The following is a 121,743-nucleotide window of genomic DNA, read 5'->3' as shown; positions in this document are numbered from 1 at the left end:
GGGATAGCGATTTTGACTTTGACGATGAGGATGATGCCCAGGAGGCCACTCCCAGTCAAGACACCATTCCCACAGTCTCGGAGGGCCCCTCTCAACTGATGACAGTTCCGCAAGCCATTCTGGAGCGCCAAGCGAGCCTTCGAGGTCAATTTGGTCAAGTCCAAGAGCTCACGCTATTGGTGGAAGAATTGAAGCGCTTGAGACATCAAGCTAGCGTCTTGGATCTTCTAAGAGGTCCATCGAGTGAATTATGGAAGGAAGCTGAAGGCATTGTAAATTTGGCCACTATCGATGAAGACGAGGATCGCCATTCACCTCCCGGCTCTCCCTCGTCGCTTACTTTCAGCTTTGATGATTCCGATGATGAAGGGTTGAACGTTTCGTCGAAGCACAATAGTGCATCTTCATGGCAAAGCAGCCCTCCGCACTCCGATACACTATCCCCACCAGCATTCAAGCCTCTCAGGCAACTTTCCAAGAATTCACCTAAATCCAAATCTGTACTGGACGTTCTTCAACACACTCAGCTCCCCGAGAACTCGACGCTACCTAGGCTTACTCCTTCTTCGCGCTCTCAGAAGTTGCCATTTGATACATCTTCTCTACGTGATCTGGTGGTTCGCGCTGGGGTGGTTACTCGTGCCTTGAAGGAAGTGATTCGGAAAGCCGAGGGTGTTGACCCAAACCCGGAGGATACCTTCCCTTCCGATCCTCCCTTTCGACGGATTTTCGATCAGCCCTCCCATGATGACCTGGCGGATTTCGAGGCCGCGTTGGCTGAGATGCACTGATCGGTCTTGACAGTTTTTTTTTTTTTTTTTTTTGGGGCATCAAAACTCTCCTGATACCCCCACATATATACCCGACTAATGTTCAGCTCAAGTGGACCTAGTTTCGACTTGAAGGATTCCCTGTTGTGGTGTTTCCATGTTCTAATGAGTGCCTTATTCATTCAATACCTTCCGCCTACCTATTCTTCACCATTTATCTCTTCTTCATCCGGTTCACTGAGCGAACGGATTATCTACTTTCCATTCCGGCACCTCAAAAAGCCATTACATCTCTTTGTACAACTTTTGTTTATCCATGTACATTGCTCTATTATACCTCTCCCTGTCCCACTTTTTTTATGCTCGCACACTATTCAGCTGCGGACTCGAGTATGGAGAAGCACTCCAGAGGCCGTGGCGATTTTTTTCTTTTCTTTTGTTTCTTTTGTTTCAGCGTTACACTCTTTTTTCTTTCACCTTTGTTGCATACTTGCGCTGCCAATACTTCATAATTATGCTCTAATAATCATGGGTGGGGGAGGTTGTTTGATCAAGAGGATCTGCAATGTGATGATGTTTCTAGGACGAAGACCCGATCATGAAACCTCATGCATCTTATTTAATTTTTCATTCTACTTAGACAAACCCAGGGGGCTGGCATCAGGAACATATACACCAAATCCCAAGTCCGCCCACATATAACGCATATAACACACATGTTCAATCTCAGAAACTTCTAGGATTGCAATGCCGCCTGCTACGGTAGTCTGGAATCTTATGATGCCTATCTAGGTAAATGGATGGATAGCGGACATTCCAAGTAGCCCTATGGATATTCAACCCATTTTTCCCAATTCAAACCTTGGAACATTCAATGTTCAATGTTTGAGGCTTCGGCAGCACCAGTTTGAGCAATTCCAAGGTTCCAAGGTCACATGCAGTACACATTCATGCATACATATACATGGATATGTACTAGGTAGTAAACTCCTGGGTATATTTCAATGTTGTCGTTATTGATGGCTCTAGTCGGGAGTCAGTAAGTATTGATGTAACATTTAACATTTATTTGAGTATCTAGTAGGTACATACATTCAAATATTATACTGATACAGTATATCTGCATATATATTGTATGTATTATGTGTGTATATTGATATAAATATATTAAAGTGTAGTTCCAAAGTATGTATGTATATAATATATAAGCACTATAAAATAAGTAATTAACTGGTTAAATACTATTAAATTATATATATTAAGATATACACAGACTAGGTGCTATTTAGGCTCATCAATTGATGCTATAAACCTGATTTCTAAGAGTATATATCTGAACGTTACATCCTTGAACATTTGAAACCAGCTGGTACATCTATGTATTCATCTAGAGTGTACATGTTGTAAAAGATTATCTTTAACATACAAACGTGACTTTCAAATGTTGATACGGTAGCGAGCATTTCATTCAATTGGGAAGAAAAGGCCGAGGATTATCCGGGATGATGTACATACTAGCTTATATATTCTGTCAAACTCATGGAACGGGGCGGGAAGGGAGAGAATGTCGGGTTCGGGTTCCAAAGACGGATTCTCGGGATTAGGGTATATTGATATGGATTGCCCTGATAAAACGATAATGATTATTGTATGACCACCGAACCTTGATTATGGGGGAAAATGTGGCTTTATGGATTTTGGGGCTAATAGAAACAAGACATGAGGTGGATTCAATGATAATATAGTGCAACCGCTAAAAGTACTAGTTAAAAGGGGAGATTTTGCAGTAGGCCGTATCCGTATCTATATACAACTTCCTCCGGACCTGAAATAGATTTCTCAAGCTTAAGGATCGTCCAATCAGAGAAAGGAAGCCACCAGATATGGAACCCGTAGAATATTACAGTATAAATGATACCGAACGGTACCTTTGTAAACGGGTTCATGTTTGGTGCTTCATCTCCGGTTCAGGGGCGGGCTGTCTTTGATTGGTCGGTACCTGACACCCACCCGCGTTAGGGGCTCCATCGGGAGTCGCAAGCCTTGCAGGTGCGAGACAGAAAAGCAAGACAATAATAAACAACGGTTAGAACAACAGAGAAAGAGAGAAAGAGAAAAAAAAGAGAATAGCAAGTAAGAGATCAGGATAAAAAAAAGCCACATGAAGCAACACCAATCTAAAGTGTATGTCAAATTTGGTTTTTCTTAGGGTTTCATGCTTATGATCCAGGGGGAAAATACATGATTTTGGAAAGTGCGGAGATTCGAAGAAGCCCGTATTGTATGGTGTATGGAAGATACGCCACACAGAACTTCAGAGTCTCGCCCCTTCTCCTCTTTTTCCTTCTTCATCTCTCGCTCTCTCTCTTTCTCTCTCATTCTCGTCCGACCCTCATTCATTCCCTTTTTTTTTTTTTTTTGCTGCTGGCCGCCACTCTTTTTGGTTCCCAAGGACTGTTGTCCTGTTCACTCTTTTGCTCTTCAAAACCCTCGAAGAATCGCTTTTGCCCTGCCGATCCTGTGACTTTCGACAAATCTCGAATCTTGAATATCAATTTTGGTGAATTTAAATGACTTCGATTTAAAAACTCACTTCTTCCCGAATTTGCGTGGGTGTGCGTGTCGACTGGCCGACGTGCTGGAAGCGGAGCCCGTTTGATTTTACCCCAACACGCCTCACCATCATACCGACCTGATGATGGGGCACCCCGTTCGACGGGAGGTGGTACCCTCCCTCCGAATTCCACTCTTGGTCCCGACCACGACATCTCTGAGCGTGGATTTGCCCACTCTGGTGGCCCGAGATAGCTCATCAACCTCAACTTCATCGTCATCGTCATCATCATCTGAAAAAGCCACCAGCAACTTGGACACGACCGTTTTACCCGTGGTACTCGGTGCAGCGTAGGTTTCCTTGAAATCTTCCAATTCCTCGTGGACACGGCGTGGCATATGAGATTCTTAGACTAATGACTCGTCTCACCATTAGAGTTCCTATTGTTTGTGCTATCATAGCCTTTATCATCCTTCACCGAAGACATGTTAAAAAGTTGTTACGTGAGGATGCCAATGATAAACATAAATCTCTAGATTTTGGCATGGATGATGTGAACCCTCGTCGAACCAAGCCAGGCCCCGGTGGAATGCCGCAGATGATGGAACCTAGTCACGGCAAGGGGCTTTCTCTTGACGTTTATCCTTATCTGATGCCCCCGGGTCTCCACAGCCCTCGAGACTCCATACATTCCATCTCGAGATCGATTGACGATGACAAATACCGCCCCGCCACGTTTATCACAAATGACAACGCGTCCATCAGGTCATATCCAAGAAGTCGCGATGATGCGTCTAGTGTGGCCGGATCGACCACTCGATTTGGAGCCTCAGAGGAGCCCAACTCGGGCCTTCTCCGGAACGCCCAGCGCATGTCTCGCTCATCACCACCTCTGCACCGCCGTCCTTCAGAGGCGCCAACCTCACCACCTCCCGCTCATCTACACCAGGACTACCCCAGACCGATTCCGGGAATGAACCCTTACCCTGTACAGCATGGGGATCAGGCACATGGCATGGCTGTCGGAAGCCCTCACGCTGACTCCAATATCCATGAGCGACCGGCTTCACCTTCAGTGTCAGAACCTCAATTCAACTTGCCAGAACCCCAGTTCAATTTGCCCGAGTCTCAGTTCAACTTCGGTTCAGCATCAGAGCTCCACTTTGAAACCCCAGCCCATGCACATGGCAACGATTCGAACATGTTCGATGAGGATCGTCCCAATTTCCCGCTGTCTGACTCGGTGCCATCTCACCATGAACACGAGCCTGCTCAAGCGTCTGCTGTGCAGCTCCCCCGTATCTCTTTCCCCGCCAGCGACATCACCAGTAGTGACTATGGCGATGACCACCGCAAGTCAGAACTCATGATCCCCGAGGTGAACATCCACGGTGCCGTGGAGGCAGAACATCATCAGTATCAGCATCAGCAGGAACCGAATAAAATCCCCGAGCTTCCCGAGGAACCCCAAAGCCTGGAACCTGTCTACGACGCTCACCGTGACACCCGCCGGATGACTCTCGGTGTACGCCCACTGCCCCCAGAGGACCCAGCCGACAACCCGGAGCAGCGTGCCAACCGGATTCGCTCCTTCTACAAGGAGTATTTCGATGATAGCAAGCGAGAAACTACTTATTACGAGGACTACGGCTCCGAATTTTATGAAGGCAGCTATGTCTACGACCCCACCAACGGAGATTACTTTGATGCGGCGCCCCCTGCTCCATTTGCTGAGCCAGTAGGCCGCCGGGCCATGACCCCTCCACCTCGCGCTCCGCCCCGATTCCAGGGCGCTGCTCGTCATATGGCGACCAATTCTGCCGGTAATAATGGCTTTGGTGGACCCGGACCTCGTGCTTTCTCCTCTGCCTCTGGACATCCTGGCCCCAGAGGTCCTCGTCGGGCGAAACCGCCCGCAGCTCTTCAAGCCATTCCGACGCCGCTCCAAGTTCTTCCCACACCTCATATGTTGAAGGACGACGCCATCCTGACTGCCGCGGCTTTTGCCCCGGGTAAGAGCTTCCGAGATCAACAAGCAGGTCGTCCCGAAACACCCACTGGTGGCATGCAACCCTACAGCCCTGCGCTCCGTGCTCACACTCCTCTGATATCGTCGTTTGATGATCTTGCTGTGATTCCCAGCGCGTAAGTCTTGTTTCTTTTTCTTTTCTTTTTCTTTTTTTTGATTCTACTTTATCCCGCCTTTTTCTTGATAATCTCTCCTAAACGCTCCTGGCCCTTATCTGACCTTTATCTCTAGTCATGCCCTGCGCAAGTCTGGCACTTACACATCTTTGGATTTCGCGCCACCGCCCCGATTCAAGAACTCAGACAGTGGCAGTGATGCGGGTAGTATTCGCAGCAACCGGACGGGTATCTCTAACACCCACCAGAACAATATTCGCCTGGGTAACTACCGAGTCAGCCGTCTGCCCACTGACATGGTCGGCACCAGGGATGACATGATGACTAGCCTGCGTCCAGATATGGATTTGACGAGATAAACCTAGAAGAAAAGAAGAAGTTCTGTCCTCCCTTGTCATGACTTTGTTGTTTTTTTGGTGTTCTTCATTTGGCCAACTTTTTTTTCCAATTTTTTTTTTTCATTACCAGGACACTTGTGATGACCTGCCAATTTTTTTATCTTATAAACATACTACATGGCGCCCCGGTGCTCTCTGCAGCGGAGGGCCTGTCTCATGGCATTTGCACCCCCTCCTTTTCTAGATTTTACTTCTGTCTCCTACCTTTTTGGACGTCTTTGCTCCGGCGTAAATACATACTGTTCCGGCGCTCATTTTTGATCTTATATGGCGATGTCCTTTGCTTGGCCATGTATATATGCATTGGAATCAATTTCACTTGGTCGAGCTGGACAATGGCCAAACTCCGATCGACCACGTTAAAAATTATTATTTTTTTTTGAATCAAGGGTGTTTTTTTTTTCTTTTTTAGTTTTGATAGTTCATGGAGTTTTACTGGAAATATTTGCATGTTCTGGATTCTGGATTCTAGATCATTGGGCGTCGTCACTGCCGTTGTCAACATGTCTTTCAGAACCAGTTAATGAATGCGGATCTCGGTAGTACTGGTCCACTGGCTAGCGATACCGTGTTCGATGACAAGGTGAGAAATGAACATTTGAATCAAAATGATGTCCACAGTGGTTGGCTCCACAGTGATTGGACACGACTCGACGAGGACGTAAGTCGGGCCACAAGTGGAGATTCCCCCGTTCCCCTTTTTGGTTCTTGTTACGCTAAAGTCCCGGATGTAGAGGAAATTGAGATCTGGGCCTGTAACGAAGTCCAGATCAAAAACTCACAGATCTAGATTTTAAGGTTATATATATGTATCTTGTATATAGCAATGCGTTATCGTGAAGAATGGACAAGAAAAATCCGAGACATTTGTATTGTTTTTTTTTGGTTCCTCGATGTTCAATGTTTGGCTCCTCGAATCAAATCGCAGCCACAAAACCTGGAAGCCGTTGAGCCAAACTAATCAAACCAATCAAACATTCGGATTTGGATATTTATGTATAGTAAGTACTGTAAGATGAAATCATACACAGTTCATATTGAGGCATAAACATAAACATGGCCCTAAATCAGTAAGGGAAAAGACAAAACCCATATGGTCCGGATCCAGGGATACACTCATTTGGGGAGAAAATAACAGAAACAAGAAACAAAACTGGTAAAGAAAAAAGAGAGAAAAAAAAAACAGATAATACTAGAATACAGGAAATCAGCTAATAAATGCAACCTTGAGTAAAATTGTCAGAATAAATGCTGCAAGCAGAGAGATGAATCCAGAGTTAGAAAAAAAAAACGAATGTATTATTTCGAATTATTTCGATTATTTCGACTATTTCTATTAATACAACCATACCACTAGGAATGCGGATACCGTTCCATCTCGACCGGGAGCAGTCATCAATCTCCACTTTCCCTCTTTCTTTCTCTCCTCCCTCACTGCCCCGTTTTTTCCCTTTTTCCACACAATTTCCATCTCATGGCTCCCGACTAGATTCGGTGACTTGGGGAACCTTTTCTCTTCTCTTCTTCCTTTTCCTTTTTTTTTTTCCCCCCCTCATTTTTTTTTTGGCTATCCAAATCATCCGCATGCTTCCAAGCCTCACTTGAACCCCCCTGAGGCCAATTCGCTTTTGCACCAATTACAAAGATACCGACCCCCGATTTGCTTTGAAAAACGCGTCTTCGCCTGAATCGCCGTCACTCGTTATTCGGCTAATCTATGATATTTTCATTTGAACTTACTCGTTCTGCGCATTTCCTCTCGCATTTACATTCGGGACAAGTTGTAAGACGTTCGACTTGAAACCCGATCGGCTTCCCGACGTCCCGTACAACCTGATATCTTGAATCCATCCAATTGCTGCAATCGGGATATACAACCTTACCACCATCATGTCGGCCGCAGTAAAGCGGGCTTCAAATGCTGGCTCCAGTGCGAGTGCAGTTGCGGGCGCCGCCGAGACAACCGCCGAGACAACCGCTGCGGAGACGACAGCCACCAGTGCTAGTGCGACGGCGGAATCTACAAGCGCTACCTCAACTGAGGCTACGACGTCTAGTGTCCCAACCTCCACCAGTGAGACGCATACCAGTACCACCAGTACAAGCACCTCCTCGACTGAGACTACCACCTCAGCCGCCCCCACTTCTACAACGGCTTCTCCGACCACGACCACTTCCGACACCACCAGTTCGACCATCGCGAGCACCACGAGTGAGCCTACCACTGACAGCACCACTAGCTCAGAGTCTCAACACGCGACCACCATCTACATTACTTCGACTGCCACCGATGGCGCCGTGACTACCGCAACCTCCACACTTAACTCAGCCTCGTCCAGCTCGGCCGCATTGTCCACCTCAACAGGGGCAGCTGCTGCGGGTAGTGGTGGCCTTTCCGCCAGTGGCACCATTGCGGTAGCGGTGGTTGTGCCCGTGGTCTCCGTGGCACTGATCGCTCTCGCCGCAATTTTCTTCTGGCGCAAGCGCAAGGCCAAGAAGGCGGCCGAGGAGGAACGTCGAAAGGAAGTCGAAGAATATGGCTTCAACCCGAACAATGACGCAACCTTCCCGGGCATGGCTGGCAGCGTGGCACCCAAGGATGATACCTCATCCGGATACCGAGGATGGGGAACCACATCAGCCGGCCGGAAGGCCTCGACTAACCTCTCCAGCGGAATGGGACTAGCCATGTCCGAAGGCAGTGGCCAGTATCACCATAACGCTACTCCCAGTGAAGGTACCGTGCAATACTCAGACGGAGTTCGACCGGACTCGGGAGAGATTGTTGAACCAATTGGCGTGTTGGGTGCTGCCCCCGTGGCGGCCAACAACCGCAATGGAGACATCCACCGGGGAGCTTCGAACGCGTCGTCTGCTTACTCTGCTGGCAACCGATCGGAGGCGTCCGAAGAGAGTCACATGTCTGCTGTACACCCGTCAGGTAGCTACTATGGGGAAAACCCTTACTACGGAGAGATCCCTGGGCATGGTGCCTATGGTGATGATTCCTACCAACCTGTGATTCGGGATGTGCAAGCGCGTCGTAACACGCGTATCGAGAATCCAGGTGTCTACCCTCGACAAGGGAACGCCGGAATCGCTCAGAACTTTTAAGATGCCTCGATAGTATCTTTTCTTGCCATATTTCAACTGTCTTGAACATCCTATTCTTCAAAAGTTCGGGTTTTTGTCCGACCTCATCCAATCTTTTCTTTCCTTTTTCCGCTCCCTCTCTCTCACACACGCTTTTTCTTTTTCTTTTTCTCTTTTTTTTTTTCTTGACCACTGCCGATTCCATTCCTTGTCTTATGGGCCCTTTTGTAATCTTGGCCCGGTGCCCTTGTCGTTCCCGGCGTGGTGGACATTTTTTACCTTCATGTGTTTATTGACCCTTTACCCTCTTACTTCCCCGTTCTCATAATCGGCTTGGGGGTTACCCGTGTCCTGTTTTAGTTCATCATGCCTCGTTTACTTCCTCTTTTATTGGCTTCTTTGATCTGTTTGATATATCCCTCGCATCTGGTTCCTTACCATACCCGTTGTTGTTTGAGTCCTGCCTCTATGTCTCCCCCACTCCCCCCATGTACATTGTACCCTGCTGTTCAGATCAGATCAGAGCCATGGGGTACTGACAGGGAGCTCAGGTTTCTCTATTTCCGTACTTTTCCAAGTATATTCGAAGAAAAAAAAAATCCAACGAAATAGGGTCGCCTGATAATCATCTGTGTATAGGTCGGAAGTAATCAAATATAGCGTATTGAGAACAGTATTGCAAGTGACTATATAACTTACCAAACAGCACTAGATAACTGACTATTTAACTTAGCATCTATTGTATGTAGATTAGTTAGTATGTACTTAGATTAGTTAGTATGTACTTAGATAAGTAGCAGTTTTGCGTTGCTTTGCGCTACTTGCAAGATACATGACTTTAGTATTGTAGATCCATACAAAGATCAAGTTCCTCCAATGTACTGTGGATCCCGGACTGATATCCTGTCGTCCCGAAACGTGCGCCCGCTGTTCACGGTGATTGGCGGTCTAAGCTCCCCCACCAGCTTTAACCTCAACCTCGTTCCTTCACTTTTTTTGGGAAAATCGAAGGGAAATTGAGGGAAAGCGCCTCTACTCGGATTGATTGGCCCAGTCCGCACTTACTACAGAGTCAGTACCTGACATCTCTTTTACAAGACCTCGTGGAATGTACCACACTGGAAGGGATTGACTCCCGAAAAACTTCCCCCGCCTAGCACTTGATGTCCCTTTACACTTGATGGAATACATGCGCCAAAACGGGGCATATCTGTCGCACTTCCTGTCATACGCTTGGTGACACTACGGAGTACTCCTGTCCCACTGTAATCTTCCCCACTCGTTGCGCTGTTGCGCCCACCCCTGCCCGCTCGACTCGAGGTCCTCTTGTCTGGGGTCTCTGAGAACCCTTCCCCCTCCTCCTTATTTTCCCTCCCCAGAGCTGCCCTTTTTTCCCCCCCTTCTGAGAACATTCCTATTTCTTCCTCCCTTTCCAAACTCTTCGTCAACATCTCGGTTCTGTTTTCACAATCTATACCTCCGTGAGCCGACGCTCTCAAACTGAGAGCCAGTCAAGATGTGAGTGGCCAACCCCTCCCCCCCCTCCCTCCGCCTCATTCAGTGCGCAACTGAGACCTGACCCTCCTGCAGGAAGTTCGGCAAACAGATTCAGCGCCGGCAGCTTGATCTCCCGGAATATGCGGCTAGTTTCGTCAATTATAAGGCATTGAAAAAGGTGGGATCGCCTCTACAGTCCACTCGATGCGGTAGCTTGAGACTCACGGCTAATACTCCTCATAGCTGATCAAGCAACTGAGTGCCACACCGACAATTCCAGCTCAAAGGACCCCCGAAGAAATTGCCCAAGATGGAACTTTGGATCCGCAAGCCTCGCTGCGAGCGAACAAAGAGGTGTTCTTCTTCCGCTTGGTGAGTTCCGGAAAGCTTCCTTCTTTACAATACCAGAGACTTACAGATCCAACTAGGAGCGGGAAATTGAAAAAGTCAATGCATTCTACCTACAAAAAGAGTCCGAGGTAACTACCCAAATATCGCACTCCCTCCACATGTATATATGAATTACTCACTTATCGCATTACTAGTTTTCGCTGCGGCTTAAAACCCTAGTCGATAAGAAGCGCGTGGTCCAGTCCCGGACCAGCACCAATTCCAAGGCCCCATCCAACTTTATGGCACTATTTGAGGGCTTCCAACAATTCGATGGCGACTTAAATAAACTGCAGCAATTTGTGGAGATCAACGAGACCGCCGTGTCCAAAATCTTGAAAAAGTGGGATAAGACATCTAAATCCCGAATGAAGGAGCTCTACTTGCAGCGCGCAGTCGAAGTACAACCCTGTTTCAACCGCGAGGTCCTTCGGGATCTATCGGACCGAGCAACTACAGCCCGGTTGGAGTTGGAGGCATGGGCCGAGGGGGAGAACCTACAGTTTGATACGTCACGGCCCTCGGACCGTGGCACAGCCCCTGGTTTTGGTACTGAGGAAGAAGAGCTGGACCTTCAAATCCTACAATCTGCCTCACAGGGGAATCTACAGAACTTGCGGGAGTGGTTGAGCAAGCTAGAGTCACTCCCTGATTCCCAAGATCGAGCCACGCGGACGTTCCTGACGGCGATCAACGGCTTCCCCGATGATGTGCTCGCTCTCCTTCTCGAGAGCAAATTGGTGGACGTACATGCCGAGGATGATATCAACGAACGCAACTGCCTTCACGAAGCCGCCATCTCTGGGCGAGACTTTGTCCTTAAGGCCGGAATTGCCGCATCGGTAGATATTGCTCGATCAGATGTCTATGGACGAATTCCTCTCCACTACGCCTGTATGCACGGTCGTGTAGACATGGTCCGCGAACTGCTGGCAGTAGGCCCGCACACAGTTGACATGATGGACCACGATAATTTCACCCCTCTCATCCACAGCATCGTGAAACGCCAGCTCGCGTGTGCGAAACAGGTCTTGATTAGCAATGCTCGCATCGATCCAGCATCAGACTCGGACCACATCCCCTTGAATCTTGCCTGTCAGCACGGATCGTTGCCTATTGTGCAGATGCTTCTGGAACGGAAGGCCCGTCTGCTGCCAGATGCGGAGGGCCTCTACCCGCAACATATGGTAGCTCGGGCGTCACAATCACCGGACCTGCTCCTTCTATTGAAGCAGCACGGAGCCGATATGAATCAAAGGGACAAATTGTATCAATGGACACCGCTATTCCACGCGGCAAGCGAGGGCTGTGTACCGTGTCTACGGACACTTCTCGACCTCGGTGTGGAGGCGCAGGTCGCAGATGAGAAGGGCCTTTCCGCCATGTATTACGCTGCTTGGGAAGGGCATCTTGAGTGCATGCTACATCTTTGGGCCCAACCCTTGATTGATCCCCCTACACAGCGACCTCTCGATATTTTGAACGGGTTTCAATTCCGGGAATCCAGCTACATGGATGAAGACATTGGAAGACGGGGGAGCTCAGTTGAGATGGAGATTGCCGATGGTATCCCTGACCTTTCTCTGCCACCTCCTATCATTCCCCTACGACGCTACGGCCACAACTTCCTGGACAAAAATGTCTTTGTGCAGCTTCTGTTTGATCAAGGGAATACCGGCTCCATTATCTTTGACCAGGCAGGTCGCCATCCGGCCGCACGGCTCACTATCTCGTCCAAGCTATCCGACTTAATTCCCCGTACCATAATGCTTCCAATTCAAGAAGACTCTCGCACAATATCTTTCCACGTGGATAACTTGGACACTTTCGCGGTGGACTTTGAGATCTTCCCCACTTTTGGCTCCAAGGTGATCGCAAAGAGTGTGGCCTTGCCGGTGACCTTCCGGGCCGAAAGATCTAGCACAGGCTCCTGCTGCCTTCCCCTCTTTGACCCTCGCCTTCGGGCCATTGGTCAACTACAGTTCAACTTCCAGGTCATCAAGCCGTACCATGGTGACCCTCTGGAAATCACACACTTTGCGACTTACTGGAAGGCGACTGGTGCTATCGACTCAGAGCACAACGGATTGGTGACAGGCTCTAGCTTGTCAGGAGACTATGTCCAACTATTCGTGCAGCTGACACGAGATCGCGTGCCGGTGCTTTATCCCCAGTTTCTCATCGACCACCATGGAATTGAAATCCCAGTGTGTCAGTTGACATATGCGCAATTCCAGGCCATTGGTGTTGAACGAGGTGTCAACCGATCTCACATTATCCAATTCTTAGAAACCCAGGCACTGGGTGATATGCCACAAGCTCATCGTCTTTTGGCGGAGTCGTTCATGTCTCTACAAGACGTTCTGCAGGAATTGCCAATGGGGTTGAATATCAACCTTGCTGTTCTTTATCCGTCTAGCGCCGAGGAAAGATCTCTCGGGATGACCTCTTTAGCTGATGTCAACAGCTTCGCTGACGCCATTTTGACTGTCGTCTTCCACCATGCGCGTGTGTCTCGCGACAAGAACCCCGACTTTATGCGTTCTGTGGTATTCACTTCTTACAACCCCAATATCTGTACTGCTTTGAACTGGAAGCAACCTAATTGTAAGCCCTTTGATTTTTCATTCTTGTCTAGTCAAAACCAGACCCCTCCCCCACGGATCACTAACCTTCTTATCTACTCCTTCAGACCCCGTTCTTCTTTGCAACGACTTGGGCCAAATTCGGGACTTGACTCTTAACATGGACATTCTTCCCGACGTCAACAGCAGCGGGCGCACCTCTATGTCTATCAAGGAATCTGCACGCATCGCTCAAAGTAACAACTTTATGGGCCTGATTTGCCGGTCAAGTCTTCTTGTATGTCTATTTTGCTCTTCAGCTCCACCGTTATGAGAATGATTTGTATGCTGACTCTGCTTGTCCACAGAACGTTGTCCCTGCCCTTGTGGAGACAATCAAAGAACTTGGCCTCGTTCTTGTTGCTGATACTTGTGACGAGGCAGGTCAACCTGACCGCAGGGACTCTTTGGCAGCTGCCAACCCTGTAGGCGTGGCTGAATGGGCTTATCGCATGCCCGATGGGGTCAATGGTGCGATGAAAGCCAACGGTGTCCTCCGATTCAACGATATGATTGACATGTGAGGACATATCAGATTCAACACCCTTTCCCTTTTCTTTTTGAGACGAAGACCACGAGATTTGAATAGCTTTATGTCATCGTCTCATGTTCATGTTCATGAATTCCTTTTGACCAGTTATCAGGGCGGATCATTTTTATTTCCCAGCGAGTTGCAATTCGAACGCTTGATTATTCACTTTGTTTTTCTTTCCTTTCCTTTCCTTTCTCCCCCCTTCTTTTGTCTCTTTTCTGTCTATCTCTTTTGCTCTTTAGTCTCACGGCGCTGGGATAGATGACTTTTATGGCTCAGGAGTTGTATCATATCTTGTAGATTGAGTGGGGAGGGCGTATGCGCCGGGATTAGATCTTAAAATGGCTAATGTACAATGTTCCCCGAATGACACACAAACACCTGTTCTTCTCGCTATGCTATACAAATCGACTCCAAGGATTAAAATCAAGGGGTCTTGGGCTTCCGCTTTCCGATGTTCCAACCCCAACTACGCAGAACTTGGACGACCTTGGGAGTTACGGCCGCTGTCAATGGCACCCGGACGAAAATGAAGACACTCTTGTGGATGGCATATGCCAATGCAAGTTGTGTCCAGATACCTAGGGATGAAAATATATCATGAGATGACATGATCATCGATGTTAAAAGGGGGAATTGGGGGGAGGTAGAACCCACTGGCTTCTTCGTAGTTTGGTTCCTCTGCCTGGACAAGGCTGCCGTCCTCCGCCTTCTTCTGAGGCCAAATCGATGGGAATGTTTGCTTTACCGATTGCACAATTACATGCTCGAAATGACCGATTCGCTCAACGCCTAGTAGCCGTACAGCTGCAAAGCAAATGGGAAAGTCCAGCGCCGATAGCGTCAGGTACACCCCCAGCGCGGCCCACCCGTATTCACGGCTCAGCTTGCGCAACCGTTGAGACAGCGATCCACCCTCTTTGGAAGCCTCGGATGCGTTGTTCGCAGATCCCGAGTTGAAGCGCTGGTTTGTCCTTTGTTTGGGAAGCTGCACTGATCGCAGTCCCGGTCGCGACCGAGGGATCGCGCGGCTGCTATAGTTGACCGCCGTTGTGAAAGACCGGCGCATGGACTTGATCATTGTTTGAGAGCCAGAGCCAAGGAATGGCTGGCGTTGGAGGACGGCCAACGTTTGTCGAGAATACGTGGGTGCGGCTCTCATTGCCGATCTCTGCATGAGCTCTGGCTGCGCGAGCCAGCGCGATAGGAGAGAAGGTCGGAGAGACATTTGGATCTGCCCGATGCAAAAGTTGCTGAGTACCCGGGCGTGATGGAAGGTTGGGTGGTTGGTTATATAAGGGGAGAGAAGGTGTGTTTGTTCTATTCTTTTTTTTTTTTTAGGTATTATTTTTCCCCCTTCGAATCGGGCGATCCTCTGGCCGGCGTCGGCCGCCCCGGTCCGATCATGCAGGTCGGACTTAAAAAGGACTTAAATCATATGAGTCAATATGATGTCGCCGAGAGGTAAACAAGTTATACAGACTCATTTGGGGCTTAGCTGCTTGGTTTCTAAGCTTGATTAAATGTCAAATGGTGCAATGAAAAGGGTGGGAATTAATTAAGATATCTAGACAATTCCTGTTCTTTAGATTATTGCTTGGGTTCATTTTAGGGGTTTGAGAGAGAACCAGTGAAAGATATCATAGCGTTGATATTTTGCTTTTAAAATTTAAAGACTCTTTCATAGCATTATCTGGTACATAGAGAGATATAGAAATAGTTGTATACTGTACGTGCATGTATACTATGCGTAGTTAGTTAGCTAGCTAGTTTGTTAGTTGACGAACTGTAGGAGGGATTTGTGCTGACTCATCCCGCCGGCCAAAAACTTCGAGTCCGCAAGATGCATTTCACCAAATCTCCTCAAGTTGCAAACCACCGCATCATGTCGCCACGCCTACCAGGGAAGCTGTTTCAGCTTTCCTCATCCCTATGGGATACTAAATTGACCGTACCCCGGATTTCTATGCGAACATTCGGCATCAAATCCCTCAACACCCCCAAACCCAGCCGCTTCAACATCGGTCCCGGCCTGCCCGTCCTTGAGTCGACATCGACTGCAGCTCTACGCCGCAAGGCAAATTCTCTCCCCCTACGCACCGGTGCAATTGCGACCAAAAAGGGTATGACCGCTATCTTCGATCCGGAAACTGGCAAACGCACCCCCTGCACTGTGTTACAAATGGACCGCGTCGAGGTGGTCTCGCACAAGACTCGCCAAAAGCATGGCTATTATGCTGTCCAGATTGGCTCAGGCTGGAAGCACCCCAGCAATGTTACCAAATCACTCCTAGGCCACTTCTCCGCCAATGGTCTTTCACCCAAACGTCATGTCTTCGAGTTCCGCGTAAAGGATGAATCCGGCCTCCTCCCCGTTGGCCAGAGTGTTAGTGCCAGTTGGTTCCAGGAGGGTCAATTTGTCGATGCTCGCTCCAATACCAAGGGTAAAGGATTTGCAGGTGTCATGAAACGACACGGTTTCCACGGTCAGGACCGCAGCCACGGTGTTAGTTTGACCCATCGTTCTATGGGTTCTGCTGGTCCCAGTCAGGGTGGTGGTTCTCGTGTATACCCAGGAAAGAAGATGGCAGGAAATATGGGTAACACCCAAAACACTGTTCAGAACTTGAAGATCATGAAGGTTGATGCTGAAGCTGGAATTGTGGTCGTGAGCGGTAAGATTTAATCTATTCCTTCCCCCATACCCTTTGGGTTGATGTTGCTTGTTGTTTCTAGCTTTGTTTTACTGACGGTGACTTTTTCTGTTCATATACAGGTGCTGTGAGTGGTCCTAAGGGATGCAGTGTGAGAATCCAGGATGCGATCAAGAAGCCTTGGCCTGAGGTTAGCCCAGCTGTCTCGGCCTAGTGGCAATCCTAACATTGGGAGGAGGAAGCATGTACTACTACTACTACTACACCATTCGCGCAATACTTGTTCACTTGAGCGGCGTTTGTATATGATACAACAAATGATATCCTTTAGTTTTTTTTTGTTCCACTTTTCTTCCCCTTCTCCAGGGCTCAAACACATTCTCTTTCGTTCCACAAATATCGCGGTTCGACCAAATAATACCTGTGTTTAATATCCATAAAACGCCGGTTCCCAATGCGCAAGGCCATTTATTTGTACAAAATCCACACTTCGGTTCCTCTTTTACTCCTTCCGGAAGGGATCACTGTCGTTATCCAGCAACTGCACCACGGTTCCATCTTCGGTCTCCAGACTCCATTCCTCGGTACGGAACTAGTTTGAGATATTAGAAAAAACAAGCCAGAACTCGAATTGAAGGGAATCACCCATTTGGTTTAGAAGGATTCATTTCACTCACGTAACTCATCCGGTCCGGCCGGATACTTCGAAACCTCATCTTGCCCTGGGTCTTGGTGCCTTTCACCCAGAATGAGATATCGATGCGCCCATGTAGTTGATTCATTTCTCCACTGATCCATGGGATCTGCTGGGCAAAGTAGATCTCATCACCCAGGATCTCGCGGGCCTGGGGGGATGTCCGCAAAGCGTATAGTGTGCTGCTGACGATACTCGAGGAGGACTTTTGGTAGTTGAAGATACCAAGCATAGCAGCACCGACTGCCACAGCAAAGAAAGGGAAGGTCCGCATCCAACGGCGGCTGTTCTGGATGGTGGGGAGCTCTCGGTCTGCGCGTCGCTCCATCAATGGCCCCGTGTTGGGGCCCGGGGCAGGAATCATGGTGCGCCGGGGAGCATTGCGAGATAGGCGCGTTAGTTGAGTGAGACCTGTGCGCCGGGGCAGAGAGCGGAGGAAGAGCATTGTCAGGTCAAATTGGAGAGCGCTATATTGTTGAATGGGAAGAAGGATCACAAGTTGTAGATTTTGGATTTCCCGAGTCCGCAAGCCAAACAGAACAAACATGTGTGTTTTCGACGTCACACACCTACATCCTTCCCCAACTGCAACATACTTGTTATGCTATTTAAACAGGACTGAAAGCTTTCGACCTCTCTTGATTCATTCCGCCGGTTTGCTTCTGCTCCGGTCTCTTCATGGCGGCAGTGCGGTTACGCCGGGTCTTTCGATATCCAGAAGACTCGGACCATGAGAATGACCATGAGGAGCTTGACGAGCAGGAGCAGGAGAGGGTGATTGAGCAGTTGCAGCGACAGAATGACACCCGTAATGCTTACTACAAGGTAAAATTATATAAGAAGTCACGACGGTTACAGCCTGCAGTCTTTGTGTTGTCCTTCTAACTTTATATCTAGCTCATATTCACCGTGATCCCATTAGTCTTGATGACCACCTTTCTCCCATCACTACTATGGACCTCGAGTTTCTCTGAACGTTTTTGTTCTCTAGCGGGCATCTCATCCTTGCTAGCCTCAGCCTACGTCATGCAATACTTCCCTCTCCATGCAGACCGCAAGGGTAAAAAACCCATGATAATGGAAAACGAACATCTGGCTTTGATCCATGCGGCCCTGGTGCCTATGAACGGAGTGGTGTGCGGGTTACTGGCGCTATCTGTGTTCTTGGGGGCCTGGCCTTCTGGCTCCTGGCCGGCACTCTATCTCATCCCTGGTGGTAGGTCGCAGTCTCACTCACAATTGATCTCCTTTGCCTTACCAAACTCTTACCGTGACTCTTCCTCTCTGTGTAGCTATGCTTGGAGCTACTCTACTCGCTCGGCAGTCAATACTTTCGGTCGACATTTCCGCACTCAAAGACCTGCAATATGAGTACAAAGGCGCCTAGGAAAACAGAAGGAAAGGAGAATAGAAGGATACAAAAAATTCTAATATTATCAAAATGGTCATTATCATCGTACAGCGAGATTTGTCGTATGGGTGAAAAGGACTAGGGGTAATCGCTTTGAATAAAAGAGCAAATCAACCAAAAAAAAAAAAAATAAAAATAAAAAAAGGAAAAAAGGAAAAATGATGAAAGACCCAGCATTTCCCAGCGTACAACACTAGGGCATCTTGCTAGATAGAGAACCAAGAAAACATAGAGAAGGGGAGGAAGAGGATGAATACCCTTGCCCAAATCAAGCCCTTAAGTGTCATTCTGGCCCGAGGTCGCAAATGAGCCATTTCCAAGTTCCAGTGCAGGGTCCACTGGGATATAACTTGGAGTGTTGCATTCTTCCGAGTCGCCGTTCAATGAAACTTGCTGCATAGGATCCATCAGAATCGCGTTATCCTTCCACATTTTTTGCCGCTTCTGTTCGGCCTCCTCCATTCGTTGTTTCAGACGTCGTTGGCTATTTTCTTCCAGGCTGGGAAGCCACCTGAGATTCGGAAGACGCAATGTCACCAAGGATTCGACACTTCGCGGATCGGCAATTTTTTTTGTGTCGTGTCCCAGTAATACATGGTAGGGCTCATGGGGGGTCATAGTCGGGTCTTTTTGGCAAGGCGTGCAATTGCATTTCTTGTTGCATCGAGGGCACAACCAGTGAGAGCACTCCATCGCTTCCTGGGGTGGAATATCAAATGCGCGGTAGAGGATGGCATAGCAATATTTCAATTGACAATCCGAACATGTTGCCAGCTTCCAGAGAGGTTCAACATTCTTACACATGTGACACGACCCGGTTTTCTCACCCTTTTTCTGGGTCCTTCGTTTTTTTCGTGGCTGGTCATCATCATCATCATCAGTGCCAGAAGGAGTGGGGCAAGTTAACTGTTTCAGGTTTGGGTTTTGAGGATCGACCCAAGGTCTAGCAGCCAGTTGCTCTAGACAAATTTGCGCCGTTGACTTGCGACCTGACTGGGCTAGTGCAACGGCGAGCAGGGGAAATTGAACTTTGCGGTCTTTATCATTTTTGAGCCCGATGATTTGACGGCGAAATGTGGCATGTCTGTCGCGAAGAAGTTTCCATGGGAATTGCTCAGCCCATCTCAACTTGGAAATGCAATGGCAGCTCCGGCCCAACACATAGCAATCCAAACAAATGTCATATGCGTCATTCCCATCCGTGGCACAAGAAGAGCAAGTCAGGAACCTATTGAAAATATTACACCGGCAGTATGAGCAGGTGATATTGCTGTCAAATTTGACATACTCAATGCCTTTTTCTCCAGGGAAGTTGGGGGGAAGGTTTTCTGAGAGGAGGACATCCGTGAAGATTAAAAATAACTTTTCAAAATCTTCCCACAGTTGCCGAACTGCGGGATGGTCCCCCGTCGAGCCCTCTCCTCGTAACAATCTTGAATAATGTTCGAGCGCATGAAAGACGATGGCTTTGTTCTTGTATTGCTCATCACGGCACACCATCCGTGCGTGAGGAAGTGCTTCATTCATGGCCATCCTTAGAGTCTCCACCGTGGTCCGGTTCCAAGCCACTTTCATGGTGCGCGTACCCCGATTCCAGACCTGATGGGCTGCCAGCGGTGGGATGAGGATGAGATCCCCAGGCCTCTGTTCTACCACGTAGGTCTTGAAGGGTGCGCCTACCCATGCATTGAGTTGCGCAAAGTGATCTTCCAGGTCAATATCATGACCAAGCACCGAGGCCCAATAGTCGGACACAATATCGCGTTCTTTCGTTTCCGTCATGAACCAAACCGATGATCCTAACCGGGTGGCCTGTCCACTCTCCATAGTTCCATCTGATGCCTCCACCATGATATTGTGGCCTAGACTGGCACACATTTCCTGATGCGCAGGGGTGTAGGTGCCTTCAGGGCCAATGTAACACATGAGATTTTGGGCCCGCATTTCTTCAGGCAAACAGCTCATTAAATCGCCTGATTTGGCAATGGTATCCCCTTCTGGCGTCCTGGCATATTCTGCCTGGCAAGTAAATTCAGACCCTGGGCCTTTGTATGGCTTGGGACCATCATTGAAGTAAAACAACGATGGTGGAATGATTTTCTCCAGGGATCGCTGCCACTCCGGAGGGCAGTCCATATCCTTCAAATACAATCTTTGATCTGTGCGGGGCACAGGTGAGAGTACAGGCGCCGAGAGCGTTGGCAAGCTCTTTAAATAATGTGCCGTGCTCATGGGGATGTTGATTCCACGTTTCAAATCACGCACCTGTTCGCCTGGTGCAGAGTTAGAGGCGCGATCTATACTGGGAAAACAGAGTCAAATAGGGCAACTTACTTTGGCAATTCTGCTGTAACCACTTGGAAGAGAACAGTGGTTTATCCAAATACTCTTGAAACCCCTCAATCACTAAGGGTTCTCCTAGCATGATAACGTGGAACAGAACGAGCTTATCAAAGTCCTCCCGCGGCTGCCCATCAATTGACTGACATGTAATGCGCTTCGCAAACTCAAAGTTGTCCGCGGTTTCCACTAGCTCCTCCAGATTTAGATGGGTAGGAAAGGGCTCGAAAATGGCTCGTGAAGGCGGAGTCATGGTGGTGGGGGATGATGGTGATCAGTGGCACGAATTAGGATAACGGTCTCTGTTCGAGCGACGAAAAAGATCGCATGGAAGTGTGCATGCTTAAAGACGGAGGAAGGAAAGACAAGTTACTGATGTTGAGAAGATTAAGCTGATCAGTAATCTAAAGATCATAAGCATAGTGTGATAGAGTAAAAACAACACACCGACAGTCAAGAAAACGTTCAACTGAAATTCGACCTTACACCATTTCCCACATTCAGCCGAGTGTCAAGTTCATTTGGGTAGAAAGAAGAGACCTCGTTAAAGAGATTCCAGAAGAAGGTGGGTATGGTGGAGTGGAAGATGGACAGAAGAGAAAGAACGATATGAGAAGAGGCTCCGTCGCTCCGTTAACTATAGACGCGAAAGAGACGCGGTAGGGAATTACTATTTTGGGATTAGTGGCGATCGACGGGAAGCTTTTTGTTAATTGCATATAACGAACGCATGCTCTCTCTTTGCCTTTTTCCTTTCTTCCAAGTGATACATAACCTACAGAGCATGCCTCAGAGCTCTTCACGGGAGTTGACACCATGCTGCCATCCACTAGCCTCCGTTTCTTCCGTCTCTCACGACACACTCGCCACTGTCTACCCTTGAGGAATTCCACCTACAGTCCATATCGCCATGGATGCCTGTCGACCCTCACTGCCAAATTCGAATGCTTGACATCTCAGAACCCCCGATCTGGTGTATCTCTTGCCTTAACCCCCCGGGGGTTAACCTCCCAAATTCATTCCACGGCAACCCGATCTCTTGCAGTTGATGTGAAGGCCCCTAACCCGGCAACCCATTACATTCCACCTCAGACCGGTCTGATCGCCTCATTGCCTTCGTCTTGGGTTCCATATGCCGAGTTGGTCCGCCTGGATAAACCAACCGGCACATATTATTTGTTCTTTCCGACTCTTTTTTCCACTCTCATGGCTGCTTCCATGGCTGCCAACGTCACCCCCATACAAGTGCTTGGTACAGCCGGACTTTTTTTTACCGGGGCCTTGATCATGCGTGGCGCAGGGTGTGCCATTAATGACCTGTGGGATCGAAATCTCGACCCACATGTAGAACGTACCAAATTCCGTCCCATCGCCCGAGGAGCACTTTCCCCTCCCAAGGCTGTTCTCTTTACAGGTACTCAGTTATTGGCTGGACTGGCAGTACTTCTTCAATTCCCAACACAGTGCCTCTGGTATGCGATACCGAGTTTGCCTATTGTGGTGGCATACCCCTTGGCTAAACGGATGACCAACTATCCTCAGTTGGTGTTGGGGTTCGCCTTCTCGTGGGGAGCAATTATGGGGTTTCCAGCCCTGGGAGTGGATCTATTGGCCAACCAGGATGCTCTTCTGGCCGCAGGGGCCCTATATTCTAGTTGTATTGCGTGGACGGTTTTGTACGATATGATATATGCTCATATGGACATCAAAGACGATGTGGCGGCAGGTATTAAGTCTATCGCTCTGCGCCATGAACACAACACCAAGGCCGTCTTAACGGGTCTGGCAGCCACTCAGGTGACCCTCCTAGGCGCTGCAGGTGTTGCCGCAGGCTGTGGTCCAGTATTCTTCGTTGGCAGCTGTGGCAGTGCCCTTCTTTCCCTGGGAATCATGATTTGGAAGGTTCAACTTAAGAGTGTCTCGAACTGCTGGTGGTGGTTTAAGAACGGGTGTTTGCTGACCGGCGGGGGAATCACAGTGGGACTTCTCGGTGAGTATGGCGCTCATTATCTGGGTTTGTACGATAGTACCGCCCAGTCCGGTTCCGACTCCGCGTCGAGGCAATGACAGTGATAGGTGGAAATCAAGATTGAGCCACTGAGAGACCCAAGTGCTCTTCCACGTTACGGACAATATCTCTCCAGTCCATCATTCCACCACTCCCCACATCCCCACAGGCAAGAGGCTTATCTATCGGGGGAAGTACAGTCACCCATCCCGCCGGATTTGTGGGACTCCATCCCCATTGGTCTCTTAGGATGCCGAGATTCTGCCGTGTGATTGGTTGATGCCACATGGCGCTATTCATGGCAGGGGCCACGAAAATCCGTGGTTTTTGAGCCTTGAAATCTTGATCGACCAGACCAGTTGTGTCCCAGGCCCGCACCACCGACAGTAGGAGGTTGTCTGCAATGCCCACACTCATCTTCGCCATTGTATTGGCTGATAGGGGAGCGATCAGCAACATATGTGCCCACTTGTTGATCGTTAGCTTCTTTCCGATCGTTCCAGTATAAGCTCAATGTTAACCTTGCGTAATTCAATGTGTAAGATATTTGCTCCACGAGTCCATGGTGTTGCCCATTCATCGTCATCCCGGTAGATTGCATCCACTCCCTTGATCTGCTGAAGGCTATCCAAAGCAGGCTGCTCATGGCTTTGGTCAAAGAGAAATCTTTCAGCTGATTGAGTTACTATTATTCGTAATGAGATAGACGGATGGGAACATAAGGCCTCGGCGATATTGGGAAGCTTTATAGTGGCGACTGAGCCAGTCTGTAGAATGTCAGGAGTAACTCACTATTAGAGTAAAGTGAGACTGGGACTTACGGCTGCAAGGATTATGTGAAATTTCTTATCATCTTCATACTGTTTTGCTGAGAATGAGGCTGAATTCATGGTGGGGGAGTAGATGGAAGTAGTAGGTACAAAATGATGCAAGGTTCACAACGGGTCGCATGTGGGGCGCGACGTAATTAGTTAGCCAACTATTGATTAGATAATACCAATCGGCTCCGTACTGGCACTCTTTCCTCCGTTCCTCCAGTCTCAAAAGTGTCATAGAATCTTGACAACAGTTCATCATGTTCTCCAGAACGGTCTTCTCGGTATGCATTCATTCAATGCAAGATGTTTATAAGACTAGCTTAGGCTTACCACAATCCCAGGCTTTCCGCCCAATCTCGCGACCGGCAACGCTGCGCCCTATCCGTTTCCCAGCATTTCCTCTGCCGTCCACCCTCAACACTCGTTTCCTGTCCTCGGAGACCAAGGCAGCTATTGACAAGGCTATTTCTTCGGCTCCCGTTGTTCTATTCATGAAGGGTACTCCCGAAACTCCTCAGTGTGGTTTCTCGCGTGCGAGCATCCAAATTCTGGGTCTGCAGGGCGTAGACCCTAAGAAGTTCGTGGCATTCAATGTTTTGGAGGATCCAGAGTTGCGTCAAGGTCAGTTTTAGCTTATCTTCTCTAGGGCTGCTGGGGCTGAAAGCTAAACGATTTGTTTGTGCAGGCGTCAAAGAATTCTCAGACTGGCCGACCATTCCTCAACTATACTTGGACAAGGAGTTTGTTGGAGGTTGTGACATCTTGATGTCCATGCACCAGAATGGGGAGCTTGCCAAATTGTTGGAGACCAAGGATGTTCTTGTGGCAGCGGATCAATAAATAGATAACCTGGGGCGTATCCCAAGAGACTTTTTAGATGGTTGTCAGAAAGTTGTATTGTAATATTATATTTAGTTTTTTTTTACCGCCACCAGCCCTCCTCCAGTATTATGTCCAGCTGTATAGATCTTCGTTGTTGGGCTCAAGCGCTTCCAAATTTCCATAAAGACGATGGAGGAAGAAAGGAAACTTCCTCAACCATCTAGAACGCCATATAACAAACACCATTTCTTTTCGTAATGGATATCAGTTGCCATGTGCCAGCAAAAATCATTATGATAAGAGAAAACTCTGCCAGTTGATGATATTCGCCGTCTAGTTATATGGTTGAATTGGGTTCTTATTAAGCAGTGGCCATCTTATGTGGATGCTAAGCTGACGCTTGCTCCTGGGATTTCACGAGATCCTCAGTGATGCCTTTTTCTAGTTTGGCCCTTTGCCGCGCTTCATACGCTTCTCGGCTCTTCAGGATACGACCAACGATCTCACCTGCATTGACATGTTGGAAAGCATGCCGTGCGACCTCCTGGAAGATACCCATCCTTTTGGGGGCATCATATGGATCATATGTTAGAGGAATAAACGTCGTGGGTCCATGATAAACCACATGAGGTACGCCGAGTGGCAGGGCTTCCAAATAAGGCTGACTGGGCGTGAAAGGTGCCGAGAAGATGACGGCGTGAATATACCGGCATTGAAGGACACATAAGCCACGCTCAAAGATGTTCATGATGGGATAGTTGAGTCCCTTCCAGTGGTTGATCACGTCGTCATCATGAATTCCGGCAACGATATACGCAGGGGCGTAGTCTTCATTGTACTCCTTGAGTCGTTTCTCCTTCTGCTCCGGGTCAAACCAGCCTCGTTGACGACCCTCAGCCTCCTCCATCTCCATAACTTTCCGCAGAAATTCAATATGACCAGATGAGAAAAGGTCAAAGCCTCCGTCAACATACACAATCCGTTGGCCTGGTTTCGGGCCCTTCCCATCCACTAAAGTTTCAAAGCTTCCAGCTTCCTCAACTTGGTGTTCAATTTTCGCCGTCCCGGATCCAGTCCATGTCCAAACTTTGGGACCGGGCTGAAGTCCACTCTCGTCTGTCGCATAGGCTCGAATCCTCTGCACCAAATCTTCCGCAGCTGCCTTGCGCTCAGCGTGGCTTCCTGAGCCATCCTCTCCCGAAAGAGTACCCCTGACAGACTTGATAAAGTGATTCTTCGTACATAAAAGCATACGGCCGACCAAATCCGTGGTAGAAATGCCGGGGGTTCGCTTAACGACTTTGAACCGACCTGCTGCCTTGACATATCGATAGCAGTCATTTCCATCACTATCAGATGTAATATCGTCACCATGTACCACGTATTTACAGCCGTAATGAGAAACCCAGGGTAGGAAAGTGACGTAGGGAGCATGGGGCACACTTTGAGTGGCCCACCGGCAAGCATCGACGGCCGCGACTCTGGTAATGGGAGTAAAAGAAATATCAGTAATCGCAATCACTAGCTCGACAAGTCAGGGACTACGAACCGTTCATCCAACGACATCACTGTCGGGCCCTTGTTCTCCAGAATTGCTTGGTCCGAGTGAATACCCACGTATAGTGCCTTGCCGAGTTGACGAGCTTGAAGCATAGCACCCGCATGTCCTTTTTGAACGATGGGTTAGATCAGGCCCTTTGCTCTGGGAGAAAGGAAGTCTTACCATGATGGCTAAAGTCAAAGCATCCATCAACCCAGATACGATCCTCGGAGATTGGCATATCTTCCTGAGGATCCACAGGCCATTGGCCCGGTTGAGGGATCTGTTCGTCAATGGGCAGAGTGTCCATTGGAGAAGAGACTGCTTGTTAAGGGGGTCAATAGGGAAAAGGTCTTTGCGGGATGGGGGGGGGGGAAACAAAAATAAAAAGGGGAAATTCAATCGTCAACCCGAAATTATTTCCGAGGGGGGTTCTCGTAACAGAGGGGAAAGGAGAGGGGACCCGTTGTGGGGAACTCTAGATCTCCTGAGATTCGGCATGTTTCTCAACTTCCTTTTGCTTTTTCTCTGCAACGAACTCCCCCCCCCCCCCCCAATCCCTGAGGATCCTCCGTATTCTCCAGCATACGGGAGACTATTGTTGTTTATTGTTTATTGTTTATTGTTACTGCTCTTTTGTTCTGTGAGATTAACTTAGTGACAATGATTTCGTCAACGTTTGCCCCGACCCTGTCGCGGAGGGATACGGCCAAGCCTAGTGGAGGTTATGACGGTACACATAGCAGCATTCCTCCGGTTTCCAGTGGTGGGGGGCCATTTGGACCCCAAAGTGCGAGTGCCATCTATCAACAGATTCATGACATGGCCGCGAAACGAATCTCGACCCTGGATTATTTGAGAAAGGCGTAAGCTCCAATTTCACCTCCTCGGGATCCTGATTCAAACTGAACCAAGTTTATATCTTCAGTCTCGAAGGCCGCGCCTATTGGTTCAATACCGTCCACTTCTCCCGGGCAGATATCAGTCGACTGCCATATTTCGAAGCCCGCAAGCTTTCCCGACGAGCAGTCAATTATCTCCTTTTAGGCCTATCACTACCATCGATTCTCGATGTCAATTCAACCCCGTTCGAGTACCTAAGAACCCTCAATGCCCTGCTACTCGAGTTCGAGACTTTTCAGCAAGTGCACCCACCCGATGGCAGCTCTTCGTCTAGTCTTGCGCGAGCACGTATTCCCCAGATGTTCAAGCGCGCAGCACACGCCGGCACGAAGACCCGACGCGCTAGCTCTGCCACGGAGATCGGCCTACCGATGCAGTCAAGTGACCCGACGGATTTGAAAAGCACAGCAGGCAATATAACTTCGCCGTCCACAGCGGCTGCCTCGGTGATTTCATTCCCTCTCACTGAGTCTTCGGATCTCTTACCCGGCGAAGAATATACCTATCTTCTCACACCATCGTTACCCTTCGAACCGGACTTTTTTGAAACGTTTGCAACCCTCTGTGATGTCCTGATCGATTGTTACAGCCGAATCACAACCCTCGTATCGGCACCCTCAGTCTGCACGGTAGCCCTGGGAGAGACTTTCTCTAAAGCAGATGCCAAACTACGAAAGATTATGGTCGCAGGTGCGGTTCGGGAGTTTGAAGATGCCAGTCGGACTGGCGTCAAAAATGAGGTTTCTGGTGTCAGCCGCGTCGTGCTCGGCGGATTGTTAGGCTAAGATCACGCCGGTGGGCCGAGGTGCTGTAGGTACTGAATTGTGCAAGGGAAGACGACATGTTTATGAGCTATGGAAGGCGTTTTGGAATCGGTGTAGAAGGTGTATTATGTCAGGGTTAACTTTGATGACTTGTACGGAAGCAACGAAAACGAAAAGCAGTACTTTAACAAAAGAACCATTAGGATTTGGTTCTATGTTTCAAATTCTTCTATTGCATGCATATTTGCCCTTCTAGAGCGGATATCGCCAGTTTCAATGAAAATTAAGGCGCTGAAGGAACAATCATAGAAACTTTTTTCCGGTCATGTCGCATCTAGAAGCAATGGGTGCGGTCGTTGTGACGGAGATCCCTGCTCCATGAAGTGAGGCGTAAACAGAACAATCCGGTGATATAGAACAGATAAATGAGGGGGAAGAAACTCCTGAACACGCCACGGGCTGGAAATGCTGAAAAACAGATGACGCCGAAGAAATGCAATCGCTTGGTGAAAGAAACGGAGAAAAGGAGGAGGGGGAAAGACGAATTCGAAAGTTGAAAGTTGAAAGTTGAAAGTTGAAAGTTGAAAGTTGAAAGTTGAAAGTTGAAAGTTGAAAGTCGAAAGACGAAAGACGAAAGACGAAAGACGAAAGACGAAAGACGAAAGACGAAAGACGAAAGACGATAGGCGGGAGGCAATCACTGCAGGTGCTTCTCAAGGTCGCGTTGTTCACCGAATACGCGACGGCTCATCTCTAGGACGGTTTCGAAGCCTTCGCGACCATGTTTGGCATTCTCACGAAATCTCTCCACGCTCGCCTCCTCGACCTTGTTCTTGATTTTTTGCCAACCACCACACAGGGCAGTAATCTGGGCCTCTTGGGTGAACTCGGTATTGGTGGTGGGAGAAGTAGGTGACGGCTGGTACACCACAGTCTCGCGAACGCTCAAGACATTGGACCAAGTCAAGTTGGTGGAACACATGGTGACTTTTTTGGAGGCCGGGTCGACATAGGAAACTTCATAGACGTGTGAGGTGGCACTTCCACCAAATAGCGCAGAGACCCATTGTGGGACCGATTGGTTACATGTGATGAGACGCTCCGTCCGCAACTATACGGGGTGAAAGTTAGCTTCCATAGTCCAGTAGATGGCCGAAGATTGGTAGACTCACGATGCCGGTCTTGGGGTCTACTGTCCGGGAGAGTGTGTCTACACCCACAACATGGGTCACCTTGTCGTTCCACGGACAATACTTGCGCCAGTTGGCCGTAGACACCTCATCCCATGAGTAGTCAAAGGTGCAGGTTGACGAAAAGACCTTCATGGCTCGCGCGCTCAACAGAGTCGCTTTGTAAAGAGTATGGGAAGGATTAAGAGACAGAGCAATAAGAGGAAGAAATGCAAAAGGTGAACAAGTTAAGTAGAATATGAAGTGGCAAGAAGATCAATCTAGAAAAAGTAAACTCCCGATGAGTCAGGAATCACGGAAAAAGGTGGGTTTCCCTGCGGTGGCGATCGTGTGTCAGATCGAATTTTTTGAGGGGGAAAGATTGACAAGATTTACGGGTCAGGGCAACTCCCCGAGAGGAGCCGTGGCTCGGGGCTTCCCGGTTGGCTTATGTAAGTGCCATACAATGTTAGTTAGTTATAGTAAACTATGGCAAATTGGGTCTAGTCTTCCATGTGTACATCCTAGTACTGAATAGCTTGTTATATATCACTCCTAGTATTAGTACTGTATACAAGCTGTGTATATTATCCTCCGCTACTCTTATACCCCTCATTCCTCTCACCCTCGCCCCATCCACCACCCACCATGGTCGAACTTCGCAAACGCAAAGCCCCCGCGCCACCACCTCCGGTTGTGCAAAAGAAACCTAAATCGGTCCCTAAAGCCAAAGAGGCCATCGAGGTCGTGGCCCCCAGTCAGCCTGCAGCGCAAAAGGTGCCTCAAGTTGCCGACATCATTGAGTTAGAGGGATTTGGCGGCGAGATTGAAACCAACGATGGCACTACGACCACCTTGAAGAAGCTTGTGGAAGAAAGCTCGACGGGTGTCGTTCTATTCACCTATCCTAAAGCCTCAACCCCTGGATGTACGTTTTAATCTTCTTCCCTCACATCGAATGGCTAAGCCTAGGCGCAGTGTATTTCTGGTTTTGGTTTTCTAATTCAAGGGATGCAACATCACCAGGTATCAAGCAAGCGTGCCTGTTTCGTGACAACCACAAACATCTTACATCTACTGGTCTATCTATCTACGGTCTCTCAGCCGATTCACCCAAAGCCAACACCACTTTCCAAACGAAGCAAAGTCTCCCCTATCCGCTTCTATGCAATCCCAGTGGGACATTGATTGGCGCGTTGGGATTCAAAAAGGTCCCCAGAGGCACTATCCGAGGTGTATTTGCTGTGGATAAGAAGGGCAAGGTCTTGCTTCTAGAAGCCGGTGGCCCCGATGCAACCGTGGATGCCGTGCAGAAACTTGTCGCCCTGGACTCTAGCAATGAAGGTGGACAGAATGAGGAAAGCAATGAGAGTAAATAGGTTACTGTAGAAGATTATCTACCTATAACATGAAGCCATCTCTACATGGATGATCAAGGGAGTTCTATTTCTGGGGCAGAACGATACTCTCCCGTTCATGCTAGCGACTCAAATTTTTTCTTAGATTGATATTGTTTTTGTCAATTCATATAAACCCCCCAAAAAGAGAGTTATAACTTCAACAACAATACCCACCTCCAGTTTCATTCAGGCTGGTCCACCCATTTTAATGTCATTAGTAATAGAGGTGGGTGAGCTGTCGGAAAAACAATAATCCCGGTCCGGATGAAACGGAGTGCATGTTGTATCTTGCCGCATTATGATCCCACTTTCCAGCAGAGCCCATCTCCACAATTCTGGGTTTCAAGGACTTTAAGAGGTGAGATTCTTCTAGCGAAGGAATTGTCTTTGGTGGCTCGTTTGATTGCCTCCATTTCGTCACTGTCAATGGTGTAACTGACCAAACGCAGGTCAGAATCTTCTTCATCATGGCCCGCGATATCCTGAACGCCGCCAAATCGGTCTCAAAGACAGTCAATGTGTTTCCAATCGGCCAGGTAGGATCTCCAATATCTCTTGTAAAAAAAAAAAATTAAGGATATTAATGGGGAGGCAGAAATACTCTCTTCGGTCTACCGGTATCTGGGAGCGGATCCGTCGCGTCCTTGCCGTAGACCCCGACCGCTCAACCGGTATCCCATTGAACTCGCAGTTCCGTCTCCCGACCCCTGGGTCTGTGCCTCCCTTGGCCTACGATGATCCTGTGACAATTCCAGCAGGTGACCTTGCCGACAACCCATACTGGAAGCGAGACGTCCGAAGAAACTACCCTCAGCTGAGCACCATCAGCCAGGCTGATGCCGTGAGCCTTCTCACAGTCGGCAGTCAAGCAGCTCCTAAGGATGATATCTTGCAGATTGGAGAGGCAGGAGAGAAGCAACTGGTATCGGTCAAGGAACAAGGTGAGGAGCGAGGCTTGGCTGCGCTCTTCGAGAAGGATCAAAAGAGCATTCAGGGTGTGCTGGGTGCCAACGGCCTGCCCCCTACACCTTGCAACATTAACCCTACTCCACAGCCTTTGCAATCAAAATATGAGATTGGTAGTGAGCACGGTTACCCCGATGTGTATGTGACCTTGGCTTGAACTTCCGTCGACATCCTAAGCTAACTCTCTCATGACTAGTTACCCTTGCCGCACTTTTGTTTAATTAGACGATTCTCCCGGGTGTAGTTTCTTGATTTCCTCCCCCTCCCTCTTTACAAATAAAGGGATATGCTACATTCATAAATCAAGCTGCTTCCGTTTCTTTTACTTCTGCACAATGGGTACCAGTAGACCCGAGGTCTACCACTGATGAGATTGTATCCATATCTGTAGTATCACGAGCCTACCCTCAAGGAACTTATCAGGTCATCCAAATGTTGATTGACCTGGCCAATGAACCTCCAGGACTCTTTTCCCTGCATAGCGTTTAGTGTCAAATCATTGTTTTCAAATATTGAAGCGTGTTCAAATGTTGGTACATACCCGCACATGCATACATGTATTGTATGGTTATAACGCTTCAAGTATTTGGACCAATCATTACACATGTACGAATTACATGTATATCTATAATTCATACGCGGGTATAAATCTAGTACACGTTCTTTTTGATTTGCAGTGATATACTGGAACGAGATACTTAACGAGAGGAAGAAGAAGAGAGAGAGAGAGAGAAAAATGTAAAAAGAAATGGACAAGAAAGGTACAGATTGACAGACACCTTCCTATCGTTCAGCTGGGTTGAAATCATAGTAGCATTTCCAGTGCGGCTCAAATTATGTCTCAATCTAGTCGAAGGGGTGGGTACGAGTTCCCCACCAGGTCAGGAACAAACTTAGGCCGACCGTCTCAAAGACCCGACTAACAGCTCCAACAGCCACTGTGTCCAGGGGTCTCTTCTCGGCAAAGATCTGGCTGACAAACTGTATATCCCTGTTAGATTGTGGAACGGATCAGGGTTTGCAAGGAGAAAGGGGGAACGTACACCGGGAGCAGAGCTAGCAAAGAAGATCAAGGTGCCGAGGTAGGCAGCACCCTTGTAACTGAGAGTACCGGTAGCGTTGATCAGTGCAGCTACACCATAAGTCTGCACAGCACTTCCAGCTAGAGAGCTACCCCATGCAGCGGCAGCCCCGGCAGCTTCCTTCGACTTGATGAATTCTTCCTTTGAGTTTGCCGCCTGGGCTCGGTGGTAAGTGTCCCCAAAGAGAGGTGCCAGAATTCCCAGTGACGCTGTGTGGGTGAAGAAGGTACCTAGGGCAATGGCCGAGGGCTTCACAGGAGGCAGATCTAAATAAATTATGTATAGATTAGCCCACTAGACTTTTTGCCCTTGAACCCCCAGCCGACTAGTAGATATAAATACTCACAGTGTAAGGTAGTCATGATGGATGGGATAGCAGAAGTACAAAGGATTGATAGAATGCTCTCGACATGACCAGGTCAGGTTGGAAGATATAGTTCCCAGCTTCGGTGACGTCGTCATGATTCAGCGGTATGCGGAGAGGAGCATGACGTCAAGTCGTAGCCAAAAAAAGAAAAAGAGCGATCCACATCCCTTGGAAATCTGGGGAGCTGTTAGAAGTTGGAAGTGGGAAATGAGCAATTACAGGTCGAAAATCTTGATTTAGTTACATTCAATGTACATATCATTGTGATGCATGAAATTCGATTTTATTCCGGATTAGCATCTTGGGGCCCTGGGGCCCTGGGGCTCTGCCGAGAAGACGTGGAGACGCACGATGCCGATCCTTGTCAAAAGCAAAAACGACCAATAAAGATGATTTTCTGAGGACGTACAAAGTTATTCAGATTGAAATTGAAATATAAATTGGTTTTTAGCCTACACTACATACGTATACGGAATACCTAATATTCAAAACGTCATGAATATACAAAAGCCCATATATATATATATACCACATGTGCAGTATAGCAATCCTTGAGACATGTGTATTACAATTGAAATTCGTACCAGTTGACCGGAAACATTTGAATGATCCATGACCCATTTTTAGTGGACATTTCCAGATTACCATTATGGATCTCTTAACTATATCTGTACTGATCATACACTATTGCCTAACCAATCTTAAATACTTTATGTCTTACAATATCACTTGGTCTATTCTATTATTATATGTCTATTTCTTTCCCTCTCATTCTCTCTTACATATGCTCGCTCTTCTCTTCTACTTCTATATACAGTCATATATAATTGTATCATATACTGTAGAGATTTTCTTAGGCGATATCATGTGATAGCCGATAAGGAAACGCCATTTATCCACGCTCTTCCACCCCACTCTATTGCATTTCATATTTTATGTTTTTTTTCTTTTCTTTTTTCTTGTGGTTTTTTTTTTTTTTGTTTTCTTTTCTCTTCCCTACTCCGCTATTTCTAACCTACTGTTAATTCAATCATATCCTTTGTTTCATCAACAGAAGAACCTGACAATGGAAAGATCCGTTAGCCCATCATCGGATACAGATGTTCCCTTTAACGTGAGCACCTCGTTGGCTCCACCACGCATCAATAAACTTGCAGGAACTACATCCCTTGATTTTGACGGGAGTTTAAAAGAGCCACTTTTGCTCAAAGAGGACTTGAAGAATGGTTGTGGAGGTCAATTGTGGCCAGCTGGGATGGTCTTGGCTAAATATTTTCTCCATCAATATCCCGATTTGTCTGAAAAGTCCATGTAATTCCAATCCCTTTTGCTGTTCCTCCCCCATCTGCTCTTTGTGGCCTTTCTTTGCTTACATCCTACCAAACGAAGGTTTGACCGCTAATGCATGATTTACAGTGTGGAACTCGGGGCTGGGGGTGGACTTGTTGGACTCGCAGTGGCCCGCAAGACTGGATCACCCATCCACATCACGGATCAACAACCTATGTTCTCCCTCATGAATGACAACATCAAATTGAACCATCTCGAGTCAATAGTGACAGCTTCGGTCCTGAATTGGGGGGAGCCTATTCCCGAGCACATTCCATCAAAACCCGAGGTCATTCTCGCTGCCGACTGCGTCTATTTTGAGCCAGCATTTCCTCTCCTCATAGCCACCCTGCAAGAGTTGCTAGGCCCCAACTCTGTCTGCTATTTTTGCTTCAAACGACGCAGAAGAGCTGACATAAGATTTATGAAAATGGCGAAAAAGACATTCGACGTAGTAGAAATTCGGGACGATCCCAATGCCCATTCCTACAACCGGGAAAACATATTCCTCTTTACGATTCGAGCCAAGTCATCAAAGGGCATGAAAAGGGTTCAGTCTGACCTAAAATAAAATGGCATGGGAAATATGTATCTTCCAACAAAATTCAAATGTTTGGAAAATATACATACATATGTAATACATATTTGTATATATATATATCGAAATATGGGAAATCTATACATACATACATACATAGGTGACAGACGGGACGCTGTATTATCTCCAAAAGAAAAAAAAAAGAAAAAAAGACAAAGGGAGATTCGAAGAAAAACAAAACAAGTCACTCAAGATCATAGCTTCAAATTATCAGCGCTACTCTTGGCATTAGTCCCAACTCTAGCGCCATTCATATCCGTAACTTGGCCCTCCTTGTTGACAACCTTGACGCCACCCTTCTTCAAGTCCGAGACAAGCTGTTGTTTCTCAGCAGCCTTGCCCTTCTTCTGGGTCGGCTCCTCATGGGATTTCTGCTTCTTTCTCTGGCGACGAGCCCGCGCTTTCTCCTCCCGACTCATCTCTTCCTTAGATATAGTGGCACCGGTCTTTAGCACCAGCTCGCCTGCAGCTCTTCCATCATCGCCGGGAGCGTAGATTTCCTGGGGTGCTAGAGCCGATGGCCCGTCGGCCGCACTTCCCGCCGTAGGGCGTGCCTCTTCCATCATGATAGTTGATGCGTCAGTCACAACGCTAATGTTCGCCTGGGGCGCCTGGGGCTTGTAATGCCAGTTGGAAAGCGTGTCCAATTGTGAGCTGATTTCCTTCCAGAGGTTGTTGACCTCGGCGTGTTCCCGCATCAGCTTGCGGTCTTTCGAATCCGCGTAATTCGGGTCGGTAGCACGCAAATGGTCGGCTTCGTAGATTTCAGCTAGACTTTGCTGTGCCTTGGTATCCTCTAGCTCAAAGCGGCTGCTGCGTGTGGCTTTAGCGTCGGTAGCACCTGGGCGGCGGCGAATCACTTCATCAAACTCGGTGGCAAGAATTCGGCGCTTGATCAGCTCTTCGATATCCTCGGTGGTTTCATTCGTCACGACAGGGACTGGCTTGCCGACTCTTTCAAAGTCCAGATCTTGCTCAATTAGAGAATTGACAGGTCTTTCGACGGCACGAGCTTCACCGGCAAGCATCCATTCCTTCTTTGCCACGTTGGCCGCTTCCAATCGACGAATTTCGTCGGCGATTCGCGCCCTCTGCTTCTCATGTGTTGATTTGGGGGCTTGAGAATCATCGGCACCATCGGCAGCATCTCCTTCGTCCTCGATATCGGACTCTCCGTCAAACAAATCACACCGCACGTTCTCCATGGCACGATCAACGTCATTATCCGAAATAGTTGCGGTGGGCTGAGTCTTCGGAAGTGCACGTGCTTTCTTGGATGAAGCTTTGCGTGGTGGAGGGGCGAAAAAGTCGGTGTACTTGATGTCGCTTGTATCCATCCAAGCAGGGGCATCCATGTCGCCTATATCTGAAACATCGTCGTCGTCCTCGTCGTCCTCTCCGTGAAGATCGGCATTGCCAAAGGTTGGCCCCTCCTCTTCACTACTGTCATCCACATCCATGTCATCTAGCTTGTTTGCTTTGCTTGATGTATTTCCCTTGGCACTAGACATCACATTCCCAGCAGTTAGTGGATTTGCATGCCAGTCTAGATCCTCATCGCTGTCGTCGGCATCCACGTTCGCCCCGTTGGCGTCTTGTCTCTCCCAGATTTCAGTTTGCTTGTTGAAGTCATCAATCGAAAAAAACCCGTCATTGAGTCCAAAGCGATCTTCAACGTAGACCCCAGGATCTTCAGTGGATTTTATGGATGCCTCTTCATCCTCATCCGAGTCTTCGTCGATCATGTCGACATCCTCCGGTTCTTCGTTATCTGGAGAGTCGGATTCGGATTCCTGCGCCTCGTCGATCTCGGAGTCGACATTCGCATCTTCTATGGCACCGAATGGCATGCCGACACCGTCGCTCTCGGAGTCGGTTCCCTCGAGGTCGGAAAAATCCAGCGAGTCCGACTCTTCTTCACTAACGGATGATGACGATTCATCATTAGTTGCCAGCAAGTTGACATCCCTCTCGATTTCATTCCCGGCGGCATCGAGAATCCTTGTAGCCTGTTCCCAGATCTGGCTAGATGTGAATCCATCCACATATAGGTTCTTCAATTGTAAAGGGGGGTATACTGAATCCGATTCAGCTTCCGACCTTTTGCGCTTCTTGTTGACCTGGCGACGCATGGATTGCTCCTCTACAACAGAGGAGGCAAGCGGATCCAGAATTTGTTTGGTGGAATTTGCAATTAGGGTATGTAAGTCATCGGTAGGGTGAAGGAAAGTCCATGGAGTAGACAAGATTGAAGGAAGAGTTGGTTGAATGGTGGATTGGGGCTGAGGCCCCGTCTTCCGTTTCGCCATGTTGTCAAGAGGGTGAGAAAGACCCAATTAGTCAAGCAAGCACTTTTTGGTAAAAGAAGTTTCGAAGGAGCAGAGAGAAAAATTGTTGCACGGAGAGCGGGTCAAGAGCCAATCACATGGGCTCTCGATAAGATAAGCGGCCCCACTAGATAACCACAAAATGTACTGAGTAGTACATGTACTAGTTAACTAACATACTATACATACTGAGGCTATGATATATGATACATGATATACAGGTATATTGTAAAACCCCATTTCTAATAGATATACACCTGAGCCCAATAATATTCTTACTGGGAATTTGGTAAAAAAAAAAAAGGTCAGGTCAATCAAAATGACAAGTTATAATACGGGCTATATAACTATGGACCGATAGGTACTTGAAGTCATCAGTCATCAGTCATCAATCACTCGGTCACGCCCCAGTGACAGCAAAAATGTGTAATTCAACAGTGATAGCATTTGCCGCTTCATGGTTTTCTTTTTTTTTATTTTTATTCAGATAATCAACTCTACAAGGTACTGAGTGCACCCGACGTCATGTCGATATCAGTCCGGACTTCTAGACCCCAACAATATACCTGGATGCACGGGTCCTATTAAGACGGGCCCGGATTTCCTGCTCTTACCATATGCATACCTCACATCGTGAATTCTGGGCGTGATTTCATGGTGACGGACCAGTTTCAAGTTCGGATTTCAAATATAAGAGCTCAAGGTGGCATACACCGCTATAACTTATATACGATTCATTCCAACCGATTTATTTTCTTTTCACAGATTTAATAACCTCATCTGAATTGAATATTTCGCCCATTCTTACCATTCCACATCCATAATGCCTCCAGTTGCCCAGTATACAGAAAGGCCAGCAAGCGGATCCAAGTCCCAATTCCAACCAGGTGTGGAACGCTCCTTTCAGGGTCGAGTTTATTATGAGTGAACAGTACTGATGCCGCATTAAAAACCTTTCTTTGAGGGGGGTTTCTTTTTAAATGAAAATAGGACATAAAATCCCGATCCAGCATCTAACGAAGCCGGGTCTTCAGGCCGACATGGAAGATCCGAAGCCGGTTTCCTCCCATATCCCGACTGAGGATGGCGGGTATCAGCTCTACAAGGCCGCTGGCAAACTTGAAGGAAAGAGAGCCATTATCACGGGCGGAGACTCTGGTATCGGACGGGCCACGGCAATTCTTTTTGCCATGGAAGGTGCCTCGAGTCTGATAGTTTATCTACCCGAGGAAGAAAAAGATGCACAGGAAACAAAGAAGAAGGTTGAAGAAGCCGGACGTCAATGCCATTGTTTGGCCATAGATATCCGCAAAAAGGAGAATTGCCAGAAAATCGTCGACACGGCCATTAATACCATGGGTGGCATCGATATTCTGGTCAATAACGCCGCCTTTCAAGACATGCTGAGCGATATCAGTGAATTGAGCGAGTACGGAGTCTACGGAGTCTACTGATGTGTATGAGCTAGAATACCTGCTTACGATCTTGATAGGGAACAGTGGGAGCGGAGCTTTGACACCAATATTCACTCGTTTTTCTATCTTTCCAAATACTCGCTACTTCATATGAAGCCCGGGTCAACAATCATCAACTGTGCCTCTGTGAACCCATATATCGGTCGGGGAGATTTGCTGGATTACACATCCACCAAGGGAGCGATTGTAGCGTTCACCAGAGCTCTCTCGAACCAACAAGTCAAGAAGGGCATTCGAGTCAATTGTGTTTGCCCAGGCCCGAGTAAGCAGCTCTGATTAGAGAATGCAGAGTCTCGCTAACCAAAAGTTCTAGTCTGGACTCCACTGATTCCATCCACGATGGGGACTGCTGCGATGGAACAATTCCATGCTGTGCCAATTGGACGACCTGGGCAGCCCAGTGAGGTCGGAACGTGTTTTGTTTTCCTTGCAAGCCAGGACAGTAGCTATATCTCTGGCCAATGTCTACACCCCAATGGTGGTATCATGGTCAATGGTTAACTACAAGAGTCGAGAAGTTGGGCCATGACGATGTATGTAATCCTTAGCAGGTGGTACGGTTACTAGTCCTGTCATTGAGGAAGAATACCGATAGCTGAAGATCACCATCTATGTACTTCAAATGTTATGGATGAAAAAGAAATCACTCCTTTCGCACCCAAATTTCACCAAGTGATTTTGCAAGTATATGTATACTAGTACACAGTCAAGCCAAAATACGGTCAAAGTCATGATTCCCTATGAACATTTGAACGAACACCCACTAAAGCATACATGAAGGCAACCGTAGCCGGTCGAGAAGACTTGGATGTTCGGGATAGAAAGTGTTCAAGGAAAGTTTAACATAAATATAGCATATATATATATATATATATATGTATTCTACTACATACTTGAAGGCGCAGGGGTTGATCAACATTGAATGTAGTTCCAATGTTAGTTAAACAGACTTTGAAGCATATTCTACGCAAGGCGGACTCGAGTTGAAGCAGTACATTGGAATATTGAAGAAATCGAAGGGTCACAATCCAGGCCCATAATTGATATACACAGGAATAAGACACACAGACTCCACGATGGCTGAATGAATTTTAGAGTCCACCGTGCATGATGGTTCAAACAAAGAAAGAAAATCGCAAATAACTGTAAAATTTAACGACGGTACCACATGCGAGTGATACGAGTATGTCTCATTTTCTTCTGCAGCTGGAAAATGCCATACATCAATGCCTCGGAGGTGGGAGGACCTGGATTTCATTAGCAATATAAAAAGAAAAGAAAAAAAAATTCAAGACTCACATCCAGGAACGTAAACATCCACGGGCACAATACGATCACATCCCCGGACCACCGAATAACTGTAGTGGTAGTAGCCACCACCGTTGGCGCAGCTACCCATGCTGATCACCCACCGGGGGTCGGGCATCTGATCATAAACTTGGCGGAGAGCAGGGGCCATCTTATTGGTCAATGTACCGGCCACAATCATCACATCTGACTGTCGTGGGGAGGCTCGGAAGATGATACCCAGGCGATCTTGGTCGTACCGAGGGGTAGAAAGGTGCATCATCTCAACGGCGCAACAGGCAAGACCAAAGGTCATGGGCCACAGGGAGCTCTGGCGGGCCCAATTGGCAACCTGGTCAAGGGTAGTCCTAGAAAGAGAGGGGAGGCAAGGTCAGTACGCAGGCCATGGACTCAGGATTGGGTGCACGTTTACAGGACATATTGCATGGCACCCTCCTTCTTCTCTTGACTGGCCAAAGGCACCTCTGCCCGCACTTTACCGGATGCAGAGAGGGACTGGCCTGTTGATGCCTGGCGCTCGAGAGCAGTCGCTGATTTCACGGACGAGGTCGACAGGGCGGCAATGGGCTGCGGGCGAAGGCATAGCGCCAGCCGAGGACGCGCTGGGTTGACAATTAGTAAGAAGATCAAAAAGACTCCAGAAAGATGGGATCCAATACTTAATGCGCCAGTAATGGCAGGTCTGATCATAGGAAGCATCGTGTCAGTGGGGAGTCGACAATAATCTTGGGACCCTGGAGCTTCGCAAGTGGCGGGCGTTCTCTTGTTTTAAAGGGAGGACTTTTGCCGGGTCGAGAAGGAACAATCTGTGAATGACGCAGGTATCGGTATGGTGTAGAAGAGTGACATAAGCAGTTTGGGATGATTCAATTGGTAAACTCTGTAAAGAATGTGACAGTATTGTCAGAGCGGTGAGTCGGTGGTAAAGGCATTTGACCACATCATGATTGGTCTACCGGGGGAAGTTGCCTGATTATGGCCTGAACCTGCAGGGGCTCAACTTCTTTCAATTATGACCGTTAGCTAATGAATTCTAATTAATTAAGTACCGTGACTGCACATAAATAACACATCAAGCTACATTTCCCTACACCCGAGGCTGTGGTGATACTTGATAAAAGTACAAACCAACTTCCACACTTCCCCAAACAAGGGGCTGGATGTAGATTTACTCTGCAGGATGGCTGGTCCCAGAATAGCCTGTATTGGGGTGATTGGGAAAGCTGTACGTGATGAAATGGCGCATGGGCTGTGTTGCTTCTAAATCCATTCGCTATTGCTAATCATGTCCACAGGACAACCCCCTCCACATTGCCCTGTTCCCACCCTATTCAGATGCGATGATTGAATTCTCGTTCCTGCTTAATTCATGCCTTGACATATTTGAAATCCGGCGGAAGCAAACCTCTATCGACCAAGACCTCGGCCTCCTTCATGCCATCGATGAAAGGCTGGCAGCCTATGGCTGGCTCACAACCACGGGTGTGAAGCTTTTGGTTATTGTGGATCTTTTTGGTCCTGAGGCTACCAGCGCCAGACTTCCAGGTCCTGCAGTCAGTGGTCTTAGGGATTCAGATCTCAAACCAGTACGTCGCAATATGTATCATTCATCCGCAGAGCATAGTCTGACTACCTATCTGTCTTAGGCATTTCGGGCCCTGCAGAGCGCATATATCAACCTTCTTCAAAACCCATTCTACTCCCCAGATGACCATGTCCCTATCCAAGGGGTTACTGCTGGGTCAGCCTCCTCCTGCCAGTCCATTTCGAATGCCAGGTTCATAGCAGATGTTAAGCGCATAGGTGAAACCTGGGTGCCAGGTGCTGGATTATGATGAGCCATGAGTTGAAACTTCAGAAGCGTCATTGTATGGAGATACTAGTAATTGCAAAACCACGACCATCGGGGTCAACCGCTTTACGCTTACAATTCCGTAGTGTCAAGACAAGCAAGGATACCAACAGATTCGGTTTTGTTTTGAAATCTTGCGATCATTTGGTTTGGATCGCCTTATAAATTGTGTAGTGTACATATTGAGGACTCTTGGTATAAGTACAGATTGTTGATCCTAATAGATACCCAAAGTCATGTGTACCGCGCTCCTGATTAAACATTGAGCTAGCAAGTCTCTGTTTTTGAACTTGAATTGGCTTCATCAAATATGCTATTTGAAGCTGGATGAAAATGTATGGGTGGCTTAGGTGCTGTAGACTTCGGATTCAGTTTGCTCCAGAGCATTCAGTGTTTCTTCCATTTCCCTAGGGTTGCAGATAGCCCACACACCGCCACCCTTGGTGTTGACTCTTCCAACCTCTTTGCCAACCAAATTTCGGCCCACTTTACCTGGTCCAATACCAATCCATCGCTTAATTCCTTTATTTTGATGGAGATAGCGGATGCTTTCCCACCATCGTACCGTGTCTGTACACTGACGTGACAAAAGGTGCTTTAGATCCTGCTTGGACTTAAAAGGTAATGCAGAGACGTTGGACATGCACGGAATAATGCCGGGAAAGTTAATATCCACCTCTTGCAACGCAATCTTCATATCCTCTGCGGCAGGGAGCATGACTGGGCTATGAAACGGACTGTCGCTCTTGAGCCTAACAGCACGAGGGTCGTGTCCCCCGAACTGGCGAAGTTGGACAAGGAGGACCCGGATTCTTTCAATACTGCCGCTAAGTACGATTTGGTTCGGAGAGTTGATGTTGGCCACCATCACCTGCGGAATGGGTGGGTGATTGGTATCATCGAGGTGGGTGGTCGCTAGGCCCAGGAATTCATGGACAGTCTGAAGCAAGCTTTCGAGATGATCAGGCTCACAGATAAGCGCCACCATGCCATAACTATCACCTGATTGTTCAACCATTCGCCTTGTGCATTGAGCCATCACTTCAGCCCGGCGACGAACTAGGCGAAGTGCATCGGGAAAATTAAGATGTTGGGAAGCCACTAATGCGGCAAACTCTCCCAGGCTGTGACCTAATGTGACATCAATCCGGGCGCCAATATTGAAGTTAAATTCTTCTTCCAGAATGCGGAGTATGAGGACAGAGACTGCCATAACTGCTGGTTGCGCATTCTGTGTTTGATTCAATTTTGAATTGGGCCCATCGTGAATGATTTGAGATAGCTTAAAGCCAAGAATAGAATCCATCTCATCCAGGAGTTTAGCTGTGGCTTGAGGGAAGTGGTTCATCCAAGTGTTGGCCATGCCCACTCGCTGGACACCATGCCCTATGGAAGATAGTTAGGCCAGGTTGACGATCTGATCGGAAAAGGAACAAGGCAAACCTGGAAAAAAGAGAGCTGTGTGTAATTCTTTCCTGAGGCGGGGAATTTGAATGGTATTGCTCCACCTCATAGTCACCGTCGAAGCCCCGACCAGGGCGCGGCGTAGAGAACGTGTCACAGCGGGGGCCATTCTTGCTAAAATGCGTATATAGCAGCAACCCCAAAATTCGGCATGATCTGACCGAAGTAGCTCATGGGCATATTGGTGGTGGTTTAAAGACCAGTGAAAGATGCAGCAGAGTCACCGAAGCTCTTATCCGAATGCCGACGCGGAGGGGAATCTTTGGTTCACGTGAGTGGGCGTTCCGTTCGGCGGCATTCCCGCTCGGAGCATGTACTGTACTCCAGTCAAGCCAGAGTTTAGAACTTTTCGATCATAGCTGTGTATATTAATACTATAAATAAATGTCTTATATTGGAAGATATTTATGGCCATCTATAAACAGGTGCCCCATTATCAACATATGTATATATATATATATATATATATATACTATATACTAATAATATGCCTATGTAGCTTTGAAGTCAATATTCAGATATCAAGTGTTAAGAGTGCCTGTAACATTGCCAGAAAGTAAGTCCAACTTAGCAGGGGAAACCTAGCAGAAACCAATTGAGATATTATTGATAGAGATATACGGTGTAGACATGGGAGTAAATAATAATACTTATGTAACTATGCAGGCGATTCATAACTAATAAATACTACTAGTATACATATATGCTAATTCCTCCGTACTGTAAGTACTAGTACCTTAGGTGGGTCAACCAAAAGATAAGGGAAGGCGGTGCGTAAACCAACGCGTTATTATTACCTGTGGCTGGCACACCGCCTTCCTTATAGCACAGCCAATCTTTTGTTGTTGGTCCTTCACTTTTCCTCATATCAATCAACCTCAGCGCATTCCACTACTCTTCCCCTGGCCTCTGGCCTCTACATTGAAAGAGAACTGCGTGCACAAGTACTACAAAATGTTTGTTCCCAAAGGAACCTCACGAAACCCTCGGAGGCGCCCACGCACGAGCTCCGATGACTCTGTGAAGCCACCAAAAGCCAAGAGACAACGCTCCGTGTTGCGACAGGAGGGAAATTCGCCATCTGAAATTTTGAACCACGATAATGAGCGAGAGCTTGTCAACTCAGCTACCTCATTTCCGCTCGGTGATCTGCCGGGTGGCGATCTGCATCTCCCAATTCGAGGCATGAAGCCAAATGGAGAATCCAGCAGCGATCTTGAAGGCACAATTGTTTTAGTACGTCAATGCCCCTATATTCAATTTTATTTCATTTTCAGTTGTGGAGTTACCCTTTGCATATAAACATGAATTCAATGTTGAGATACTGACCTGGTACCTCTCCGATCATTCTAGTCAAGCACAGATTACTACACAGTCGAACAACTGCCAGCGTTGCCTGACCAAATTCGGGGCTCCCAGTCAGGTAATTAGAGTTGAAAGTATTGCTTATAGAACTGAACGACCGAGCTAATTTTTCAAACCTTTCCACAGACCCGCTTAAATGCTTTTTTGCAACTGGTCAAGGGTACGCACTCGCGTTAACACATTCGCATGCAGTTGTGTGGCCATATTCCGTCCCGAACTCGACACCATCGCCTTCCGAAACATTCACAGTATCCATCCCCGAGTCGTGCAGAGAACTCAGTGGGCCCGTGCCATTGGGTGTCCTTCTATCGGCTGCCACAGGAGAATTGCCAGGTCTCCTGGTCGTTGTTCCATCAACCGGGAGAATTGTCTACTGGGAAACAGTGTCTGGTGCTGCAACACTAGGTTTATCTCGGCAAAGACAGAATGGAATTCAAGGGTCTATACCCAGTCTTCTGTCTGGTGAATATGCTACCGAGATTATGAATTGTGAGCCCTCTGGGATAATTGCAACATTTTCATCGGGGCGTGCAGCCCATATCACCCTTAGAGACTCACAGGGAAAACCTTTTGTGTCTGTGAATTTCTTGAGGAGCGCAACGGGTATTGGGGGAGGTGGATTTCTCGGTGGGATCAAGAGTGTTCTGGGAGGGGGCTACTGGAGGAAAGAAGTAACAGCAGTGCGTGCCGGTGGATCTCGTCAGCGAGGTCAGCGTGATGTGATTATCGCAACCTCTACCGGTCTTGTGGAGATATGGGATACCCACTGGAACCATGGGAACGCTTTGAAGAAGAAGTATGATGTCAAAAATGATATTATGACTGCACTTCCACCCATGTCACAAGATACTGGGAAGGTGGAGGTGGACGCCGATCTGAAGGTCATGGACTTTGCTTATTCTGGTCAACAATCTTCTGATGATCATGGCCCCCAGGATTCAAATGAATCATGGAGACTATTTTTGGTGGTCAGCTCCGCACAATGGCTGGAGGCCAAGAAAGCTTTTGTCGTCGAAGTAAGCTTGACCGGAAACGAGTCGCAGGTGATATCTACTCGCACTGTAGATCTCAACAGCATCCCAGCTCAACGAGGTGAATTCAAACCAAAGCTACTCGTTTCAAAATACGAAGCTGTCGCATTCATACTGATAGGACAATCACTTGTCATCTTGTCTCTGTCGAATGGCATACAAGAGACACCAAGTTCTCAATTGCTTCGGGGATCAGATGTACTGCCATTGTCTTTCCAGGATACAATTCACTTCCAATCAGGCACAGATCATGAAATTCTGGGCTTTGGTCCAAATGGTATGTTGGAGAGCGAAAGCCGCGCTTCGTGTGTGATGATGGTTCGAAACTTTGGTGTCGTTCGTGTGAACGTGGCACCTCAATACCCAACAGAGAACGAGGTGGACGAGGGCCAACTCAGTGCGAAACACAAGCTTGAGCAGGCAATATTCTTTGGAACAATGGCGAAGAATCCATTAGATCTGGTTGGTGAAGGCGGCTTAAGCTTTGCTACGAATGAAATCGAACAGGCCTCGCTTGATATATGTGGAGACCTCTTAAGGTCAGAATCACGTTTCATCCCTAACACCTCAATCTCCATCGACGAAAATCTGCGCTTGAGAGCTAAGGCTCTGGACGATCTTGCGTCATTGTTGGGCCAAAAAGGGAACCCGTTAAGCCGACCCGCTAGGTGGGAGCTGCTATGGGGAGCAGAAAAGCTTGCTGCCCAAAGAGCTATGTGCGCGTTGGAGAATGTCTTCCGGTCCGGTGACGAGAGTCCATTTATTAGCCATGTCATCGAGTCTATGAATGATAAATTCAAGACACGCCCTTCGGGTACCCAACAAGGTGAAACAACGGATCCTACACGTCATTGGTTCCTACGGGACTCCTTTCAGATGGAGCATATCATACCATGGATCAAAAATGCAATCAAGCCTCGACGCGGTAATTCTTCGAAACAGGCACGGAAGTTATCTGAACAGATTCTTCAAGCCAGCGAGGTACTTCTTGCGATCATGGAAACAGCCTACAACTTTCGTGATCTGCACGCTTCGGCCTATGGGCTTGGGGATGAGTTTTTGGAGGACGGTGTCCTCGCTGGGGGATATGAAGACCTTCCCGAGCCCTGGACATCCAGAGCAGTGGGTTATGCCGAAACAGGCCACCTACTTGATTGGGAGCTAGATAGCTGTCGAGCTTGGATTCAGCAAAAGACAGCAAGCGCAGATGCGCCCGATGGCCAAACGCTGAAAAGGATTGCTGAAAACAGTGCCCGTCATCTCCGTATCCTTGGTCAAATGCACCGGGAGCGAACCCAATGGCTCACTGCTCAGGACGATCCAAAACTAGCAGATGAAAGTGTCTCGATCGAACAGACGCACGCCAAGGAACGCAAATGGCAACTTTTTAAGCTGGCCGGCATTGGTCACCTTCAAGACGCCCTGCGCCTGGCAGAAAGATTTCGAGACATGTCGGCTCTGGTTGAGCTCATAATCGAATTGCAAGACCAGGTAAAAGGCCAACGGACACAGGATGTCTCGGTCGATCCCGCAGCTACGGGGGAGAGTGAAGCCGATGTTGCGCACCGAATCTCGCAGTATTTTGAAAAGTTCGGCGAATCATGGGCGGATGCGTATTTCTCACGTCAAATCTCGATGGGCCACCCAGGAGCCCTACTCTCGATGCGAAAATACCAACCATCTATCACTCGTTTCTTACGAACCACTCCAGCATACTCTAAGTTAAGCTGGATCAATGATGTGACTGGTGAAGATGATTATGAAACAGCGGCTGTTTGTTTGGAAAATCTAGCAATCGACAGCGAAAAACAGTTGTGGTGTCATCGCGTCCAAGTCTCGTTAGCAAAGCTCAACAGATTGGCTTCGCGTGAACATATGCCATCTAGCAATCATGAGTCTGGGTTGAAGGAGGATATCAAACGCCTGGATGGTTACAGCGAAGTTGATGGAGTACAAGAACTGCTCCAGCTCCACGTTCAACCTATTTTGGAGGGTGCAATTGATGAGAAGGCCGAGGCGGAACTGGCTTTAGATTATTTCGGAGGACATCTCACGGAAGACCGCCCTTCCCTGCATGAGATACTCAGCGACATTCTTTCCACTTTAGTGAGCCGGAGGATTGTCGGCTCAGACGGCTTGATTGACTTGCTCACTCTAATGAGCTCATCTCACGAGCCTTCTGAAGAGGGGGACAGTGAGCTTCGTGGCCGGGAGTTCTATCATGCTCTCCGGGTACTTGACCACAGTCGCTATGCTCAACAAGACCCATCCTATTTTTCAGCACTGCGGAAATTAATCTGGCGACGGTGCATGATCAAAGATAACTGGGAAGCTCGCGGGAGAGCCGCCGAGGAACCCAATGGAGATTTCAGCAGCGCTACTAGTTCCACTGCTCTCCATCAAACTTTATTAACCTGTCTAGCCGGTAAGTCACACTGGCATCCTTTTACTCCTCCAAGCCTAACTTTTTTCTTTAGAGCATGCCGAAGCAGGTCCTCAGTCCCTGTACAATCCTCTGTCCCCGATGGATGTTCTTATGGCAGACTCAGAGTCTGACATTCTTGTCTCGCGCTTCCGACCCGAGCAAAGAGCTCGGGTGGCGGTTGACTTGAAGCGAGAGAATGATCTGCTACAAGATTACATCAAAACAGGGAAGCTGGACTTCTGGCACCAAAACCTTCTGTCCTCTATCACGTCCATATCATCCTCCAGCACTGTGGCTCCGCTCAAGGGTTCTAGTCTTGGTAATACACAGTCTGTGGATACTTGAATGTACGGACTATACCTAATGCACAACTACCATGGGCCTGGGGGTAGGGAGGGGAGGGGACTTAGTGATCTCTAGTGGATTCACAGGTAGCATGCTGTGCTGTGCTGTGCTGTGTAGTCATGAAATGTTTGTATTATGTAGCAATTAATTGAATCTAGACGATTGCTTATTTCTCCTGGCGTTTTTTTTAGGAGGCTACTAGTATATATAAGTAGTTTGTGACTTTTTGATATTTCACTATCTGGGTACAGAGGACACACAACGAATTCTGCTAGGCAAAGATCTCAATCGCCATTCTGGTTTTATCTTGTAGCAGGAAGAGGCGTGGGGCCTTTCGACGGGCCCTTGTATGTCGCCTTGGTCTTAGATTCCTCCTTGGTCTGTTTCACTTTCATTGCTGCTGCTGGTGGACTCTACTTTGGTCACCATGTTTTCATTCACCGTAGTCACTTCAGGTGTATCATGGAGCTGTTCTTCGAAGACAGGCTCTGTCTCAACAGTCTCAAATTTTGTTCTAAACTCAGTGAGGCCTTGGGTGCTGCTATTAGAACGTCGGCGAGCATTGGTGAAAGTATAACCAGAGTCTTGTGATTCGTCCCCAGATCGGCCCCTAATTGTTTAGTTATCTCCATGAAATTGATATTATCAAGACACTGACTACTTACCAGTTACCTTTCCCGCCTCCATCTTTCTTGGTCTTGCGTGGATCAGCATCAGTAGGGCCGGACTTGCCAAAGTAACGTGGTAGTTGTTCATGGACCACCATGCCATCGGCTGGGTGGTCCCGATCATTAATTTTGTGGGAACGAGTCACTAGGTCATTAGTAACAATCATGATAGATAAAAGGATAACTTACTGGTGGGCAGATAGATTGAGGTTGATGACTTGAGGATAGATGGGCAGGGTAGGTAAGAAAGATGTTCTTAGTGTTGCGTGACCTATGACCTCATTCATACTCTTTGGAAATAGGAAAATGCGGGGTATGCGCGAAACTTTGAGTATAGCAAATCATAATAATATCTAAAATATCACAATATCTGCCACCACGGTCCACTACTTAATATAATTAAGTATATTATTAAATCATAGAATTATATACAATTATCACAGGCTGGTGCCCAAAGTAAAGTCACAGTTTTACCGTACCTGAGGTATCCGCATAAAGCCTAAGGCGGCAGGCCCCTACACAGAGCCTGAAGCATACGGAAGGACTTAGCCGGATTAGATAATACCCGGCCTTATATGATTATATGATCTATAACCTTATTAGAGGCTAGAAACCCTATAGATACTTAGATTCCTTAAGTATTGGAATTAAGGGGTTGTTACCGCTAAATTATATATACAGCATATGCTATATTATAAGATTGATCGAGGAACACCTCATCGACGCTCATCAGCAATGCAATCTGCCGATCAGTATACAGGATACATCCTATTCCCCTTATCTTATACGCTCATTATATATATTATTTCCCCCTATATTATAGTATTATACTTATTTACACTAATCTCTCTTTTGTTATATTTATTAAATTTATAATTATTATTTACATCATTTAAACAACTTAAATCTCTTACTTAAATAAAACAAGAATCTTATACTTATTACAGGATTCAAGCTAAAGTTAGTACTTAATTTATACTATATACTTTATATAATAAACTAGAATATACTTTCTTCCTTCTAGAAGCCCTTATTCCTTCTATTTCTTTATTTCTTCTTATTAAGTCTAATATTAAGCCCCCTCTAATTATATAATCACTATCCTTCTTAGTATTATATTATATAACTATATTATATATCCCTAATTATATATATTACTATATCTTAGTATTATACTAAGATTATAAGATAGTCTTTTTTCTAAATCCTAATAATTATAAGCCTAGAATCTTATTTAATCTAGAGATTAATTATAAGATTAAATAAAATAATCCTCTAAGTCTCTTTCTTAAGAGCTTATTTTCTCTAAACTATAATTTAAAACTTATTTTTCTTATTAAATAGTATTAATTTAAGATTCTTATTATTAAGAATTTAATTTTTTATTAGAATCTATCTTCTAGATTCTTCTAAAACTTTTATTCCTTTTTTATTAATCTTTTGTTTTTTTTATTATATCTTTATTTAATATTAAAAAATCTATTATTTTTATTTTTTATTTATCTTAGTTTTTATAGATTAATAATATCTAGATTATTATTATAAATATAAAAATATAGACTTAAATTAATTCTTATTAAGTTTTTATTATTATTTAATTAATTAAAAATTTTAAAATCCTAAATAATAAACTAAAATTAATTATTTAATCTTTTTTTAGTATTAATCTTTTTAATATAAATATATATATATATATTTTTTTTAAAATTTATTTATAGATCTATCAGGCTTTTAGCCTGATTTACTAATAAGGTACTATAGGATAGCTAGAATACTATATTATAAGATAAATTATATTATTATATAGTATTAGGGACTAATAGATAGAGTAAATAAATAAAGTAAATAAAGGAAATAAATAATATAAATAAGAGGCCTATTAAGGCTATACTAAATAAACTAAATACTAAAACCTTTAAATACCCCTTTTTTTATATCTAATAATCTCTCTCTCTTACTTATACCCCTTTAATATATCTATATTACTTATTAATCTATTAACCTATTATAAATAATCTTACTAACTTATATACTATTAATACTAATAAAAATAAGCTTAATTAACTAACTAAAATAATAAATCTATAATATTTAAGGGTATTCCCTATAATACTTAATTATATATAACCCTTTATCTTTAATAAATTATAATATTTCTTATATAACTAAAACTAATATAAGAAAATAGATAAATAATAGTATCTTAAGACCTATAAATACTCTAAAAAAGGGTATAATTAGACTATATTAATAATTATTTTATTAATTATATTATAAAATATTTCTAGAAGATAATAAAACTAACTTAAAAGATATATTCTAAGTATAAAAGATACTATTTTAAGAACTAACTTTAGTATTATTAATTATTATATTTAATCTCTAGGATCTTAATTTAGGCTAAGAATCTTAGCCCTAAGCTTAATAAAATTAAAATATATAAATAAGATATATTATATATTTATCTTATTATATTTATAGTAATAATAATCTAAGAGATTCTAATCTAAGATTTCTTAATTAAATATCTTAATAATAATCTTATCTTACTAAGTAATAATAATTACTAAATAAGTTAATAAGACTAGCTTTCTTATTTATATCTAAATTAATATTATATTTATTAGATAATATAAAGATTTATAGAATAAGAATATTATTTTAATAGATATAAGAAATAAATCTTAAATATAATTCTTATAATTAAAAGATTATTATTCTTAAGTCTATTCCTTAAATACTTATTTATATATAATTATATATATAATAATAAGAAGAAGTAGTATATAAATAATATTATTTATAGATTCTATAGTCTTCTTAGTAAATATATTAATATATTTATTATTAATAATATCTTTATATTTTAGAAGTTAATAGATTTAAATCTTTTAAAATCTATAAACTTAATCTAATAGCTTAATAATTATATATAATATATATTAACTAAAACTATAATAAGACTAAATAAAGGCCTAGATAATAACTTAGTTATTTATAAAGATTATTATAATATAAATCTTATTTTTATAATATCTAAGAACCTAATAAAATATAATTTTATAATTAAATAAATCTAAGATTAGCTTAATCTTATATAACTTAGTAATATAGATTAAATCTATAATATTAAGAGTTACTAAAATACTCCTTATTAATATTATTATAATAATATAATAAATAATCTTTAATAATAAGATTCTTATTTAAGATTATACCTAAATAATATAATAAGATTATTAGCTTAATCTTAATACTATAAATTATAATAAAATCTAGAAGAGTAAGCTCTTAGTCTATTTAAAGATTAATTAGATAAAATATATTAATTTCTTTTTTTAAAAAATAAATTAAGTTATATTTAGTAAATAAGAACTTAGAAATATATTATTAAGCTTATTTTTTTATTATTTTATAAAATTATATAAGATCTATATAATTTAGTTATATATAATATTCTTATACTAAGATATAGATATTATTAATATATCTTATTATAAGAATATATCTTAGTATAATAATATAAATATTATTAATTAAGTTAGTATTATAGAATAAATAAAAGATTAAAAATAATAAAGATCTTTAAGAAATATTAATAATAATAATCTTATTTAGATAATAATCTTTTTATAATAATAAAATAATAATATAATTTATAAAAAAACTAATTAATAATCTAATAATAATCTCTAGAATATAATATTTCTATAGATTATAAAATAATTATATATAATAAATATTATTAAATATATTATTATTATTAAATATTAAGAATAATATAATCTATTAATCCTTTTGTTATATATTATATATTATTTTAAGTAATAAATAAATAATATAATTATAAGAATAATTATTATAATTCTTAATATATATATTTAATAAGAGATTATACTCTTTTATTAAATATATAAATTATATTATAATTATAGATTTAAAAGCTTTTCTTAATATTTTTAATAATAAGATTATTATAAAAAACTTATAAATAATATCTTAGTATTAAATAGATATTAAAAAAGATTATAATAATTTTTAGAAATCTAAGAATTTTTATTATATATTTTTATATAATATTAAGAAGTCCTAAAAGATCTAATATATTATATAATATTAATTATTAAATAATAATTTTAATTTTATTTATAAAGATTTTATTAAATATAAGAATTATATTTAAATAAATAAATCTATTAATATAATTTAAGTTAATATTAGATAATAATAAAAAAAATATTATTTTAAGATAATATATCTTTTTTTTAATAATTATAAATTTATAATTATTAATCCTAAATATTAATATAAATAAGAAATAAGATATTTTTTATATTCTTATTTATTTTATTAAATACTAAAAGCTATTAATTAATATTATAATTTTTTTTTTTTAATCTTTATAAACTTATTAATCTTATTTCTTATTCTCTTAGCTTAATTTATATTATAATATATAAAAGATCTTATAATCTTTCTTATTATAAGAATATTATTAATATTAATATATATATTATATTTTTTATTATACTAAAATAAATATTACTAAATAAATAAGATATAAATAACCTAAATAGATTATATATATTAATATTATATTTTTTAATATTATATATATTATATTTATTATTAATATAATAATAATATTAATCTTAATAATAGAATCTAATATCTAACTAAGATCTTTTAAGTTTTATTATTTAATATAAGATTAAAAGATCTTTTATTAAGCTTCTTAATCTATTATTTATTAATCTTATTATTTATAAATCTTTATATAAGAGATTTATATATTAAGCTTAGTAAATATAGGAATATAATTAATACTAAACTATTAATCTTAATATAAAATATAATATATTATATAATCTATTAATAAGATTATAATCTATATTAAATCTAATATATTTTAGATATTATATATAAATATAAGATCTTTAAATATTACTATCTTATATTTTATAAAAAGATTAAGACTAAAATTATCTATTATATAGATAAGATTATTAATATTATTATTAATATTCTATATTTATATATTTATTAACTATAAAAAATAATATAGATTAAAATTATTAACTATTATATATTAATCTTAGCTTATAATCCTAAGATATATATTTAATATTATATATAATATAACTAATCCTTCTTTTATTTCTTATATTAATATAAGATTATTACTAAACTTCTCTTAGAGATATATATTATAAATATATAACTTACTTATTATATCTAAGTTAAGTATTAATATATTAATATCTCTATTATAATACTTAATAGATTAGATCTTTAGATTAATAATCTTAGAGATAAAAAAATAAATATATAGCTATATTTTAAATATTTTTTTATATAATACTATAAATATTAATTATAAAAATATATAAAATTAACTATCTAAGATTTATAAATAAACCCCTATCTTAGACTCTATCTAATAATATATCTCTAGCTCTTAGATTACTAAGATATTATATTTCTATATCTCTTTTATTAGGTATTAGGAGAAGAGGCTATTCTTATAATCTTAGTATAATACTAAGGTATAGTAATATATATAGTTAAGGATATATAATATAGTTATATAGTATAATACTAAGAAGGATAGTAGTTATATAATTAAAAGGGATTTAATATTAGACTTAATAAGAAGGAATAAAGAGATAGAAGGAATAAGAGCTTCTAGAAGGAAGAAAGTATATTCTAGTTATTATATAAAATATATAATATAAATTAAATACTAACTTTAGCTTAAATCCTATAATAAATATAAGATTCCTATATTATTTAAGTAAGAGATTTAAGTTATTTAAATAATATGAATAATATATAAATTTAATAAATATAATTAATAAAAGAGTAATTAGTATAAATAAGTATAATATTATAATATAAGATAAGATAATATATATAATAAAATATATAGAATAAGAGGAATAGGATATATCTTATATATTAATTAAAGATTAATCTTATAATTAATTAATTAATTAATATTTTTTCTATAGAAAAAATACTAAGACTTTTCTAATCTTATTATATTAATAAGACTTATAATCTTATAATTATAATCTCTTAATTCTAATAGAATCCTTTAGATTAAAATATTAAACTATTTTAATCTAATCTTCTAATTTAAAAATATATATACTAAGTTATTTAGTAAATTTCTATTATTATTAATAAGTATAAGTCTTTATTATCTTATTTATAATTATATTCTTAATAAGAATCTAAGTAATTATTAATCTCTTAGTTTATATTTCTTACTAAATCTAAAAATAGTAAATATTAATATATTTTATTTTAGTCTAATAATTAGAATATTTATATATAAGTAAATTAATTATTTAAGTATTATTATATTATAGATTAAGAGAGATATTAATATTAAAATTAATAAACTTAAATAAATACTTAATTTAATATAATTAGTATATAGAAGATAAAATAAAAAAAAGTTTAGTTTTAGTTATTAATATAATAATAATATATTATTTATATATATATTACTTAATAAGATCTTTAAATAAAATAAAAATATATCCTTTTAAGCTCTTATAATTAGGATTATTAATAAAAAAAATATTAGAAAATATTATAAATATCTAATTTAATATTTTTATCTTAAAAATAAGACTTAAATCTTTTATTTAATATAAATATAAGATTAAATAATTAATAATAATTATTTAGTAGTTAATAAGTTTTATAAAATACTAAGAGATCTTTTAACTTATAAATATAATATTAGGATATATCTAAATAATAATATAAAATATAGAATTAGTTTTTATTTAATATTCTTTAATAAATTAAGATTCTATTTAAATAATATTAATAAGATTATTAAAAAAAAAAAAGATATTAATATATAAATCTTTTAATAAGATTTAAAATAGAATCTTAATATAATCTTCTTATAATATATATATTAGTTAAGATATATATATTAATTTATATAATCTTAGATAATATAAATATTAATAAATTATATTAATTTATTATACTCTTTTATCTTAAATTAAGATTTAAGCTTATATTTAATATTAAAAATATAATTAATATATTAATTATAATAAATACTAAAAAAATTATTAATAAAGATTATAATTATAAGCTTATAATTATTATAAATATAAGAATTATTAAAAAAAGACTTTAATCTTAATTTTATAAGCTTATATTTTATATTATTTTCTTAAGTCTTATTTAATATATATAAATTATAGATTATATATTTTAATCTTAGTATTTTATTATATTTAAAACTAAAAGAATAAGATATATATATTTTATTCTAAAATATAAAGTTTAAATATATATTAATAATATCTATTTAGAAGATTTTAAGATTAAATATTATTATAATTATAATAAGAATATAAAAGAAATATATTATAAATATTAATATATAAATATTCTTTTTATTAAGAATTTAGAGATTATTATATAAATATAAATATATTTTAAATTAAATAATTTAATTATTTTTATTAGATTTATAATTATAAATCTAGTATTAAAGAATAAACTAATATTTAGGATATTAATTTAAGAATCCTAAAAGATAATTTAATTTATATATATTATATATAATATTAAGATTAATATTCTTAAATATTTTTATTTTATAGAGTTTATTAAATTTAATTTATATAATTACTCTAAATTCTTAATTAAATTAATAAATATTTAATCTAAAAATATTTTATAAAAGCTCTAGAATATTTAAGATTAAAAACTTTTTAGATATATTATATATATTAAAAATAATAAAAAAATAGTTTTTTTAATATTTTAATAAGATTTTATACTCCTAAGATTTCTTAGGATTTATATTAATAAAAAAATATTTATTAAATATAATATTCTTATTTTAAAAAAAATAATAATATTTAAAATCTTTAAGAGTAAAAAAAAGATTAATAAAAAAGATAAGATAATTATTAAATCTAATATTAATTTAATTATTATCTTAATTATAATTATTATTATTCTTATTATCTTTTATATTTTTATATAAGAAATTTAGTAATATATTTAGTTAATTTTTTAAAAGAATATTATCTTAAATAATATCTTCTTAATTAAAAAAGATATAATCTAGATCTTTTTCTTAAAAAAGAATATTATTATTATTATTAATAAATATATCTTTTATTATATTAAAAATATTAATCTTATTACTTTTTTAATTATATAATTTAATTAATTTATTAAAAGATTCTTTTATATAAAAAATAATCTTATTAAACTTAATATTATATATATATATAATCTTACTAAAAGAGAAATACTAAATATATTATATATTAGATATCTTATATTTAATATAATATCTAATATATATATATACTTATATTTTATTAATATTATTATATTTAATATATAATTTATAATTAAAGATATAAAGATTAAATAAATTAGATTTTTTAAATAAATAAGAAGATTAATCTTATTTAAGAATTAGATTAAATAATATTTATAAAAATATCTTTTATTATAAACTATATTAAGAGATATAATTTTATAAATAAATAATAATAATATATATCTTAGATTATAATTTCTTAGAAAGATTAAACTAAATAAATATTATATATATAATTATAATAATTATAATATTATAATATTTAGTATAATTATTCTATTTAGAAGTTTTTATTATAATAATCTTTATATATAAATCTAAATATTATAATTTAGATAAGAATAATAAGATTAATATTTTATTATTAATATATAATATTTTAATATTATAATTATAGTATTTTTTTATAAGATTAATTATTTTCTTAATAAAATAAGATAAATAGGATTTAAGAGGAAGAGGATATATAAATTATATCTTAATAATAAGATTAATAAAATAGAATAAATAATATATTCTATTATTATTATTTTATATAATAATTAGATCTTAATATAATAATTTAAATAGTTTATTCTTAATATATATAAAATATTATAAGATTTAATAAATAAGTTTAGTAAGTTTATAAGATTTATAGAGTTTAGATAAGTATTCTATATTAATAATAATATTAAAAGATATTTCTTATAGATATTTAAGGATTTTATAATTTATATATCCTAAATATTAATACTAAATATTATAAGATATAATTATAATCTTTAGTTTATATAAGTTAAATATTATATTTTAATTAATTAAACTAAAATAAAGATAATATATAAGATAATAAGAAGATATTTTAGTAATATCTTTTAAGTTCTAACTTAGTTTTTCTAAGCTTTTTAATATAAAAACTTATTTTAATACTTAATTTAGTATTTCTTTATTAATAATCTTACTAAAAAAGATATATTAATTATTAATCTTAAATAATTTAAGTAATAAAATAATAATATTATTAATATAAGATAAGAGATTCCTTTTATCCTATTTAATTATATAGAGTCCTAATCTTTATTTAATATTATAAATTAGTAATTTATTAATAAATTTAAGGATTCTAGTATAATCTAAATAATAAAGATTATTCTTATATTTATAAGATATTAAGAAGATATTTAGATAAAATCCTAAGGAATATATAATATTATATAAGAAAAAAGACTTTTTATTATATAATTTAGAAGATAATATATATATAATATTAAATCTAAATATTTATATCTTAGTATTATTAATATAAATATTTAAGATAAAAGAAGTACAATTAATAAGAAATATATAATTATTATATATATAGATTATAATATTAATATTATATATCTAAATCTTAGTAGATTTAGTAGATTCTATAAGATTAATAAATTATAAAATTATAATAATAATATAATTATTATTATTTATCTTATTTATATATCTTTTTTTTATTATATTAAATATCTTTTTTAACTAAGAGCTTTTTTTAATAATTTTTTAAATTATTTAAAGATTTTAGATAATAATATCTATTTATCTAATCTTTTATTAAGATTAATATATAAATAATTATTAAATTTATAGTTTTTATTAAAAAAATCTTTTTTATAAGAGTATTTCTTTTTTCTTTTTTAACTAAATTATATTATTTTAGATATTTATTCTATTTTTTTTTTCTTAGAATATTATATAAATAATTTAGTTTATTAATTTAAAAAGAAGTTTATAAATATAATATTTATATTAAATAAATAAATTATAAATATCTAGATTTATTAATAATTTATTTATATATATTTTTATTATATAAAAATTAGATAATATATTATATATTATTAATAAAAAAGATAAAATAATTATTTAAGATATATCTTATTTAAGAATCTATAGATTAATATTTTTAGAATAAAAAAAATATTATTTTATAATAAAAAATATAATATTAGATTAAAAAAATATTTTAAGCTTATTATATCATAGATTAACTTATAAATATAATAAAAATATATAAATTTAAATATCTTTTTAAAAATAGCTAAGATATTATATAATAATATATTATATTCTATAATTCTTATATTTTTTATAAAAATAAAAATCTTAATTATAATATTTATAATAATATTAATATATATAATCTTATATTATTTTATTTATTTATTTATCTAATTTTTTAGATAAAAGAATATAAATAATTATTAATTAATATTTATATTAAAAAGATTAATACTAAAAAAAGATTAAGTAATTAATTCTAGTTTATTATCTAGGATTTTAGGATCTTTAATTAGTTAAGTAATAATAAGAACCTAATAAGAATTAATTTAATCTTATATTTTTATATTTATAATAATAATCTAGATATTATTAATCTATAAAAACTAAGATATATAGAAAATAAGAATTATAGACTTTTTAATATTAAATAAAGATATAATAAAAAAAATAGAAGATTAATAAAAGAAAAATAAAAGTTTTAGAAAAATCTAAAAAATAGATTTTAATAAAAAATTAAATTCTTAATAATAAAAATCTTAAATTAATACTATTTAGTAAGAAGAATAAACTTTAAATTATAATTTAAATAAAATAAGCTCTTAAAAAAAAGACTTAGAGAATTATTTAATCTTAAGATTAATCTTTAGATTAAATAAGTTCTAGACTTATAATTATTAGGTTTTAGGAGAAGAGATTATTTTTATAATCTTAATATAATACTAAAATATAATAATATATATAATTAAGAGTATATAATATAATTATATAATATAATACTAAGAAGAATAATAATTATATAACTAAAGAGGATTTAATATTAGACTTAATAAGAAGAAATAAAAAGATAGAAGGAATAAGGGCTTCTAAAAAAAAGAAAATATATTCTAGTTATTATATAAAATATATAATATAAATTAAATACTAACTTTAGCTTAAATCCTATAATAAATATAAGATTCCTATATTATTTAAATAAGAGATTTAAGTTATTTAAATAATATAAATAATATATAAATTTAATAAATATAATTAATAAAAGAGTAATTAGTATAAATAAAGATAATACTATAATATAGGATAAGATAATATATATAATAAGATATATAGAATAAGAGGAATAGGATATATCCTGAATATTAATTAAAGATTAATCTTATAACTAATTAATTAATAAATATTTTTTCTATAGAAAAAATACTAAGACTTTTCTAATTTTACTATATTAATAGGGCTTATAATCTTATAATTATAACCCCTTAATTCTAATATCTTCTTTACTAAAAAAATATTTTATTATTATATTACTAAACTTATAATAATTAATCTATAAGATTATTAATAACTTATTTATTATATATATAATATACTATAAATAAGTATCTTCTATAATAAAGACTATAATTTAGGTATATCTTAGCTAAGTTTATTATTAGATTCCTTTTTTATATATCTACTATAATCTCTTATCTATATATTAATAAACTCTAGACTTATAGGATTAAGAGAAGCTAATATAATAAAATTATTAAAGATCTTATAAATATTAAGATTAAAATCTATAATATTATTATTACTTAATAGGATTTAGGATAATAAGACTATCCTATAACCTTATATATAATAATCTATATAGTTATATATAATCTAATATACTAAGATATAGTATTCTATATAATTATAAATATATAAACTTAGTTATATAGTACTATACTTAATTAAGAATAAGTAATTTATATAATTAGAGAATATTAATATATTTTATTTTAGTTTAATAATTTAACTGTTTATATATAAATAAATTAATTATTTAAGTATTATTATATTATAGATTTAATAAAATATTAATATTAAAATTAATAAATTAGAATAAATATTTAATTTAGTATAATTATCTTATAAAAGATAAGATAAAAAAGAGTTTAGTCTTAATTATTAATATAATAATAATATATTATTTATATATATACTATTTAATAAGATTCTTATATAAAATAAAAATATATCTCTCTAAGTTTTTATAATTAGGATTATTAATAAAAAAAATATTAAAAAATATTATAAATATCTAATTTAATATTTTTATCTTAAAAATAAAGCTTAAATCCTTAGTTTAGAAGAGGTATATAATTAAATAATTAATAATTATTATATATTAATTAATAAGTTTTATAAGATATTAAGATATATATTAATTTATAAATATAATATTAGGATATATTTAGATAATAATATAAAATATAAATCTTATTTTTATTTAATATTTTTTAATAAATTATATTTTAGTCTAAAAAATATTATTAAATAATATAAATAAAAGAATTAATATTAAAATCTTATAATAAGATTTAAGATAGAATCTTATTATAATCTTTTTTATATAAATATATTAATTAAGATATATATATTAGTTTATATAATCTTTAATTATATATATATTAATAAATTATATTAATTCTTTATAATCTTTTATCTTAAACTAAGATTTAATCTTTTATTTAATATTTAAAATATATTTAGTATATTTTTTATAATAAATACTAAGAAAATTATTAATAAAAAATATAATTATAAACTTATTATTATTATAAATATAAGAACTATTAAAAAAGATCTTTAATTCTAAGTCTATAAGCTTATATTATATATTATTCTTTTATATCTTATTTAATATATATAATTTATAAATTATATATTTTAATCTTAATATCTTATAATATTTAAATCTAAAAGAATAAGATATATATATCTTATCTTATAATATTAAGTTTAAATAAATATTAATAATATTTATTTAGAAAGATTTAAGATTAAATATTATTATAATAATAATAAAAATATAAAAAGAATATATAACTAAGATAAATATATAAATATTCTTTTTATTATAAATTTATAAATTCTTATATAAATATAATTATATTTTAAAATATATAATTTAACTAATTTTATTAAATTTATAATAATAAACCTAATATTATAAAATAAGCTAATATTTAAAATATTAATTATAAGATCCTAAAAAATAATTAACTATATATTTATTATATATAATATTAAGATTAATAAACTTAAATATTTTTATTTTAAAGAGTTTATTAAATTTAATTTATATTATTATTCTAAATTCTTAATTAAATTAATAAGTATTTAATCTAGAAATATTTTATAATAATTTAGATATATTTAAGATTAAAAGCTTTTTTAGTTTATTATATATACTAAATACAATAAGGAATAAACTTTTTTATAATTTATTTTTTATTTTTTATTTTTATAAATTATTATAATTTATATTAAAAAAAATATTTATTAATTATAGTATTCTTATTTTAAAAAAAATAATACTATTTATAATCTTTAGGAAGTAAAAAAAGATTAATTAATATATTTTATTATATAAGATTATTATAAAATTTAATATTAATTTAATTATATTCTTAATTATTATTATTTATTTTATTATAAGATTTTAATAATATTTTAGATTAATCTCTTAATATAATATTCTTTTAAATATTATTAATATTATAAGATATATAATTAAGATCTTTAAAAAAAAATATATATATTATTAAATATTTCTAGAAGATTAATCTTATTAAATAAAAAACTTATTTTTTTTAATATAAGCTTATTTATAAGATTATTCTTTTAATTATATAATTTAATTTTTTTATTTAATTTTTTTTATAATAAAAAAAAGATTTATTAAATTTAATATCTTAAACTTATATAATCTTATTAAAAAAAAGATACTAAATATATTAAATATTAAATATTTTATATTTAATAAAATATCTAATTTATATATATATTTATATCTTATTCTTAATATTATATTTAATATATAATTTATAACTAAATATATATAGATTTAATAAATCTAGTTTTTTAAATAAATATAAGAATTAATCTTATATAAGAATTAGATTAAATAATATTTATATAAATATTTTTTATTATAAACTATATTTTAATATATAATTATATAAATAAATAATAATAAAATATATCTTAAATTATAAATTATCTAAAAGATTAGATTAAATAATTATTATATATATAATAATAATAATTATAATATTATAATATGTAGTATAATTATTTTATTTAGATATTTTTATTATTATAATTTTTATATATAGACTTAAATGTTATAGATTTATAAGAATTAAAAAAATTAATATTTTATTATTAATATAAAATATTTTAATATTATAATTATATTATTTTTATTCTTTTATATAATAATAAGATCTTAGTATAATAATTTAAATATTTTTTATTTTGTATTTATAAAATAATATAAGATTTAATAAATTAGCTTAGTAAGTTTATAAGATTTATAAATCTTAGATAAATATTTATTTATATTAATTATATTAATAATAATTCTTAAAATTATATTTTAAAGATAATTAAGAATTTTATTATTTATATATCTTAAATATTTATATTAAATATTATAAAATATAAATTTAATTATTAATTTATATAAACTAAATATTATATTTTAATTAATTAAATTAAAATAAAAAATAATAAATAAGATAATAAAAAGATAATTTTAATATTTTAATTAAATAAATAGCTTTTTTTTTTAATTAATAATATCTTTTTTATCTTAATTTAGTTTTTCTAAGCTTTTTAATATAAAAGCTTATTTTAATATTTAATTTAATATTTAATTTAATAATATATTATTAATAATCTTAGTAATTTTATTAACTAAAGTTTTTTAAATATTAATCTTAAATAATTTTAATAATAAAATAATATTATTAATATATAATAAGAAAATCTTATTATTCTATTTTATTAAATAAAATTCTAAATATTATTTAATATTATAAATTAGTAATTTATTAATAAATTCTAAGATTTTATTTTAATCTAAATAATAAAATCTATTCTTATATTTATATAATATAAAAAAAATATTTAGATAAAAACTAAAAGAATATATAATATCTTATATAAAAAAAGGTTTTTTAATATATAAATTTAATAAAAATATATATATAATACTAAAACTAAATATTTATACTTTTATATTATTAATATAAATATTTAAGATTAAAAAAAGATATTTTATAAAAAATATATAATTATTATAGATATAAATTATAATTTTAATATTATATATCTAAATTTTTATAGATTTCTTTATTTTAATAAAATTAATAAATCTTAAAATTATAATAATAATATAATTATTATTATTTATATTATTTATATAATATTTTTTTATTATATTAGAATATTATATAAATAATATAATTAATTAATCTTAATAGAATATTCTTAATATAATATTTATATTAATTAAATATATTAATAATATTTAGATTAAATATAAGATTAAATATATAATTTTTAAATAAATAAAATTTAAAAAATATTATCTAAATTATTAATAAGAAAGATAAAATAATTTCTTAAGATTTAGTAAATTATAAAACTTATATTTTAATATTCTTAGTATAAACTAAATATTATCTTAAGATAAAAAATATTATATTAAAATAAAATAATATTTTAAGCTTATTATAATATTAATTAAACTTATATAATTTATAATAATTAAATAATTTATATATAATCTTAAATATAATAAGAATCTTATATATTAATATATTATATTTAATAAGTTTTATATTTTTTAATATAATTAATATATATATTATATTATTTATTATTATTATTATATATATAATCTTATATTATTTAGTATAATTAATAATATAATCTTTAAGATAAAAGATTAATTACATTTATTTATCTTTATCTAGATTATAAAAGATATAACTAAATAAAAACTTAATAATTAATTTTAATTATTTTATTAAGATTTTAAGGTCTTTAATTAATTTAGTAATAATAAGAATCTAATAAGAATTAATTTTATTCTATATTTATATATTCTTAAAAATATATTTAATATAATTAATTTATAAAGATTATAAATTATAAAAAATAAATATAATTAGCTTCTTAATATTAAATAAAAATATAATAAAGAAAATAAAAGAATAATAAAAGTTTTTAGAAGATAATTAGAAAGTTTTTAAAAAAATCTAAAAAAAAGATTCCTCTAAAAAACTAAGTTTTTTATAAAAAAGAAGTTTAAATTATTATTTTATAAAAGAAATAGGTTTTAAGAAAAGACTTAAGTTTATATTATTTTTTAGATTAATAAGATTAGACTTATAATTAATAAGATTTAGAATAATAAGATTATTTTATAATCTTATATATAATAATCTATATACTTATATATAATCTAATATACTAAAATATAATATTCTATATAATTATAAATATATAAACTTAATTATATAATATTATATTTAATTAAGAATAAATAATTTATATAATTAAAGAATATTAATATTAGAATTAATAATAAATAAAGAGATAGATCTTAAATAAAAGTTAAATAAAAAGAATAAGGGCTTCTAGAGTTTTCTAAAAAAAAAGATAAAAATATAATCTAATAATCTAGAAAATAAAAGAAAGAAGTATACTTTAGTTATTATATAAAAAATATATTATAAATTATATAATATCTTTAGCTTAAATCCTATAATAAATATAAGATTCCTATATTATTTAAGTAAGAGATTATTATTATTTAATATAAATAATAGAATATAAGATATTTAATATATACTAAATACTATATAATAGAATAAAAGAAGGGGGTAAATCTTTAGTCTTAAGATTATTATTTTATAAGATATAAATTATTAATTTATAGGATATTTAATATAAGGAATCTTATTAATTATAACCCCCTAAATCTAACTCTAATTCTAATATTACTATTTCTTAGTATAATATTATTAAAAGATAGTATAATTATCTATATTATTTAAATCTTATAAAAAACTAAGTTCTTATAAAAGAGAGAAAGGACTAAGACTATAATCTTTATTAATAATAATAATAATATTAATATATAATAATATTTAGAAGAGCTTCCTAAATAAATATAATTTACTTAAGATAAGAGTATTATTATAAAAATATATAAAGATATAATAAGAGATAGGATAGTAAAAAATATATAATATATAAGAGGGTCTTAAATATATAAGATATAAAATAGTTTAAGCTTCTTAATATAATAAGAGTACTCTTATTTATATATAAAATAATTAATAATACTTAGTTAATATTAGTTATAATCTTATTAGATTAAATATATATAATATATTTAGTAGTAGTATAATTATAAGCTTATATATACTTCTTAGAGTTATATAATCTTATATAATATATATATTAAGCCTATCTTCTATAATTATAAATAATATAATTATATATCTAGTAATAAAAGTACTATTATAGATATTAATTATTATTAAAGAATTAATAGTTATAATCCTTATTATTTAGTACTAAGCTTAGTTAAATTACTAAGTTAGTAATATTAGTAGTATTAAACTTAAGGATAAGTTTAGTAGTTATATATTCCTTTAAGTATAGTTTCTTAATCTTATAGATTAATAAGAGCTAGTCTAGATATATAATCTTAGTATTATATAAAATATAATATATATTCTATAATTAGAGATATATAATAATATTAATAAAAGAGGGCTTAAAGTTAAAGGGTATATTATATATTATTATAATAAATACTAATAGTTTAAGATAAGCCTTAAGATTAAAGATAGTATACTAAGATTTATTAAGATATTTAATATTAAGATTAATAAGTTATTATATATTAATTATATTATTATAGTATAGTAGGATATTATTACTAAAAAGAATAAAACTAATAAAAAGCTTAATAAAAAGAATCTTTAGTCTAGTAATATTATATATATCTTTAATATTATAATTTATATACTAGATAATATTATTAAGATAGTTATATAAATAATTAGTAATCTTAATATTAATATTATAGATAATTATCTAAAGATCTTTATATAAAATATACTATAATATAATATTATTATTATTATTAATATTATTAAAGAAGAGAATATTATTAATATTAATCTTTCCTATCTAATTAGAGATAAGTAAGATATTAGAATTATAATATAATATAATATAATAATCTATTAATTAATACTAATCTAATAGAATAATAATAATAATAATATTAATAATTTAATAGTTAATAATATTCTATAGCTTATATAAGATATTAACCTAGATAATATTTTATTAATTAAACTCAGCTTATAAATATTAAAGTTCTATATAAAGCTTATTATTAGTTATCTTCTTAACTAAGGAAATTATAATATTAAGAAGGTTATATAGAGTCTTTATAAGAGATAGGGAATTATTATTAATAAATAGCTTCTATTATTTAGAGATTTTTAATATATTAATAATAAAAGTATAGATATTATAATATTTAGTAGAAGACTAAGATTAATCTATAAAGTTTATAATAATAATTAATAGATAGCTAATTAACCCTTTTTTTTTATTTTAGCTATTATAGGATATATGAAAATACTAAAACTAATATATAATAATTATATAATAATAAATATATAATAAAAATAAGATTAATAAACTTAATAAAAAGTAATTAATAATAATCTAATTACTAAATAGTATCTAAGATACTATAACTATAATTAGTATTTTATATAAGAAAGTTAATATAATTAAATATTTAAGATATATAAATTATAAAATCTTTATTTATTTATAAAAAATATCTTTTAGTATTATTATTAATATAAAATATTTATTTAAATTTTATAAATTTTATAAATTTACTAAGTTTATTTATTAAATCTTATATTATTTTATATATATTAAAAATAAATTAATTAAATTATTATATTAAGATCTAATGATTATATAAAATAAAAATAATAAAATATATTATTTATCTTATTTTATTAATCTTATTATTAAGATATAATTTATATATTTCTTTTTATTTAAATCTTATTTATCTTATTTAATTAAAAAAATAATTAATTTTATAAAGAAATAATATAATTATAATATTTTAAAAATATTAATCTTATCATTCGTATTTAAATTATAATATTTAGATTTATATATAAAGATTAGAATAATAAGAATTGTTAAATAAAATAATTATATTAAATATTATAATATTATAATTATTATAATTATATATATAATTTTTATTTAATCTAATCTTTTTAAAAAATTATAATCTAAGATATATATTATTATTATTTATTTATAAAATTATATCTCTTAATATAATTTATAATAAAAGATATTTTTATAAATATTATTTAATCTAATTCTTAAATAAGATTAATTTTTTATTTATTTAATTTTTATATTTTTAATTATAAATTATATATTAAATATAATAATATTAATAATATTAATAATATTAATAATATATATATATATATATATATTCAATATATAATATATTTAATATCTTTTTCTTAATAAGATTATATATGTATATAATATTAAATTTAATAAAAAAAATTTTTATATAAAAGAATCTTTAAATAAATTAATTAAATTATATAATTCAAAAAATATTAAGATATTAAATAATTTTATAATAAAAGAAATAAATATTTTATTTAATAAGATTAATATTTTTAATAAAATAAAAATATTTTTAATAATAATAATAATATTTTTTTCTAAAAAAAAATCTAGATTATATTTTTTTAAAAAACTAATTTAATATATTATTAAATTTTTTATATAAAAATAATAAAAATAATAAAAATAATAAAAATAATAAAAATAATAAAAATAATAAAAATAATAAAAATAATAAAAATAATAAAAATAATAAAAATAATAAAAATAATAAAAATAATAAAAATAATAAAAATAATAAAAATAATAAAAATAATAAAAATAATAAAAATAATAAAAATAATAAAAATAATAAAAATAATAAAAATAATAAAAATAATAAAAATAATAAAAATAATAAAAATAATAAAAATAATAAAAATAATAAAAATAATAAAAATAATAATAATTATAATTAAAATAATAATTAAATTAATATTAAATTTAATAATTATTTTATATTATTTATTAATCTTTTTTTTATTTTTTAAAATTTTAAATATTATTATTTTTTTTTAGATAAAGATATAATATTTAATAAATATTTTTTTATTAATATAAATTATAAAAATATTAAGAATATAAGATCTTATTAAAATAATAAAAAGAAGTTTTTTTTATTATTTTTAGTATATATAATACACTAAAAAATTCTTTAACCTTAAATATTCTTAAGTTTTTATAAAATATTTTTAGATTTAATATTTATTAATTTAATTAAGAGTTTAAGATTATTATATAAATTAAATTTAATAAATTTTTTAAAATAAATATATTTAAAAATATTAATCTTAATATTATATATAATAAATATAAATTAAATTATTTTTTAGGATTCTTAAATTAATATCTAAAATATTAATTTATTTTTTGATATTAGATTTATAATTGTAAATCTAATAAAAATAATTAAATTATTTAATTTAAATTATATTTATATTTATATAATAATTTTTAAATTCTTAATAAAAAAAATATTTATATATTAATATTTATAAAATATTTTTTTATATTCTTATTATAATTATAATAATATTTAATCTTAAAATCTTTTTAATAGATATTATTAATATATATTCTTTATTTTTTTAGTTTTAAATATAATAAAATACTAAGATTAAAATATATAATTTATAATTTATATATATTAAATAAAATTTAAAAAAATAATATAAAATATAAATTTATAAAATTAAGACTAAAATCTTTTTTTAATAATCTTTATATTTATAATAATTATAAATTTATACTTATAATAATTATAAATTTATAATTATAATTTTTATTAATAATTTTTTTAATATTTATTATTATTAATATATTAATTATATTTTCAATATTAAATATAAATTTAAATCTTAATTTAAAATAGAAGATTATAATAAATTAATATAATTTATTAATATTTATATTATCTAAGATTATATAAATTAATATATATATCTTAATTAATATATATATATATTAAAAAGATTATATTAAGGTTTTATTTTAAATCTTATATTTAAGATAAAAATATTAAATTAGATATTTATAATATTTTTTAATATCTTTTTTATTAATAATCTTAATTATAAGAGTTTAGAAAAATATATTTTTATTTTATTTAAAAATCTTAATAAATAATATATATATAAATAATATATTATTATTATATTAATAACTAAGATTATATTTTTTTTATCTTATTTTTTATATATTAATTATATTAAGTTAAATATTTATTTAAGCTTATTAATTTTAATATTAATATTTTTTTTAATTTATAATATAATGATATTTAAATAAATAATTTATTTATATATAAATATTTTAATTATTAGATTAAAATAAAATATATTAATATTTCTTATTTTTAGATTTAATAAAAAATATAAATTAAGATATTAATAATTATTTAGATTCTTACTAAGAATATAATTATAAATATAATTATAAAAACTTATATTTATTAATAATAAAAGAGATTTATTAAATAACTGAATATATATATTTTTAAGTTGAATAATTAGATTAAAATAATTTAATATTTTAATCTAAGAGATTATATTAAAATTAAGAGATTATTATAATTAAATTATATATCTAATATATATTATATTATAAGATTAAAAGATTTCTTAGTAATATTTATCTAAATTAAGAAATATCTTATTAACATTTATTAATAATATAATCTATTAATTAATATATAAAATATATTATATTTCTCTTTTTTAATATATTTATTATATATATTATTTCCTTTTATATTATAATATTATATTTATTTATATTAATCTTTTTATTATTATATTTATTGAATTTATATATTATTTATATTATTTCAACAACTTAAATCTTTTATTTAAATAAAATAAGAATATTATATTTATTATAGGATTTAAGCTAAATTTAGTACTTAATTTATATTATATATTTTATATAATATATAGAATATATTTCTTTTTTCTAAAAATCTTTATTCTTTTTATTTTTTTACTTGTTCTTATTAAATCTAATATTAAAACTTTTTTTAATTATATAATTATTATTTTTCTTAATATTATATTATATAATTATATTATAGTATTATACTAAGATTATAGAATAATCTCTTTTCTAAACCCTAATAATAAGAAAATTATTTAAGATAAAATCTCTTAAAAATAAAATATTTATTAAATTAGATTAAAAAAAAATAATAAAAAAGCTTAATTAATAATAATATAAAATGAATTTTTATTAATTAAGGATAAATAAAAATATTTAAGAAAACTTATTAATTTAATTAATTTAATAAAAATTATTAATAAAAAATATAAAAATAAAAATTATTATTATATATACTTAAAATACTAAAATATAATTAAATTCTTAATAATAATTAATTAAAAAAAAAATATAAATTTATAAACTAAAAAATAAGGGTAAAATTCTTTTTTTAAAAATATCATAAATAAATTAAAAATTAAATATAATATTTATTTAATTTTGTATAATACCTTTTTTAATAACAATATTAAAAAATAAAAAAATATATATTATTAATTAATTAAGTATAAAAAATATAATAATGTTAGAATATAAAAAAAACTTATTAAAAATATATAAAATATATATATATTATAATTATATAATTAATCTTAAAAACATATATATAATTATTCAATAAATTAATTTATATATTTTTAAAAATAAAATTTAAGATATTTAAAAAAAATATTTATTATTAAAAAATATTTATCTTATTTATCTTATTTATATTTAAGAATAAAATTTATAATTATATATTAATTATATATTATTTAAGATATTAAATATATATCTTAATAATATTTTAATAAATCTCAATAAAATAAAAATAATTATTAATTAATTAGATCTAAAAAATATATTTAATATATAATAATTTATTAGATTTATAAATTTTTATAAATATTTTATTAAATATTAAAAAAAGATTATTTAATTATTACATAATATAATTAAAAGTTTAATAATATAAAAAAGAAAAAAATAAGAAAAAAATAGATTTTATATTTAATAAATTAATTAAAATAATTTTTAAATATATTAATTAAGATTTTATTAATATTATTATTTTAATATATTTTAATCTTATTTTAAAAATTATATTAAAAATAAATATATTAAGATTTATTATAAATAAAAATATTTTATAAAAATAAAAAATTGATTTTTTAAAATTAATTATATTATAATAATAAATAATATTTTTTATATTTAGATTTATTTAATTATAAATAAATATATTTAAATAAATCTATTATTATTTAAATATATTATATTAGATTTAAAAAACTTAATTATTTTTAATTTATAATATATAAAAATCTATCTATTTTTAATTAAATTATATATAATAATATATTTAAGATCGATAATTTTTCATTATTAAAACCAATTAAAAATAATTAATTATTTTTAGAGTAAACTTAGTAAAATATTTTTAATTTATTAAAAAAAAAGATTTTATATATTTAAATAAATCTTTAAAAAAATAAATTATAATAATAAATATAAAAATTAAAATATCTTAAATATCTTAATAACTTTTTTAATAATAAATATTCTTAATTATATTTTTTATTAAATATAAATTTTATATTTTATCATTAATTAAACTTTTTTTTTTAAAAAATAATTAATATTTTTTTAATAATAAATTAAAAAAAATATTATTTTTTTAATTATTTTAATTATTTTAATTATTTTAATTATTTTAATTATTTTAATTATTTTAATTATTTTAATTATTTTAATTATTTTAATTATTTTAATTATTTTAATTATTTTAATTATTTTAATTATTTTAATTATTTTAATTATTTTAATTATTTTAATTATTTTAATTATTTTAATTATTTTAATTATTTTAATTATTTTAATTATTTTAATTATTTTAATTATTTTAATTATTTTAATGATTTTAATTATTTTAATGATTTTAATTATTTTATATTTTATAATATTAAAAATAAAATAAAAATTAATTCTTTTTTTTAAATTTATTTATAAATTTATTAAGTTTTTAATCTAATTTATTACCAAAATATTATAAAATAATTAAAATATTATATTATAAAATAAATTATATTATTATATAATATTAAAGATAAATAAATAAAATAAATAGATTTATTAAGATTATATTAAATAAATTAAATACTAAAATCTTCAAAAAAAAAATTATATTTAATAATATTTTTTTTTTTTATATTTTTTTAATATCTTTAGATTATTTATATTATTTTAATATAATTTATTAGATTTATATATTATTAATATTTATAAAAACAAACTTAATTAATTAATTAAAATAATAAATCTATAATATTTGAGAATATTTTTTATAATATTTAATTATATATAATTCTTTATTTTTATTAAATTATAATATTTTTTATATAACTAAAATTAATATAAAAAACTAAATAAATAATAGTATCTTAAGACCTATAAATACTCTAAAAAAGGGTATAATTAGACTATATTAATAATTATTTTATTAATTATATTATAAAATATTTCTAGAAGATAATAAAACTAACTTAAAAGATATATTCTAAGTATAAAAGATACTATTTTAAGAACTAACTTTAGTATTATTAATTATTATATTTAATCTCTAGGATCTTAACTTAGGCTAAGAATCTTAGCCCTAAGCTTAATAAAATTAAAATATATAAATAAGATTTATTATATATTTATTTTATTATATTTATAATAATAATAATCTAATAGATTCTAATTAAGAATATCTTATTTATATATCTTAATTATTATTTTATCTTATTAAATAAAATAAGAACTAAATATATAAATAAAGCTAGTTTTTAGTTTATATCTAAATAAATATTATATTTATTAATCTTTATAAAAGTTTATAAAATAAAAATATAATCTTAATAAATATAAAAAATAAATTATAAATATATTTTATAATTAAAAAATTATTATTCTTAAATTTATTTCTTAAATATTTATTTATATATAATTATATATATAATAATAATAAAAGAATATATAAATAATATTATTTATAGTTTTTATTATCTTTTTAATAAATATATTAATATATTTATTATTAGTAATATTTTTATATTTTAGAAATTAGTAAATCTAGATCTTCTAAAATCTATAAACTTAATTTAATAACTTAATAATTATATATAATATATATTAATTAAAATTATAATAAGATTAAATAAAAAGCTAGATTATAATCTAATTATTAATAAAGATTATAATAATCTTTAATTTAGGTCTTATCTCTAAGATCCTTAATTATTAAATAAAATATAATTTTATAATTAAATAAATCTAAGATTAGTTTAATATTATATAATCTAGTAATATAGATGCAATTTATAATATTAAGGATTATTAAAATATTTCTTATTAATATTATTATTAAGTTTATTTTTATTTATATATATAATTATAATATTTAAATAATATTATATATATAAGATCTTATTATATTTAATAATTATAATTTCTTAATTAAGAATAATATATATAGTTAATAATCTTTATTATAATAAGATAATAAATAATTTAATAAGTTTAAGATTATATATATAGATTTTATATATATAAAGATAATCTTCTAAATATTATAATAATATTATAAGAGTTTTTATAATAATATAATATATAATCTTTAATAATAAGATTCTTATTTAAGATTATATTTAGATAATATAATAAGATTATTAGCTTAATCTTAATATTATGAATTATAATTAAATCTAGAAAAATAAACTCTTAGTTTATTTAAAGATTAATAAGATGAAATATATTCATATCTTTTTTCTAGAAATAAATAAGATTATATTTAATAAATAAAAACTTAGAAATATATTATTAAGCTTATTCTTTTATCATTTTATAAAATTGTATAAGATTTATATAATTTATTTATATATAATATTCTTATATAAGAATATGAATATTATTAATATATTTTATTATAAGAATATATTTTAATATAATAATATAAATATTATTAATAAGATTAATATTATAAAATAAATAAAAGATTAAAAATAATAAGAATTCTTAAAAAATATTAATAATAATAATCTTATTTAGATAATAATCTTTTTATAATAATAAAATAATAATATAATTTATGAAAAATTAATTAATAATCTAATAATAATCTATCTCTAAAATATAATATTTTTTATAAATTATAAAATAATTATATATAATAAATATTATTAAATATATTATTATTATTAAATATTAAGAATAATATAATTTATTAATCTTTTTATTATATATTATATATTATTTTTAGTAATAAATAAATAGTATAATTATAAAAATAATTATATTTTTTTATTAAATATATAAAATATATTATAATTATAGATTTAAAAATCTTTTTTAATATTTTTAATAATAAGATTAAATAATATTATATATTTAAATTAAAATAATCTAATTTTTTTAGTTTATAAATAATAATAATAAGATTATTATTAAATATTTATAAATAATATCTTAATATTAAATATATATTGAAAAAGATTATAATAATTTCTAAAAAACTAAGAATTTTTATTATATATTTTTATATAATATTAAGGATTCTTAAAAGATCTAATATATTATATAATATTAATTATTAAATAATATTCTTAATTTTATTTATAAAGATTTTATTAAATATAAGAATTATATCTAAATAAATAAATGTATTAATATCATTTAAATTAATATTAAGAGATAATAAAAATAATATTATTTAAAATAATAAATCTTTTTTTTAATAATTATAAACTTATAATTATTAACCCTAAATATTAATATAAATAAAAAATAAGATATTTTTTATATTCTTATTTATTTTATGAAATATGAAAAATTCTTAATTAATATTATTATTTTTTTTATTTAATCTTAAACTTATTAATCTTATTTCTTATTTTTTTAATCTAATTTATATTATAATATATAAAAGATCTTATAATCATTTTTATTTTATAAATATTATAAATATTAATATATATATTATATTTATTATTTATATTATAATAATATTAATTTTTATAATAAAATTTAGCTCTTAATTAAGATCTTTTTATTATAAGATATAGAATTAAAAGATCTTTTATTTAATTTGTTAATTTATTATTTATTAATCTTATTATTTATAAATCTTTATATAAAAAATTTATATATTAAGCTTTATAAATATAGAAATATAATTAATACTAAATTATTAATCTTAGTATAATTTATAATATATTATATAATTTATTAATAAGATTATAATTTATATTAAATCTAATATATTTTAGATATTATATATTAATATAAGATCTTTAAGTATTTATATTTTATATTTTATTAAGAGATTAAGACTAAAGTTATTTATTATATAAATAAGATTATTAATATTATTATTAATATTTTATATATATATTTATAAATTATAAAAAATAATATAAATTAAAATTATTAATTATTATATATTAATCTATAAGATATATATTAAATATTATATATAATATAATTAATCTTTTTTTTATTTTATAAATAAATATAACTAATTTATTATAGATATTATAAACATCTAGATTAGAATCTATAATTATATTATTATTATTTTTTAGAATAATATTATTAAAAAATAATATTATTATCTATATTACTTAATTCTTATAAGAAATAAAGTTCTTATAAAAGAGAGAAAGGATTAAGATTAAGATTATAATCTTAATCTTTATTAATAATAATAATATTAATATATATTAATATTTAGAAGAGATTTCTAAATAAGTATAATTTACTTAAGATAGAAATATTATTATAAAGATATAAAAAATAATAAGAAGAAAAGAAATAATAAAGAATATATAATATATAAAAAAGCCTTATATATATAAGATATAAGATAATTTAAGCTTCTTAGTATAATAAGGATTTTTATATTTATATATAAAATAATTAATAAGTATTAGATTAATAATAATCTTATTAAATTAGATATATATAATATATTTAGTAATAATATAATTATAGGTTTATATATACTCCTTAAAGTTATATAATCTTATATAATATATATACTAAGCCTATTTTCTATAATTCTAAATAATATCGCTATATATTTAGTAATAGATATATTATTATAAATATTAATTATTATTAAAAAACTAATAATTATAATCCTTATTATTTAATACTAAGCTTAGTAAAATTACTAAATTAATAATATTAATAGTATTAAACTTAAGAATAACTTTTATAATTATATATTCTTTTATATATAATTCTTTAATCTTATAAGTTAGTAAAAGCTAATCTAGATATATAATCTTAATATTATATAGTATATAATATATATTCTATAATTTAAGATATATTATAATATTATTAAAAAAGGGTTTAAAATTAAGGAGTATATTATATATTATTATTATAAATATTAATAATTTCAGATATATTTCAAGATTAAAGATTATATATTAAGATTTCTTAGAGTTAGAGTATTTAATATTAAGATTAATAACTTATTATATATTAATAATATTATTATAATATAATAAGATATTATTACTAAAAAGAATAAAGCTAATAGATATCTTAATAAAGAGAATCTTAGGCTTTATAATATTATATATATTTTTAATACTATAATTAGTATATTAAATAATATTACTAAAATAGTTATATAGATAGTTAGTAATATTAGTATTAATATTATAGATAATTCTCTAAAGATCTTTATATAGAATAGATTATAATATAATATTATTATTATTATTAATATTATTTAAGAAGATTATATTATTAATACTAATTTTCCTTATATAGATAAAGATAAATAAGATATCTAAATTATTATATAATATAATATAATAATCTATTAGTTAATATAAATTAGATAGAGTAGTAATAATAATAATAAATAATATTCTATAATATATATAGGATATTAGCCTAGGTAATATTTTATTAATTAAATTAGATTTATAGATACTAAAATTCTATAAAAAACTTATTATTAATATCTTTTTTGTTAAGAATATTATAATCCTAAAGAGATTATATAAAGCCTTTATAAGAGATAAGGAATTATTATTAATAAATAGGTTTTATTATTTAGAGATTTTTAATATATTAATAATAGAAATATAAATATTATAATCTTTAGTAAAAAACTAAGACTACTCTATAGAGTTTATAATAATTAATAGATAATTAGTTAATCCTTTTTTCTTTATTTTTATTATTATAGGATATATTAAATATTATTATTAATATATAATAATTATATAATAATAAATAGATAATAAAAATAAGATTAATTAATTTATTAAAAGATAATAAAGAATAATCTAGCTACTAAATAATATCTAGGATATTATAATTATAGTTAATATTTTATAATAGATAAATAGATAAATTTATTTAAGATATAAAAAATTTAATAAATTTAGAGATAATATATATATATTTTTTTTAAGAATATAATCTCTTTTATTTAGTTTTATATATTTTTAGTAAAATCTAAATAACTTAAGATAAGCTTATCTAGATATATAAAATAATTTCTTTAATAAATTAAAAATATTTTTTAATTATATTAAGTATTTTAGTTATAAAAGAAATTATAATTAAGAATAAATTTATTTAATTTATTCTTATAATTATATTAATAATTATATAGATTCTTTAATTAATAAATTTTTATTATTTAGTAATATGATTTTTTATTTATAAAAAATAATATAGATTTAAGAATTTTTATTTATTTTTTCAAAAATAAATAATATTATAAAAAAATCAATTAATTTAAAATTAATAATTATTATTATTTTTATTTTATTATTATTTATTTTAATTATTAATCAAAAATATATAAAAAAATTATTTATAATATTTAATAAATATTATATTAAATAAGATTAATTTAATTTAGAGTTTATTAAATAAAATAATCTTAATTTAATATTAAATATAAGATTTAATAAATCTTTTTCTCTTAAAATAAAAATATAAAAAATCTTTTTTAAATAATTAATAAAATCTTATATTAATTATTTTAGTTTTTTTCTTTTTTAAAATATTTTAAGAATTCTTATTTAATCTAAGTTTTAAAATTTTTATAAATAATAATTAATTTTAAATAATCTTTTTTATTTTTTATTTAAAATATTTTTAGATTATATTAATTTATTATTAATATAATTAATTTTTAAATTATTAAAAAATTAATTTTTTTAAAAGATTTCTATATTTTAAAAATAATATTTATAATTTATTAATAATTATTAAATTATTTAATATTAGGTCTTATTAGAATATTTATTAATAAATTAAATATTTTTTAATAAGATTTTATTTAGATCTAATATAATCTTAATAATATTAATTGTAAAAATAAATCTTAAAAAAAAAGATTATTAATAATTAAATATAGATTTTTATATATAATATTTTATAAATTTATTAATTTTTATTTTATTTTTAATATTATAAAATATATAATAATTAAAATAATTATATTTAGATTAAATATGTTTTATTATATTTCTTAAAAATCTTTTAGATCTAGTAAAACTTATTTAGATAATAACAGATTTATCTAAATACTCTTATTTATAACTAAATAAGTTTAGATATAAGAGATAATATCTATTATTATAATATTTTAAATTTAATTTTTTATAAATCTTTAATATTTATTCTTAAAACTAAATCTTATAATAACTAAGATTAAATTATATATATTATTTATAATAAAAAATAAAACTTAAGTTTTTAATTATATTATTATTAAATAAAATTAAAATATTATAATATATATAATATTAAAAATGAAAATAAAAAAAATATTTTAAAAAAATATAATATAATAAAACTATATTATAAAAATAAAAAAGATATAAAATAATAAATATAATAAATATAATAAATATAATAAATATAATAAATATAATAAATATAATAAATATAATAAATATAATAAATATAATAAATATAATAAATATAATAAATATAATAAATATAATAAATATAATAAATATAATAAATATAATAAATATAATAAATATAATAAATATAATAAATATAATAAATATAATAAATATAATAAATATAATAAATATAATAAATATAATAAATATAATAAATATAATAAATATAATAAATATAATAAATATAATAAATATAATAAAAAAGAATTAGGTTTTTTTTTATATATTAAATTAAATTTAAGATAATATTCTTAAATATAAAATATATAATAATATTTTTTATTTTTTTATTGAACTTAAAAACTTTAATATTTATTATTTTATTATATATAAAAATATAATATTAATAAAAAAGATTTAATTTAAATATAATAATCTTATTTATTAATATTTATTAAATAAGATATTTTTTTTAATTATTTATAAATATTCTTAAAATAATTAATTTTTTTATTATATATAATAATATAATCTTTTATTTATATTTTTATTTTTATTTATTTTTATTTATTTTTATTTATTTTTATTTATTTTTATTTATTTTTATTTATTTTTATTTATTTTTATTTATTTTTATTTATTTTTATTTATTTTTATTTATCTTTATTTATTTTTATTTATTTTTATTTATTTTTATTTATTTTTATTTATTTTTATCTATTTTTATTTATTTTTATTTATTTTTATCTATTTTTATTTATTTTTATTATTTATTATAATTATATCTAATTTTTAATATTTATCTTTTATATATAATCTTATTTATATCTTATTTTAAAATATTTAGATTCTTATTTAATCTTAAGAAATTATATAAAAATATATTAATAATTTTTAAATATAATCTTAGATATAAATAAATATAAAAGAATTAAAATAAAAATATTTTAAATTTTTAGGTTTATATATATTTAATTTAATTATTTTTTTATTTTTTTTTTTATCTTTATAATTATAAGAATATAATTATAATTAAAAAAAAAGATATCATAATAAATATTATTTTTTATATTTAGACTTATTTAATTATAGATAAGTATATCTAGATAAATTCTATTAAAAATAAAAAACTTAGTTATTCTTAAATTATAGTATATAGAAATCTATATATTATTATCTAAATTATATTAATATATTTATTAAGAAGGTTATAGAATCTATAAATATTATTTTTATATTGATTCTTCTTATTATTATATATATAATTATATATAAATAAGTATTTAAGAAATAGACTTAAGAATAATAATCTTTTAATTATAGAGATTATATTTAAGACTTATTTCTTATATTTTTAAAGATTATATTCCTATTTTATAAGCCCTTTTATATTAACTAATAAATATAGTACTAATTAAGATATAAATAGAAAAGCTTATTTTATTAGCCTACTTAGTAATTATTACTATTTAGTAGGATAAGATAGTAATTCATACTTAAGGATATTTATTACTTAATTAAGAAGTTCTTAATTAGATAATCAAACCTCTTAGATTATTATTATTATAAATATAATAAGATAAATATATTATATATCCTATTTATATATCTTAATTTTATTAAATTTAGGACTAAGATCCTTAGTTTAAATTAAGATATTAGAATATAAAAGAATATAAGAATAGATAAGATAATCTTATATTTAATAAAAAAATAAGTTAATAAAAAATAAGATTTTATATATTATTTATAAATAAAATAATAAAATAAAAATCTTTTAGATTAATTTTAATAAGAATTAATTTTTATCTAATTATAAATAATATTTAATTCTTTCTTTAAATATAAAATCTTTATTATTTTATTTTTATATCTAATCTATTTATTTATTATTATAATTCTAATTCTTATTCTTATTTAATTATTTTTAGAAGCTAAAATAACTTAAAATATTTATTTAAATCTTATTTTTTTAATTAAATTAAACAATAAATCACTAAATATCTTAGAAATAATAATAAAAATATCTTATACCTTATTTAAGAATCTTATTATAAAAAATAAAAAAAATAAAAAAATAAAAAAATAAAAAATAAAAAAATAAAAAATAAAAAAAAAGAAAATATCTAAAAATTCTATTAAAAATAAAAAAACTAAAAAATTATTTTAAAACCTAATTAAAATAATATTAAAATAATCTTATATTATAATTAAAAAAATAATAAAATTAAAAATCTTAATATTTTTAATCTTAAATTTATTTTTTAAAAATAATTAGATTAATTTAAGAATCTAAAATAATATTTTAATATAAATAATAAAAAGTTTAAGAATAATAATATAAGAAAGTTATTATATTATATTAATTTATATAAATAAAACTTATAAATAATATTAAATTATAATAAATATAAAATAATTAAAATATTTTTAAAATCTAAATAAAATAAATTTTATTTAATTTTATTATAAAAAAATAGAATATATATTAATTAAATGATATAAATTTAATACTTGAATAGATTTTTATATATATCTAAATAAAATAAAATAAAGTTCTATTAAATTAATAAAAAAGGTTTTTTTTTGTTTTTTTTAACCTAAGATCGAAACTAAAAAAATAAAAAAAATAAATAATATTAAAATTAGGAAAAAATTAGTCTAAATAATTATAATCTATTTTATTATAATTATATTAAATTAAATTATTATATTTTAAAATATAAAAAAAAATTAGTTATTATTTAATTAATCTTAATAAAAGAAATTATTGAATTAAATTAATTCTTATAAATCTAATTTTATATTTTTTAATAAAAATAGAATTATATTTTTATATATTAAAATATTTTTAAAATAGAATTAATATCTAAATTAATTTAAATAATTATATTAATATTATTTTTTTTTTAATAAATTAAAATAAATAAAACTAAATAAATAATCTTTTTTATTTAAATTATTAATAATATTAATATTTTAATTTATAATATATAGTCAATTTTTTTTATTATAATTTATAATAAATATATAATTAAGAGTTTTATATATTTATATATTATAATTAATTAAGATCTATATTTTAGAATTAATCTTATTTTATTTTTAATATTAATCTGAACTTAAAAAGAAATTAATTTTTTTTTATTAATAAATAATAATTTATAGATAAAGAATTTATTATTAAATTTCTTAATATTTATAAATTTAAAAAAAAAACTAAATAATCTTTTTTTATATTTATTATTATTATTTATTTTAATTTAATTCCTAAAACTAAGATTTTATTAAATAATTCTTAAGTTCTTTTTAAATTAAATATATTTTAAGATATATTTAAAATAAATTCATTATTAAATCTTTTTTAAATTTAAAGTTTTTTTATTTTTTAATCTTATATATATTTTTTTAATCTAAATTATTTATATTTTATAAATATTTAGATAAAATTATTTTTATTAATTATATTTAATTTTTTATTAATTTAATTAAGATATTTATTTTTTTATATTAAAAAAAAAGTTTATTTATATATTAATTATTAAGATCTAAATTAAGTTTTGATTAAGAATTATAATTTATTATTTTTTATTATAAAGATTCTCGATTAATTTATTAATATTAAATATTTTTTTAAGATTATAATTTAAGATATATATTATTAAATCTATATAAAAAAAATATAATATTTTATATAAAATATAATTATTTTAAATATATAATTATATTATTTAATCTTATATATATATTAATTATTTTTTAAAATTATATTTATTTTATTTTTTATAAATTATTTAATATAATTTATATTATATATTTAAATAATATTCTGATTTTCTTTATAATTTATAATCTATAAAATTTCTATTAATTATATTTAATAAATTCTTAAAAAAATATAAAAAAGATAATTATATATAAAATTATTAAAATATATATTTTTTTAAAAAAAAATTAAATTCTTAAGATTTATTATTAATAAAAATAATATAATTATAAAAAAATCCTAAATTAAAATTATTATAAAATAAAAGATTTCTTAATCTTATTATTAAATATCTAAATATTTATTAGATTTTATAATTTTCATTAATAATTTATTTATAATTTTTTAAGAATAATTTAATTTCTTATTTTTTTATTATAAAATAATTAAAATAATAAAAAACTAAGAAATTTAATATTAAATTAAAAAGAAATCTAATTATTTAAAAATCTAAAATATATATTTTAAATTATATTTTTGTTTAATATTTTAATTTTTTAAAATAAATTTATTTTAAATTAAATATATTAAATAAAAATATAATAATAATAATATTTTAATTATATAATAATAAAAGCTAATTTTTAATAATTTTTTAATCTAAAAAATTATAAAAAATTAAATTTAATTATAAAATTATTAATTAAGAGTTATTTATAGTTATTAAATTATTTAAAAAATAAAAATAATATATAAAAAATTATTTATTTTTTATTAAATTTTTATTAAATTTTTTTAATTTATAATATTTTATAAATAAAAAATATTTTATTAAAAAATAAATAAGATAATATTATATTTTTATTTTATTAAATTTTATTATTAAATATTATTTAAATAAATTAAATTAAATAAATAAATTATTAAGAAAATTAAATAAAAATAAAGTTTTTAAAATTAAAAAATAATTTAATCTTTTTTAAATATATTTAATAATTTAAATAAAAACTAAAATAAATCTTATTAAATATAAAAAAAAATTTAAAAAAAACTTTAAAAAAAAATTAAATTAAAAAGAAAATTCTTATAAATTATTAAAATTTTCTAAAATATATATTAAAAAAAGATTTAAAAGAAATCTATTTTATAAAATTAATCTAAAAAATCTAATTTAAGATTACTTATCTTAGTATTAAAAAAAATATTTTAAATCTAAATAAGATTATAATATAAAAATAATTATTTAATTTATTTAAAAGAATTATAAAAATTCTTAATTAAGATCTTAGAATATAAAAAAATATACTTATAAGATATTTAAATTATAAATTAATATATTATTATAATTTAATTAAGAATATATAGATTTTTATATATTATAGATTAAGAATAATTAAGTTTTTTAGATTTTATAGAATTTATTTAGATAATAATAGATTTATTTAGATATTTTTATTTATAATTAAATAAGTTTAAATATAAGAAATAATATTTATTATTATATTCTTTTTTATTAATTATAATTATATTTTTATAATTTATAAATATATATCTTCTTATATAAAATACTAATTATAGTTATAATATCTTAGATATTATTTAATAACTAGATTATTATTAATTACTTCTTACTAAGTTAATTAATCCTATTTTTATTATATATTTATTATTATATAGTTATTATATATTAATTTTAGTATTTTTATATATCCTATAATAACTAAAATAAAAAAAGGGGTTAATTAGCTATCTACTAACTATTAATTATATTATAAAATAGCCTTAATTTTCTACTAAAGATTATAATATATATATTTTTATTATTAATATATTAAAGATCTCTAAGTAATAGAAACTATTTATTATTAAAAATTCCTTATTTCTTATAAAGGCTCTATATAGTCTTTTTAATATTATAATTTCCTTAGTTAAGAAGATAATTAATAATAAGCTTCTTATAGAATTTTAGTATTTATTAGCCTAGTTTAACTAATAAAGTATTATCTAGGCTAATATCTTATATAAACTATAAATTATTATTAATTATTAAATAATCTTTATTATTATTATTATTCTATCTAGTTAGTATTAATTAATAGATTATTATATTATATTATATAGTAAGTTAGATATCTTATTTATTTTTAATTAGATAGAGAAGATTAATATTAATAATATAATCTCCTTAAATAATATTAATAATAGTAATATTATTATATTATAATATATTTTATATAAAGATCTCTAGATAATTATTTATAATATTAATACTAAGATTACTAATTATTTATATAACTATCCTAATAATATTATCTAGTATATAAATTATAGTATTTAAGATATATATAAGATTATTAAGATTATCTTAATTAAGATATCTATTAGCTTTATTCTTCTTAATAATAATATCCTATTATACTATAATAATATTATTAATATATAATAACTTATAGATCTTATTATTAAGTACTCTAATCCTAAGAAATCTTAATATATAATCTTTAGTCTTAAGATATATCTTAAATTATTAATATTAATTATAGTAATATATAATATATCTCTTAATTTTAAACCCTTCTCTAATAATATTATAATATATCTTAAATTATAGAATATATACTATATTTTATATAATACTAAGATTATATATCTAAGCTAGTTCTTATTAATCTATAAGATTAAGGAACTATATACTAAAGAATATATAATTACTAAGCTTATTATTAAGTTTAATACTATTAATACTACTAACTTAGTAATTTAATTAGGCTTAGTACTAAATAATAGGGATTATGATTATTAGTTCTTTAATAGTAATTAATATCTATAATAATACTTCTACTACTAAATATATAGTTATATTACTTATAATTATAGAAGATAGGCCTAATATATATACTATATAGGATTATATAACTCTAAGAAGTATACCTAAGCTTATAATTATATTATTATTAAGTATATTATATATATTTAATTTAATAAGATTATAATTAATTCTAACTAAGTAGTTATTAATTATTTTATTTATAAATAAGAGTATTCTTATTATACTAAGAAGCTTAAATTACTTTATATCTTATATATATAAGACTCTCTTATATATTATATATTCTCTATTATCCCTCTTCTTATTATTCTTTTCTATACTCTTATAGTAATACTCTTATCTTAAGTAAATTATACTTATTTAGGAAGCCTTCTTAAATATTATTATATATTAATATTATTATTTTTATTAATAGGAATTAAGATTATAGTCTTAATCCTTTCTTCTTCTTATAAAAGCTTAGTTCTTTATAAGACTTAAGTAATATAGATAGTAATACTATCTTTTAATAATATTACTCTAAGAAATAGTAATAATAATATTATAAACTCTAATCTAGATATTTATAAGATCTTTAATAACTTTATTATATTAGCTTTTCTTAATCTTATTAATCTAGAATCTATTAATATATAGATATAGGGCTATAATAGATATATAAAAAAAGAATCTAATAATAAACTTAGTTAAGAAATACCTAAAGTATAAAAGATACCTATTTATAATATATTATATATATAATAAATAAGTTATTAAAGATCTTATAGATTAATTATTATAAATCTAATAATATAATAATAAAATATTTTTTTAATAAAGAAGAGATATAAAAATACAATATCTTAATAATCTAAGAGCTAAAGATATATTATTAGATAAAGCTTAAGATAGGGGTTTATTTATAGATCTCAGGTAGTTAATTTTATATACTTCTATAACTAATATCCATAATATTATATAAAGAAATACTTAAAATATAGCTATATATTTATTTCTTTATTTCTAAGATTATTAACCTAAAGACTTAATCTATTAAGTATTATAATAGAGATATTAATATATTAATACTTTATTTAGATATAATAAATAAGTTATATATTTATAATATATATCTTTAAAAGAAGTTTAGTAATAATCCTATATTTATTTATAAAATAAAAAAAAGATTAATTATATTATATATAATATTTAATATATATCTTATAGATTAATATATAATATTTAATAATTTTAGTCTTAATCTCTTAATTAAATATAAGATAATAATATTTAAAGATCTTATATTTATATATAATATATAAAATATATTAAATTTAATATAGATTATAATCTTATTTATAAATTATATAATATATTATATATTATATTAAGATTAATAATTTAAGATTAATTATATTTCTATATTTATTAAACTTAATATATAAACTTCTTATATAAAAACTTATAAATAATAAGATTAATAAATAATAGATTAAGAAGCTTAATAAAAGATCTTTTAATCTTATATCTTATAATAAAACTTAAAGAATCCTAGTTAGATATTAGATATTATTATAAAAATTAATATTATAATAATATTAATAATAAATATAATACATATATTATTAAAAAATATAATATTAATATATATAATTTATTTAGGTTATTTATATCTTATTTATTTAGTAATATTTATTCTAATATAATAAGAAATATAATATATATATTAATATTAATAATATTTATAAAATAAAAAAGATTATAAGATCTTTTATATATTATAATATAAATTAGATTAAAAAAATAAAAAATAAGATTAATAGATTTATTAAGATAAAATAAAAAAAAATAATAATATTTATTAATAATTTTTAATATTTAATAAAATAAATAAAAATATAAAAATATCTTATTTCTTATTTATATTAATATTTAAGATTAATAATTATAAATTTATAATTATTAAGAAAAAAATATATTATTTTAAAATAATATTATTTTTATTATTTCTTAATATTAATTTAGATAATATTAATAGATTTATTTATTTAGATATAATCTTTATATTTAATAATTAATATTATATAATATATTAGGTTTTTTAGGAATTCTAAATATTATATAAAAATATATAATAAAAATTCTTAGTTTTTTAGAAATTATTATATCTTTTTTAATATATATTTAATATTAAAATATTATTTATAGATTTTTTATAATAATCTTATTATTATTATTTATAAACTAAAAAAACTAAATTATTTTAATCTAAATATATAATATTTAATCTTATTATTAAAAATATTAAAAAAAGCTTTTAAATCTATAATTATAATATAATTAAATATTTAATAAAAAAATATAATCTTTTATTAAATATATATATTAAAAATTATAATAATTATTTTTATAATTATATTATTTATTTATTATTAAAAATAATATATAATATATAATAAAAGAATTAATAAATTATATTATTATTAATATTTAATAATAATAATATATTTAATAATATTTATTATATATAATTATTTTATAATCTATAAAAATATTATATTTTAAAGATTATTATTAGATTATTAATTAATCTTTTTATAAATTATATTATTATTTTATTATTATAAAAAAATTATTATCTAAATAAGATTATTATAATTAATATTTTATAAGGATTTTTATTATCTTTAATCTTTTATTTATTCTATAATATTTATCTTTTAAATAATATTTATATTAATAATATCTATATTTTTATATAAGAATATTATATATAAATAAATTATATATATCTTATATAATTTTATAAAATAATAAAAAAATAAATCTTATAATATATTTCTAAGTTTTTATTTATTAAATATAATCTTATTTATTTCTAAGAGAAAAATATTAATATATTTTATTTTATTAATCTTTAAATAAGCTAAAAGCCTACTCTTCTAGATTTAATAATAATCTATAATATTAAGATTAAGCTAATAATCTTATTATATTATTTAGATATAATCTTAAATAAGAATCTTATTACTAAAGATTATTTATTATATTATTATAAATATATTATTATATTTATTATTATATTTATTATTATATTTATTATTATATTTATTATTATATTTTATTTAATTATTAATATAATATAAGATATTACTATTTTTTATTTATAATATATATAAATAATAATTTTATTCTTATAGATCTTATTTAGATATTTAACTTAGTATATATATAATATATATTAGATTAAAAATATTAAAAATAAGATCAATTATATATTTAAGTTTATATAATATTGAATATTATATTATATTATTAATATATTAATATATTCTATATTATATTATAATTAATATTATAAATTCTATTATATATATTATTAATAATTATTATAATCTAGTATCTTATTAAACTTATATATTTATATATATATATATATTCTCTTAAAAATATATTCTATAAATATATTCTTATTAATAAAAAGATATTTATAAAATATTATTAAGATTCTTATAATTATAATTATAATCTAGATCTTATTATAAAAGCTCTTATAATATTATTATAATATTTAAAAGATTATTTTTAAATATATATATTATAGGAATATTAGGAGTAACCCTACTAACCTTATCCTTTAGGTAGCTATAAGAGCCTAGCCCCTAAGGCTACCTTACTAACCCTATCCCCTAGGTAGCTATAAGAGCCTAGCTCCTAAGACTACCCTATTAGCTAACTAAGAAGTATATAGATTTTAGGGATAAGAATTAGGAGATAGAACCTTAGAGATTAATCTATTAATCTAGAACCCCTATATTATTAATAATATATCCTTATAATCCTTACTCTAATCTATAACTCCCTAAGCTACTACTTCTTAGTACTTAATAATATAGAATCTATATATATAATCTTAAACTTATTAAATTATTTATTATCTCTCTATAATAAAGATTATTAATTATATATATTATTCTTAATTAAAAGATTATAATTATTAAATATAATAAGATCTTATATATATAATATTATCTAAATATTATAATTATATATATAAATATAAATAAGTTTAGTAATAAGAATAATATTAATATTATTATAATAATATTAATAAAGAATATTTTTATAATCTTTTATATTATAGATTTAATTTATATTATTAAATTATATAAGATTAATCTAGTCTTAGATTTATTTAATTATAAAATTATATTTTATTTTATAATTAAGAATCTTAAAAATAAGACTAAATTAAAGATTATTATAATCTAAATCTTTATTTAATCTTATTATAGTTTTAATTAATATATATTATATATAATTATTAAGTTATTAGATTAAGTTTATAAATAGATTTTAAAAGATTTAAGTTATTAATTTTTAGGATATAAAAATATTATTAATAATAAATATATTAATATATTTTTTAAGAAGATAATAAGATCTATAGATAATATTATTTAAATATTTTCTTTTATTATTATATATATAATTATATATAAATAAATATTTAAGAAATAGATTTAAAAATAATAATCTTTTAATTATAAAGATTATATTTAAGATTTATTTCTTACTCTTATTAAGATTATATTTATTTTATAAATCTTTATATTATTTAATAAATATAATATTAATTTAGATATAAACTAAAAAATTAATATTATTAATATATTTAATTATTATTATAATTTAATAAGATAATATAATTACTAAGATATTTAATTAAAAAATCCTTAATTAAGATCTCTTAGATTATTATTATTATAAATATAATAAAATATATATATAATATATTTTATTTTTATATTTTAATTTCATTAAACTTAGGACTAAGATTCTTAATTTAAATTAAGATCTTAGAGATTAAACAAGATAATTAATAATATTAAAACTAATCCCTAAAATAATATCTTTTATATTTAGAATATATCTTCTAGATTAGTTTTATTATCTACTAAAGATATTCTATAATATAATTAATAAAATAATTATTAATATAATTAATAAAATAATTATTAATATAATCTAAATATATTTTTTAGAATATTTATAGATATTAAGATATTATTATTTTATCCTTTTATATTAGTTTTAATTATATAAGAATATTATAATTTATTAAGAATAAAGAGTTATATATAATCAAATATTATAAGAAATATCCCTAAACATTATAGATCTATTATTTATTAATATTAATAATATATAAATAAGATAAGTTATAAATAAAATAAATAATTTATATATATTAAAGAGATATAAATAAAGAAAAGAGATTATTAAATATAGAAGAAGGGATACTTAGATATTTTAGTATTTAGTTTATTTAGTATAATCTTAATAGGCTTTTTATTTATATTATTTATATTATTTATATTATTTATGTTATTTATATTATTTATATTATTTATATTATTTATATTATTTATATTATTTATATTATTTATATTATTTATATTATTTATATTATTTATATTATTTATATTATTTATATTATTTATATTATTTATATTATTTATATTATTTATATTATTTATATTATTTATATTATTTATATTATTTATATTATTTATATTATTTATTTATTTATATTATTTATATTATTTATATTATTTATATTATTTATATTATTTATATTATTTATATTATTTATATTATTTATTTATTTTATTTGTTTTATTTATTCTACCTATTAATCCCTAATATTATATAATAATATAATTTATCTTATAATATAATAATTCTAGCTATCTTATAATACTCTGTTAATAAATTAGGTTAAAAGCTTAATAGATCTATAAATAAATTTTCTAAAAAAAAATAATTTATAATCTTATTTAATATTTAATAATGAATATATATTTATTAAATATTAATATATTTAGCTTTTAATAGAAATATAGGTCACTCTTATACTAATATAGGTTATATAATATACTAGGCCTAATTAGGATAGATTTTTTATTACTAGCCTTATTTTAGTAGAAAAAATAGTTATAAAGAAAAAAAATATATATATCCTTATAAAATAACTTTAAGGCTATAATCAGGTATTAATAATTTTTCTACTAAAAAGCTACTAAGTTACCCTATATACCCCTATAACTAAGTTTATTATAAAAAGTTAGATTATATATATAAGAGAGCTAGAAAGTATATATAATATCTTAGATAACTTATTTATATACTACTACTAAGGATATATATTATTTATTATTATAATATATTAAGTATTTATTATTATAGAGTATTAAGTATTTATTATTATTAAGAAGAAATAATAATAAATTATAGGATTTAGTATATAAATTAAAATAGACTTAACAGTAGACTTAACTTATATAGTATATAAGTAATAATAATAATATAGATAATAAGAAGATAATAAGATAGTAGGATAATAATAAGATAATTAGAAGATAATAAGATAATAGAAAAAAATAAAGATAGTAAAAAAAATAATCAGAAAGAGTTACTACCTAAGATAGAAGAAGATAAATTTAGGTATTAATATGTCCTAATTAGACTTAGTCTATTATATAATCTATATTAATATAAGAGTAATCTATATTTCTATTAAACCCCTTAAATTTTTAGATAAAAATAACTAAAAAATCTCAAGAATTATTAAATAAATAGATTAAACTAAGCTTAAATAATTTTTTAATCTATTTTAGTTATTTATTTATTTTATTCTATTATAATTAAGGGATTATAACTACTTAATTACTGATATTATATATATAGTATATATTATATAATAAGATTAAGGATTCCTTAGTATTATTTTAGATAGATTAAGGAACTACTAATTAATATATATTAGTAATATAGATTATTAATTAGTATATAAGATTTATTATTTCCCTCCTCTTTTAATATAATTATTATATAATCTTAATTATAATATTATATTCTTTTATACTAATCTCTTTTATTATTATAATTATTAAATTTATATATAATTTATATTATTTTAATAACTTAAATCTCTAACTTAAATAGAATAGGAATCCTATATTTATTATAGGATTTAAGCTAAAATTAGTACTTAATTTATATTATATATTTTATATAATAATTAGAATATATTTTCTTCCTTCTAAAAGCCCTTATACTTTTTATTTCTTTATTTATTTCTATTAAGTCTAATATTAAACCCTTTTTTTAATTATATAATTATTATTCTTCTTAGTATTATATTATATAATTATATTATATATCTTTAATTATATATATTATTATATCTTAGTAATATATTAAGATTATAAGATAGTCTTTCTTCTAAATCTTAATAATTATAAGCTTAGAATCTTATTTAATCTAAAGATTTATTATAAAACTAAATAAAATAATTCTTTAAGCTTTTTCTTAATAAGAGCTAGTTTTTTAAATTATAATTTAAAATCTATTCTTCTTATTAAATAATATTAATTTTTAATTTTTATTATTAAGAACTAAATTTTTTATTAAAATCTATTTTTTAGATTCTTCTAAATTTTTTAATTTTTATTTATTAATCTTTTATTTTTTTTATTTCTTTTATTATATTTTTATTTAATATTAAAAAACTTATTATTCTTATTTCTTATTTATTCTAGTTTTTATAGATTAATAATATCTAGATTATTATTTTTAATATAAAGATATAAAACTAAATTAATCTTTATTAAATCTTTATTATTATTTAATTAATTAAAAGATCTAAAGTCTTAAATAATAAACTAGAATTAATTATTTAATCTTTTTTTAGTATTAATCTTTTTATTATAAATATAAATTAATATTTATTTATATTCTCTTATTTAAAAAATTAGATATATAAATAAATATATTAATATAAGATTATATATATTAATATTATTATAAATATAAATATAATAATTTTTATTTTTATTTTTATTAAGAATATAAAATAAAATAAATATAATTTATTATTATATAATCTTCTTTTTAAATTTAAAAAAATATATAAATCTATATATATATATATTATATTTATAAATATAATTTATATTATAATAAATTTAAAATATCTTTTTAGTTTAATATTATATTTTTTATTATAAAATAATATTTTTTTTATTCTAAAGATTTTAATTTATAAGTTTTTAGATTTATTAATTCTTAAATTATTATTTTATCTTTTTTACTCATAATTTATTAAATATTATTTAATTTTTATATAATAAAGATATATATAAATAAGTTATTATAAAATATAAATATTAATAATTTAAATTATTTATATAATATTCTAAAAAAAGGAATAAATAAAATAAATATCTAAAATAATATAATTTAATTAAAAAAAAAGATATATTCTTATAAAGAAAATCTTTTTAATAAAAATTATAAATTTAATAATTATTTATATATTAATCTTAATAAAAAACTAAATAAATAAATTTTATTATCTAAAATTGTTAAATAATTTAAAAAGATTTATAAAAACTCTTAGTTAAAAAAAAGATTTAATATAATAGAAAAAAAGATTTATAAATAAAATAAATAATAAGAATTATATTATTATTATAATTTTATAATTTATTAATTTTATAAAAAATATTAAATCTATTAAGGTTTAGATATATAATATTAAAACTATAATCTATATTTATAATAATTATATTTTTTTTATTTTAAATATTTATATTAATAATATAAAAATATAAATATTTAAATATAATATTATATATATATTATTCTCTAAATCTTATAATAATAAATCTTTTTTTTATATAATATTATATATTCTTTTAGTTTTTATCTAAATATCTTCTTAATATCTTATAAATATAAGAATAATCTTTATTATTTAGATTATAGTAAAATCTTTAAATCTATTAATAAATTATTAATCTATAATATTAAATAAAAATTAAGATTTTATATAATTAAATAAGATAAAAAGATCTTTTTATCTTATATTAATAATATTAATATTTTATTATTTTATTATATAAATTATTTAATATTAATATTTAATATATTTTTATTAATAAGATTATTAAGATTATTAATAATAAAGTTTTAAATTAAATATTAATATAAGTTTTTATATAAAAAAACTTAGAAAAACTAAATTATAATTAAAAAGATATTATTAATAATTTAGCTAAAATCTTAGAACTATCTTTTTATTATCTTATATATTATTTTTATTCTAATTTAACTAATTAAAATATAATATTTAATTTATATAAATTAAGAATTATAATTATATTTTATAATATTTAATATTAATATTTAAGATATATAAATTATAAAACCCTTAAATAATTATAAAAAATATCTTTAAGTATTATTATTAATATAAAATATTTATTTAAATTTTATAAATCTTATAAATTTATTAAGCTTATTTATTAAATCTTATATAATTTTATATATACTAAGAATAAATTACTTAAATTATATATATTAAGAATAAATTACTTAAATTATTATATTAAGATTTAATTATTATATAAAATAATAATAATAAAATATCTTATTTATCTTATTTTATTAATTTTATTATTAAAATAATATATATATATATATTTTATTATTATATTTATTAAATTTATATATTATTTATATTATTTAAATAATTTAAATCTCTTATTTAAATAGAATAGGAATCTTATATTTATTATAGGATTTAAGCTAAAATTAATATTTAATTTATATTATATATTTTATATAATAACTAAAATATATTTCTATCTTCTAGAAGCTTTTATTCTTTTTATTTCTTTATTTATTTCTATTAAGTCTAATATTAAACCCTCTTTTTTATTATATAATTATTATCCTTTTTAGTATTATATTATATAATTATATTATATATCCTTAATTATATATATTATTATATCTTAATAATATACTAAGATTATAAGATAGTCTTATTATAGACCTATATAGGGCATACTAACTTAAGAGTCAGTAAGACCTAATCGATCAGTCTGATATATAGATTATATAAAAGGTATAGTTTTAGGAACTATAGCTATTCTACTATACCTAGATAATATAGAATAATAGGTAGGAACTATAGGTTATTACCCTAGGATAAAGCTTATTATAGGATAAGGAGTATCTTATAATAAGCTATAGTTTATAAGGAAGAAAAGGGATCTTAGGAGAAGGAGTATCCTATAATAAGTAGTATCCTATAGTATATTATAGTTCCTAGTAAATTATAGGATTTCCTATAATACCTATAATTATAGGATATATAGGATTATAGAAAGATCTATATCTTAGGAATAGTAAGATTATAGGAATAAGGGGATCCTAGGAATAATAAGATCTTATAAAAATAAGGATTATATAATTATATACTCTTATATTAACTCTAGGAGTATATATAGAATATATATAATAACTCCTAGATCTACCCTTAGAGTTACTAAAAGGGTAAGAAGGACTTAATATATAAGGATAATCATAACCTATATATATTTGGTTCTTTATAATTAATCTATATATTATTATTTAGAACCTAATAATTTATTTACCTATTAGTTTTATATAAAATAAACCCTTACTAAAAGAGATATCCTTAGTCTCTAGTCTCTTAATTTAGAAACTAAGTATAGCTTAACTAGATAATACCCTCTTAGATATAGCCCCCTTTAAGTTTATTCTATAGACCTAAATCTATATAAGGCCTAATATTAACTAATAATAGTATAGTTATAAATTAATAACTTAAGGATTAAGTATCTACTTAGTAAGTAGAAGTCTTAATAAATAATACTTACTATAACTATAGAGTATTATATAACATATTAATTATTCTATCTTTATAGAATATATATAAACTTAGTAATTAGTATAATACTAAATAAAATAGCTAATACTAGTAGAGGTTAATAGATTATAATACTTATTATACTATTTATAATAGTATTATTTATTAATAAGTAATTTATAGTAATAATAAGCTAGCTTTAAGAGTAGCTTATTATCCTAAATAATTACTTAGTATTAGTTAAACTACTAAAACTTATATTCTTTAAAGAAGCTTAAACTTAGCTTTAAAGCTTCCTTATTTAAATAGAAATATAACTCTAAATTATTTAATATACTAAAAAATTAAATAAAGTAATATATATATCTACTTATTTAAGAGGATAAGTATTTAATTAGTTTAAATCTTATATCTAGGAGTTTAATAAGAAATTAATAAAAAAATAGAGTAATATAATAAAGGATATCTTTAGATCTTATAATAAATTTAAATAAAAACTTAAATAAACCTTTAGAGATATTAATATAGTATATATAGTAGAAAGAAAGCTTAATTAATTATACTAGATTAGTTTAGTTAGTAGCTATATAATAGAATTCTAATAAATTATCTTATATCTAGATATAGATAATAATACTTATATTTAGCTATTTAAGTATAGATTAAAAAAAGAAATTAAAGATAAGCTTATATAAATTAATAGACCTAATAAACTAAGTAAACTTATTAAGATAGTAATTAAATTTAATAACTAATTCTATAAGAGAGTATAATAATAATAAAAGAGTAAATAGTAGAAAAGTAATTCTAGCTAATTATACTATCTATAATTAAGAGTCTACTAATAATAGCCTAAAGAGTTATATAATAATCTTTATAGATTATAATCTATAAAACTTAATATAATAAGATTATTTAATAAAGAATAGAAGTATTAAAAGAAATAGTACCTATATTTCTTATATAAGAAATTAGGATATATATTATAGGATTACTAAAATAAGAGTAATTACTTATAATAGATTAGAGCTATCTAAGACTAAGAAATCTATAATATTATTAATCTTAAAAATAAAGAGAAGGCTTAATAACTCTATATAATATAAGAAATAATAGAAAGATATAATAATAATAAATTTATAGAAATTAAGTAGATTAATAATATATATAGAAATATAGTTATAAAAGAACTATAATCTAAGATCTAAGGTTATATAGAATATATATCTATAAATATATAGATATTAGTAGCTATAAATTAATAAATAGACTAACTAAGATCTATAATAATAGATAGAGCTATAATATCCTAAAATAATATTTTTAAAGCTTAGAAGATTATATAAATATCTATAGAATCTCTTAAGATTAATAATAATATTATAATAAATAATAAAAAGAGAGTTAAATAACTTTATTAAGAATTATAAGAGATCTTAAGCTAAGTAAAAGTTAAATAGGATAAGCTTAAGTACTAGTTTTAGGAATAACTAAGATTAATTAATATAGAAGGATTATACTTATATAGAGATAAGCTATATACTTATATAGGATTTAAGTAATATCTATAATATTAATATATAATAATTAATTATTATTATAAGAAGAATTATAAAGAATATAATTAGAAATAAGTAGTATTAATTTATATAGAACTAATACTAAAATAGAAGAAACTATTAAAATAAAAATTAGTTTTTTAATAACTTATAACTACTAAATAAGGAGTATATCTTAAGATTAAAATAAATATTCTTTTATAACTAGCTAAAATACTAATTAATTTAGGAGTATATAGAAACTTTATAAATCTATATTATATATATTAATTATAAATATAGTTATACTAGAAAATAAGAGTAATACTAATTATAGGGCTTAATAGAGAAAGCCTAAGACTAGGAATAATCTATAAATCTAGATTATTATTTATAATTATTAAAAATTACTTAGAGTTAATAAAGTTTAATATTATAAATCTAGGAGGATATAATATAATACTAAGAATACTATAGCTTATATATTATAATCTAGTAATCTATTAGGGTATTTAATAGATTAATTTTATTAATTATAGATATAAGATAATAAATTAATAATAAAATAGTTAATTATTACTAAACTAAGATATTAGATTAAGAATAAGAGCTTATAAAAGATTATAAAAAAAGAAGCTTAATATAATCTTTTAATCTAAGAATAAGATCTATAAGACTAATAATATAAGTATTATTAAGAAACTAGAGTAATAATCTAATATAATAAATAATAAACTTAAGGAATATATTATAATATATTATAAGAAATCTTTTTATATAATAAGAGAAGGAGTATTAGAACTATTTTAAGAATATTAAGAGTTCTAAGATATATTTATAATATTATTAATTAATTAATTATTAAAATATAGATTATATAATTACTAAATTCTTATCTAGAAAAAAAAGAAACTAAAATATATATTAATTTATTAATTATCTAAGAAAGAGTCTTAGATACTAAAAGAATATATTAATAAGAACTTAATAAAAGATTATATTTAGTACTCTATATTATTAAAAAGATATCTAATCTTATTTATACTAAAAAAGGATAATAAACTATATTTTTATATAGATTATAGATAATTAAATAAGATTATTATTAAAGATTAATATTTATTATTATTAATCTAAGAGATTTAAGATTAAATTTATAACATAAAATAATTTACTAAATTTAATATTATTAATATATATAATTATTTATATATTAAAGATAGAGATAAGTAGAAAATAGTATTTAGAATAAAATTTAGATATTATAAATATATAATTATATTATTTAGATTAATTAATATATTAATATTATTTTAGTAATTTATCTTTGATATTTTAGAAGAATATCTTAATATATTTATTATTACTTATTTAGATAATATCTTAGTTTTCTCTAAGATAAAAAAAGAGTATATAAGATATATATAAAAAGTATTTAAGAAGCTTAAAAAAGCTAAAATAACTCTTAAGCTTAAGAAATATAAGTTTTATATATAAAAAACTAGATTTTTTAGATATATTATTAATAATAATAGTTTTAGTATAAAAAAAGAAAAGATTAGAAGTATTTTAGAATAATCTTAACTTAAAATTATTAAAGAAGTATAATAATTTTTAAGATTATATAATTATTATTAAAGAAATATAGATAGTTTTAGGAAAATTATAATAAGGCTTAATTAATTAATAAAGAAAGACTAAGTTTAAGAATAAGATAAAATAATTAATAAATTATTTAAAAGACTTAAAGAATTATTTTAAGTAAGATTAATTATTTATATTTTTAATCTAGAATTATTTATTATAATTAAAATAAATATATTAGATTATATATTAAGAGTATAACTTATATAAGAAATTATTATTAATAAGATTAAAGAACCTAAATTAATTATTTTTTAGTTATAAAAAATAATATTAATAGAACTTAACTATAATATTTATAATAAAGAATTATTAATTATAGTATTAATATTTAAAATATAAAGATTATATCTAAAAGAAATAAAATATTAAGTCTTAGTTAAATTAGATTATATAAACTTAATATTCTTTATTATAATAAAAATACTTATATAATAATAAATATATTAGACTAAGATATTATTATAATTTAATTATAGAATTAAATATTATAAAAAAAGGATTAATAACTAAATAAATATATTAAATAGAAGACCTAATTATTAGATTAGAGTTAAGAATATAGTATTAATAATACTAAAAAAAAATTAAAAAAAAATTAAAAAAAAAATGTTATCTATAATTACTAAATATTTATAATAATAAATAAGCTAGAAAATCCTATATAACTTAAATAAATCTAAGAAGTTATTAGAGATAATTAGTATCTATAAGATATAATTAATAAAAAGAATAATAGAAAGATAATCCTAAATAAAGAGATTTTACTTATTTATAGATTAATATATATTTTATAAAAAATATAAAAAAAGATTATTTAATAATATTATAATATACTAAATAAAAGATATCTAAGAATAAAAAAGATAGTTAAGCTAATTATAAAAAACTTTTATATATCTAATATATACTAAAAAATTAGAAATTATATTTAGTAATATAATATCTATTAATAAGATAAGCTCTTATAATATTAATCTTATAAAGGAATATAAAATTTAGAAGTACTAATAAAACTATAAGAATAGATTATAATAGATTTTATTACTAAATTATTAATCTTAGATAGATATAATATAATTATAATTATTATTAATAGATTAACTAAATATATTTATATAATTCTAATAATAAAAACTATTAATATATAATAAATAGTAAATATCCTAATTAGGAATATATTTATAAATTATAATTTATCTAAGAAAATTATATCTAATAGAGATAAGCTATTTATATTAAATATATAATATTTATTTATAAACTAGATTAGAATAAAATATAAACTCTTAATTATCTATTATCTATAAATTAATAACTAAACTAAATAAATAAACTAAATACTAGAATAATATCTAAGATATTATATAAATTATTAATAAGATAATTAAGTAAGATTATTACTAATTATATAATTTATATATAATAATATAATATATATAATAACTAAGGAATTATTATTTTTTATAAACTATAGATATAATCCTATAATTATTAAAAAACTAATTAATAATTATATTATAATAGAATTATTATAAATTCTAGCTATAAATATTAAGTAATTATATAATTAAATAATATAAGATATTAATATCTTTAATCTATAAATAAAAAGTTATTATAATAAAAGCTATAAAAAAAGGCTTATACTTAAAAAGGGGAAGAGAGTATATCTCCTATAAAAAAATATTAAAACTAAATAATCTAATAAGAAACTTAATTACTAAAAATTAGGATCTTTTATAATTAAAAAAAAATAAGATTAGTTAATTATTAATTATAGTTACTAAAAAATATAAAATAAATATATCTAGTTTTTTATATTTTATTATTAGAAAAAGTATTAAAAAATATATTAATTATTATTAATATTAAAATTAAAGATATTAATAAATAAGAATATAAAATAAAAAAAATCTTAGTAGATTAATAAAAAAATAATTAATAATAACTCTTAGTAAAATAATAAGAGTATCTTACTAAAAAAATATATAGAAACCTATTAAGAATTTAAGAGATTATTATTAATTAATTTAATAATATTACTAAAAGATAAAAAGGATCTATAAGGAATAATAACTAAGAAAAAATTAAAATTAATATTATTTTAATTTATAAATATAATTATCTATATTAGAATAAGATTCTTTAATATAATAACTAAGATCTAAGTATTATTAGTATTAATAAGATAATTTAGCTTAATAAGATCCTTAGATAAAAGAGGATTCTTTATATTAAGTTATTTTATTAAAAAAGAATTATAGTTTAATATCTTATTATTTTATATTTTAAATATTTATTATTATTTATAAAGATAAAATATCTTTATTATTAATTTTATTTATTATTACTTAATTTTCTTTATTTATTTATTAATTACTTTAGATTTATAAAGAATCCTCTTCTATTTAGTCTTATTATAAAACTTATAGATATATTTATAACTATAATAGATATACTCTATATAGTTATAACTCTTTAAGTCTATAATATAAACTTTTAAATAAGAAGTATAATATTTATAAGGATAATTAGAAAGAAGATTAATTAAAAGGATTATTTAATATTAATAGAATTTATTTTATTTATAAGTTTAATTATTAATAAATATATTATAAAAGATATATTATTATAAAAAATAAGAAAAAGAGAAAAATATTTAGAATACTATATTTACTTAAGAGGAGATAGTAGTTATTAAAGAATCTTTAAGGATAAAGACCTAGGAAGAAGGAGATAATATTATAGATCTATATAAGATATACTAACTTAAGAGTTAATAAGACCTAATTAATTAATCTAATATATAGATTATATAAAAAATATAGTTTTAAGAACTATAATTATTTTATTATATCTAGATAATATAGAATAATAAGTAAGAATTATAAGTTATTATCTTAGGATAAGATTTATTATAGGATACTCCTTATCCTATAATAAGCTATAGTTTATAAGAAAGAAAAAGAATCTTAGGAGAAGGAGTATCCTATAATAAATAATATCCTATAATATATTATAGTTCCTAGTAAACTATAGGATTTCTTATAATATCTATAATTATAGGATATATAAGATTATAGGAAGACCTATATCTTAGGAATAATAAGATTATAGGAATAAGGGGATCCTAGGAATAATAGGATCTTATAAAGATAAGGATTATATAACTATATATCCTTATATTAACTCTAGGAGTATATATAGAATATATATAATAACTCCTAGATCTATCCTTAGAGTTATTAAAGGAGTAAGAAGGACTTAATATATAAGGATAATTATAACCTATATATATTTAGTTCTTTATAATTAATCTATATATTATTACTTAGAACCTAATAGTTTATTTACCTATTAGTTTTATATAAGATAAACCCCTACTAGAAGAGGTATCCTTAGTCTCTAGTCTCTTAACTTAGAAACTAAGTATAGCTTAACTAGGTAATACCCTCTTAGATATAGCCCCCTTTAAGTCTATTCTATAGATCTAAGCTTATATAAGGCCTAATATTAATTAGTAATAGTATAGTTATAAATCAATAACTTAAGGACTAAGTATCTACTTAGTAAGTAGAAGCCCTAATAAATAATACTTACTATAACTATAGAGTATTATATAATAAGTCTCTCTTCTAAATCCTAATATACTCTTTAAATATAGGATATATAAGATAAACTTAATATATATATTAATAATTATAAGAATTATATTATAGATCTTATTATTCTATCTTAAAAAAGATAGATCTATAATAAAATCTATATTTATTTATTTTATAAGCTCTTTTAATATTAATAAGTATTCTAGAAGCTTATATTAATAATATCTATAAATTATATTATTTTAATATAAAATATAATTCTTAATATATTTCTTAATTTCTAATATTATATCTTTTTATTAGAATTATTTATAAAAGATCTTTAATATCTTTTTAATTTTATAATATCTTATTTAGGAATTATTATAATATATATATCTTAACTTAATAATTAATATAAATATTAAAAAAATATAAACTTATTTATTATATTATAATAGATTATTTCTTAAGTTTTTATCTTAAAATAGATTTTTTAGATATTCTTAATAATCTTATTTTTTTAGTTTAGTAATAAATTCTTTTATTTTAAAATCTTATTTTTATTTTTTTAGAATTAGATCTTAGAGAGATTCTCTTAAGATCTTTTTTAATATTAATTTTTTTTTAATAATCTTTTAAATTCTTATATAAAAGATTATAATTATTAATTAAAAAATTATAATATATTTTATTTATTTTTTAATTTTTAGTAAATTAATAACTAAGTTTTTTTTAAGATTTTAAAAAATCTTTATTAATTTAGATTATTTTTTTATTTTTTTATATTAATCTTTTATTTATAATTAATATATTTATTAAAAATATTTATTAAATTTTTAGATCTTAGTTTATATATAATAATTAAATATTAATTATTCTTAAAATAATATTATTAATATTTAAAAATTTTAATAATTACTAAAAATTTCTTATTGTATATCTTATACTAAATCTTATAATCTTATATTTTTCTTAAATAAAATATAATAAATTTTTATTTTTTATTATATTATTTTTATAAATAAATATAATAAATTATAAATCTTAAAATATTAATCCTAATCTAAATTAATAAAATTAAATTAAAATATATTAATATTAAATTATTTTAAAAATATTTTTTAATCTTCTTAAAAATCTTTTAGGTTTTTTTAATAAAAATAAAAACTTTTTTATTTTTATTTATATATTTATTTAATATTATAAGATTTTTTATAAAAATAATTAAATTTATTATAATCTAAAAATATTTTTTAATAAATTATTTATAAAAATCTATAAATTCTATAAAAAATTATATATTAAAAATATATTTAGATTTAGATTAATCTATAATAATAATTATTTACTCTTAATTTATAAAAATATTTTTTAAAAAAATAATTAATCTTAAGAATTTTATATAATTAATATATTATATATATTTATTTAGTTTTATATATAATTTAGATTTTTTTAGATTTTTTAAGATTATATAAATATATTTTTTATATTTATTTAGATTTATTAAATAAATTAAAATATTATCTAAATATATTATTAAAATTATATTTATTAATCTTATTAATATTTTATTAATATATATTTAGAAAATTATTAAGATATTTATTAATCTAAAAAAAATTATTTAATATTTAAAATATTTATAATAAATATAAAAAACTATTTTTTATTTTTTTTTTATTTAATTTAGATCTTATAATAAATATCTTAGAGATTAATCTTAATAAATATAATTATTTTTAATAATTAATTAAATAAATTCTTAAATAATATTAATAAATATTAATTTTTTATAATAATATTATTTAATTTTTAATAATTTATATAAAATCTTAATTTATTACTTTTTTTAAATATAAATAAGATTAAGATTTTCATAAGATTTTTAAATAAGATTATTTATTTTTTTATAAAATTCTTAATTAAATATCTTTTTAAGATCTTTTATTTTAATATAAATAAAATATAAATTATTTTAAAAAAGAATTTTTTATTTTTTTCTAAATAAATTATATAATTATATTAAATATATTCTAAAAATCTATTAATATTATTTTTATTAAATATCTCTTAGAAATCTATATATTAAAATAATAATATTTTTTTTAGATTTATTTTTAAGATCTTATAAATCTTTTTTAAGAATTTTTAAAATAATTCTTAGATATTTATATTATATATATTAAATAATTAAAATATAATTAAAATATTTTTATCAAGATTATTTTTATTTTTTTAGATTATTTTTAGATATTCTTAGAGTGTCCTAAAAAAATCTTAATTTTAAAATGATTTAAGATTTTTTTTTTAATTTATTTATAAATTAATTTATTTTAATTAATTAAATCTTAATATTATATTATATATTAATATATTTATAATTTTATAAATTATTATATATTTTTATTATTAATTTATTATATTTAATAAGATTAGTCTTAAATTATAATTTTTATAAAAAAAATATAATATTTATTAATAATCTTAATTAATCTTAAAAAATAATTTATATTTATTAAATATTATTTTATCTATTTTTAATTTATAAAATTCTTTATTATATTATAGTTAATAAATATTTTTATATTTATTATCTTAATAAAATTATAATTTATATAAATTTAAGATATATAAAATAAGATCTTAGATTCTTTTTATAATTTTTTCTAATAATAATATTTAATATAATAATTATTTAAAATATTAAAATATTTATTTTTTTAATTTTAATATATTTATTTAAATCTTAATATTATTAATCTTAATCTTAATATAATAATTAATTATATAATAATTTCTTTAATTATATTTATAATATTTATTATTAATTAATATTTTCTTAAGATTCTTTTTATTAAAACTTTATTTTTATAAAAATAAAATTAATATTTTTTAAAAAAATCTTTTTTTATAATATTTTTTATAAGATCTCTTAAAAAATAACTTATTTTTATTTAATAGATTTTATAATTTATTTATATAATCTTAAGATAATTTATTATTTTTTATAAATCTATATTTTTTTAATATTTTTTATTTCTTAAATATCTAATATTTTATAAAAATAAGATATTTAAATTAATTATTAAAAATCTATATTTTTTTATAAAATTATTAATATATCTTAATATTAATTATTTTTAAAATAATAATCTAAAAATATTTAATATAATCTTTTATAAATATTAAATCTATTTTATAATAAAAAATATTATTTATTTAATTTATAAATCTTTTTATAAATTTATTTTATTTTTAAAATAAATAAGTTTATTCTTATTTAATTTTTTTATATTTAATAATAATAAGATTTTAGATTAAGATCTTATATTTTTTTTTTAAAATCTTCTAAGATATTAAATTATTATTAAATATTTTATTAATATATTTTATTTATTTATAAATAATCTTAGAATTTAATCTTTTTATTTTATTATTTATTTAATATTTTTTAAGATTAAATTTAAATATATTTTATTTTTCTAAAAACTTATTTTTAAATAAATTAAATTATTTTATTAAATCTAAGTTTTTTATAATTTAGATCTTTATTTTTTTATAAAATAAATAATTAAATAAGATTATTTTTTAAATATATAAAAGTATTTTTTAAAACTTAAAAAATAATCTATATAAATTTTTTAGATCTCTAAAGATTTTTTTAAGAGATTTAGATTAATATAAAAAATCTTAGAGAATCTTAATTAATTTTTTATTAAAAAATATTATTTTTATATTATCTAAAAATATAGATTAAGAATTAATTTATTTTTTTAAGATTATTTAATATTTATTATAAATTTATTATAAATATCTTTTAATAATCTTTTTAATCTTTTTTATATTATTTAGTTTAATAATAAAAACAAAATTTAGTTTTTTTATATTATTTAATATCTTATTTTAATTAATTATTTTTTTATAATATCTTTATTAATATTTTTTTTAAAAAGACTAACAATAGATTTCATCTTATTTTAGATAGTTTCAATAATAGATTAAATCTTTTTTATAGTAAGCTTTATTAATCTTAGAAGGATCTTAGTTTAGATTATCTTAGATATTAAATATATTAGATTATCTAACTAATAATTCTTAATTATATATTAATTAATTATAATTAATCTAATTATAATTTAGTCTCTTCTTTTTAATAATCTAAACTTAAGAAAAATAATTAAAATATAAGATTTAGTCTTTTAGATTAGTATTAAAAATTTATAAGAGATTAAGTTTAGAGTACTAAGATTAAAGATTATAATAATAAGGGTCTAAGAGCTTCTAAGATAATCTAGGATACTCTTTAATAATCTAGGTTTCTAAGATAATATATAAAGATATATAATAGTAAGAGTTAATTATAATAGATTTATAAGATTAATTATTAGTTTCTAAGATTATTCTTAGAACCTATAATTAGGTATTCTATATTATAATAGATTACTAAGATTATTTATATATTTCTACTAAGATATAATTAATATATATAAGAAGCTCTTTATATACTATAATATTTTTATTATATATTTATTATTATATAATTATTATATACTAATTCTAGTACTTAATATATCCTATAATAATAAAAATAAAGAAAAAGGGATTAATTAGCTACTTATTAACTATTATTATAGGCTCTATAAACTAATCTTAGTCTTCTACTATAGATTATAATATCTATATTTCTATTATTAATAATAATTCCTTATTCCTTATAAAAGCTTTATATAGCCTCCTTAATATTATAATTTTCTTAGCTAAGAAGATAATTAATAATAAGCTTCTTATAGAATTTTAGTATCTTAGGACCTAGTTTAATTAATAAAATATAATATAAGCTAATATTCTTTATAAGTTATAGAATATTATTAACTACTAAATTATTATAATTTTATTATTACTATCTTATCTAGTTAATACTAAATAATAGATTATTATATTATATTATATAATAATTTAGATATCTTATTTATTTTTAGCTAGATAAAGAAGGCTTATATTAATAATATTATTCTCTCTAATAATATTAATAATAATATTATTCTCTCTAATAATATTAATAATAATATTAATAATAATAATAATATTATATTATAATATATTTTATATAAAAATCTCTAGATAATTATCTATAATATTAAGATTATACTTATTAACTCTCTTTTATTATAATATAAGCCTAAAATAGCTAATTATATTTATATAGATTTATTATAAGGATTATAGTTATATAATCTATAATTTATATATCTTATCTAAGGATTTTAATCTAAATATAGCTTCTTAAGTTATATCTTATAAATAAGATCCTCTTATATCTAAGAGCTTCTTATTTAAATTAAATATATCTAAATATAACTAAATAAACTTTATTATCTTAGATCTTTATAGATTAATTCTTATTATATTTATTTAATCCTATATTTTAATATTATATAGTTTTTTTTTTAGGAGTTATTTATTATTATTATTAAAAATATCTTAAATAATAATTTAAGTATTACTAAAATATATATAATTATATTAAAATTATTTAATCTAAGATTTTAAATATCTATAAATTTATAAATTAAACTAAATTATAATTATAAGTTATAAAAATAAAGATTAAGTATCTTATTAAAAATCTTATTTTAATTAAATATAATTATATATAAGATATTAATATTATTATATATTAAAAAAATTATATAAGAAAAACTAGATTAATCTTTAAAAGATTAAGATTAAAAGAATTAAAATAATTTAAATTATTATTTTTATAATAATTATTATATTTATTTTTATTTATAAATTAATTATTAAGTTTTTTATAATTATTATTATAAGAATATCTTTATTATTTATTTTTAAATCTTTTAATTTATATTATTAATCTAAATATTTTTTCAATGTTAATAAGTTTAAAAAAAAAATAAAAAGATTTTTATTAATTTATTTCTTAGATTAAAAAAAAACCAAATATTAATTTTAATTATTATTTAATTTTATAAATTTATATAATTTATATAATTAATTATTTAAAAGATATTTTTTATATTTAGATTTTATTATATATTTATAAAAATATATATTAATTATATAATTTTATTAATATTCTAGAAATTCTTAAATAAGTTTTTAAAGATTTAAATTATAATTATAATATCTAAAATAAATTATATTATTTATATTAAGAAAATAAAAAGTTTAGTTTTTTTTTATTAAATTTTAATAATTAATTATAAAAAATAATATATTTAAAAATATTTTATTAATAATATTTAAATAATTAATTAATTATAAATTAAAAAATATATTATTTTATTATAATTTATTAAATAAAAACTATTATAATTTAATATATTTTTATAGAATCTAAAAAATTATTATATTTAATATAATAATATTTTATTATTTATTTTTTAGATCTTTATTATTATTATAAAAATAAACTTTTTTATTTTATTAAAAATAATTAAATCTATTTTTTAAAAATAAATTATTAAATAAAATCTTATTTTATTTATTAATCTTAATATTATAAATTTATTTATAATATATTATTATATATTCTTAAATTATTCTTATTATAATTAAAATATTTATTTTTATTATAATATTTTAAATATTTTATATATAATTATTTATATATTAATTATTATTTCTTAATTATTTATTAAATAATTATTTAAATCTTATTTTTATTATATAAGAATTATAATTATATAATCTTTTATTATTTATTTTTATTTAAAGATTTTAAAAAAAATAAACTTAATCTAAATTATAATTAAATATTAAAATTATATATTATTTATTTATTTATTATTATCTTAATTAATCTTATTATTAAAAAAAAACTTATTAATTTAATTTAATAATATTTTTTATTATACTAAATTAAAATAAAAAAGAATTATTAAATTATATAATATTTAATTTAAAAACTCAGAAAAAAAGATTTATTAATATTAATTAGATCTAAAAAAAAGACTTAATATTATTTTTATTAATAAAACCTATTTATTTAAAAGATTTTAATAATTAAAAAACTAAGAATAAATTAATAATTTATTATATATAAATATATATTTATATAAATAATTAAAAAAAAAAATCTATTTTTTGATTATATAATTAATTTATTATTTAATTATATTAGATTTATTATAATTAAAGATATATAATTCCTAAATCTATTTTATTAAATATATTATTAAATTTATTAATAGTTATTATTAAAAATATTATAATATATTTTTATAAAATATAAAAATTTAAATATTTTATAATATATTTATTAAGATTTATTTAAAAAATCTATTTTTATAATTTATTAAATTATAACAATAAAATATTATTATTATTTTATTAAATATTTATATTATATATATATAGAAAAATTATTAAATATTTATAATTATTACTAAGAATATTAAATTTATCTTAAATCTAAAAATCTTTATTAAATCTAATTTTATTATTATTTTATTTATTAAATTCTAAGATTTTACTATAATATTCTTTTTTAAAAAAATTAAATATTTATTTTTATATTAATTATATAATTATAAAATATTATTATTTAGTTTTTTATATTTAATATTCTAAAAAAAATTATAAATCCTAAAAAAATAAATTAAAAATAATCTAAAAAAAAGATTTATCTATCTAAAAATATTATTTATTATATTATTTATTATATTATTTATTTTATTTATAAAAAAAATAAATAAAAATCTTTAATTTTATATAAATTATTATATCTTAAATATAATAATTATAAAAGATTATTATTTTTTATTATTAATAAAAAAGATTCTAAATAATATAAAAAAACAAAATATTTTATAAAAACTAATATTATTTTTATTTTTAATAATCTAAGAATTATAAAAAAATAAGAATATCTAATTATATTTTATATAAAACTAAGATTATTTAAATCTTTTATAATATTTTTTAGTTTAACTAAAATCTTTATATTATTTTAATATTTTATTAATAATATATTATAAAAATATCTTAATAATTTTTATATTATATATTTTAATAATATTTTAATTTATAATAAAAATTAAATAAAATATATTTAATATATTTATTTTATCTTATTTTATTTAAGATTTATTAATTTATTCATAAAATTATCTAAATATAAATTTATTATATTTAAAACTAAATTCTTAAATATTATTATTAAAAAAGAAAATATTTAAATAAATCCTAAAAAAATTAAAATAATTATAAAAGAAATGATTTTATTTTATTTAATTAATATATAAGTTTTTATTAATTTTAGTAATTTTTATTATTATTTTATCTAATATTTTTTTAAAATTATTATTTTATTAATAAAATTTATAAAAAAAATATTTTATTTAAATAAATTCTTATTTATTAATTAAACTTTAAAATATTAAAAAAAAATACTTATATCTATTTTAATCTTAAAATTCTTTAATTAAATAAAAAATATAATTCTTAAAATAAATATATTTAATTATATTTTTATTAAAATCCTATCTTAATATAATAATATTAAAATTTTATATTTTATTATTTTTTTTTAAAAAATATTTTAATATTAAATATAATTATAAGATTTATTATAAAAAATTATAAATTATTATTTAATATTTTAAGAAATAATATCTTAAATTAAAAAATATATTTTTATTTATTTATATAATAATTAATTACTAAAATCTAAAATATTTTATAATAATAAAATTATTAAATTATTAATAAATTTATTAATCTAAATTCTTATTTTAATTTAATTTTAATATTTAATATTAATATAAAAAATAAAATATAAAATCTAATATATTAATTAAGAGATTAAAAAATATTCTTAAAAAAAAAATATTATTATTATATTAAAACTAGATTATCCTAAAAAAAGAATTTATAATTAAATATTATAATTTAGTTAAAAATAATTAAAAACCTAAATATATTTATTAATCTATTTATATTATTTATAATATTTTAAAATCTAGAATTATCTAATATTCTTAAAAAACTAAAAATATCTAAAATATTAATTTATAATCTAAATCTATTTAAATTATCTTATTTATTTATTATGATCTTAAAATAATTATTATAAAAAATATATTTTATAAATAATAATCTATTTATATTATTATTTATATTTATAAATATATTAAACAAAATATATATTTATAATAAGATTATATAATTAATCCTAAAAATATTAAATAATAATATTATTTATTATTCTAAGATTATTCTTATTAATTATAAATAAAAAAATAATTATTTATATTACTAAAATTATTTATATATCTCTTATAATAATAAACTAAAAACTAAAATCTTATATTAATATTATAATATTTTTATTATTAGCTATCTTAATGACTTAAAGATTTATAAATTATTATTTTAAGAATATTATTAATCCTAAATATATTAATATATAAATAATTAGATAAAAAATTATTATATTTATTATTAAATTATTTTTATTTATAAGATTTATTAAGATTTTTTAAAATAATTATTAATATCTAAAAAAATCTAATAAGATATTAATATAGATTTTATTATATATTTATTATAAAATTATAAATATAATATAATTTTTATTATAATAGATTATTTAATAAAGATAAAATATTTTATTTATTATAAAAGAATCTATAATATTAAAAAGATTATTTATTGATATATTTATTATATCTAAAAATTATATATCTTATTAAATATTATTATATTTAATTAAGATTTATAATTTATAATCTTATTATCTATCTAAATAATTAAATTAATTAAATATTAAGAATATTAAGATCTTATATTTTTAAAAAAAAGTTAGATTTAAAAAATCTAAACTTATTTTATATCCTAAAAACTATAAATCTATATATTTATATATTTAATCTATTTATTAATATATAAATATATTTAATATTTAATATAAATCTATTATAATCTATTACTAAAATATTTATAAAAAAATAGACTCTTAATCTATTATTCTTAGTTAGAATTAAAGGATTAAAAGAATAAGAAATAAAAGATATCCTAGATTCTTATTAAGAATAATATAACTATAAAAGCCTATAACTAAAATATACTATAAAATAAAATAATTATAATAAGCTAACTAAAAAACCTACTAAATATATTATAAATATATATAAAATTATATTAAACTTCTATTATTATTACTTATATAAGTCTTATCTTAATAAAGCTTAGTTTTAAAAAAGGATATATTATTATAATATAAGCTTAGAGTAGCTAATTATATTTATATAGATCTATTATAAGGATTATAGTTATATAATCTATAACTTATATATCCTATCTAAGGATTCTAATCTAAATATAGCTCTTTAAGCTATATCTTATAAATAAGACCCTTTTATATCTAAGAGCTTTTTATTTAAATTAAATATATCTAAATATAACTAAATAAACTCTACTATCCTAGATCCTTATAGATTAACTCCTATTATATCTACCTAATCTTATATCCTAATATCTTTAATACTATTTTAATAATATTTATCTAGTATACTAATTATAATATTAAAGATATATATAATATTATTAGGCCTAAGATTCCCCTTATTAAGATCTTTATTAGTTTTATTCTTTTTAGTATTAATATCTTATTATACTATGATAATATTACTAATATATAATAACTTATTAATCTTAATATTAAGTATCTTAATAAATCTTAATATATTATCTTTAATCTTAAGACTTATCTTAAACTATGAATATTTATTATAATAATATATAATATATTCCTTAATTTTAAGCCTTCTTCTATTAATACTATTATATATCTTTAATTATAGAATATATACTATATTCTATATAATACTAAGATTATATATATAAGATAGCTCTTATTAGCTTATAAGATTAAGAAACTATATATAAAAAATACATAACTACTAAACTTATCCTTAAGTTTAATATTACTAATACTACTAATTTAGTAATTTAACTAGGCTTAGTATTAAATAATAAGGATTATAATTATTAGTTTTTTAATAATAGTTAATATCTATAATAATATTTTTATTACTAAATATATAATTATATTATTTATAATTATAAAAGATAAGCCTAATATATATATTATATAAGATTATATAACTCTAAGAAGTATACTTAAGCTTATAATTATATTATTACTAAGTATATTATATATATTTCATTTAATAATATTATTATTAATCTAATAGCTATTAACTATTTTATATATAAATAAGAGTATCCTTATTATACTAAGAAGCTTAAATTATTTTATATCCTATATATATAAGACCCTCTTATATAATATATATCTTTTACTATCTCTTTTTTTATTATATCTTCTTATATCCTTATAATAATACTCTTATCTTAAATAAACTATATTTATTTAAGAAGAAGCCCTCTTTACTATTATTATATATTAATATTATTATTATTTTTAATAAGAATTAAGATTATAATCTTAGTCTTAATTATCTCTTTCTTTTATAAGAATCTAGTTCCCTATAAGAATTAAATAATATAAATAATTATACTATTTCTTAATAATATTATTCTTAAGAATAATAATAATAATAATATTATTCTTAAGAATAATAATAATAATAATATTATAGATTTTAATCTAGATATTTATAAGATCTTTAATAACTTTATTATATTTATTTTTATTTCTCTTAATCTTATTAATATAGAGTTTATTAATATATAAATATAAGATTATAATAAATATATAAAAAAGGAATCTAATAATAAATTTAGTTAAGAAATACCTAAATTATAGATATTATTATAAAAGATATCTATTTATAATATATTATATATATAATAAGTAAATTATTAAAGATCTTATAGATTAATTATTATAAATCTAATAATATAATAATAAAATATCTTTTTTATAAGAAATAAGTATAAAAATATAATATTTTAATAATTTAAGAGCTAAAGATATATTATTAAATAAAGCCTAAGATAAGAGTTTATATATAGATCTTAGATAATTAATTCTATATATTTTTATAATTAATACTTATAATATTATTTAAAAAAATACTTAAAATATAATTATATATTTATTTCTTTATTTCTAAGATTATTAATCCTAAGAGTTAATCTATTAAATATTATAATAAAGATATTAATATATTAATATTTAACTTAGATATAATAAATAAATTATATATTTATAATATATATCTTTAAAAGAAATTTAGTAATAATCCTATATTAATATAAGAAATAAAAGAAAGATTAATTATATTATATATAATACTAAATATATATCCTAAGATTATAGATTAGGATTGATATATCATAATTAATAATTTTAATTTATATTATCTCTTATAATTAATAAATATATAAATATATAAATATAAAATATTATTAATAATATTAATAATCTTATTTATATAATAAATAATTTTAGTCTTAATCTCTTAATTAAATATAAGATAATAATATTTAAAAATCTTATATTTATATATAATATATAAAATATACTAGATTTTATATAAATTATAATCTTATTAATAAATTATATAATATATTATATATTATATTAAGATTAATAATTTAATATTAATTATATTCTTATATTTATTAAGCTTAATATATAAATCTCTTATATAAAGATTTATAAATAATAAGATTAATAAATAATAGATTAAGAAGCTTAATAAAAGATCTTTTAATCCTATATTTTATAATAAAAAGATCTTAGTTAAGAACTAGATTTTATTATAAAAATTAATATTATTATTATATTAATAATAAATATAATATATAAGATATTAAAAAATATAATATTAATATATATAATTTATCTAAGTTATTTGTATCTTATTTATTTAGTAATATTTATCTTAATATAATAAAAAATATAATATATATATTAATATTAATAATATTTATAAAATAAAAAAGATTATAAAATCTTTTATATATTATAATATAAATTAGATTAAAAAAATAAGAAATAAGATTAATAGATTTATTAAGATTAAATAAAAAATATAATAATATTAATTAATAATTTTTAGTATTTAATAAAATAAATAAGAATATAAAAAATATTTTATTTTTTATTTATATTAATATTAAAGATTAATAATTATAAATTTAGAATTATTAAAAAAAAAATATATTATTTTTATTATCTTTTAATATTAATTTAAATAATATTTTTAGATTTATTTATTTAAATATAATTCTTATATTTAATAAAATCTTTATAAATAAAATTAAAACTATTATTTAATAATTAATATTATATAATATATTAGGTTTTTTAAGGATTCTTAATATTATATAAAAATATATAATAAAAATTCTTAGTTTTTTAGAAATTATTATAATCTTTTTTAATATTTATTTAATATTAAGATTTTATTTATAGATTTTTTATAATAATCTTATTATTATTATTTATAAACTAAAAAAAGTAAATTATTTTAATCTAAATATATAATATTTATTCTTATTATTAAAAATACTAAAAAAGATTTTTAAATTTATAATTATAATATAATTTATATATTTAATAAAAAAATATAATCTTTTATTAAATATATATATTAAAAATTATAATAATTATTCTTATAATTATATTATTTATTTATTACTAAAAATAATATATAATATATAATAAAAAATTAATAAATTATATTATTTTTAATATTTAATAATAATAATATATTTAATAATATTTATTATATATAATTATTTTATAACTTATAAAAATATTCTATTCTAAAGATTATTATTAGATTATTAATTAATCTTTTTATAAATTATATTATTATTTTTTTATTATAAAAGGATTATTATCTAAATAAGATTATTATTACTAATATTTCTTAAGAATTCTTATTATTTTTAATCTTTTATTTATTTTATAATATTAATCTTATTAATAATATTTATATTATTATATTAGAATATATTTTTATAATAAAATATATTAATAATATTTATATCTTAGTATAAGAATATTATATATAAATAAATTATATAGATCTTATATAATTTTATAAAATAATAAAAGAATAAGTCTTATAATATATTTCTAAGTTTTTATTTATTAAATATAATCTTATTTATTTCTAAAAAAAGAATATTAATATATTTTATCTTATTAATCTCTAAATAAGATAAATATTAAGATCTATCTTTTTAGATTTTATTATAATCTATAATATTAAGATTAAGCTAATAATCTTATTATATTATTTAGATATAATCTTAAATAAGAATCTTATTATTAAAGATTACTTATTATATTATTATAAATATAAAATAATTCTTATTATTATACTCTATTTAATTATTAATATAATATAAGATATTATTATCCTTTATCTATAATATATATAAATAATAATCTTATTTCTATAAATCTTATTTAGGTACTTAACTTAGTATATATATAATATATATTAGACTAAAAATATTAAGAATAAGATTAATTATATACTTGAGTTTATATAATACTAAATATTATATTATATTACTAATATATTCTATATTATATTATAGTTAATATTATAGATTCTATTATATATATTATTAATAATTATTATAATCTAATATCTTACTAAACTTATATATTTATATATATATATATATCCTCTTAAAGATATATTTTATAAATATATTATAATTTAGCTAAGGATATATAGATTTTTAATTTTTAATTTTATTTCTTTTTTTTAAATTTATTTATAGATCTATTAGACTTTTAGCCTAATTTACTAATAGGATACTATAGGATAGCTAGAATACTATATTATAAGATAAATTATACTATTATATAATATTAGGGACTAGTAGGTAGAAATAAACAGGATAAAAGAAACAAACAGTATAAATAAGAGGCCTACTAAGGCTATACTAAATAAACTAAACACTAAAACCTCTAAGCACCCTCTCCTATACCTAGTAGTCTTACTTCCTTACTTATACCCCTTTAATATACCTAATTCACTCTTATACTTAATAATATAACCCACCTATCTTATATATAGATTTTTATATATTATAGATTAAGAATAACTAAGTTCTTTAGATCTAATAGAATTTATCTAGATAATAATAGATTTATTTAGATATTTTTATCTATAACTAAATAAGTTTAAATATAAGAGATAATATCTATTATTATATTTTTATAATTTATAAATATAAGATTAAAAATAAAAGAAATAACTAAATTAAATATATATAAATTTTAAAAGAAATTTTTGTTAAAATATTTCTCTTTTAAACTTTTTATATTTATCTATATTTATTTATATCTAAGATTATTTTTTTAGAATTATTAATATATTTTTAGGAAAAAATAATAGATTTTATATAATTCTTTAAGATTAAATAAGAATCTAAATCCTTTTAAATAAATTATAAATAAGATTATATATAAAAAATAAACATTAAAGATTAAATATAATTATATTAAATAATAAATAAAATAAAATAAAATAAAATAAAATAAAATAAAATAAAATAAAATAAAATAAAATAAAATAAAATAAAATAAAATAAAATAAAATAAAATAAAATAAAATAAAATAAAATAAAATAAAATAAAATAAAATAAAATAAAATAAAATAAAATAAAATAAAATAAAATAAAATAAAATAAAATAAAATAAAATAAAATAAAATAAAATAAAATAAAATAAAATAAAATAAAATAAAATAAAATAAAATAAAATAAAATAAAATAAAATAAAATAAAATAAAATAAAATAAAATAAAATAAAATAAAATAAATAAAATAAAATAAAATAAAATAAAATAAAATAAAATAAAATAAAATAAAATAAAATAAAATAAAATAAAATAAAATAAAATAAAATAAAATAAAATAAAATAAAATAAAATAAAATAAAATAAAATAAAATAAAATAAAATAAAATAAAATAAAATAAAATAAAATAAAATAAAATAAAATAAAATAAAATAAAATAAAATAAAATAAAATAAAATAAAATAAAATAAAATAAAATAAAATAAAATAAAATAAAATAAAATAAAATAAAATAAAATAAAATAAATAAAATAAAATAAATAAAATAAAAGATTATATTATTATATATAATTAAGAAATTATTTTTTTAATAAAAAAAAATTAATTATTTTAAAGATATTTATAAATAATTAATAAAAAATATTGTATTTAATTAATCTTAATTAATAAGATTATTATATTTAAATTAAATTATTATTTATTAATATTATATCTTTATATATAATAAAATAATTAATATTAAAAAAATTTAATCTAAATAAAATAATAAGAATATTATTATATATCTTATATCTAAGAATATTATCTTAAGCTTAATTTAATATATAAAAAAATACTTAAATCTTTTTTATTATATTTATTATTTAATATCTTTTTTTTATAATATAATTTTATTATATTATATTTTTTTTTATAATATTTCTCTAAATCTTTTTATAAATTTTATAATTTATATATATTTTTTTATCTTTATATTATAATATTAAAATTTTTGATTTTATTTAATAATAATATAATTATAAATCTAATATCTATTTTTTATTATAAATAATATATATAAATTGATCTTAATTATTATAAATAATATTATTAAATATATTAATCTTTTTTTATATTATATAATTAATCTAGAATTCTTTTTATTAAATCTCAGATTATATATAAATATAATAAATAATTATTTTAATATTTTAATATTTTAATATTATTAATTTATTCTTAATAAATCTTATAATAATAATAATAATAATAATAATAATAATAATAATAATAATAATAATAATAATAATAATAATAATAATAATAATAATAATAATAATAATAATAATAATAATAATAATAATAATAATAATAATAATAATAATAATAATAATAATAATAATAATAATAATAATAATAATAATAATAATAATAATAATAAGAAAAAAAAGAATAAGTAAAAAAATAAATAAGAAAAAAAAAAAAAATAAAAAAAAAAAAAAAAAAAAGATTAATAAAAATAATAATAAAAATAATAATATAATTATATAAATATAATTAATAAAAAGATAAATAAAAATTATAATAAAGAATAAAAAGATAAATTAAGATATAAAAATAATAATTTAAAAAAAGATTAATAATTTAATTATAG

The 121,743-nt window shown here is 25.2% G+C and overlaps 26 protein-coding genes across 26 annotated transcripts in view; 15 read left to right on the top strand and 11 right to left on the bottom strand.

Annotated features, from left to right (window-relative positions):
• Positions 1 to 791, top strand: part of N7466_004226 (uncharacterized protein) — a gene marked incomplete at both ends in the record, with an annotated part of 3,117 nt that extends 2,326 nt beyond the window's left edge. Inside the window, one exon of the mRNA XM_057163623.1 lies at positions 1 to 791. This exon is cut by the window's left edge and continues 2,257 nt beyond it. Coding sequence (XP_057022304.1) covers positions 1 to 791 — 791 coding nt within the window.
• Positions 792 to 3,465: 2,674 nt separating this feature from the next.
• N7466_004225 (uncharacterized protein) lies at positions 3,466 to 5,828 on the top strand (the record flags this gene model as incomplete). The annotated part of the gene is made up of 3 exons (XM_057163622.1): positions 3,466 to 3,674; positions 3,760 to 5,469; positions 5,585 to 5,828. 3 exons carry the CDS (start codon positions 3,466 to 3,468, stop codon positions 5,826 to 5,828), a joined length of 2,163 nt encoding a protein of 720 aa, XP_057022303.1.
• A 1,929-nt stretch (positions 5,829 to 7,757) lies between these two features.
• On the top strand, positions 7,758 to 8,981 carry N7466_004224 (uncharacterized protein; the record flags this gene model as incomplete). Its single annotated transcript, XM_057163621.1, has 1 exon — positions 7,758 to 8,981. One exon carries the CDS (start codon positions 7,758 to 7,760, stop codon positions 8,979 to 8,981), a length of 1,224 nt encoding a protein of 407 aa, XP_057022302.1.
• A 1,159-nt stretch (positions 8,982 to 10,140) lies between these two features.
• On the top strand, positions 10,141 to 13,995 carry phoC (uncharacterized protein; the record flags this gene model as incomplete). The annotated part of the gene is made up of 7 exons (XM_057163620.1): positions 10,141 to 10,196; positions 10,551 to 10,635; positions 10,701 to 10,829; positions 10,886 to 10,936; positions 11,003 to 13,454; positions 13,540 to 13,709; positions 13,780 to 13,995. 7 exons carry the CDS (start codon positions 10,141 to 10,143, stop codon positions 13,993 to 13,995), a joined length of 3,159 nt encoding a protein of 1,052 aa, XP_057022301.1.
• Positions 13,996 to 14,429: 434 nt separating this feature from the next.
• On the bottom strand, positions 14,430 to 15,231 carry N7466_004222 (FAM210 family protein; the record flags this gene model as incomplete). The annotated part of the gene is made up of 2 exons (XM_057163619.1): positions 14,430 to 14,584; positions 14,661 to 15,231. 2 exons carry the CDS (start codon positions 15,229 to 15,231, stop codon positions 14,430 to 14,432), a joined length of 726 nt encoding a protein of 241 aa, XP_057022300.1.
• Positions 15,232 to 15,846: 615 nt separating this feature from the next.
• Positions 15,847 to 16,871, top strand: N7466_004221 (mitochondrial 54S ribosomal protein uL3m; the record flags this gene model as incomplete). The annotated part of the gene is made up of 2 exons (XM_057163618.1): positions 15,847 to 16,678; positions 16,780 to 16,871. The coding sequence occupies 2 exons, from the start codon at positions 15,847 to 15,849 to the stop codon at positions 16,869 to 16,871; spliced, it is 924 nt and encodes a 307-aa protein (XP_057022299.1).
• A 288-nt stretch (positions 16,872 to 17,159) lies between these two features.
• N7466_004220 (cytochrome c oxidase assembly factor 1 family protein) lies at positions 17,160 to 17,796 on the bottom strand (the record flags this gene model as incomplete). Its single annotated transcript, XM_057163617.1, has 2 exons — positions 17,160 to 17,249; positions 17,335 to 17,796. 2 exons carry the CDS (start codon positions 17,794 to 17,796, stop codon positions 17,160 to 17,162), a joined length of 552 nt encoding a protein of 183 aa, XP_057022298.1.
• Positions 17,797 to 18,029: 233 nt separating this feature from the next.
• N7466_004219 (uncharacterized protein) lies at positions 18,030 to 18,738 on the top strand (the record flags this gene model as incomplete). The annotated part of the gene is made up of 3 exons (XM_057163616.1): positions 18,030 to 18,176; positions 18,249 to 18,567; positions 18,644 to 18,738. The coding sequence occupies 3 exons, from the start codon at positions 18,030 to 18,032 to the stop codon at positions 18,736 to 18,738; spliced, it is 561 nt and encodes a 186-aa protein (XP_057022297.1).
• A 300-nt stretch (positions 18,739 to 19,038) lies between these two features.
• On the bottom strand, positions 19,039 to 21,355 carry N7466_004218 (putative JmjC domain protein; the record flags this gene model as incomplete). The annotated part of the gene is made up of 2 exons (XM_057163615.1): positions 19,039 to 21,059; positions 21,097 to 21,355. 2 exons carry the CDS (start codon positions 21,353 to 21,355, stop codon positions 19,039 to 19,041), a joined length of 2,280 nt encoding a protein of 759 aa, XP_057022296.1.
• A 563-nt stretch (positions 21,356 to 21,918) lies between these two features.
• Positions 21,919 to 23,169, top strand: N7466_004217 (putative para-hydroxybenzoate-polyprenyltransferase Coq2; the record flags this gene model as incomplete). The annotated part of the gene is made up of 1 exon (XM_057163614.1): positions 21,919 to 23,169. One exon carries the CDS (start codon positions 21,919 to 21,921, stop codon positions 23,167 to 23,169), a length of 1,251 nt encoding a protein of 416 aa, XP_057022295.1.
• A 16-nt stretch (positions 23,170 to 23,185) lies between these two features.
• On the bottom strand, positions 23,186 to 24,000 carry N7466_004216 (putative flavoprotein; the record flags this gene model as incomplete). The annotated part of the gene is made up of 3 exons (XM_057163613.1): positions 23,186 to 23,593; positions 23,632 to 23,877; positions 23,932 to 24,000. 3 exons carry the CDS (start codon positions 23,998 to 24,000, stop codon positions 23,186 to 23,188), a joined length of 723 nt encoding a protein of 240 aa, XP_057022294.1.
• A 185-nt stretch (positions 24,001 to 24,185) lies between these two features.
• N7466_004215 (monothiol glutaredoxin GRX5) lies at positions 24,186 to 24,768 on the top strand (the record flags this gene model as incomplete). Its single annotated transcript, XM_057163612.1, has 3 exons — positions 24,186 to 24,209; positions 24,270 to 24,549; positions 24,614 to 24,768. The coding sequence occupies 3 exons, from the start codon at positions 24,186 to 24,188 to the stop codon at positions 24,766 to 24,768; spliced, it is 459 nt and encodes a 152-aa protein (XP_057022293.1).
• Positions 24,769 to 25,138: 370 nt separating this feature from the next.
• N7466_004214 (ethanolamine-phosphate cytidylyltransferase) lies at positions 25,139 to 26,600 on the bottom strand (the record flags this gene model as incomplete). The annotated part of the gene is made up of 3 exons (XM_057163611.1): positions 25,139 to 26,231; positions 26,300 to 26,417; positions 26,474 to 26,600. 3 exons carry the CDS (start codon positions 26,598 to 26,600, stop codon positions 25,139 to 25,141), a joined length of 1,338 nt encoding a protein of 445 aa, XP_057022292.1.
• Positions 26,601 to 26,953: 353 nt separating this feature from the next.
• Positions 26,954 to 27,978, top strand: N7466_004213 (uncharacterized protein; the record flags this gene model as incomplete). The annotated part of the gene is made up of 2 exons (XM_057163610.1): positions 26,954 to 27,156; positions 27,219 to 27,978. 2 exons carry the CDS (start codon positions 26,954 to 26,956, stop codon positions 27,976 to 27,978), a joined length of 963 nt encoding a protein of 320 aa, XP_057022291.1.
• Positions 27,979 to 28,654: 676 nt separating this feature from the next.
• On the bottom strand, positions 28,655 to 29,282 carry N7466_004212 (putative mitochondrial protein sorting (Msf1); the record flags this gene model as incomplete). Its single annotated transcript, XM_057163609.1, has 2 exons — positions 28,655 to 29,068; positions 29,130 to 29,282. 2 exons carry the CDS (start codon positions 29,280 to 29,282, stop codon positions 28,655 to 28,657), a joined length of 567 nt encoding a protein of 188 aa, XP_057022290.1.
• A 492-nt stretch (positions 29,283 to 29,774) lies between these two features.
• N7466_004211 (thioredoxin peroxidase DOT5) lies at positions 29,775 to 30,505 on the top strand (the record flags this gene model as incomplete). Its single annotated transcript, XM_057163608.1, has 2 exons — positions 29,775 to 30,054; positions 30,153 to 30,505. 2 exons carry the CDS (start codon positions 29,775 to 29,777, stop codon positions 30,503 to 30,505), a joined length of 633 nt encoding a protein of 210 aa, XP_057022289.1.
• A 488-nt stretch (positions 30,506 to 30,993) lies between these two features.
• Positions 30,994 to 31,713, top strand: N7466_004210 (uncharacterized protein; the record flags this gene model as incomplete). Its single annotated transcript, XM_057163607.1, has 3 exons — positions 30,994 to 31,062; positions 31,122 to 31,630; positions 31,689 to 31,713. 3 exons carry the CDS (start codon positions 30,994 to 30,996, stop codon positions 31,711 to 31,713), a joined length of 603 nt encoding a protein of 200 aa, XP_057022288.1.
• A 625-nt stretch (positions 31,714 to 32,338) lies between these two features.
• On the bottom strand, positions 32,339 to 32,936 carry N7466_004209 (DUF1761 domain-containing protein; the record flags this gene model as incomplete). Its single annotated transcript, XM_057163606.1, has 3 exons — positions 32,339 to 32,473; positions 32,536 to 32,840; positions 32,921 to 32,936. 3 exons carry the CDS (start codon positions 32,934 to 32,936, stop codon positions 32,339 to 32,341), a joined length of 456 nt encoding a protein of 151 aa, XP_057022287.1.
• Positions 32,937 to 34,007: 1,071 nt separating this feature from the next.
• On the top strand, positions 34,008 to 34,841 carry N7466_004208 (uncharacterized protein; the record flags this gene model as incomplete). Its single annotated transcript, XM_057163605.1, has 2 exons — positions 34,008 to 34,252; positions 34,358 to 34,841. 2 exons carry the CDS (start codon positions 34,008 to 34,010, stop codon positions 34,839 to 34,841), a joined length of 729 nt encoding a protein of 242 aa, XP_057022286.1.
• A 221-nt stretch (positions 34,842 to 35,062) lies between these two features.
• On the bottom strand, positions 35,063 to 37,177 carry N7466_004207 (rRNA-processing protein MPP10; the record flags this gene model as incomplete). Its single annotated transcript, XM_057163604.1, has 1 exon — positions 35,063 to 37,177. The coding sequence occupies one exon, from the start codon at positions 37,175 to 37,177 to the stop codon at positions 35,063 to 35,065; it is 2,115 nt and encodes a 704-aa protein (XP_057022285.1).
• Positions 37,178 to 38,018: 841 nt separating this feature from the next.
• N7466_004206 (oxidoreductase, short-chain dehydrogenase/reductase family) lies at positions 38,019 to 39,171 on the top strand (the record flags this gene model as incomplete). Its single annotated transcript, XM_057163603.1, has 4 exons — positions 38,019 to 38,082; positions 38,186 to 38,624; positions 38,688 to 38,932; positions 38,984 to 39,171. The coding sequence occupies 4 exons, from the start codon at positions 38,019 to 38,021 to the stop codon at positions 39,169 to 39,171; spliced, it is 936 nt and encodes a 311-aa protein (XP_057022284.1).
• A 651-nt stretch (positions 39,172 to 39,822) lies between these two features.
• N7466_004205 (NuoB/complex I 20 kDa subunit family protein) lies at positions 39,823 to 40,677 on the bottom strand (the record flags this gene model as incomplete). Its single annotated transcript, XM_057163602.1, has 3 exons — positions 39,823 to 39,917; positions 39,970 to 40,325; positions 40,391 to 40,677. The coding sequence occupies 3 exons, from the start codon at positions 40,675 to 40,677 to the stop codon at positions 39,823 to 39,825; spliced, it is 738 nt and encodes a 245-aa protein (XP_057022283.1).
• Positions 40,678 to 41,158: 481 nt separating this feature from the next.
• N7466_004204 (uncharacterized protein) lies at positions 41,159 to 41,813 on the top strand (the record flags this gene model as incomplete). The annotated part of the gene is made up of 3 exons (XM_057163601.1): positions 41,159 to 41,203; positions 41,274 to 41,564; positions 41,625 to 41,813. 3 exons carry the CDS (start codon positions 41,159 to 41,161, stop codon positions 41,811 to 41,813), a joined length of 525 nt encoding a protein of 174 aa, XP_057022282.1.
• A 363-nt stretch (positions 41,814 to 42,176) lies between these two features.
• On the bottom strand, positions 42,177 to 43,403 carry N7466_004203 (ACP S-malonyltransferase; the record flags this gene model as incomplete). Its single annotated transcript, XM_057163600.1, has 2 exons — positions 42,177 to 43,216; positions 43,274 to 43,403. The coding sequence occupies 2 exons, from the start codon at positions 43,401 to 43,403 to the stop codon at positions 42,177 to 42,179; spliced, it is 1,170 nt and encodes a 389-aa protein (XP_057022281.1).
• Positions 43,404 to 44,248: 845 nt separating this feature from the next.
• On the top strand, positions 44,249 to 48,460 carry N7466_004202 (putative nuclear pore complex subunit Nup133; the record flags this gene model as incomplete). Its single annotated transcript, XM_057163599.1, has 4 exons — positions 44,249 to 44,530; positions 44,648 to 44,717; positions 44,786 to 48,115; positions 48,168 to 48,460. The coding sequence occupies 4 exons, from the start codon at positions 44,249 to 44,251 to the stop codon at positions 48,458 to 48,460; spliced, it is 3,975 nt and encodes a 1,324-aa protein (XP_057022280.1).
• A 363-nt stretch (positions 48,461 to 48,823) lies between these two features.
• N7466_004201 (uncharacterized protein) lies at positions 48,824 to 49,295 on the bottom strand (the record flags this gene model as incomplete). The annotated part of the gene is made up of 2 exons (XM_057163598.1): positions 48,824 to 49,070; positions 49,126 to 49,295. The coding sequence occupies 2 exons, from the start codon at positions 49,293 to 49,295 to the stop codon at positions 48,824 to 48,826; spliced, it is 417 nt and encodes a 138-aa protein (XP_057022279.1).
• Positions 49,296 to 121,743: the final 72,448 nt, after the last annotated feature.

The sequence above is a fragment of the Penicillium verhagenii genome (genome assembly GCF_028828195.1).
Source record: "Penicillium verhagenii strain IBT 33310 chromosome Unknown utg000005l_segment0_segment0, whole genome shotgun sequence".
Taxonomy (NCBI): domain Eukaryota; kingdom Fungi; phylum Ascomycota; class Eurotiomycetes; order Eurotiales; family Aspergillaceae; genus Penicillium; species Penicillium verhagenii.
The sequence above is the reverse complement of the archived record's forward strand: the minus strand, read 5'-3'. Positions and strand labels throughout refer to the sequence as shown.